The 108,987-nt window shown below is 38.1% G+C and overlaps 8 protein-coding genes and 1 non-coding gene across 14 annotated transcripts; 3 read left to right on the plus strand and 6 right to left on the minus strand.

Annotated features, from left to right (window-relative positions):
- The first annotated feature begins 20,110 nt into the window (after window positions 1–20,110).
- LOC149943518 (uncharacterized) lies at window positions 20,111–23,958 on the plus strand. 2 transcript variants are annotated; one of them, XM_090174560.1, is made up of 13 exons: window positions 20,111–20,288; window positions 20,325–20,549; window positions 20,641–20,936; window positions 21,007–21,129; window positions 21,271–21,480; window positions 21,541–21,947; window positions 22,076–22,151; window positions 22,229–22,275; window positions 22,352–22,403; window positions 22,465–22,499; window positions 23,459–23,507; window positions 23,615–23,725; window positions 23,787–23,958. In XM_090174560.1, the coding sequence occupies exons 2-13, from the start codon at window positions 20,399–20,401 to the stop codon at window positions 23,829–23,831; spliced, it is 1,602 nt and encodes a 533-aa protein (XP_090030686.1). In that variant the 5' UTR covers window positions 20,111–20,288; window positions 20,325–20,398; the 3' UTR covers window positions 23,832–23,958. The 2 variants fall into 2 exon arrangements, with proteins under 2 accessions (XP_090030686.1, XP_090030687.1); XM_090174561.1 differs by having other exon boundaries at window positions 20,113–20,288; window positions 22,355–22,403; window positions 23,787–23,956.
- A 142-nt stretch (window positions 23,959–24,100) lies between these two features.
- Window positions 24,101–24,182, minus strand: TRNAS-GCU (transfer RNA serine (anticodon GCU)). The gene has a single exon. It is a non-coding gene; the product is annotated as a tRNA-Ser (tRNA).
- A 141-nt stretch (window positions 24,183–24,323) lies between these two features.
- Prx6a (Peroxiredoxin 6a) lies at window positions 24,324–27,397 on the plus strand. Its single transcript, XM_090174364.1, has 6 exons — window positions 24,324–24,493; window positions 25,357–25,513; window positions 25,736–25,876; window positions 25,965–26,038; window positions 26,510–26,582; window positions 27,174–27,397. Exons 1-6 carry the CDS (start codon window positions 24,408–24,410, stop codon window positions 27,300–27,302), a joined length of 660 nt encoding a protein of 219 aa, XP_090030490.1. The 5' UTR covers window positions 24,324–24,407; the 3' UTR covers window positions 27,303–27,397.
- Window positions 27,112–28,322, minus strand: LOC149943521 (polyisoprenoid diphosphate/phosphate phosphohydrolase PLPP6). 2 transcript variants are annotated; one of them, XM_090174366.1, is made up of 3 exons: window positions 28,232–28,322; window positions 27,890–28,139; window positions 27,112–27,832 (listed from the first exon to the last, which is right to left on the minus strand). In XM_090174366.1, exons 2-3 carry the CDS (start codon window positions 28,134–28,136, stop codon window positions 27,447–27,449), a joined length of 633 nt encoding a protein of 210 aa, XP_090030492.1. In that variant the 5' UTR covers window positions 28,137–28,139; window positions 28,232–28,322; the 3' UTR covers window positions 27,112–27,446. The 2 variants fall into 2 exon arrangements, with proteins under 2 accessions (XP_090030492.1, XP_090030491.1); XM_090174365.1 differs by lacking the exon at window positions 28,232–28,322 and having other exon boundaries at window positions 27,890–28,204.
- A 3,391-nt stretch (window positions 28,323–31,713) lies between these two features.
- On the plus strand, window positions 31,714–42,316 carry eEFSec (eukaryotic translation elongation factor, selenocysteine-specific). Its single transcript, XM_090174363.1, has 6 exons — window positions 31,714–32,106; window positions 32,188–32,444; window positions 33,062–33,244; window positions 33,313–33,400; window positions 38,977–39,651; window positions 42,045–42,316. Exons 1-6 carry the CDS (start codon window positions 31,824–31,826, stop codon window positions 42,200–42,202), a joined length of 1,644 nt encoding a protein of 547 aa, XP_090030489.1. The 5' UTR covers window positions 31,714–31,823; the 3' UTR covers window positions 42,203–42,316.
- A 43-nt stretch (window positions 42,317–42,359) lies between these two features.
- LOC149943523 (lewis-type alpha-(1,3)-fucosyltransferase-like) lies at window positions 42,360–50,499 on the minus strand. The gene is made up of 6 exons (XM_090174959.1): window positions 49,915–50,499; window positions 48,951–49,265; window positions 48,110–48,358; window positions 46,450–46,626; window positions 43,854–44,295; window positions 42,360–42,748 (listed from the first exon to the last, which is right to left on the minus strand). The coding sequence occupies exons 2-6, from the start codon at window positions 49,120–49,122 to the stop codon at window positions 42,466–42,468; spliced, it is 1,323 nt and encodes a 440-aa protein (XP_090031085.1). The 5' UTR covers window positions 49,123–49,265; window positions 49,915–50,499; the 3' UTR covers window positions 42,360–42,465.
- Window positions 50,500–50,924: 425 nt separating this feature from the next.
- Window positions 50,925–55,635, minus strand: LOC149943524 (4-galactosyl-N-acetylglucosaminide 3-alpha-L-fucosyltransferase 9-like). Of its 2 annotated transcripts, XM_090175144.1 has the most exons (7): window positions 55,355–55,635; window positions 54,426–54,581; window positions 53,639–53,681; window positions 53,338–53,543; window positions 53,100–53,270; window positions 51,337–51,769; window positions 50,925–51,273 (listed from the first exon to the last, which is right to left on the minus strand). In XM_090175144.1, exons 2-7 carry the CDS (start codon window positions 54,568–54,570, stop codon window positions 51,051–51,053), a joined length of 1,221 nt encoding a protein of 406 aa, XP_090031270.1. In that variant the 5' UTR covers window positions 54,571–54,581; window positions 55,355–55,635; the 3' UTR covers window positions 50,925–51,050. The 2 variants fall into 2 exon arrangements, with proteins under 2 accessions (XP_090031270.1, XP_090031269.1); XM_090175143.1 differs by lacking the exon at window positions 55,355–55,635 and having other exon boundaries at window positions 54,426–55,085.
- A 10,420-nt stretch (window positions 55,636–66,055) lies between these two features.
- LOC149943525 (uncharacterized) lies at window positions 66,056–91,681 on the minus strand. Of its 2 annotated transcripts, XM_090175147.1 has the most exons (5): window positions 91,583–91,681; window positions 91,250–91,291; window positions 91,015–91,174; window positions 66,326–66,583; window positions 66,056–66,241 (listed from the first exon to the last, which is right to left on the minus strand). In XM_090175147.1, exons 2-4 carry the CDS (start codon window positions 91,271–91,273, stop codon window positions 66,333–66,335), a joined length of 435 nt encoding a protein of 144 aa, XP_090031273.1. In that variant the 5' UTR covers window positions 91,274–91,291; window positions 91,583–91,681; the 3' UTR covers window positions 66,056–66,241; window positions 66,326–66,332. The 2 variants fall into 2 exon arrangements, with proteins under 2 accessions (XP_090031273.1, XP_090031272.1); XM_090175146.1 differs by having other exon boundaries at window positions 66,056–66,583.
- A 4,494-nt stretch (window positions 91,682–96,175) lies between these two features.
- LOC149943526 (lewis-type alpha-(1,3)-fucosyltransferase-like) lies at window positions 96,176–108,062 on the minus strand. 2 transcript variants are annotated; one of them, XM_090175142.1, is made up of 7 exons: window positions 107,967–108,062; window positions 107,597–107,809; window positions 101,282–101,530; window positions 101,035–101,217; window positions 99,699–100,143; window positions 97,960–98,103; window positions 96,176–96,338 (listed from the first exon to the last, which is right to left on the minus strand). In XM_090175142.1, the coding sequence occupies exons 2-7, from the start codon at window positions 107,781–107,783 to the stop codon at window positions 96,293–96,295; spliced, it is 1,254 nt and encodes a 417-aa protein (XP_090031268.1). In that variant the 5' UTR covers window positions 107,784–107,809; window positions 107,967–108,062; the 3' UTR covers window positions 96,176–96,292. The 2 variants fall into 2 exon arrangements, with proteins under 2 accessions (XP_090031268.1, XP_090031267.1); XM_090175141.1 differs by having other exon boundaries at window positions 107,944–108,062.
- Window positions 108,063–108,987: the final 925 nt, after the last annotated feature.

Raw genomic sequence — 108,987 nt, forward strand, 5'->3', positions numbered from 1 at the left:
TTCAGGAATAACATTCCCCTTTGAACTTGATACATATAAACTAAAAAAATTTGAAGAGGTGAATAATCTATCCATAAATATGAACAAAGTGTTTTCTCGCGTTATGTGAGTGAAAGGAAAGTACAGGAATCAAGAGAAATTGATTTTCTTTGGTTATCAAAGGGACAAAATAAACATTATGTATTAGTCGTCTCTTAAGTGAATTCACTAAACACGATCACAAAACATTTTACTGTTGTCGTTGTCTCAGAAAAAGTCATACAGAGGAAGTTCACGTTAACCACACGCGTGTGACAATGCCGCATAACGAGTCTGTATTGAAGTTCAAAAATTTCGGAATGAAGCAAATAGTAATTTATTACAAATTATGTGAAAATAAATGTTACAAAATTTAATTTAATTTATTTCAGGTTCCATATATCATAGTAGCAGATTTTGAATCCATACAATCAAAGATATCAACTTGTCTCCCTGATACTACACTAATCTGTCTAGCTAAATGAAATATCGCCGATTTGTCACGTGATGTCTTGAAAATTATTAGATAGTACGCGTTTAAATTTAACGTTATAATTTCCTTCCCAGCATAATACAAATTTTGCATAAGTACAAAACCGACGTGTTTTTATGATGAGAACCTCTTATAAACAAATTCGTGACATCCTTGTTATTTGATATTTCACAAAGTAAATCATCAAGAATAACAAAATTCTTGACATTTGGGTCTAAAATTTTAACGTCCAATAACACTTCGTGTAATTCAACTGTGGGTGTATCATCTAATACCGAATTAAACAGTTTGGGTTGATATGCCGTATAGCACCATATAATTATCTCTGGTGGGGGCGAAATACACGTATCTTTATATTTGATAAGACTAGCCACGAAAAAGGATTTTCCTGACTGAGTTGCACCCGCGATCAGACCGTTAAAAGGATGTTGCAACCTGAAATCCATTTTAAAGAATGACACATTTTTCCTAAATCAACTGGTTATTATTCACAAATGTTGTTTAGCGTTACAGACTATTCTAGCGACCGTACATTTACAAAATTCATTATTTAAAAAGGTTTTTAAAGTAAAAGTTTTATAAATCTCAATGTAGTCAAGATTTGTTATCGCAATGTCATAGTTCAAAGCAACACGCATATCCCAGTCTTCTGTTTAATACACACTGGCGGATATTAACACGCAACTGTTCCAAAATACTGTCTTTTAAAATAACATGTATCCTATTTGCTCCGTTAAGTTACGTTACAACGTCATTATACATATCCATTAGAGCCTTGGTGAGAGTGTAACCAATGGCAAACCCCTTCTTGGTTGGGAAAACCTTCCCGTACAATTCACCGTACCCTGGAATCATCTCCCGGATATCTAAAATTTTTCGATTCTGATACGTTCTTAGTTCAATAAGTTTCTTTTCAGAACCGCTGAAAAAGCATGATGAATCCGAGGCGTCATCCTTCTCGAAGCAAGCTACTATTTCATTCTTCTTTCGGTATAATTCATGAAAATCGACTTCGTCTAAGTTGATTCCCGTAGTACTTTCTCTGAACCCCAAACGTACGTCGAGCATCGGGGTAATCTCGACGAATTTATCCGATGATAGGGCAAACAGAAGTTCAACGGACATTCTGTAAATGAAAATTTATTATTGAAAAAAATATATTTTCTTAAAGAAAGAGAAAGAGACTCAAAGGAATTATACTTACATTGTTCTTGTTGGTTTATTCTTCGTGACTTAAAACTAGCTCGAGATTCAATGGTCATCCACTCTAACGACTCGACTTTATATATTATTATATTGCGTCAATGTATATTCCATCACCTAAGCGGGAAAACGCATGATTTTTTGCAGCACTGTTTAATACACAGAAAGGCGGCTACCTTCTACAATTCACCACCAGTGGTGTCCTAGCGTTTCTAGATCACCACCCAGAACTACCCTGCCTTTGTAAGTTCACTACTCGGTGGAGCGGCCTCCACGCAGCGGCCTCCACCGGGTGGAGCGGCCTCCACGCAGTGGCCTCCACCGGGTGGAGCAGCCTCCATTCAGTGGAGGCCTTTCACTTAACTGTTTTGGGACCGGCATGTTGACCTTACTCATGAGCGTTGGATTTTGCGAGTGCTAATTGTTGGGTATTGGTATTTAATAGAGAAACAGTGATATTTCCTTATCGTTGTAGGAAAATGTTGGCTCGCGTGGCTTGCAGGGCTTGCCACCACCCTCCTACGCATTTTAACCCGGCCACCTGAATTAATGCCTTCAAAGGTTGCTTGATAACTTAGGCCTAAGGTTGTGCCTTGCAGTAGCGTACCGACGGGGGGGGGGGCAGAGGGGGCATGTTGAACCGGGCGCCAGTCTAACGGTCCTATAAAGGGGCGCCAAAAAGACCCAAAATGATTAAAAGAATCCTAGTAAACGTTGTTTAATCAAACCTTAATCAAAAATTGTTCTATAAAAAATATTATTTTTATTGTAAATTTGTAAAATACATTTAAATTTCATGAAATTAATGAAATATTAGTAATTAGGATTTTTCGCGTCATATATAAGGGGCGCCTTTTAAGAGTTTTGAACCGGGTGCCACAAACCATCGGTACGCCACTGGTGCCTTGGGTATTAGCCTAGCTGATTAGCCTAGTTATCGTTAACCAGGGCAGTTAAAATTTTTAACTTTTCTTCTATTAAAGCAGTTCTAAAATTCTAAAGTTATGTGAACTGTAAAAAACGATGCCCATTGTTGTATACTTATTCGATAACTGTAATAACGCCCAAGAGATGGCAAGAGGGAGTAAGAAGGACACAAAACGATATAAAAAATATACTACCCGCTAGTGGCTGCATGTAGAAAATGTTAATAAAGAAACAGTTACTCCTAAAGAAATAGTAATTTAATCTGAGTAATAACTAATAATAATAATAATTACAACATGGTGACAACGGTGGGATTCGAACCCAAGCCCTGAATTGGGACTGGAATATACGTCCCTATCCTTCAACCCAACACAGTGCCGCTATGCACATAAGGAAAACGAACTTCTAGCCATAGTATATGCCTTTGAGCATTTTAATTACTACGTAGTAGCCACCAAAGTGACTGTTGAAACGGATCACAAGCCACTATTGGCCATAGTTCAAAAACTGCTACATCTACTTTCTCCACGTTTTCAAAGACTTGTACTGCGCCTACTACGATATGACTACCGTGTCATATACGTCCCTGGAAAAAACCTTTATATCGCGGACACATTATCTCGTGCTCCTATTCCTACAACCTCATTTGACTCTTCTGCCTAGAAGGTCCTTGCACCACTGTGCACACATTGACTACCCTATCTGATGCAAAATACCTTGAATTTACAAAAGCATTTTCAGAAGATCCAACTATGGTTTATTTAAAGCGATGCATTCTTGAAGGTTGGCCAAGATCTAAAAAGTATCTCCCTAGAGACTTGAATCCATACTGGCAATATCAAAACGACTTACACACCTCAGAAGCTCTAATACATCGCGATTCAACCTTGTTAGTACCTGATACCCTACGAAAGGCAGTGTTACTACAACTACACTCCACGCACCAGGGAATCACCGCTTGCCTAGCAAAAGCCAAACTACATGTATTCTGCCCCAAAATGACCTCAGACATTAATTATTTCATACGCACATGTGCTATTTGTCAGGCTTGGGCACCCTTGAACCCTTAACAACCCCTTCAACCACATCCAATACCTACCCTGCCATGGGAAGTAGTGGGCACTGACTTATTTCATGTTGAATCTAAAAATTGAATATTACTTGTCGACTACTATTCTTAATTCGTTGGGGCTCAAGAGTTACGCAATACTTCGACCGATGATGTCATAGCTTTTACGCATCCTCATTTTGCTCGCCATGGTGACCCTGCAATACTCATCTCGGATAACGGACTGCCTTTTAACTCACGCACATTTCAATTATTTCTATAAGAATGGGGCATACGAAATGTCACTTCCTGTCTCTATTATCCCCAGTTCAACGGTTTTTGACGGAACGCACCATTCAGACTATAAAAAACACGGTCATTAAAGCAAAAGCGTCCGGAAAAGGACTAAGCTATGTTCCTATGGAATACCGGAGCACTACACTGACTGATATTCCAACACCTGCAGACAAACTCATGGGGCGTAAACTGCGTACCCCCTTTACAACCACTAAAGAGACTCTACACCCACATTTTCCTATCAATGCCATACGCGAAACACTGCGCACAAACAAACTCTAATGAAGTGACACTATGACACTTTCTCACATGTTAAACCACTACCTCCTCTGACTTTGGGCCAGCGGATATATTATCAAGTATCTAACCGCTCCTGGCTTCCCGTTGTTGCGAAAGAGGCGCCACACGGCGTGATGAGATTGCGTGGATAATTGGGAACAGGGCTATTATAGCTTTGTGGATACTACAGTTGATGACCACAAGGCGTTTTACACGACGACGTGATACGAGGGTGGGCCAGTGGACGTTTTTGAGAACCTGTGTTGCAAGCTTAAAACGAGTGCTCCAATACTTAATATGATCCTAATCAGTCAGAAGAGTGACATAATCACTCGAAGAACTTTTTTGACCGAGATAGACCAATGTCGTCGGCATTAAAAGGGAATCCGCGAAAAAACTGCAGTACCCATGTAATTGGCGTACAGTGTGAAGATAAAAGACCAAAGGACATACCACTGGGGAACCCCAGAGTTGACGGAGTACCCTTTAGATTAATTAATATTCCCAACTCAATGATAAATACTCTATGACATTTGCAGACGATGCAATCGACAGTCAAGCTCCGGAAATTCCGATAGTATTTCGCTGAGTTTTTTCGATTTTGAGATCTTAACAGTTGGCGGATAATAACTATAATCGTAAAAGTAATAAATTTAAAATTGGTTTTCTTAAATATATTTGTAATAAGGAATCTGTGAACTTATTTCGAAGAAGATAGCTCCGTTTCATTTGCACGTGCGCTTCATAACCGTTAAGCCTAGATCTAAGAGCGCTATGTTTAGGGGCTCGTCATCAGCTCTCTACTTTCGTCATATCAAGAAAGATTTTTTGCGTCTTCGACTCTACTCCATTTTATCAGTAGGCGATACTTTTTATAAATTTTACGAATCTTAGTGCTTTCTATAGATACTTAGCAACGGGAGAATCTTTCAGATCACTGCATTTTTCGTATAGACTTGGTCATACTACAGTAAGAAGTATAATTTCTGAAACTTGCCAAAGTATTTGGGCTATGCTGAAAAATTCCGCTTGGATATGTATGTATGAACGATTTATAGATCTTTTTTTTTAATATTCTTAGGTACCAAAATCAAATAGATGGCGCAATATTGCCAGGGTTTGTGGAGAGATGGTTGATAGACTCCGATTTTTCCCCATAGTATAGCTTTGATAACGCCATTGGAAAATATAGATGGCGCTGTCATCGCTATGTAGCCCCTTTGAAATGTCGACCACTTCTCTGCAGCACATAGAAGTATAGCGGTGAAGCTCATTCACTATCTTATTTCCAAAACCACGTATCTTTGTACAAATGTTTTTAAAAGATACGTGGTTTTGGAAATAAAGTAGCGCACTGATGTTTTGTAGCTATAATTGCGAGTTTACAGATTAGATTTTTAAAGTTAAATTAGAATATTGATTTGAATTTATGGAAAAATGTTATGTAAGAAAACTTTAAAAAAAACTTATTTGAAATTTCCGATGTCATTTTACCACTATTTAAAGACAACTAAATTAAAAAACGAAAGCACAGCACCGATAAAAATCATTGTTCATAAAACTATATTTACCGCCCGCAAATTCGTAAAATTTATAAAAAGTATCGCCTACTGATAAAATGGAGTAGAGTCGAAGACGCAAAAAATCTTTCTTGATATGACGAAAGCAGATAGTCAGGAGGCTAAACGCATTTTGGGTTAAAAGCATGAAAATTTCTGGAGTTGTAGTTCAACGTAATTAGAAACAGATAGGATGCGGAGGCATTCGATATCTGACCTGTAGAGCAAGTAATTAGACGAATAATTTGCTTAAAAAGTGAAAAGTCAATTTTACGGACGTCCCCCGTGGAAATGACGGCGCGCGCATGCGACCCACCGTGGAGAAAAGCCTCGGTTGTTTTGGGGGTCGTACATTGTGAAGCGTTTCGTCTCGCTATCTTGACCGCGCTCTTCGGAATAGGAAAACGTAGGCTTTATATGCTTTCTACGGGGATATTTAACATTAGGCGAAAACTATTCGCTAGTTTTGGAGTAATGTTTTAGGAAATAGCGAGCAACTTCAAATTACAGTTTGGCTGTTATAGTATGGAAGAAGTTGGTAGTATGGGATAAAAGGTGTACTCTTTTCGTCCCAAAGCGAGCGAATAGTTTTGGCCTATTATTTCTATTCAAAATCTTTCATTTAAACAGTGATCTTTAAAATAATATTATTTGTATCAGTAAGAGAAAGCGATTTAGCCTTTTATAAGTTTTAATTAAAAGTCTAAAATAGTTGAAAAGAAAAACAGATTTTGCTTTTTTAGAAGTTTTAATTAAATTTCTAAAAAGTTGAAAAGAAAAACAGATTTTGCCATTTTACAATTTAATAAAAATTCTGAAACTAAAAGCAAATATTACGAATTACGATACGGTATAACATTAATCTTTTAAACACATTTTGTTCATTTCTATTAGTAAATTTCGAATTTCTAAATACATCATTATAAAAACAAGATTGTGCGCCCTGAATCTTGAAGACCAAAACTTAATCGCAAAACTTAGTGAAGGCGATATGATGGCCACAGACGTCAAATATCACGCTTCTTGTTTAGCTGCTCCGTACAAAAGAGAGACATTAAGAGAGAAATCTAAAAATCTAGGAGAATCTGACAAAGTTCATCAAATGGTATTTGCAGAGTTGTTGGCATATGTTGAAATCAGTTTAGACGAAGAGATCACGCCAGTATTTAAATTACGCGATTTAAAAAAACTGTATTGTGATCGACTTTCTCAACTAGCAGTTGTTGGAAAAGAAATTCACTCAACTCGTTTTAAAAATAAAATTTTAAGTTACTTCCCTCAACTTGAAGCACACAAAGATGGAAGAGAAATTCTTCTAGTGGAAAACAAGAATATAGGAAAATCAATTAAATCATCCTGTTCTTTAAACGAAGAAGCCGACACTGTAGCTCTTTCAAGAATAGCAAAAATTTTGCGTAAAGATATTTTAAACTTTCATCGACCTTCTTTTGAGGGAAAATTTACTGAAGATTGTCAGGAAAAATCAGTACCTCAATCTTTAATAACACTATTTTCTATGATAATGTTCGGATCAAGTATTACAAGTCAAGCGGACTACGAGTCCCAAGAATGCCTCAGTCTTTGTCAGTTGCTAGTTTTCAATACGTATTCTCGACGTAATACAACATAGACCATAATCCAACAGCGACTAGCGCGCAAACCTCTTTTCATGGAACAGGAATCTCTTTGTTTCAACATCCAGAAATAAATCATATGGGCTTGAAGCAAAATCGCGTCGAATTTCAGAAGACCGGAAAAAAGATGTCTACCCTACCATCAAGCTATGCAGACGTTCCACCGGTGGCTACTTCGAAGAAATCGATTGTTGTTCCAATAATCGAAGAGCTAGATACACTAAATTGTAATAAATTATTAATTCAACGTGAATTCCAAGAAGAACTAAATTGGTGTGATCATGTTGGAAAAACAATTGACAAAGCTGAAACCAGCGACATTCACTTATCTTGGGCACAAATTATAAAATTGAATCTCAGATCCCTAACACGCCAGTGGCACTGACGGCCATTTTACCTTTGTTCCCGGATGACTCAAAGTCAGTTGCTATGATTCGGCATACTATGGATATAGTACGAAATGCCACTAACATTCTCAATCCTGGTCAAACACCGGTTTTAACATGTGATCAACCACTGTTCAAAATCGCTAAAGAAATCCAATGGACTTATTCCGATAAGTATGGAGAAAATTCTATGGTAGTCATGTTAAGTGGATTACATATTAAAATGACATTGTTGAAAACTCTTTTGGAAGGAAGCGGGTGGACATCTGCTCTCGAACAAGCGCGTGTAGCTTCATCTGGCACAGCCAATTCCTTCCTAAACGCTTCTCACGTAAAAAGAACAGCACGAGCCCACCAACTGACTGCTTGCTCCTTGCACAAATTGCGACCACAAGCCTACTTGGAATACCAGGAGTCAGAAACTATTACGCCACAATTTCAATTTTGGCAATTAATTCTTCAAATAGAACTTAAAATTCTATTATGGGATAGAGCAATTCACGAAGGAAAATTCGAGCTTTACGTTGAATCCTTGAATAATATAGAGTGGCTATTCCATGCTCTCGATCACCAGAACTACGCTCGTGCAATTGCCATTCATTTACGCGATATGATATCACTTCCGGATAAACACCCTGGTGTTTACAATGAATTCATTAAAGGAAAATTTACGGTAAATAAATCAGGGAGGCCGTTTTCGAACAGGGTGTGATACGACTTCTAGTTTCGGCGGAAAAGGAAAAAAGACTGCTTGGTCGACCTGGAAAATGTACGACGGCGTAACACCAGCATTAATATCTTTATCAAAAGGCATTTTGAACGTGGACTCAATACTTCCGTTAATTGAGAGATTTATTATCCTTATGTATGATAGATGCAGTTCTATTGAAAATATAAACACCGCCAGACAAACATTATTCACCCAAAAAAATAGAGAAATTGAAAACATTCCCCCAACAAGAAACGCCCTAATTCAGCACGTTCTTAGAGTTGCCTACCAGGCCGGATGCGTTTGGGGTCAGTCACTCGGTAAAAGCCCAGAATTAGCCGATCCGTCAAATTATGGATGGATTAAAAAAGAGAAGTCAAAAGAATGGCAAGTAGTTTGGATGACTCAAGGGTGCAAAAGTCAGTGCAGTTGCAAACAAGCCAAATTACCATGTACAGCACTTTGCAAATGTGGCGGGTGTGATAGTGAAAATAGGAAATCAAAATAATTTAGGGTTTGTTTTTATAATGATGTATTTAGAAATTCGAAATTTACTAATAGAAATGAACAAAATGTGTTTAAAAGATTAATGTTATACCGTATCGTAATTCGTAATATTTGCTCTTAGTTTCAGAATTTTTATTAAATTGTAAAATGGCAAAATCTGTTTTTCTTTTCAACTTTTTAGAAATTTAATTAAAACTTCTAAAAAAGCAAAATCTGTTTTTCTTTTCAACTATTTTAGACTTTTAATTAAAACTTATAAAAGGCTAAATCGCTTTCTCTTACTGATACAAATAATATTATTTTAAAGATCACTGTTTAAATGAAAGATTTTGAATAGAAATAATAGGCCAAAACTATTCGCTCGCTTTGGGACGAAAAGAGTACACCTTTTATCCCATACTACCAACTTCTTCCATACTATAACAGCCAAACTGTAATTTGAAGTTGCTCGCTTTTTCCTAAAACATTACTCCAAAACTAGCGAATAGTTTTCGCCTAATGTTAAATATCCCCGTAGAAAGCATATAAAGCCTACGTTTTCCTATTCCGAAGAGCGCGGTCAAGATAGCGAGACGAAACGCTTCACAATGTACGACCCCCGAAACAACCGAGGCTTTTCTCCACGGGGGGTCGCATGCGCGCGCCGTCATTTCCACGGGGGACGTCCGTAAAATTGATTTTTCACTTTTTAAGCAAATTATTCGTCTAATTACTTGCTCTACAGGTCAGATATCGAATGCCTCCGCATCCTATCTGTTTCTAATTACGTTGAACTACAACTCCAGAAATTTTCATGCTTTTAACCCAAAATGCGTTTAGCCTCCTGACTATCTGCTTTCGTCATATCAAGAAAGATTTTTGCGTCTTCGACTCTACTCCATTTTATCAGTAGGCGATACTTTTTATAAATTTTACGAATTTGCGGGCGGTAAATATAGTTTTATGAACAATGATTTTTATCGGTGCTGTGCTTTCGTTTTTTAATTTAGTTGTCTTTAAATAGTGGTAAAATGACATCGGAAATTTCAAATAAGTTTTTTTTTAAGTTTTCTTACATAACATTTTTCAATAAATTCAAATCAATATTCTAATTTAACTTTAAAAATCTAATCTGTAAACTCGCAATTATAGCTACAAAACATCAGTGCGCTACTTTATTTCCAAAACCACGTATCTTTTAAAAACATTTGTGCAAAGATACGTGGTTTTGGAAATAAGATAGTGAATGAGCTTCACCGCTATACTTCTATGTGCTGCAGAGAAGTGGTCGACATTTCAAAGGGGCTACATAGCGATGACAGCGCCATCTATATTTTCCAATGGCGTTATCAAAGCTATACTATGGGAAAAAATCGGAGTCTATCAACCATCTCTCCACAAACCCTGGCAATATTGCGCCATCTATTTGATTTTGGTACCTAATAATATTAAAAAAAATGATCTATAAATCGTTCATACATACATATCCAAGCGGAATTTTTCAGCATAGCCCAAATACTTTGGCAAGTTTCAGAAATTATACTTCTTACTGTAGTATGACCAAGTCTATACGAAAAATGCAGTGATCTGAAAGATTCTCCCGTTGTTTCTATAGAAAGCACTAAGATTCGTAAAATTTATAAAAAGTATCGCCTACTGATAAAATGGAGTGGAGTCGAAGACGCAAAAAATCTTTCTTGATATGACGAAAGCAGAGAGCTGATGACGAGCCTCTAAACATAGCGCTCGCTGCGCCTTCTGGCGCAGACTAAGAATATTAAAGAGTACAAAAATCGGAGTCTATCAACCATCTCTCCACAAACCCTGATATTGCCAACGATTTTAATGAAAGATGGCAATTTCCACTATGTTTGGGCGCAATAGATGGAAAACACGTAGCCATCCAATGCCCCGATAACGCTGGGTCAGATTTTTATAACTATAAAGGCTTCCACAGTATCGTAATGTTGGCAGTCGTGGATGCGCAATACCGATTTAGGGTTATTGATGTCGGAGGGTTTGGCAGAGAAAGTGACGTGGGGTTGTTCGCAGATTGTTCATTTGGACAAATGTTAAACGGGCTCCAAAGTTCGGTGGCAAAAAAAAACGAAAATTGAGCATGCTTTTCATCATTCGCATTTGTAGAGGCAGGTCATGAAGTTTTTCAATAGCTTTTTAACGCGTCATCAACTGGATTTGTTTTTCTTTTCTTGCCTTTTGTCTCAGTTATTGCTTTTGATTGCAGTTGCTCTGTAGACTTCAATATTGCCAGGTTGTAGAAACGTACGCGAAATACGTTGTCTCATGCGATTCCCTAGTGGGAGAGGCGGGCTAGACGTTTAGTCTGAAAAGTACGTAGTCTAAATAATCTTTGCTGCCCGCTGCAGCCAGCACCTACCGAGAATACGAGGTTTAAAACTGAACCGAACTGAATTTATATTATCTAATGCCATAAATAAGATTATTAAAATTAATTTATTTATAAATAAATAATCAATAAATAAATAATACATATTTATAATTAGCTAGGCTAATATCCAAGGCACCAACCACAGGCCTAAGTTATAATGCGACTTTTAAAACCTTATAGCGGGTGGCCGGGTTTAATTGCATAGGAGGGTGGTGGCAAGCCCGTCATGCAACGAGAGCCAACAGCAAGTTTTTATGGAAAAGGGAATAGTAATGAATGAAAAATTTTCTATCCGAACGTCGAGTTCTATGCAGAAGGAGTTGTTCTGAGCAAAGATAATTTAAACTCGTACCCTAGATTCGAATACTGAGAGCTTTCCCATTGACGGTTTTGTTACGAAGCGTTTACCCTTTTCCGGCACGTGACCTCAGAAAAATCGGGCTCCATCGGTTGTGGCACGGCCAACTTCGATCACGCGCTGCCGAGCTATATAACGCGGCAGTGCGTGATCGAAGTTGGCTGTGGTTGCGGTAAGGCGCAAACCATGGAGCGAATTTTTTCTGAGTTCCGGCGGGAAGTGGGTAAACGCTATCGGCAACGCGCGAGAGAGTGATTTCGAATCTAGGGTACGAGTTTAAATTATCTTTGTTCTGAGTTTTCACCCAGTGCCACAAGCTGTGATCGAACTCAGCTTGCTTTGCGAGGCGATAGGGCCTATTTAAAAAGTTATTAAAAAACTTGGCATTCGCCGAGAGCGCCGTATTTGTAGATAGTATATAAAGAATGATCAAATGCTATTTCTATGGTAACGTAATGAAAAAGTAATAGTAGGTGGTTTTGTTTCGCCTGTTCTGGGTTTTTTGATCAGGTTAAAAAGTGTAGCCATATAAAATTTGGGACAGGGTAAATCTTACCCCGAGAACAGGCGAATAAAACGTCTTAGCATATGCAACATAATTACTCATAAGTATGCCACTAGCTCTATTTCTTCACTAACGGTTAGTTTCACAGATATTGCGTCATCCATACCCTACGTAATATTTGACGTCATATTTGATGTAATATTTGACGTCATCAAATCTCAAATGCCGATAATGCCGTCGCCCAATTAGCTCTGGGTCTGATAAACCGACGGCCATTATTTTAGTAAAAAACCGGTTTGAACAACCAAGGCTTAGGAGCTAAAATGAACTACAATATAGTGTCAAGTTCTGTTAATGTAATTAATTTGAAAATTAATGAAATTCTCGGAGACTGTCGTTCTAAAATAAATTTGCATTGTCAAATAAAAGAAGCAAGTTTATTGGAAAAAATAGTTGAAATTCAGGTTGAGCTTTTCTGGCGCATCTACAAGGTTGGAGTCTTTGCAGATTCTTTTGAGCCTAGGCCTAACTCTTCTAGGCTTGATATGGGTTTTAATAACGCTGGTGGAATATTCCACTTCGACGACTTGTTCCATTTTCGGTAAGCGATCACTTATTGGTTATTTTCCCCAACCTTTTATTTTTCTAAATTACTCATAATTTAACTTCATACGCACAAACCGAGCGAGTTTATAAATTTCAATAAAGCTACATTGGGCTGACTAAAATTCCGACGCAAAAAATTCCTTCTCAATTTCGAGGTTTTCCATTGGCTTAAATAAATATGTTACTAGCCAATAGTGTGACTCCCAAAATTACTAGGATGAATAAAAAGGTTAAAATCTAACGTAATCCACCTTTTTGCTGGTTCGTGGTGAAACAATTCGTTAGTGAAGATTTTTGAATGGAATAAAGATACAGTGGCATACTTATGAGTAATTATGTTACATATGGTCTTAGGGTAAAAAGTTTACACTTTTTGTCCCCGGACAAGCGAAAAAAAACCACCTAATGAGTTAGGTGACGGTGACGCTAAACTCTTGGCAGAACCACTCTTTGAGCTCTGATTGGCTGATATCTGGCTATCGTCTGCAACGGCGTTTTGTCCATTTGCCAGTTACACGGCACCATTCTAGTTACCTATGAGATTTCTATGGATAAATCTGTCAAAAATACGATATGATTTGGTTGTTGGTACGATAAATCTACTTAATATGGCTGGCAACATTTCCAGGGTTTCACCATAGCCCCCTGTATTAGAGAAGGCCAGGAAATCTAAAATCTCAAGGGGGCGGCAAAAGCTAATAAAGGATGAAAAATTGTCCACTAGGTGACGCTGTTTGGAGGCTTAAAATAAGGCGCGAAATTTAAACGCGTAAAATTAAAAACTGATTTTAACGAGTTTGAAAGCAAATTTTTTATACCATTGTTTTTTATTTAAAACCTTTTTTTATTTTGCACCTATAATATAACATTTTTATATTTTTTTTACTCAAATTACACTTTTGAGCTTTTACAATTATCAAAAATTGCTTTTAACTTCCTTAGAGCTTAAGATATTTGCTATCTAATGGTTTTTCATTGAAATTTTCTACTTTTTCCTTAACATCAGTGATGTCATGTGCAAAGTTAACAAGAAGTGGCCTAGTAAATTTTTCTAGCATTAATTTGGCCATATTTCATAAGCATCACAAGAGCACTTTAGAGCTTTGGAAAATGAAGGAAATATTAAGTTATTAATGACTAGTAGTGTCTTTTGCCGTGGGAGATAGGGAATCACTTTTTTAACAAAATCTGCCACTATGCATAGAAGGTTTACTAAATAGTTACTTGGATATTTTAATCCCCCATTGTCTTGAAGTAAAATAAGCCGCAACAATGGAGAGTTTGATTTAGGTTGGAACAGGTTTTCGAGACAATTTTCACACGATGTGTTTTCCTCTGCTACTCGATAGATATATCCAGCAACCATGGCAACAGATCTTAAAGAAACTCTACATGCTTCATTACGATGCAAGGAATTCAATTGACATATAATTTGCATCACATAAACTTGCGTAGAAATACATAGCTGGTCTTGCTTACGAACTTTAGCATAATATAAAGTTGGCTATGATTAGGAACTTTTGTAGAAATATGAAGCTGGTCATGCTAAGGAACGGGTGTAATTTGTTTAGAAATATGAAGCTGGCTATGCTTAAAATCTTGCAGCTGCAACACATCCGTGGGCAACATGAGTAGCTTTGCTTTACTTGGATATTTGCAGAAACAAAATTAGTTTATAATAGGAACTTTAATTTAGCAGTGTGACCATTGTGCCGTTTATTAGAGATGGCTTGGTAATCCATCTTTTATCTTGTAAATTTATTCATAACATGTCCTATTAAAACAAGGCCAAACAACCAAAAACAACAAAGGCTTAATAAATTTAAAATCATTGCATTCATACAAGTAAATTGAATATAAAAAAATATATATATAACAAATTAGAAATGGTTTACCTTATTTTTTACGTTCCCTTTAATAGTACTTAATCATTCGAATTTAAATAAGATTTTAAAGTTAATAGTTCCAAAGATTTAGTTATTTAGAAGGCAATAAGGCATACATTGGAAAATACGAAAAAACCGTCCCACGGCGCACGACCTTAAGAAGTTAAGATAAGACAAGGCCAAATAAAGCCATCTAGCGGATGACGCCGTCAGAGAATATTCAAGTGGCCCGGGAGGTTCTGAAAAAATATATATTTTAGGGGTGTGAAAAATATTTGGTCAGATCAAATAATTCGATCGAATACCAAATCGAATATTCGATTCGTCGAATCGAATAGCGCTTGGAAGAGTTCGCGAATAATCGAATTTTTGGATCAAATAGTCGAATATTCGAAAAGATAGGGAAAAAGTATTTGGTATTTTCAAATAGTTTGGAAACTGGTCGAATAACCGCGGGTTTTTTCTAATTTGTTGAAGTTCAAGGCCTTCCCAGGAGAGCGTAGTGAAATTTCCGAACTAGTCCTTATTTCTGGCACCTCTCTTTAGGCCGCAGCGACAAGGACCATATAAAGAGTAACTTGCACGTCCGTTATCCATACCGTTTGTATTAAAATTTCTTAGCGAAACTCAAGGCAGAAGCTGTGTATTCTAGCGCCTATTGGCTAGATAACTTGCGTCTTCTCTTTTGTTATGGAATTTTCTAGAATAGCAAAGTAAAACTAAAATTGAGCCTAAAACGTAAACCAAGTCCAAAACAAAACTAAAAACCGGGAGGAAAGTTGAAGTAAGTAACTTTATGGGTGATTTTTCTGTTTAGAATTTTTGAGTTAACTAAATTAATAATAATTGATTTAAAATTAATATAAATGCAATTTTTTAATTTGTAACAAAAGATCTGCTCCCTCGCGTTTTAAATATATTTAAAAACTTGAAATTTTAATTAAGTGTTTACAAACTATGAAGTATGTAGCCTGTCAGGTTCGTATTAACCATATGGCAAAGTAGGCACGTGCCTAGGGCGCCATTTTCTAGGGGGGCCAAAACTCTGATAAAGCCCCACGGTTCATGTACTTGGCTTGCCCCTACTTAAAATAACGCCGAAAAGGTTTGGGGAAACTAATATATATTTATTTATTTATTAAAAACCGATATGCCCCTCCTTAGCTGACCAATGCCAAGGGGCGCCCAAATTTTGCTGTGCCTCAAGGCGCCGAAAGGGTTAATCCGCCCCTGTAGACTGTCCTTTGATTTTAATTGTAGTTAGTAGTTACTAAAGGTTAAAAGTCGCTAGAAGACTTGGTCCTGGAGTGGTACCTAGGGTATTAGCCTATTTAATTATTATTATTATTATTTTGCCATGGTACCCAATTAAAATATGTATGATAATTGATAAATTGATATGCACTATATTTTTGTAGGTTACGATTAACTCCTGTTGATCAAATCGAAAAAATTGTTCGAAGGAAGGTTGAAAATAAAGACATTTTGTACAACAATTAGAATTAATTTTAAAGGTAAGTTAGAGTTTACCACAGTGGCGTAATATAAAATTCTGGGCCCGCCTGCAGCCGGAGACAATGGACCCTTCAGTGTTTTTTATTAAGAGCCATAGAGAAGGCTAAGTAAAATTAAAAATTTAAAAGACCATCTTTTAGGACGGGTCCGTCTTTAGACCACTGATTTACCAAGTTCGCCCAGGGAACTTTGTTTTAGGCTATACTGTATTTGTTTTAATATTTTACTATTTTCAAGTAAAACGAAGTGATTTCAATTACTTTTTTTGACAAATATGCAAACTATTTGGCTATTTGAAAACCAAATACGTCGAGTAATTTGATATTCGAAATACTATTTGGTATTTGATCAGTTAACTGGTCTAAATTTTTGCCCTAAAAATATTCGACCAAATTATTTGACGTTATAAATATTCGATTTGGTATTTGCCGTGCTTTGGAAAAAATATTTGATATTCGATTCGATCCCCAAATAATGGTATTTGCACACCTCTAATATATTAAGATTTCCTGGCCTTTCCTAATACAGGGGGCTTTGGTTTCACCTTACAAAATGTATTTAGATTTTAAAACTTAAAGGGAAACGTAAGTGAGCTGGCAAACTGTGTGTAAAGTCAGTAAAGTGCGAAATTTACGGTTGACTCTGCCCGCCTCTGCCAAGGCCGAGTGAGGGGTTGGGGGGGGATGAAAAGCAAGCTGCTTTTTCTTTTTTTGCCAGCTCACTTGCCTTGCCCTTTAAAATTTTTATTTCGTGGGTCTCATAACCCCCTTGGGCGACCGTGCTTCCACATGCGGGTAATTTTTCGGGATTTTCCAACTTTCCAAAATGCTAAAGGGGAATAATGCAATTTAGGAGGGAAAACCGTAAAAGTTAAGAGAAAAGGCCTTTGGCGGGGGGGGGGGGGGGGACTAGGGAAAAGCGTTCTTTAAACGGGAAGAAAGGTAATTTTTAAGCTTTTTGATAACATTTCCTATTCTAGTCTACTCTAATTGTATATTTAGTCCATGAATATGTTATGAGTCACAGAAGTTGTTGGCCTCTACTGAAGTCTACTCTGTTGTATGACTTCCAGTCGTCTGCTAAGCTTACACTAGTGCACAGTGGCGCCGATCGCTTTTGGGGGCTGAAGCTCACTAATAAACTTGGAATGAGGCTGCTGGCAACACTTTCTTGCAACGGATGCTTAAAAGTAAACGGCCTTTAACATCGGTGGTTTTACCCCATTGATTTTTCCCAATGGGGGCTTCGACCCCGCCGCCCCCATGGGATCGGCGTCACTGACAAGTAGACGACCCGAGGTGTTACACACCGATTTTGTTCAAACTCGGGGGATTGGTAGACCTTCATGTAACTTGAAAAATCCTAAAGGGAATTTATTCAATGGGCAACGGTTTTACCATGGCAACGAAAAATGTTTTTGACAACATAAAATAGAAATTTTCCCATTCGAAATAACATGGGATCAAAGATAATATAACTACGTACCCTAGATTCGAAATCTCGGCGTTTTCTCGTGAGGCTTTTACTGAGTTCCCGGCGGAAGTCGGATAAATCGGGCTCCATAGCAGGGTGAGAAATAAGGAATTTCAAGAGATAACCCAAGATTATATTACTCGCCTTTAGTTTTCTTTCGTTTAAAAACATTTTTAGAGCTACAGGCATGATCCATTATTGTTTTAAAACAATATAACGCAAAAATATCTGGTATCTTGAAAATCGCGAGTCAAAAACCACGGCGCAATTTTCACTAAAACTTTACGTTTTAACTATATGTCGGTAGCCCTGCCAGCTCCATGGAGGCCATTTTTTCCGACTTCCACCGGGAACTCAGTAAGAGCATGGAGGAAGAGAGAGGAGGCTTTATGAATAACCTTTTCACCCCGGGAGCTTGATGCCAACTCCGACAGGGTAGGAGAGTGGGGGCGGACAAAAAAGGGGATCAGCATCCGTCGGTTTTCGTTTCGTCTCACGCGTTCCCTATTTGGCGCCCTCTTTTAGTGTTTAGGCGTACTCGGTGTAATTTCACAACGGGCAACAATTTCAACAAAAATAGAGGGAGCCAACTAGAGAACGCGCAGCCAGGCCGTGAGAGTTGACGGATGCTGATCCCCTTTTTTGTCAGCCCCCACTCTCCTACCCTGTTTCAGGGTTTGTGGAGAGATGGTTGATAGACTCCGATTTTTTCCCATAGTATAGCTTTGATAACGCCATTGGAAAATATAGATGGCGCTGTCATCGCTATGTAGCCCCTTTGAAATGTCGACCACTTCTCTGCAGCACATAGAAGTATAGCGGTGAAGCTCATTCACTATCTTATTTCCAAAACCACGTATCTTTGCACAAATGTTTTTAAAAGATACGTGGTTTTGGAAATAAAGTAGCGCACTGATGTTTTGTAGCTATAATTGCGAGTTTACAGATTAGATTTTTAAATTTAAATTAGAATATTGATTCGAATTTATGGAAAAATGTTATGTAAGAAAACTTTAAAAAAAACTTATTTGAAATTTCCGATGTCATTTTACCACTATTTAAAGACAGCGCGTGATCGAAGTTGGCCGTGGTTGCGGTAAGGCGCAAACCATGGAGCGAATTTTTTCTGAGTTCCGGCGGGAAGTGGGTAAACGCTATCGGCAACGAGCGAGAGAGTGATTTCGAATCTAGGGTACGAGTTTAAATTATCTTTGGTGCAAGGCGCTTGATTTCCAATCTAGGGTACGTAGTTATATTATCTTTGATGGGATTTGGACCGATTTAAAATACCACAATTATTTATTTTTTTAAATTGACGAAAAAAATCAAAATTGATCACATTTTGATCAATTTGAACCAAATGGGTGAAAAGGAACAGATATGGCTTAAATAGGAAAAATTTCAATTTTATGTTGTCAAAAACATTTTTCGTTGCCATGGCAAAACCGTTACCCATTGAATAAATTCCCTTTAGGATTTTTCAAGTTACATGAAGGTCTACCAATCCCTCGAGTTTCAACGAAATCGGTGTGTAACACCTCGGGTCGTCTCCTTGTGAGTGCACCATAGATATAAGAAATGTATATAAAGGTCTAGATAAATTTCGGGGCATCTAAGCCTAACATAAAATACGGAATTGACACCTAGCAGACACCGAGGAAGGCACGTGACCAAGACTCCCAAGAGCGCGAGCTCTCTTAACATTTTAGTACTAAGTGCTTGACCTTTCCGCAGGCTGTAGTCTTTAAACACCATCTGTTGGTGACTTTTAGTATAATTTTTAAGCAGGAGACAATGGCTCTCGCGACGATAGCACGAGCTTTCTTACCGATAGATAGCGCCTTATAAGGATAGCCGGCAGAAATTACGCGTTTCTGCTAGCTGTCACCTCCGTATTCACTCCCTTTGAAATATTTTATCTAGACCTTTATATACGTTTCCTATATCTATGGAGTGCACCGCGCTTAAAACCCGTCGTTGGTCTGTGCACGGCCCCCTGCGCATGGTCTGTGGCATTTGGAGAAATCAGGTTAGGCTTAATTGTTTTAAAAAAAAAACAAAAACCATTATCTCTCCAAGAAATTAAATTGAATATTTTATAAATTAGAAATAAAAGCTCCAAAATATAACAAGGCATAAAAGATGAGAATTTCCAAGTCAAAAAAGGGAAAAATGAGATTTTTCGTTTTAAAACATTTTGGGAATAAAATGTGGAACCCCTGAATTTAAATTTTGTACGAACACTCCTTTGAAATTTGTGATTGGCCCAACGCCTGCCGGGCCCTTCGGGGGACGGGCGCTATTGCAAACTCGGGGGCAAATAAATAAACTTCACAAGTTCACCAGCTTTCGATCTTATTCAGACTGGAGACTATACCATTTTTAACCAAATACTCTTTTGAGGATATTAAGTTTCAAGACTAGTCATTTTCGGGCTTAGTCAATCTGTTCGATGCCATTCTGCAATCGGCATTACCTCCCAAATACACCGAAATTCTACCAATAGTATACGGTATAGTGAAGTAAAACCACGGACAGTAAATGCTGCCTTGTAGGAATTTCTACTTCTAGTCACTTGTTGTTTTTGGTGAAGCTGGAACTTCAAAATGAGTTCCGACAACCCAAATTCCTTGAAAAGTGTCAAACTTTTAAAATTAGACTGTAAAGAAACTTCAGATACTGAAGATATTATTGCCCAAATTCACCTTTGGATATTTGAGCACAGTTGGAAACATGGGATGAAAAATGTGACTAAACGTAAGTAAGATTTACATAATGTTAAGCCTTAGTCATAATAACCAAAACAACTACAACAAAAATATATATTTTTATCTTTATTCTTTTAAAGGGGTGTTGTCAGAGCTACATATTGTAGACAGTTTTAAAAAATCGATCAGAAATTGGAGGGTTGATAGGCTAGATGAGCCTCCTCCGGTTGATGATGACATTCTTTTCTTGTTTCTCACTGATAAGCTGAAGACTGTAATTAATGAAATTAAATTTGATGCAAATGGCAATCCAAAAATTGACCTCGACTTTGATCTGCTTAACTTGGTCATTGACATGATTGAAACTATTTATCGAAGAACAGAACTGATGGCATTTAACACGTTTGCTAGGTTTATTGCCAGATTGAAACTTTTGGTAGGTCAAATTTAAAATTTTGTGCGAATGATTTTTGATAACTCATACCTTCCCTTTACTAAAATTTTAGGAGTTGATTTGCCGTATTGCGTTAAAAGAATCTACTTCAATAGTAATGGATCGACTGAAACATTTGTTCCCTCCTTGGGATGGAAACTATGAAAAAGAATTAAGCAAAAATATTAGAATTCCAGTGAGTAATTAAAAATCAATTACTTTACTTAAAAAGTCACTTTGACTTAGGCCTAAGGTGGTGCCTTGGGTATTAGCCTAGCTGATTATTATTATTTTATTATTATAACCAAACTAAAGAATGCAATTTTATTCTTCGCAGGATAAGGAAGCTTTAAAAAAAATAGGTGATGCTCACAGAAAAGTACGCAACAACATATTACAGCTTCTCATTTCTGAGGACAAAAGAAATGAATACCTGTGTACAAGCTTTCAAACAGATATCAATGATATTGTACAAAATGTCTCTAAACATCTCAGTTCATTCCCCAAGTACGCGGAAGGGAAACTCTCGCCTACAGCCATCGAACAAGTATTTGTAAAATATTGCTTTTTAATTACTCAATTATTAAGCTACTTTTTTGTTTAATAGATTATAGATGGTATTTACGAGGATACAAATCTTGACAAAGAACCCGCTGTTAGAATTTTATTAGACCATCTTAGTCCTCAAATGACAGCTAAAGATTTATTAACGATTCTAGACAAGCTATCTCCAGAAACAAAAGTAATTAGAATGAATAGTTGTTTCGCTGAGTTTTCTGATTCCGAGAATGAGGAAGTTAAATCTAAAGAGATAGCTAATCCCGAAGAAGCCGAAACAATTCAACTAAATAACAGTCAGCCTCTATTTAATTTTGAGGACCATGACGAAGAACTTTTTCTTTCACGCTCCAATAGCCCGAGACGTCGGAAAACAACGCCAAAAAAGTCTACGGAAAATTCTATATTAACCAAAAACACAAACAGAAGCAATAAAGCTAATGTTTCTATATCCGGGTAAATATATAATTGTTGATGGGATTTTTGTAGTATCAAGAAATCTAAATTTTTTTTTATTCAATTTTTTTTAATTTTTATTGAAATTTTTTATTTATTTTATTTTTTGTTGAAATTTTTTTTATCAGTGGTGAATCTGATAGTGTTTTACTGCCTGTGAAAAGACGACTTTATGATGAATCTTTTAATGGAGAAACTTCAACTGTAATGATTCTTTTACTTCAACATTATTTATTTAATTATAAGTATATTTAATTATTTATTATATTTTTCATTTAAAGAGTACCTCTAATAGTATTAAGAAAGTTAAGCGAAGATCGAGCGATAGGTATTGGGTTTTTTCTTTTAAATATCTTGAATTAATTTTTTACAATATTGGTTATGATAATGAATTTTTGTTTAAGCAGAACTAAACAGAAGCATGTAGATGAAACTAGAATTACTCGATCCAAAAAGGTATATTTAATAGGATTTTACAATGCTGTATTATGATTGTTATTTTTCAATTTTGCTTTAGGCAGGTCCAGCTCCAAGAAGTGTAAAAATAAAAAGGTAATTTTATTGTCCTTCAGTGTAGTTCACAAAATGTATATAATAACATTTTAAGAGACTGTTAAAGTAATTTTCTAGAAATTTGGACTGTTAAAGGCTCCTTTTTCTATGCACTTTGAGGAAAACCTTGTTGGGGTGAAATACATCATATACTGATTTTCTAAAATTATTATAACAGGGTTGCTACGAGTCAGGGAATTTTATAATGGGCCTAAAAAGTCGGTGAATTTTAAGAATTTGGAAAAATTAGTCCATTTAAATTTATTAACTTCTGATAAAAGTTAAATATAAAATTAAAACTGTGGCTTTAAAAGTTGGGGAAAATCTCTTAAAATGGCCAGGGAATTTGAAACTTGAAATTTTGTAGCAACCCTGTATAAAAATTAAATATCAAAATAACCCTAGTCCAGGGTTGCCACAAATCAGGGAAAAGTTGGGTAATTTTTAGAATTAGTAAAAGGTAATGGAATTTAATTTTACGAAGGTAATATTTTACTATAGTACTGTTATTGTTTTAGTTCCTTAAGTAATTTTTTAAACGTTGCAAGAAAAATATTTTTAATAATAATAATTATAATAATAATGCTTTAATATTAATAAAGTATATTATTCTTTCAATGCATGTTTAGTAACTAAGCCATTATATTAACTCAAACTATGAAAATTAAGTTCACAAAAAAGTTTGTTAAAACATAAATTTACTTCAACTTATTTTAGTAAAAAGATTGTTAACTTTTGATAAAAGTAAAATATGAAGTTAAAAAATGTGTAATTTTGGTTTAATAAGGTCAGTTAATTTGAATGTGAAATTATTGTGGCAACCATGTCCTTAGTCAGTTAAAATTATCCATTTTACATAAGACCGACCTGGCAGAGTAATAAATTTTGAGCCCATATGCTTCTGCAATTTGGTATTATACATCTGATTTAACTCATTATTAAACTAATTAAAATTCCAGAAAGAAGTCTCGTATCAGTCAAAAGGAAAAATCCTGTTCATCTTCTAAAGTACATATTTTTTGAAACTACCTTCTGTGTTTTAATAATTTATTTTTATTGTACCTCAAATTTTTTAAATAAAAATATTCAGACAATTCATTTATTTTATTTGATAGGACCAAGGTGTTAAAGTTACAGAAGCTGACTTAGAATTATGTGCCAAAAGGTTTGCTCCTGGATCACCTTACAAAAGGAAAAAATTAGTCGTTTCCTTACATTTGGAGGGGGTTAGTAATGTTATTTTTTTTCTCTTTGTCCAGCTTTTAATTCATTTATTTTTTCATTTAGCGTTTGTTAAATCCTGATGGTAGTACGGCCAACTTCTTCGCGTGAAATGTTTAATTTTTTCTTGATAATTGACGTGTAATTTTTCTCAAGTTAATGTTTTTACTTGATGGAAAGGTTTTGAAATAATACATACTGTAATATTTCAATGATTTTAATATCATTAACGCATTTTTGTAATAAACATTAGAAAAGCAAATATGGCGAATTTTTAATTTAACGTAATAGTTTCCTTGGTTTTTCCTTTTATACTTCCGTATTCAGTAATAACACATCATAATAACATAATAAATGACATTTCCCTCCAAAAAAGATTTCGACGGAGATGGGATTCGAACCCACGCGGGCAATGCCCAATGGATTAGCAGTCCATCGCCTTAACCACTCGGCCACCCCGTCTTGTTTTCGTGCTGTATAAGTTCCACTGAAGTAGATAAAATGACGTGTTATCGCTATCCAATATATTTTGGTTAAAATGACGTCAAACTCTACGTTTTCGAATGACGTACGACAACACTCGAGCAGACGAAACCCGGCGTCGGATTCATAAAAGCGATTATCAGCAATCGGCGAGCATTGCCTTTTTCAGAGCGTGCTTTATTTTTTATTATAGTGAAATTTGATATGGTTAATTTAGGGGAAGAGTTTCCCAATTTTCCTTTGGAAACTACTCATGGAAATTTCGACCTTCACACTTGGTTGGATAATTCGTAAGTTTTATTTATAATTTTTTAATCTTAAGACTTGGCTTTTTTTAATTATAACGAATATAAAATATAATTAATGAATTAATATAAAATACATAATTAATGATCGAATATAAAATATATAACTAATGATCATTACCGTAAGTGTATAATATTGTAACAATTGAACAATATTATAGACTTACGTCATTACGTAACGAATATTAATGCCGATTGCCCACTAACTACCCTCACTAGAATCATTAGTTAATCCATGCTAGAATTAATAGGACCAATTAGGCTAAATTTGACTTTATGGGAATGAGTGTTGTGGAACACGCGACGAACGCCAAGGTAGAAGCTTGGAAGTTGGATTGTGTTTATTTAATCCAAAGGAGAAGGTACATATTACTTATTCCTCGGACAGTGGCGGATAAGAAGGCTGGGTTCCCAGGCAATGTTTTGTGACACCCCCCTCTCGATCCCAAAAACATTCTTCAAGTTTAATTTGCACCCCCCCCCCCCCTCGATCTTCTCCGGTGGCTACCCTGGTACCCGGGACGGACCGCCCCCCCTGCCCCCCCCCCTTACGCCGCCACTGTCCCCGGAAATAAAAATCAAGCCAAAAATTATTTTGATTTGTATTTCCTAGTCTTATGAAATACTTCCTCTTTCATACCCTTCTTTAATATCTTGTTCGAAAAGTCTAGAAAACCTATTATACCGAAATCAAAATCCTACCATATATTATCTTATCTCGGCAAATCTGTCATGTCTTAAGTAGCTTAATATGTAACAACGATAAGATCCATTGAGAAAAGTGCACCAGATGGCCACTTTTTAAGTGTTTCAGGCATAGCTTTCATTATATCTTAATGTAATTCCAGATGGGCTATTTTATTTTCCCACCCTGCTGACTATACCCCAGTATGCACAACCGAATTAGGAAGAGTAGCCCAACTTGTACCAGAGTTTCAAAAGAGAGCAGTTAAATTGATTGCATTGTCATGCGACAGTGTTGAGTCACACAAAGGATGGATTGGTGTATGCTTATTACTTTTAATTGATCCGCACAATGGCTATAGTATAAGATAAATGTTTGCCTGAAATTTCCAAGTATATATGATCTATGAAATGAGTAAATTGTGGAGAAAAGTGGTCTATTTGATCCTTGGAAATGAAGCTGTACCTTTATTTACCTTTTGACCATAGGATCATATTGAAACTTAATTCCCTCTACATATGTGTTTTCAATTTTTTTTACAGGACATTCAGGCTTACTCCAAAGTTCATGGTGAATTCCCTTATCCTATTATATCAGATGCAAAAAGAGATTTAGCTGTACAGCTAGGAATGGTCGATTCTGAAGAGAAGGATAAATATGGAATGCCTCTTACTTGTAGAGCTGTAAAAAATTAATTTTTATTACTTGCATATGGTTTAGTGTAAAATTAGTAATTACCTATATTTTAATTGATTTCATTTTCGATATTAGGTTTTTGTCATTGGCCCTGATAGGACCTTGAAGCTGTCTATATTGTACCCTGCAACAACTGGTCGCAATTTTGAGTAATTACTATTTCATACGTATACATGGGCCCAGCAAGTTGATTGCCTGAAATAAGTTAAATTAACACCGAACATTCGGAGGGGTCAGACATTCACCAAAAATGTGTATGGGATTCACACTGGAGTTCAAGATTTCTTGTTGGATTTTTGATTGCTTAACGTTTCTCGTCAGATTGCGAGGTTTTTGTCGGATTTCTGGGTAAATTTAGAGATTTTGAAAAAAACATCGGATATGGAAGAAAACTAGGTTGGATTTTGGATTTCTTGAAAAGACTACAGGATTATTTAAATGTCAGACCCCTCAGAACATTCAACTGGCAATAAATTATTGATGCTATGAATAAGTCAAGTAGCTTTTAATCATTGGTGGAAATGAAATTGTCGAATCTATCTGCGATATGTCACATCAGCGCTGGGCTCTATAAAACAAAGCTAATTTTATCTTGAGATTGATTTTAATTTTATTTTCAGTGAAATTTTAAGGGTTGTCGACGCTTTACAATTGACTGCTGCCCGCAAAGTGGCCACACCAGTGGATTGGAAAGTATGATATTTACATTCCATTGATCATTTATGGCAATTGTAGGGTGCGTTTAAACTCCCAATACATGTTCCATAAGTATGGCTATTTAAGAATTATTTGATTGAAAGCCAGTCTTAGAGTGATGTAAGAAATAGGCCTAATGATGTAAGGCACTAGAGTAATCTTACCCAAAACTGTGACTTAGCTTGCTGTCAAAACTATGTCGTGATAGGTTAGGGATGCACCAATATATCGGTGGTTGTCTATCATAACAGTAGTGTATGGTCGCGCGTCCAATCAAATTAAATATTACCATTAGTTAGTTAATCAAAAATTTTCTTATTTTAAAATGTTTTTCGCTTTTCAAGCCGAAATTGACAGATATTAGGCAAAATAGCCTATAGGCTGATAAATCAGTGCATCCCTAGTGACAGTCTAAACATAAAATGTCAAATAGTATGAAGCAAGTGTCTAATTTACGGAAAACATATAAACATGTAGATTATGGTGATGTCAAACTTAGTTTGTAATTTTTAGAAATATGAACTAATTTAAATGGTTTGCAAATCGAGCTTTATTTTGATACAAATTTCTTTTATTTTCAAAATGAAGCCGGGTGAAGCATGTATGGTCATTCCTTCGATAAAAGAAGACGAATTACCCACGTTATTCCCAAAAGGTGTCACAGTAACACCTTTACCATCTGGAAAAGGCTACCTGCGAATGACCCCTCAGCCTTAAGTTTAATTATTACTTAAGTTATGAAGAGAAAATGTTAGTAGTTAAAAGTACTTAATTTGTTAAATTACAATATATTTTAATAATTTAATCAAAAACCATTTGTGACTTATTCAATCTAACAACATTGAAAAATAATAAGAATTTTTATAGGTCATCATTGTGACTAGAAAATAAATTTAAGACACCCATAGCTACTGGCGTGTCTAGCCAAATTAAATTAACAAAATAGTAAGTGACAATGCCTTGAAAGACACCCCCTACAACGTCTCCAACATGATGTCTGGCTAGCAATACTCGAGAGATGCAAACACATATGCACCATAGTTTAAATACCCATAGAAGCAACATTGGCATTGGTGTGTAGGAACCAAATATGTACCACAAAAGAACGGCTCTTGTTACGTGACCCGAGGGAAATGATAATTTATCTACTGCTAAGGTAGCAAACATATCCTTGCGATTTAAGGCAGGTCTCCGCCTTCTTGCAGATGCTTTGACTAGCGCTACAGCTATTATGTCTACTAGTAGAGCTGTACAAAAAAGGTAATTGTCTTTTATTATTTCCTGGTCTATTAAGTAGAACTTACCTATAAGTAAATTCAAGAAGAAAGCTTGGGCTTCATCTGAAGATGCTAGCCATATTAGTACAACACATCCACCAAGCCATGGTATTCCATGACATGACAGTTCGAGTAGTTTAAGGTAAGGTCGGAGAAATCCACAAGGCGATGTAGATGATGCGGATAAGTACAAAGTGCTTGATAAACCTTCATCAAATTCTTTAATTTTTTGAAGTACTGGATGTAACTGTTTCACAGTAACTTTTTGATCCATTTTCTATTTAAAAACCAGTGTCGATTAAATTTTTATTGGTAATGGTCTGATACCTTTTTCCTTTCGTCAACAAAATTTAACATAAGTTGGGTTACCTTTTGATCACGAGGAGGCCTATGTTATTCACTGAAGGCCTTGCGCACCACTGATATTTTTAGACGCTTAGCGGCGCCTTTTGTTGAGAACTTGGGAGATCTTAAAATAGCGCTTGCTGCGACTTGGGCTGCGTTCAGTAATGCTCAACTAAATATCTGAAAAATTATTTTCGTTGAGACCGTTGCTTAACGTGAAGTAGTATCTTGTTGAATGTTTTTTAGGCGGTGATTTTAATTATCAAAAATATCGTCTGTCACGGCGTCTACAGCTAGGCTTCCTCCGTGCGGCATCGTCACGTGACCGTTGAGCAACTAAAAAACCTGGGGTACGTTCAGTACCCCTAGAATGACATAGGCGCGTTCGGGAGTTGTGGTTTCGCCTAGGAGAATGGAACGCAGTAGGTTTCTGAAATCTCGAGTCCATAGAAATCTGATAGGTAACTAAAATTAATGCTGCCGTCTTTGACCGGGGCTGTCGCCAGTTCGCCTGGGATCTTTCAGCCAATGAGAGGCCGTAGAGCGGTTCCGCTACTCTCGACGCGTCATCCCGCGGGGGGATAAATATGCTAATTGCAGACGATGCAATCGTTAGTCAAGCTCGGGAAATTCGCTTAGGATTTCGCTGGGGGTTTTCCATTTTTAGATTCTAAACGTTTTGGGGATAATCACTAAAGTATAATAGTAAAAATATTAAATTTAATATGTTTTCTTAAAGCTAGTGTCGGCTGTATCGTTGCCCTCTGTATTTTTGATTGGGTCTATGTAACGAAGATGGCTATGATTGCTTAGATCGCCGGGAAGGTGCTTCCATCTATTATCGACTTTCAAAGTTGACGATTACGTGATTGTAACACGTGGTAGCAGAAGAGCCAATCCAAGCTAAGTTGACTGCGCACGTGTTTACGCAAAGCCAATTAAATTAAGGGGTACGTCGAGGCACCTACTTTTGAGGGAATAATTTGCTTGCTCAACTTGTTTCAATTTGTACTAAACTCTACGTTAGTGACATCTTTCGCTCGCCAATGATACTAACCTTAAAAAGGAGCCGACACTTGCTATAAATATGTGTAATAAGGAACCTTTGAAACTATTTGGAAGAAGATAGCTCCGTTTCAATTGCAGGTGCGCTTGATAAGCATTAAGCCTAGGTCTAAGGGAAATGGGCAGAGTTGCTTATTTATTTATCTATTACAAAAGAGTTGCTTAGGTTTGAGCATCGGTACTGAATGATATGAACAAGTATAAAGTACGAAATAAAATAATGAGAGAACAAATGCGGAACTTGAATACTAAAGAAAACAAGAGCAAAAATTATAAAGTGTGAAATAAAAATTAAAACTGAATTGAAATTAGAGATTAGAGGGCCCCAAGTGTTATCCTAGCTGATAATTATTATTATTAAATAACCGGAAGCTTTGTTTCAAAAGGCATTTATGTTTGATACTGTGACTAGATCCGGTGGTAAAGAATTCCAGTCAGTGATAAAGTCAGAGGCAAAATAGTTGAGACGGTGGAAGGTGAGAACCCTAGGTTTATTTCATTTAAGGGATTAGCCATGGGTTTGGGAAGAGTTAACAAAAGAAATCAGCAAAATTGAGTGGTAAATTATTCTAAAATAATTCCTGAAGTAGACGAATGTGAACCGGATCCGTATGAAGTTTTTTCAGACAAGTAGAGGCTAGGAGTTTTGATAGTTGATATGGAAGTTTCGAAAAGATGAGGGTTCCAAACCGGTAACAGAAATCAATGTGCGGGAGAAGAACAGAAATATATAGGGTTTGAAACTTCTAATTAATTTAGGACAACGAAAGAGGAGATTACAACAGATAATACCAGTAGTGGAGCGAATTTTCTTAGTGACTTTATGAATATGACTGGAAAACTTTAACTCCAGATCAAACATGACTCCCAAATCCCGCTCAGAGAGAAAATTCAAATTTTATTGATATTATGTGTATTTCTAATTGGGGAAACAAAGCCAAAATTAGCACATATAAATTTTTAACGCTTTACTTATATTGCTCAGATGCAATTTCACATTAAGATCATATTTTAAAACATTAAAATTAAGTTTACAAAAATATATGAATATATAACTATATATATTAATTCACTTTTTAGGCTGTCTTTCCAGTATTGTTAATAAAATTAAATGTAACTTTTGTTTTTCCATTATCGTAAAAAAGTAGAACTTTTAAATTAGAATTAGAAGCAAGGTATAATATCCTTAATTTAGCTATTTTTCATAATGATTTTTCAAATAAAGTGAGAACCATATTGCAAAGTTTAAGAATTTTATAGTAGTTTTCTCGTGCTTTTATGTTTTCTTTGTTTTCTATTGACCCTTAAATAGCATTAACTTAGTTACTTTTTTGCGTATGGCAGCTCCCTTTAGTTTTTCCCCACTAACGGTATTTAAAAATAAAATAGGTGAAGTATTAATTTTGCTTTTAATTGCTATAAATACAATTTTACTTTTAATACCAAACAAATTTGCCCAAAATGAATGAACACAAAACAAAAAAACAGTGAGAAGAGATGTTGTAAGAGAGCTGAATTAAAAGTTCCAAAATGATGTCTAGGTATAATAAACACAAAACAAACCAATGGCTTACACAGTATACCTAGACACAAATTTTCGATAGTCCTCCTCTTCATTCAATTTCGCCATAATTCCACTAAAAAAGGCCAGTGATGTTGCGATGTTGTGGCTATTATTTTTCTAACACAACATATCAGAATTAAACAGGTAAGTTACTTTGGTTTTTAATAATGGCTATAAAATGATAGAATAAAAGCGAAACAAAAACCAATTGCTTGTACAGTTTATCTAGATACAATTTTTATACCCTTTTGGTATAGTCACAATAATTAGTATAATAAGGGATAGTGTTACTAATAGACCAATAAAAAAACCCAGAGGATTTTGATGTCGTCATTTTATGATCTCATAATGTATTCATTGTTTAACAATTGCCATCTGCTTGCCGGAGACACAGTTAACGCTTAAATACAAATGCTCTCACATATTTAGCTTAAAACTCGCAGAGATGTATTGACTAGTAAGAAAGTTAAAATAACGATAGTGCGCGAGATAGATGTTACATATTAAAAACCAAACTAGTTTCGGAAACGTTTTCGTTCAGTCATCTAAAACTAGTTGCTCTTATTAAAAAACCATATTTTTATTTTATCTCAAATCGTTGTTTTTAGATTCTCGAAACATTTTGGATTGTTTTTTTTACTATCATCAACAATCTTTAAAATAAACGATTATTTCCTTTTACTCAAGTGGAAGAAAATTTATTAAATAGTCATTTGACGTTCAAAATTTAATTTGAATTCTATTTAAATAACCCGCCGTTTTGTTGAAACTCACAAGTCATAAGCAAACATTTGAATGAAATTGCCCGCCGTTTATAATTCAAGGCAATATCGTCACTACTGCCATCTATGAATTTCTCTTAAGACCACGTAAATTCGTCTGCTAGAGAGTCTGCTTAAATTTAAAACGTAAGTCGTTGAATTTGGTCTCAGCAAATGTTTTAAAAGTTGGTATACGCTTGTTAATTATCGAATAAATTCTTGTATAATGTCAAACAAAACTTTGAATTTTAATGTTGGTGTCTTAGGCCATGTTGATAGTGGTAAAACGTCTTTAGCCAAAGCATTAAGTACGACGGCTAGTACGGCCTGTTTCGACAAAAATCCACAAAGCAAAGAACGGGGAATCACAATTGATTTAGGTTTTTCATCCTTTTGTTTGGACTTTCCTAAAGAACTTAATGAGAAGACTGATCTAAAATTTGAAACGCTACAATTCACTCTAGTTGATTGTCCTGGACACGCTTCACTAATTAGAACAATTATTGGAGGTTTGTGTATTATTTACTTTTGTGTTTAGTTAGAATATTACTCTAGTACTGTAGTAGTATAGAATTTTTTTTCTTTTACAGGAGCTCAAATTATTGATCTCATGATGCTAGTTGTGGACATAACAAAAGGGATGCAAACGCAAACCGCAGAGTGCCTTGTAGTTGGAGAAATCACTTGTGATAGGATGGTTGTTGTTCTAAATAAAACTGACTTGATTCCAGAAAACAAACGCCAGATTACCATAGAGAAAATGAGCAAGAAAATCCTCAAAACATTGGAAAAAACTAAATTTGTAAATTCACCAGTAATTTCTGTTGCAGCTAAACCTGGAGGAATGGTGAGGATGCACTAATTTTAGGTTTTAACAATTCAAGAAAAAAGTTATAAAGTTACAACAACTTCGCAACGATAGCAGTTTTGTCTCTTAGACTTTTTGACTTAATAAAATAATAGTAAACCTTTTTTGCTCAAAATACTTGAGCTATATAACATAAGCCATTCAGCATTCATCTTTCAGTTTACGTACAGCAACGTAGCGATCAAAGCCAAAAGCTCATAAACGGAGTTATTTTGGTCTGCTAAGCAGGAGTTTTGTATTTTATAATCTTTTCAATTTGGTGTTATCCACTACATTTCTTTATGTAATCTGGAAAGGCTGATTCCAAAGCTTTATTTTAGAATCACTAGTTTATATTCTACGGTTTCTACCTCATTCACGTAGAGACACAAAAACTAGGTAAGGGGCAATTAGCCTTTTCAGTTAGAAAATCGCCCACTAAGCAGACTAAAATCCAGTAATTTATGAACTATTGCGTTGATCGCAACGTGGGACTGTGTAAACTGTAAAGGCCAATTCCGTCAATTCTTTTCCAAGCAAAATTCGTACTTTGGAGCTGGTGATGGGCTTGCACGCCAATTACATCAGATTTATGGTATTTTTATTATTTTTATCAGGAAGGTGCCTCAGAACCAGAGGGAGTACTGAATTTAATTAATGAACTTTGCAAAAATGCCTATATACCATTGAGAAGCACTGAAGGTCCATTTGTGTTTTCGGTCGACCATTGTTTTTCCATTAAAGGTCAAGGCACTGTTATGACAGGGACAGTTATACAAGGAAGTGTGACTGTTAATACTGTATGTACCTTTATTTTTCCTGTTACATTTTTCCTCATGCAAAATAATATTTTTTTTTTCATTTATAGACAATAGAAATTCCTTCATTGAAGGTTTCAAAGAAAATAAAAAGTATGCAAATGTTCCGGAAACCCGTTGACAGTGCTAAACAAGCAAGTGCTTCTTAATTTCTACCTTATTAGTAGCACCACATTTAGCTATTCACAATAAAACCTTGGAGTAGAGAAGTTGACTGGAGAGGAAATGACTATATCTGTAGCATTGAGTCTCTTCCCCATCAATTCTGCCTAAGCCCTCCCGGCATGCACTGCGTTTTTGGTAGGGGCCAACGTTTTACCTGAGCTCTAGCAATGAAAAAGATAGTTTTTTCCAAGGCTTCCTTTAAATATTCTTAGCAATGGGAACCATTGTGTTGGATGATTTCCTTTTTGTTACAGATTTTATCTCAACATTGTCACCTTCTATTAATAATTTTAATTTATTAAAGAGAAAAATAACTTGTTGGGCCTTGGTTTTTAGATACAACATTATATAATATAACAAGATTTACCTTAATTTTGAAAATTTACTAAAAACTAAGGCTGGGCGAATAACCGAATTAACCGAATAATTCGATCGAATATCGAGACGAATAACCGTCTCGATATTCGCTGCACGCCTTTTTTGGTATTTGATCGAATATCGAATAGCATTTGTATTATTCGGTAATTATTATTCGTTAAATATTCGGAAAGATATTCGGAAGATATTCGGCGAATATTCGGGAAGATATTCGGAAAATATTCGGCGAATATTCGGGAAGATATTCGGCGAAAACAAATTACCCTAAAAAGTTAAAATCTGATTTTCTTATTTAATACCGATATATACTTCAATATTGTAGTACCAAAGATTTGTACTCTAGTGATATTTTAAAATATAATAATAATATATATTTTTATTTTGGGATGCTCAATGGTACTTTAAACTGATACAATTCTACCATTTAGATATATATATATATATTTTTTAATATTTAGACTATTAGATCTGTTATTCGATAAATATTTGGGTCAATATTCGGTATAGTATTCGGCGAATATTCGGTATAGTATTCGTCGAATATTCTGTATAGTATTCGACGAATATTCGGGCCTATTATTCGATAAGGTAATATTTGTACTAAGCCTAACTATTCGGTATTTGTATCAAAAACTACTATTCGTCTCGGTATTCGATTAGAAATTTATTTGGTATTCGATATTCGTCTCGATAGGCTAAAAATGCTATTCGCCCAACCTTACTAAAAACAATCCATTTTATAAAATAAAACAAATGGTAATCAAATAAAAATTTCGTTCATTCTAAACTACTCCAACTTAGACCAAAGAACTTTTAAAATTTTGTTTCAATAAAAACTCGATTGAGGGTGATGCTTAAGGCACCCCCACCGCGGAGCAAAGGATTCTGGGTAACGTTGAGCCTGACAGACTTCCCACCCTCTTTTCCCCTCCATTCAACTTCTCCACTCCAAGCTGAAAGGGGCTTGGAAATTTTTTGGTCCTATTTAATCGAGGGGTCCTGGGTCGGTCACTTCCAGAATACTTCGAGGAATCTCGTACGAGCCTTGATTCCGAATCTTAAGAATCTAATCTGGAATCTTGAGAATCTAACAATCAGTGCCGTAACAAGGCAGGTGCGACAGGTGCGGCCGCACAGGGCCCACGACCCATATGGGGGCCCATAAATTGACTTCCTGTGATTTCTATATAATGGGGCCCAAAATAAAGTCCTTGCACAGGGCCCATGAAAGGCTAGTTACGGCACTGCTAACAATATATACGAATCTTCGTATATATTGAGCTCAACAGTCAGCGGTTTTTTACTGAAAGTTTTTTTTTTACTTCCGGTCTTGACGTCACGTTGCCCGTCCGTTGAGCAACGAAGTCCTCGGCTGTAAGAGCTGGTTCCGTTGCTCAACGGTCACATGACGTCGCAGCCAGGCTTGGAAATAAGCTGTGGTCACTGGGTAAAAGACCAGTTTATTAATTGCTCGGACCAGTTTTTTTATTCAAAAGCTAGGGTTTCACTGGTCCAGTGTCCAGTTTATTAATTCAAAATTATCTATCGTATTATTAACCAACTGGTCTACGTGACCACTTAAATAATTCAAGAGTTGGGATTCACTGGCCAAATAGACCAGTTTAGAAATAAACCTTGGTCGCAGCAAAGATAATATAACTACGTACCCTAGATTGGAAATCAAGCTCCTTGAACGTAACGCAGGCTCTTACTGAGTTCCCGGCGGAAGTCGGAAAAAATGGCCTCCATGGAGCTGGCAGGGCTACCGACATATAGTTAAAACGTAAAGTTTTAGTGAAAATTACGCCGTTGTTTTTGACTCGCGGTTTTCAAGATACCAGATATTTTTGCGTTATATGGTTTTAAAACCATAATGGATCATGCCTGTAGCTCTAAAAATGTTTCTAAACGAAAGAAAACTAAAGGTGAGTAATATAATCTTGGGTTATCTCTTGAAATTCCTTATTTCCCACCCTGCTATGGAGCCCGATTTTTCCGACTTCCGCCGGGAACTCAGTAAAAGCCTCAACAGAAAACGCGCTATCGAGAAACGCCGTGATTTCCAATCTAGGGTACGTAGTTATTAGGGTGGTTCAAAAAATGCAAATATCGAAATGTTTTGGTGCACATGGATTTTCCTGTTCATTTTGATGAGAACATGACCCACGAAAAATTTTAAGTAAATTCATTAATATTTAGGACTGCCTCAGCGAGGTAAAGTTTTACCACTATGAACTAACCCATTTATAAGCAAAAATCAGTTTTGTCACTCATTTACTTTACTTGAACGAAAAATTTAATATTTATTACTTATTTAAGTTTTTACAAGGTTTATAAACCATGTCATAACTGCTGAAAATCACAAGTTAGGACCTGGTTTTGAGGGGATTTCTGCCAATTATTTTATTGTGTACCGGTACTTATTACTATAATAAACCCTGTGTAAACTTAAGTAAGTAATAAATAGTAAATATTTCGTTCAGTTAAAGTATTTGAGTGACATAATTATTTTTTGCTTATAAATGGGTTTGTTTATAATGGTAAAACTTTAGCTCGTTGAGGCAGTCCTAAATATTAATGAATTTACGTAAAATTTTTCCTGGGTCATTTTCCGACCAAAATGAACAAGAAAATCAATGTGCACCAAAACATTTCGATATTTGCATTTTTTTTGAAACACCCTAGTAGTTATATATTATCTTTGGTCGCAGCATGGAGTAAGACTAGCTGCAGACGCCGCAACAGACGATATTATAAAATTAACAACAAGCATAAAACGCGTTCATCAAGATCCTACGTCACGTTTAGCAACGGTCTTTACGAAAATAACTTCAGACATTTCGTTGAGGGTTACTGAACGCAGCGAAAAGGAACGTTCATTTGCTGTAAAAAAAAGCCGTCGATGCGCATCGGAAAATAAAAAAAGGTACTGTACGCCTTTTTGTATTTCCGGTTTGGTCGTCACGATGTTGTTGTTGTTTTTCCAAAGCACGTGGAGAATATGTCTTCCACAATGGAAATTAATCATGTTAATTTTGTTTCCGTGACTTTAACTCGCGAAAATTGATGCTAAATTTTGGAAGATAACCAGAAATTGATTAATTTAAAATTTTTATAAAATTGAATTTACTGACAGCCGCGTATAGATGTCACTACTATTCGAAATGCCCATCGATGAGTGGTTTTCTTTTCGCCTGTTCACGAACTAAAAGTGTACTCTTTTTACCCTAAAACGTTTTATTCGTCTGTTCCGGAGGATGAGAATTACTCCGCCACATAAACTATTTGCTTGTTCCGAAGTAATAGGGCTACTCTTTTTACTCCTTCCGAAATCCGGGAACAAGCGAAAAGAAACCATCTATTAATGTAAAAGTTTTAGTACCGTCTGTCGCCTTTAGATGACGCTACCTTTCGTAAAATCCATCGATGGCATCATTTAAAAAATAGCGTACAGTAACATCGGTTTGTAACATTTTACAGCAACTGAACGTACCCAAAGTTAGGCGTGGTCTTATCTTTAATTGGTTACCAGGGTAACTACGCATCTAATGTTTTCGGAGTTCCGGCCGGAAGGGGGTAAACGCTGTTTACTTCGCCCGAGGCAGTTATTTCGAATCTAGGGTACGAGGTTTATGTTATCTTTGGCCGTAATGAGAAATGGGATAAAGTACGAGAAACTACGGAAATAAAATGGAATACTTAGATCAAAAGTCACTTCTCATAGGATAATTTACAATGACTAATAAAATGGATTACAAATCTTGAAGTCTTATTTTATTTGCAATATTGATTCAAACATAAAAATAAATAATCTAATAAAACAATTGGTGTTAAATGAAAAAGTGCAATTTGTACAGCCAAGTCTTAACGTTTCAAAGCCATTACCGATACGAGGCAGACAAAATGGTAGGCTTAGACCAGGCTTGGAAATAAGGTTTATTTCTAAACTGGTCTATTTGGCCAGTGACTCCGAACTCTTGAATTATGTAAGTGGTCACGTAGACCAGTTGGTTAATAATACGGTAGATAATTTTGAATTAATAAACTGGACACTGGACCAGTTAACCCCTAGCTTTTGAATAAAAAAACTGGTCTGCGCAATTAATAAACTGGTCTTTGACCCAGTGACCACCGCTTATTTCCAAGCCTGGGCTTAGACAGCCCGTATGGCTTCATTTAAACCGAAAAGTTAAGCTCTGTAGTTATCATGGTAACCAAAATAGTGCCCTACAGCTACAATACTGATGGGTATTCGGGTCGTTACGAAAGCTCTGAATTTGAATCTAGGGTACGAGGTCTATATTATCTTTCATTTAAATTGATTTGTAGTTGCAATCGAGTTAGATATTATTATTTACATCGATTTATAAATATTTATCATAAGTTACAAACCGACAGGGTTCACGCGACGTAAAATTTCTTTTGGTTTTTAAACTTTATGAATTCCTGCTGCTAGTTGATGCGTGGGCCAATAAAAGATATTCATTGGCTTTTTTGGCCCATGGTTGATGAAGCCGGGTTCGTACACGACCTGGAAAAGTCAGGGAATTTGAAAATGTTTCCAAAAGGCCTGGGAAAGGTCAGGGAATTTTAAAAGGTTTCCAAAAGGTCAGGTAATTTGAAAATGTTTCCAAAAGGTCAGTGAAAAGTCAAGGAATTGGAAAATGATTCCAAAATGTCAGGGAAAAGTCAAGAAATTTGAAAATGGTCGCAAAAAGTAAGGGAATTTTAAAATGACCCCAAAAAAGTCAGGCAAATACATTTTTGAAAGAAAATATTTTTCAAGATTTTTACCTAAAACCATTCAAATATTGTGGAACTGTCCTGTACATTTAAAACGTTAAAGAAATAAATAAAAACCACTATTGCACAGTAAAAACTTAGTTTATTAAAAACGCTACGGCCGTTTCGGCGCACTTTGTATTCGCGCGCCGAAAGTTTTTACTGTGCAATAGTGGTTTTTATTTATTTCTTAAAAGTCAAACCATTCATTTATTCTACAAAAATGGTCAGGGAAAATTTGTCAATTTGGTCAGGAAAATCTGGAAACGTCAGGGATTTAATCCTGGAAATTTTGTAGGAACCCTGTAAAGAATAGCGTTCATAATGAGGAGAAATGTACACGAACGTATAACACCATGGATTTTTGTAAACATTTTGTTTTCAGGGAGATCGACTGGGCATTTGCGTGACGCAATTTGACCCGAAGCTTTTGGAAAGGGGTATAGTCTGCACTCCTGGCTATATTGTACCGGCCTTCGCCGTTATAACAACGATAGAAAAAATTAATTATTACAAAGGTAGTTACGCAACCAAGTCGAAATTCCACATTAGTATGTTTCACGACACGACGCTGGCCAGATGTTCGTTCTTCTGCTCCGAGAATTCCTCCAACCAGTCAACGACTACTAGCTTCGATTTTGATCGAGAATACAAATACAAAGACGAATTCGACGCTAGTACGAACGAGACCTTCTTCGCTCTTCTCGAATTTGAGCATCCGGTGTCTACGAACGAAAACTGCATCGTGATCGGGTCCCGTTTGGATACGGACATTCACTCCAACGTGTGCCGACTGGCCTTCCACGGACGGGTGCTGCGAGTCTTGACCGAGAAGGACTACGCCGAAACTGATCTACCTAAACTTAAAGTGTTCAAAGTTAAAAGCCGCGAAGGCCTGGTCGAAAGGATGGTCAACGAGCGAGAAGTTATTGCCAAAAATTTCTTTAAAAAAGAAACGAACATTCAGTATTTTGTTGGACTTAAAGTTCTTCTGTCAACTGGTGAACCTGGTGTTATTGATGGAGGATTTGGACAGAGTGGAAAAGTCAAAATTAGGATTCCAGGTAGATGGCTTATCAATAGCTCTTTATATAAAATACCAGAGGTCACGTGATTACGTTAGATTCATCTTGCAGTTAAAGTTAGAAAAGCGCGAGCATATTTTTGTTTTTGTTGAGCTCGCGCGAAAACGCACGAGATGACACCCTCTACACGGAAATATTAGGAAGCGCGCGCGCTAATTATTAACACTTTTTATACATGTATGCGTATATATTATTTTATATGCAATACTCGTCGATTATCGAGTATCGAAAATTTACATGTTCGGGCACTCGGATACTCAAATACTCGAATAAGCCGCCTTGCTGAATTCATCGGGTACTCGACTATTCGACGATTATTTTACTGTTTTGTGTTTCCTCCGCAATTATTTCAACGCAAGGCTCTGATATTACTATATTAGAAGAGGTTTGTAACTGAAAGAGAGGGAAGGGAGTGAAACAATGATTGAACGGTTTATCATATATCAAGTTTAATACAGTTATGAATTATCAAAGATAATTACCCGTACCCGAAAAAAAATCGATTGAGTACCCGAACGTTTTTGTTAACTACTCGACTACTCCAATAAATAATTTTTTGGCTTAATCGACTAATTGATTACCCGACTCAATACTCGACGAAAAATTTTTCAGATACTCGGTACCCGACTCCATCGCCTAAAACCACTACTCGCATAGCCCTAGTATCAATTCAAAGCAATTTTTTGTTGAAATGTTGTCGAGTTTGTACCTTGTACCTTGCAGCGTGCTATGAGTAGCTACTAGGATATTGGAACTTAGCCCTCAAAGTGGGGATCATTTTTACCTGGCGCGACCAGTATTTACGAGACAGAAGTACTCCCCTATTGGTTTTTAGTTATTTTTTCCGAATACAGATGTCGCCAGGCGAAATTGAACCCCATTTCGAAGCAACCACTCGTAAAACTAAACATCCTTTTTCTACTGACAGACTTGAAAATAGGGACAGTCCGGGAGTCATTGACTCTCAAATGAAATGCTGAGGCCCTCAAAATAAATCATTCATTCATAGAAAATTTTAAATTTTATGTTCTGTAATTCTTAAAATAAATGTTTCTCCCACACCAAATGACCCTCTCTTAAGTATGACTATTTGAAAGTCTGGCTCCTGCTGTATGCCTACAGTTTATCGCAACCGTTCTATTTTATAAGCATTATATTTTTCTTTGTTTTTTTGCAACCTCCTCTATGTTTTTCACATGGCAAAATAAACATTAAAATCACGTACGGTGTAACCGCCGTCGCCGCTTATCGAACATAACTTTTCAATCATTAGGGTAAAATGTTCAATCGATAGAAATTAAATGTCCTCTATAATATTAATTTCGGCAATCAGGTGCTCCAAAGTTGGTCAAATGCCCATTTAAATTATTTTTGCCTTGAAATCTACATACATTTCTGGATTTTATGGAAAATTATATTTTTGATAAGGCCTTGGAGCCTTTTAACTACGTTTATAGTTACATCATAATTTATTTAAAAAAAGGTTATTAGCCAAATCGTAGAACACCACAGACTTCGTAAGCGCTATTGTGATATTTTAATGCCTAGAATTTGGGAAAGGAAAATGATACATCAATCGATAGGAACTATTAGGCCTTATAAAGTAGCTAAGCTCTTTGGAACTGCAAGGTAACGATGCCGGGGCAATATCCAGCCAAGGCTCATTAAAATATTTGAAACTTTTCTAAAGTAAAAATAACGCTTACTTAAGCAAATATTGATGAATTATGGAATCATATCATATAGCTAACTATTATAATTCGTTTCTGATAGTGGATATTTTAAAATTTAAGACTTAAAAGTTTTTTGTCTCGGATTTATCGGCATCAAACTATTTTCGAGTCTCCTGTTACAACCAAAAGTTATTAACCGATATGAGTTTAGTGTTTTTTTGCTTATGTTACATAGTATTTTTGCTGGCTTCAGTCGTTGGTTAATTACTGTTCATTGTTTATGCTGTTTGACCAATTACATCTAACTTTCTAACAGGGTTGGCTGATTTAAATCAAGTGATTTGTTTTTAAAAAAACGTTGATTTAAATAACACAATGTATTTCAATGTCCGAATTAGGTTCTTAAAAAATTTAAATTGAGTAAACTAAAATATTAAATAGTAATTAAATTTAATTACGATTTTATTTCATTCAAGATTAGCTAACTGATAAAAGTAAAATATCCGTTAATTATACAATGAAAAAGCCATAAATTGTATAAAAATAAAAAAAATCAGATTTAAATTTAAAAAAATTATTGATTTGATTTTTATTAAAAAGTCAAAAGAAAGGTGCAAACCCTGCTTTCTATATGCCAGATTGTTCGACTTTTAAACTAATTTAGTGTTGTTCAACCAAAGAAATCTTTGTCTTTTCCAGAAGGTTTATCGGCCACGACCTTATCGGTTTTGTCCAGTCGTAAGAAAGGCAAGGGCAAAGACGAAATACTCACCTCTAACGAAAACGACGCCATTCGCGTTACACTCGATTTTAAGAGATACGTCTACGATCCCAAGAAAAATATGGTTCAAAACTAGTCATTTTCGAAGGTTGTAATGCCTTCTTATCCACAATCTTTGATAAAACCTCATTTACACGCAGCTACGAGTTAAGTTTGTTTCAGAATTTTATAAATAAAGTTTATAACACTTCAAGGTAATAAAATATTTATTATTTTTTTCGGTAAAAGCGGTAGACAAAATGGAAGTAAATATATATATATATATATATAGAGATTTATAATAGATATAGGGTTTATCACGGTTTTACAATTTGGGTATAAAAGGCAAAAAACATTCATTTAACCCTGCATGAATTTATAAAGAGGTCCACCCAAGGTGTTGGTCAACTTTTTGCGGGCTTTTTTGAGAAAAATATTCCATCCTGATGGCCACGTCCAGCAGTCGCCCTCGTTGAACCACCAACTGGTGACGTCCTTGTGTTTCTTGCTCTTCCAAAGGGGATCTTCCGGTTTACTATCCATTAAGTGTAGGGTCGAGCATATTTCGCAGATCCAGGATCTGGATCTAGGGTTCGCTAAGTCCGCAAAGTCCACTACGTAGTCTTTTCTCCACTTAAAGAAGCTGAAATATTTAGACGGTGTTACTACATCTCTATAGGATAATTTTTTAATTTAATGAAAGGGAAAATAATTTGGAACGACTCCTTTAGTGGTTCGATTTTATTGCTTTTATTGATACCAGAGGGCGATAATTTAAGCTTGGCGGGAAGTTAAATTACAATTTACTACAAAAAACTACTTTTAACAATATTTTTATGATTTTATTTAAAACATTTAGTCATAAAACAAATCATCAATATTGATAATTTAAAATTTCTACGTTTCGAACGGCTGGCGCCATCTCGTTGATAAAAAAACATATCGGTCTATTACAAGGAGGGTGCTTTATGTTACTATGTCTACAAATGAATCTTGGACAGATACTACGGAATGAACGTTTTTTACGCATGTGCTTGGTATTTGGCTGGAAAGGTTTGGTGATTTCCTCGGTAGGAGTAATGCGGTTTTTGCTTAGGATTCGGGCCCATTCGTTTATTTGTCCAAGATTCAATCATTTTGTCGTTTAATTAGAAACCGCTTTGTCATAAGGTAGGAAAATGTTTTTTTTTAAGTAGCAATTTCTGATCAAAATTGGAAAGTTTTATAGAAAATCATGAAAAATGTTTCAATATACTTGGAATGCTTATCGCGGCAGATTTTCGTCTCGATGTGGCTGACGGTTTTTTGACGTCACTTTGTTAACTTAACAAACAACAAAGTGAGAGCTAGGAGCAACAAATACAGCACCCCACACAAGGAGAACGCAACCCGTCAAAAGTCGTGGATTTTCTTGTGTACAATTATCATTGGCTAGACGCTTTAGCGCCTGCTGCCGTCAGAAGGGGAAAATATGGAAACTGTCTCCCCCCGCCAGTAAAACGTTCAGCGTAAAGGCTCGTCCAATGAAATTTGTACACAACACTGCGTTAGCGTGATTAAAGGCTAGCTGCGTTCTCCTTACGTTTGCTACTACTAGGTGTGAGGGGAGCGCGCGCAAAGGGGATTTTTTTATCTCGTAGGCGGGGCCAAAGCCGTCAGAGTGATCTTACCATACGCGATACGCCAGGATAAGCATTCCAAGTAGAGGTATGGATTCCCGCGATATCTTATTATTTCCGGCAACTCGCCTTTCATACTGAGTGAAGTTATCGCCGACTTCTTTGAGGTACTCGGCCAGATCTTCGGGGGTTTCGAAGTCAAGGGCGTTGATATAGGAGCCTTCGGGCGCAATTTTCGAGTAATCAGCTCCTCCCATAACGACTGGGACCATCCCCAGTTTCAATGGTAGAAAGAACTTCTCCGTGACGTAGTCTTGGCACAATGAGTTCTCGAAAGATAAATAGAATTTGTATCGTTTGGCCAGTTTCTCGTAACAATCGAATCTTTGCGCTCTTCCTCTGGGACAAAGAAAGTTCATCGACGACTTGCTACAAGTGCCGATCAGGTCCACCGTCACGTTCTTGCGCATTCTACGGACAAACTTCTCCCTTTGACTCGACGTGTGACAATGACTGACAGCCCAAACCAGTAGTTCCTTATAGCTGAATTCCTCTTCGCTAATTTCTTTCCCTGTATGAAATGTAAATTATTCGAAAAAGTCACAGATCTGTTAGGTGTTGGTCCATTTGATCGAAAAATATGTGATCGAATTCAAAAGTATTTATAGTACCAGTTGGTATGTTTTTATTTTACCGAATGTCAATATGAAGTGCAGAAGGAATAATGATGGAATAATTCATTGCTTAAGTGCAGAAGGAATAATGATGGAATAATTCATTGCTTTAACTGTATTAAGCCACAAAGATGAAGAGATTTTTACTTTATACACTATATGATGGAATTTTTTATGACATCGACGATAACGGCCCGTTGTTTTTGATATATATAAATAGGGTCAGGTTAGGTTAGGTTAGGTTAGGTTAGGTTAGGTTGATGTAGGCGCGTATGCACCGTTGTATACGAGGGGTCTGACCACGTTCACGGCCCTTCTATTGCTAAAAATTAGGTACTCCCAAAAACTAGTAGTTTTACCCTACAGTAGCTTTCGATCAAATTTCGTTCGATCAAATGCAATTCGATCAAATGGGACCCGTTCGATCATTTGGGAATCGATCAAATAGACTCAAACCATCTGTTACACTGCCGTGCAAAGCGCAAAAGCATTAACGACCAAATTTTCGATTTACAGATTTTGGTTTTATTTCACCTTATTTTATACTTTAAATAATAATAAATAATAATAATAATCAGCTAAGCTAATACCCAAGGCACCACCTTAGGCCTAAGTCATCATGTGACTTTTGAAGCCCTTAATTCAATTTTGAACTAATTTTCGAATTTCAAATTTTTGTTCATAGAGAAATGACTTGTTGCAAAACGCATTATTTTAGGTTTTTGCATTATTCTCAAACCAAAAACGCATTAATGTGTTTATTTTCTTTAAAAGTCAAATCAAGGTCTACGCATTTTTTTCGCGTTTTAAGACATAAATAGTACAACATATACGTGGAAAAAAGCATTTTTTTAATGATATTTCAGAAATATCTTTTGGCCTGTAAATTGTTTAGTACCAGAATATAATTTGAGTTGAAAAATCCAAGTCTACTATATAATCTTGAAAGAAAGTTTGAATTTTGCGGGTTTTCTCCATATTTTGGTTTTGCCCGTTAATGCTTTTGTGCCTTGCACGGCAGTGTAGTACCGAGATGGTTTTTAAAGAGATATATCTCTCAAGTAAAATGTTTATTCTGGTTACCAAATTGCTAGTTTTACGGTACTAAGGGGGCTGTTACGACTGGTTGATGTGTCATCCGCCTTGTCATTTCCAGATTGGTATCGGTAAGTTAATAGTGGGAAGAAAATATCGCACTTGGTTTGAAACTAACGGTAACTTCTTCTAGGGTCAGTATTTATTTATTTATTTATTAATCAAGAAATCGGTCACTACGCTAGAATGAGCTTATGTGTGGCCGTACAGTGTATTATAATGAACTGAAATAGAACTAAATAAAAAGTTAGATAAATGCGGTATGGCGAGTTAAAGAAAGGTCGTAGAAGAATACAAAACATAGACTTGGCAAGTGGTAAAAGAGAGAACATCAACTGGTAGGGAATTCCATACGAGATAATTATCCCTGTAAGATATATGTTTTTACTAGTTTATGGAGAGGTCAGCGCACTTGCCTGCTGCTGAAACCCGTTCGTCAAAAGAGTACTCTGCTTCTTTTGGGGTGGGGGGGGGACAGAAAGTAAATCAATTGAAATATCACTGTTTCGTTGCTAGTGGTAATAGCACGTAAATTATGATAGACTGCATAAATATTAATGCTTTAATAAGTTACACAACTTTTGTTTAAATATTATGTAGAGTAATCAGCTAGGCTAATACCCTTGGCACCACCTTAGACCCAAGTCATCTAGCAACATTGCCTTAAAACAGGTGTCCGGGTTACAATGCGTAGGAGGGTGGTGGCAACCCTTCTACCCACGCGATCCAACAGCTCCCTACACTAATTATTGCCGTTTACCTATAGTTAACTTGTACATAGTTTTGGTATAGATGGTGCAAAACAGCACAGTCAGTTTTTCCCGACTTGAAACTAACGAACGAGTTGCGCATAATAGCAAGGGTGCGCTGACCTTTCCATAAAAATTATCTTAGTTACAAATGAAATTGCATCTGAAGCGGTTAATATTTAAAAGCATCTACATTTAATTACTTACATATTTGACTTTGTTCGTTTGGCTTTCTCGGTCTGATCCTGCCGTACGGTGCGTGAAAATCCGAGTCCAGTCTGTAGGACACTGTCCAGTCTATCGAAGGACCCAGAATGCTAGCGACGCTTTTACCAACCTGACGCGGGGATTCGTAGTTGATCAAGATCCATTTCTGTTGCGGTTCTGATTAAATAGTTTTATTATACATAAACATGTATATACAAATTTATATAATTTCCAGTTAGTTCATACTTCCGCGATACTCGCAATACGTTAAACACGAAAGCGAACGCGGGAGGGATTCATGGTTAAGGTAGCATGAACTTCCATATTGATGAGTTTACGTTATCTTACTTATTTTGCGTTGTCTGTGTAAGTCATGAATCAATGGCTAGGCTTAGGTTTTGGTTGTTAGGTTAGATCAGGGGTGCCAAAATGGGCGATCTTTAGTAAATTCAAAAGTAGATAGGCATAAACAGAAAGTCTCTAATTTGAAACTGATCCAGAGCCGTGTAATCCGAGTAACTATTTTATCCCCTTTCCGCGATGCCTACCCCCTTCGCGGCGTGATACTAGTTGGCGCATTGAACAATACGTGCGTAAACTGGTCCCAAAAACACGAACCAGAGAGCTTAAGCAAAATCCCGCCAGAGTAGCTAGTATAGTCTGATACTCCTTTCCCAAATTCCAACCCAAATATCCAACTTTGAGGAGTCTTCTGATTACATGGGAACCATTGACAACGGGGGGACAAGGTTCAAATTAGAGACTTTCTGTTTACGTCTATTTACTTTTGGTAAATGTTTATCTCGAAAATATACTAATCTTACGATAAAAATTATTAAAAAGAGGGCGATCTTCACCTTGAGAATGGTGAACTCGAAGATCAAAATGCCAATATTTAGAATTGGAAACTTTGGCACCTTTGGGTTAGGTTACGGTTAAAGTTTAGCTTGGGTTAACGTTAGGTTAGGTTAAGGTTGTGGTTAGCGTAGGGGTTGGTTAAATTAGGTTAATATACGCATATTAAGGTTGTTTGCTTGGAAAATGACTTTATAGGTTGCGATATTATTGGTGGCCAACGAAATTTGGGAACCGTTACTACGTTTAGTCACACGTGTTGCTCTAGCTTCAAGAGATACTTTGAAATCCGCGATCAACGGCTTTGTCTTCGATCGTTGGACGACGTGCTAGAGACGGTGCACGACAACGGAAGGATTATGGAAAGTAAAATCGATTCAGTTCATAACCCTTGGAAAAGGTGAAATGGACATCGCTGGTTACGACGCTTCATGTATGGTTGGAGTCTAACTTACACGGAGCTTTAATAATATATAATATTGGTTACGCTTACGCGGTGCACTCCTACTCGGAAAAGCAATTATTACAAATTTTAATTTAATCATAATAATAATAATAATAATATAATAATAATAATCACCTAAGCTAATACCCAAGGCACCACCATAGGCCTAATTCAACTATCGACTTGTAAGGCGAATTACCAGTGGCCGGGTTCAAAAGACCTTCAAGCCACGCGAGCCAACTGCTCCCTACGATTATTATTTCCTTTAAGCTCAGCAAGTTTATGGGGCCACAGTATATTTGTATATAGTGGTCGAATCTTAGAAGTATGAACCGTAATCGAGTCTAGGGTAAATGTTACCTTTCTTGGGGGGAAGACTGTTAATTTTGACGTCGCTCCAGTGGAAGAGGACCGCGTGAGCGTCGACGAAGTCGTTGGGGTCGGTGGTGACCTGGCAAACTTGTTCTTCTAGTAGCGGGCAGATACGCGTCGTTTCGTTTGACGTCAGCCAGCGCCAATCGTTAAAGAAAGGCGTCCACATCAGTATCACTTTCTGGGTCACCTGGTCAGAGATGTGGCTGTAGTCTGAGCTCGGATTTTCCATGTACACTGCGCGCCAAAAGAGGATCAATCTTTTTTATTCCAATCAATAACAATCCACCAGCACGCGCTTTCAACGATAATCTTCAACACGCATTCCTGAGGTATTTTCGATCGATCGTCGCGGTTTCGCCCCTCCCCCCTCTTTTCGTACCTTCTTCCGTGTTGCACCTACGTTGATCAATACGTTATATCAAATGTTTCGTATTCGATCGATATTTTGTTTTGGTCATTAACCAAAAATACCTTCTTGTACTCCTTCTTAACATTCGTAAGCGACAGCGAAAGAGTTGCTAATTTCCAAAGCACTATTACGTGTAATTTATTATCGTCTGTAGCCTCTCGAATATTTGAATTAAAGACTCGATCGATAAGGGTTTACAGTGCCTTTGACAGTTAGAAACGCAATGTTTTAGCTGTGGCGCCTTTTCTCCTAGTAGTGACTAAACCCGTTGCCTACTGTAGTTCCAACGCGCGTACGCCTGCCCTCTTTGATATCGGCTTATTTACCTGACTCCAGGCGCCAGTTTAAAGCGCGCGTGCCTGACTTACGCTGAATTTTACGCTCAATAAAGAGTAAATAAAAAAGAACCACTCTTACCTTTTCTGTGAATTGATCGATACGTTTGGAACTTGAGAATGTGTATGACGAAAAGTACTCCCACGGCTGTAGTGATGACCACGAAAAGATATCTTAGTCGGAGCACCGTCTGACCATTCTCCAGTCCTTGCTTTAAGTTTTTCACGGCAACGTTTTTAGCTCCGTTGACCATGTGATTTCTTTTGGGTTTGCTATTTTTGTATTAGAAGGCTTTATTTTCTTTAAATCTAACCGGTGTTCGGTCTCCTCGACCGGGACGCCGTCCTATTAACCCTTTCCGGATGCACCTTTGTTTTTCCGCTACGACTCTTCATTCTGTAATAATTTATATATTTTTTTGGTTTCCGTTGCACAGCCGCTCATAGTTTATTGTCCTTATATAGACAATCGAAAACTACGCTATGTAAAAGTGTTATTGTGCCCGGAACCATGGTTCGATTAACTTTAAACGAATAATATATGCAGGGGCCATATAGTGATTTGACTGAGCTACCAAACTGAGGACGCGGAAGTAAAAATCAGCGTTTAATAACACCGATATTTTGAGTGGAAATTAATCTAGTTAATTCGGACGTCATAAAAATTTTATATAAATTCGCGTTTTAACATCCGTTTTCGAATTCTAGTTGACAGTCTACTCTATTATTTCGTTTAAAAATTGCGAAAGTCGCGCCGAAAAATATTCTTTTTTGTCTGAAATAGTTCCGGTCACGCTGGATCGAAAATTGTTCCGAATTAAATCACGAAAATCACACCCATTTCCTCTTCCCAATGGATCGCGTGCGAGCCGAAATATTTTAATGGTGACAACCTTTGAACTTTAAAAGCGATGTACGGTTTGTCCGACGCGCTAGCTTTATACACTCGCTCTTGTTCGAAACGAAGCTAGAATACGAAGACTAAACCTTGACGAACGAAAAAAATGGTAACACGGAGACGAAGGAAAAGTAAAGAAAAATCTCACTATGATCGGGCCGAGAAAAAAGAGCGCTTCCTGACCAACGCCGAAATTTGGGAGCTCTACAGGTGCCCCTCTGTTTTTCTTCTCGGACGCGTCGATTTGGTTTGTGGGCTGTCTCCTCTTATCCTTTCTTTGTACGCGCGCGCTCTGGTCGGTGGCGTTTTCTAAGCTAACCTGGAGGCTGCTGCTTGAAGGAAAGTTCACTAGTTGAGCGCGGAGGGGATTGTGTTGTCATAGTAACTGGCCGGGAAACATAAAAGAGAGAGGGAGAGGCCGCCATTGAACGGGCTTTCGTCGCCGCTACCGCTCTGCTGGCCGTGTTAAAGTCTTTCGTGTTTTGTATTTGGCCCCTATGCGCCCACGAAAAGCGAAAGGATAAAAAGAAGACGAAAAATGGCCACAAACACGTACGGGTTTAGAGGCGTGGAAGGCCTTGGCTGTTCCTAGGAAACCGCGTCGAAATATCAAATCGCTATTATCCATTTGGAAAGAGGTACGGGTCTCTGTAAGAAGGGCAGTTGTCAAATACCAACTATAGTGGGCTGGTCGCTTTCCTAATTAATACTGAACTTATTTCGTTGGGATTGTTTTAGAATTCTAATCTTGGTTATTAGATTTATCCATGCTTTTTCCTACAGATAAAAAATTATATACATGACAACCGTGGCTTCAATTACTAAGCTATGGACTGCATTGCAAAGAGTGATAAAAAACGCGAATAAGTAGAATAGTCCATCATGAAAAAGGATTAAAAAGCTAAACCCTTAAATAGGACGAAACCGGTCTACCGTTGGAATTTCTGGCTATTTTATTTAATTTCATTTAGTTTTTCACTCGAAGATCTATTTGGTCCGAGATTCGTGTCTTTTTGTTTGCTCGAAGACCTATTGGTACGAGCTACAATTACTACCCTATTTAGCGAAAAAAATTGTTCTCCGTTTAAACAAACGTAATGACTGCTAATTATAACGCTCTTTACTAAAAGTTAATAAATTATGGTAAGTTATGAGACTATTTATTTAATTCTTAGAAAAATAAATTAGGTATGTTACATATCTTAGTTTTAATTTTTAACTTTCCATCTTGTTAATAGGAAAGATAATACTGAGACAAGTAAGCTTGTCCTTAAACGTTCGCGATTAAGTTTTAGGATTGTATCGCTGTATTTTATTCCATTGGGGATAACTCGCGCACTGTCCGCCATCGAACCACCACTTATTTATGTCTCTAGCGACGGTTTTATCCTTCGTCCTCGCGCTCTGGTCGTAAAACATTTTACACACTTCACAAATCCAAAATCTCGATTTTCGATCTTCGAGGTCCGCGAATTCCACAACCAAATCCTTGTTCCATTCTAAGTAGCTTTAAGGAAAACATTTCTTTTTAATATACAGACCTCTGACGATTAGTTACGTTAAAAATTACCTTTTATAAAGAGTGTAGTTGTTTCCAACCTCAACCAGATACTTGGCCAGGTGCTCGGGTGTCTCGAAATCCATAATGTTTATGTACGACTCTTTGGGGGCTATTTTGGAATAGTTAGCCCCACCAAGTACCACGGGTACCATTCCCGCGGTCAACGGTAGGAAGAACTTTTCAGTGGCGTAATCGACGCAAATGTTGTTTTCGAAAGATAAGTAGAACTTATAATTTTGGGCCATGTTTTTGTAACATTGAATCCTTGACATTCTATTGGAACATAACGGCGTTCTTTGTCCGCATGCACCGAAAATATCTACACTCACGTGCTTTTGCAAAAGATCGACAAATTTGTGCCTATTGGATGGCGTTTTACAGTTGCTGACCATCCATACCAGTAACTTCTTTGACTGGAACTCTTCGAATTTCGGCTCGCTCCCTTTGCGGATTAGAAGAATTTTAAAATAAAGATAAGTACCGATCTACAGACCATTATTTGAAACATGCACTTTCGTACACAGATAAAACAACGTTTAGAATCTAAACATTATCCTAAACGCCAGCTGGTAACGTGTAAAATCTAAACGCGTTTACTGGTCAAGGGTTTAAGCGACTAACGCGTTTAGCCGCCAAGCGTTTATGCGAGTTTAATTGGTTTATTTACCTAGGGTAAAAAGGTAATTTTACTTAAAAAACCTTGGTGCGCATTTTTCTAATTAGAACCATTCTTCTAATCCTAAAAGTTCTCGAGATAAATTTTGAATGACCTTGAACTAATGTTTCAAGGTCATCCTAATTTACAAATTTCAAACACCCCCACTCTGGTTGTTTTCGATTTATAATCCCTTAAATGTCGCATCTTGATTAGAATACCACACACGACCTTATGCTTTTTGGTCTAAAAATTCTCGGCTTCTCATTGGTCAAATCAGATCGGGTAAAGACTGTTTAGACTTAAAATAAGACGTGGAACACATTTGTAGTTGGAACCATTCTTATAATCCTAACGGTTATCGAAATAAATTTTGAATGACCTTGAAGACCTGGTTCAAGGTTATTGAAATTTTCATTGACATTTGTCCCCGTGCACGCTCTATCTACCTGAAAATTTCAAATTCTTGCCTAAAACACATTCTTAGTAATTGGCTCTGTATCATTTTGAGTTAACATCCTGTATATAGTATATACGTATTCTCTAAAGTAACAACTAGCGTGAATGATTGGTAATAATCCATTTTGAATCTGGTAAATAATCTGCGAGTAACGCTAAGCAGTTAAAATTTTACACTATATTTTACACGTGCAACAGTCACTGCAACTTTTACACGTGTGTTATTTCGCATATTTTACAGGGAGTATAAAGTACCATATCTATGGTGGATCTCAGAATTTAACATATCTGCAAACAGGTTTAATAGAAGATATATCTGGCGCTAGTTACGTTAAAAATAAGTCTTAGCTCGTTTTATTTAGAATATACTTAATTTAAGCACGTGGTAATATTGATTTTTCGGCCATATTAAGATTATAGTTATTGAAACTGCCTTACTAGTGAATAACTTACACAAGGAAACTAAATATATACACTTGAAATGTCTAAGCAAGACTATGGTGGCCCTGATGATCTCGAAGAAACGGGCTTGTGACGGCAGCCAGCCAATTATTTTGAGAATACGCGCAACGTATTTCAAGCCCCAGCCATTTCTTCAAACGCATTCGTAGCATGGTGCTAACGGATTCCTAGACATTCCGAGTGTATTAGTACTTACACTTTTCACTTTCGTTTCTGGGTTTCATTAAACCGTAAGGGGCGTAAAAGTCGGAGTCCGAGCGATACGACGCGGTCAAATCTATCTTGGGGCCCAGTTTTGTACCGATATCTTTACTGAGAGAACTAGGTGGTGCCTCAAAATTTATTAGAAGCCATTTTTGTTTGGGATCTGCGCAACAAAGAAACGTAAATTTTAGTTTTATCGAAATAAAGATGTAGTTACCAGGGTCATGTACCTTTAGTTGCCGGAAGCTGGTTCAAATCGACATCCCGCCAGTGGAAGAAGACAACGTCCGCATCGTTCAGTTGATTCTTGTTAGAAATTATTTCACACGAGTTGTTTTTGAGAAGAGAACAAGAACCGCGAACTTCGTTGTTGTAAAGCCAATCCGTGTGACCAAAAACGGGTGTCCACAACAAAATAACGTTTTTATTTGCTGGACTAGAAAGGAATGTTGACCGATTGGAAAGGTCAGGGCGTTTAATATTTCACATTTTGATAAAAAGGTAAAGCTGTTTTAGAATTTCAAAAAGTACCTGTTGTGACCTGACTGGATTACATTCTTGATGTCACATGGAGCTACAATTAAAAAGGAGAATTTCGTAACGCAATAGATTTTCCGACATTTTATTAGATAATATACTCTTCAATAAAACTTATTCTACAACTCGCTAGGATGTATTAATGCAGAGATTGTGCAATCGAGGCCTCGGACACTTGCAAATTTTTCATACCGTATTTATTACCCCAGGTTTTTTGCGCAGATTTTTAAACCATTTATCTAATTCCTCATAGATTTCGGGATTTCCAGATTTCTAAAATCATTTTTCTTTAGAGTGTATCCGGCCCCTCGTTTGATATGGTCACTGTCTCTTGGGCTTAAAGCGATGTCAAATATAAGTGCTAGTTTCCATAAGGATAAAACTGCATAGACGCAAAAAATTGTGCTGTGTCTTAAGGAGAGTCTTAATCAGTCTTAATAAAAACCATGTGTCTATAAGATTAATTTCGAACCTAGTGGACCTGATTTGATTCGAGGGGAATTGAAAGAGAGTTGGTTTTACCATAAGTAATATAATAATAATGAGTGCAATAAGTATGACGCTTCCAATTGTTTTAAGGACCAAACATTTTTTCGGCGTTGGCATTCTCGCCCAGTTCCGAACTGAGTAGTATATTATCGACCTTGGGAGTAGTTGATTTGCCTTGAGCATATTAAGACACTTGGAGCTTTGTGCTAAGAAGCTTCATTGCTTTCGAGCACTAAAAAATTTGGGTCATAGGGGCGTTTTTTTTATTTTACGAGTAACAAGAATATCTTACCAGGTAAGGGCTTCCGAAATGATTTAGTCCTTAAATTTGTAAAGTTGATTTCGTTTATAAAGAAAAGCGCAGCAATGAGACCTATCACAAGTATCACCAAGAAATAACGCCGATAGTTGAACAAATCATTTTGAGTCGGTTCCATTACAATTTTTCCTGTAAAAGGTGTTTTTCGGGATAATGTTTTATAGTTTCCTTACGTCATTGAGGCTGTTCAAACACAAGAGCTCTACGTTTACACATTAGTAACAGCGTTTACATAAATAATCGAAGGAAATAAAATCAACAAATATTTATCCCAACATGACGAGAGGGAGGTTATTAGGAATATTGTTGTCCTGGTTTTTGTCTTTCATTCATAATTTCATCCCGCTACTAAAATTCTGACGTGTTTCTCGTTCGCGCTCGTAAACTAAAGACTATAATAAAACAGAATACTCTATTACTCTTCTCTACGTCTACGTTAACTTGACGTTAACTGCACCTGCACCCTTGCCAAATTAATCTGGCGTTATCTTATCTAATCGCTATTTGTAATACGATTTCGTATCTCTTCTGTTATAGCTACATAAATAACCTTTTAAACATACATTGATAAATTTTATAATGTATTAGCTTCAAAAATTTACTCTACGCGTTTGATTTTCTGTAGGTTCAGAGCTCAGTAAAGTGGTATTTAAAAGTTCGTAGTCATTTAGTTCCTTCTGGAAACAGATGGTTGTACGAAACGAAAAATTAATAAAATGTAGAAGTATTAAACATTTATATTACGACACGCTAATAAGTTTTATTACTATGGTCTTTGGAAGCGCGATTTTTCCTCGTGCGTGTTTTAAAACCCAAAGTCCCTAGATTTGTAGAAGTTAAACACAGTGACGAAAGAGCGAACGAATGCCCGCTTTACTTTAAAACATCCTTATTTTACTTACAAATTTCTTCCGCACTTCATCATGTCGATCGTATATCTTATAAAGGTCGAGTGCTGTTCGAAGTCTCTATAGATAAACAACGTGATTGTTTGAAACTTCAAATAACGATACTCTAAATAACGCATTCACCGATAAATATCGCCTGTTTTGCAGAAGCTGTTAAAAATCCTATCGGAGATATTTTTATTCAATGGTATTTCATCGCGATATTTTCGGACAATTTACAATTTTCGAACGAAATCGCTGTTATCTACAACGGAGCCTTAAATAAGTCGCTCTAGCGTATAATTACGTAACGTTTCCGTCCGGGAAATTTCAAGCCTTCGCTTCCTCGCAATTTACATGTAGCAATATTATATCTGTAGAGGCGTTCTGCCACGATACGAATAGTCGATAAAATACAACGACGCTCCCGACGCCGATCCAATGAAATCGGTTTATATTTGAAACGCGTCAACCGTCGCCCGTTTTTCGAAGAATAATGTTTTTGTCGGTAGAATTCATTAAGTGACATTATTATTTCTAGTGTTGTACTCAAATGTTTGGTTTTTCACGCGTCGATTTTTACCGAACAAATCGCAAATACTAACAGGAGACGACCCGAGGTGTTACACACCGATTTTGTTCAAACTCGGTGGATTGGTAGGCCTTCATGTAACTTGAAAAATCCTAAAGGGAACTTATTCAATGGGTAACGGTTTTGTCATGGCAACGAAAAATGTTTTTGACAACATAAAATGGAAATTTTCCCATTAAAAATAACATGGGATTTAGACCGATTCCTAGGACCCCCCTGTGAAAAATTTGAACAAATTTCAAAATTTCGAAAATGCCAAAAATAGAAAAAATAGATAAAAATTAACAAAAAAAACATCAAAATTGATCAACTTTTGATCAATTTGAGGTCAAAATCCCATGTTATTTTCAATGGGAAAATTTAATATTTAATATTTTTACCAATCCCCCGAGTTTGAACAAAATCGGTGGGTTACACTTCGGGATGTCTCCTTGTAAGAACTATGAAAATATTAAATGTTGGCCTCATGAAGTTCTACTTTTGAAACTAAAGGTATCGACTGGCGCCGTCTAGTGCCTACATTTCCATATAGTCGCGGACAATGGAACCTTTGTGTTATAATTTACTAGCTGGGGTACCCGGTATTTATAAATAAATATTTGAATTACAAGGTGTATTCTCTCTTCTTATGAAAATTTTAACACATTTTACGATGATTATTTAACTATTTGAATTTGTTTACATACTTAAATTACAATTTAACATTTCTTGTACTGAAGCACCAAGGCATAGCAACGTAAGCATACTGGTGATGAAACTCCGACACATTCAACTCGTAAATAGAACGCTGCCATAACTGTCTCCACGCATGGAACCGTACCTAATATAACTAACTGGTTAATGACAATTTTAACCAATTATACGTTGATTTCATAATAATTTGCCTTTTATTATACGGCCTAGTGTCTATAGGAGAAGGCTTTTAAACAAAATGCAATAATAAAAGTTTTTTCGTGTGTATGCCTAAATAATTAAGAAACTCAGTCTTTTGGCTAAGATCAAAGTGTAGTATCTTGTATATAGCGTATACCTAATTATTAAATTAATTCAAGTAATTAAAGTTGTTTTGCCGACCGCGACTGTCGAAAACCACAGTCAGGGTACCGTGAGATAGTATACCAAATGTGGTCGACCTAGGTTAACAACTGTAGATTCCTATATATATATATATATATATATAAATAATAACAATAACAATAACAAAATAATAATCTAATATATATATATATATATATAAACACTCATCTTTATATATTAGATTATTATTTTGTTATTGTTATTGTTATTATATATATAAACACTCATCTTTATATATTAGGTTATTATTTTGTTATTGCTATTGTTATTATTTATTATTATAATTTATAATTATACTTCAGTCAGCGAATACAAATTTAAAAATGATCTTCCCATTTTTGAATCTTCAATTTTAGCGGGGATAATATATTTCACTTTTGCACTTACAATGTAAGCAAAAAAGATAGATTCTCAGGGCGTTTTTATTCTGAAAAGTATAACACCATGGTAACAGGAGATAATGTTATCGTACATAGATTTAGCTAGCAACAAAGGTGCAAAATAAAAATGGCTTTATAAGCCTCCTCTGAAGAGTGTATTTAGGGTCACACCGACGTTTGATTTTTTTTAGTTTTCGTCGCGAAATAAAGCAGGAAAGATAATACAAGAGACTAAATGTAACCACGGTTTTCAGTTTCCATGGCTGCGGATTACGTCATCTTGCTATGAAAATAGCAAATTTATGACTAGGCCTAGTTTTTCGTGCTGTTCTGATTACTTTAGGTAAGGTTAGGTTAAGGTTAAGGCTAGGTTAAATTATTTTATAATATGGTTGGAAAAAAATTGTAGTTGCTACTTTCCTCCATAAGCGCGCTCTTTTGTGTCAAACGTGTTTTCATCATTCAATTGACGAGCGCTAAATTGACCAATCTCAAAATGACGTTTTTGAGTATGACACTTGCTTGGGACTAGCCAGCTTATTTGCCTGCTTTTTAAACCGAGACGAATAGTTGATTTTATAAAATAACAATAGTAGCCTCTTCCTCCTCTTGATTTTACCCCTTTGATTAAAAACCGCGGCTCAGCACTGGCATAGGTAGATAAAGGGAACTAATACCAATCGAATGACGCCTGAATTAAAGCAAGTGTCGGCTCTATCGTTGCCCTCTGTATTTTTGATTGGGTCTATGTAACGAAGATGGCTATGATTGCTTAGATCGCCGGGAAGGTGCTTCCATCTATTATCGACTTTCAAAAACTTATTGTCATTTATTTGAAAGTCGAAGATTACGTGATTGAAACACGTGGTTGTGGAAAAGCCAATCCAAGTTAAGTTAACTGCGCACGTGATTACGCAAAGCCAATTAAAGGAAGAGGTACGTCGAGGCACCTACTTTTGAGGGAATAATTTGCTTGCTCAACTTGTTTCAATTTCCACTAAACTCTACGTTAGTGACATCTTTCGCTCGCCAATGATACTAACCTTAAAATAGGAGCCGACACTTGCTTTAAATTGATATCGAGTGCCGTTGAAGAGAATTCGTCGATTCCCGGGGACCTATACGCCGTAATTTCCAATCGGGTGGCGAAATATCCCCCTTTGATTAAAAACCACGTTTCAAAACTGGCATAGGTATTAGGTAGATAGAGAGAACGAATACCAATCCAATGACGCCTGAATTAAATTGAAGATAATTCGTTGATTCCCGAACTGGTTAAAATGTTGCTGTTACGTCACAAGACGCAGCTTTATTAGTATATTATTCGCACGAGCTATTTGCACGCACGCTAGATAAAAGCTATATTTATCTGGCGACTGCAGTGCGCGCTCGTAGACTTTTAAAAGTAAGAGACTGTAACGAAAGAGCCACATTTAACCAAGAAGGCCACGTTCTTTCATAAAAAGAAGTATTATACCATAGACATCAGTGGCGTAGATAAGGGGGGGTTGTTTCCGGGTCCAGACCCCTCCCCTTGGGCCTGCCTTTGACTGTACTAAATTTCCACCCCCTTCTCGACCCCCTCTTAACATTAACATTATTCGACCCCCCCTTGACGAATTTCTTGCTACGCCACAGATAGACATATGAAATAAAATAGACCCCCAGCGAATAGGCTAAGCCTAACAATAAACATGCAAACAAGAACTAGCAGTTGTGAGGTAAATTCAGTAAAAAGCGCCATCTGAAATAACAATTCGAAAGTATCAAAACTTATTTCGCGACATCTACTGATGGCTAAAAACAACATATAAAAAAGAACAAGCGCGGAATTCGACGTAGGCTTAAAAGAGACGCAAAAAGGTTTGGTATTTACAAGTGCTAAAATGGTCAAAAGTTGCACGTTTTCGCATATCCGAAATGAAAAATTAGGCACAAACGTATCTTTTCATAGTAATTTTACATATTTTATAATATTACTTTTAGGCCTATAATTGTTTTAAACTATAGGTTTCCCTTCTCTAAACCCGAAACACACTCAAAATGGATTAATGCCGTCAACTGTGATAACTGGCATCCATCAGAGAACTATTCTGTTTGTAATGACCATTTTTTAGACGGGAATATATAAATATTCAGTGGAAAACGGAAACTTGTACCCAACGCAATTCCAACTGAGAATTTATTTCATGTTGAAGTAGAATCAATTATCCAAATTTATTTTATTTCAAGGGCAATAACTGCTCAGTTACCTTTGTTATTATTGTTCTTTTTCCGAATTCAATTCATAACAAACTTTTTTTTATTTATATTTTAATATTTATTTTAATTTAATTTTTCTTATTTATTTTAATATAATATAATTTCCGATTTGTCTACCTTTCATTTTCTACGAATTAATATATGTATTTGCATAATTAAAATTAAATTGCACCTTCATCAGATTACCGAATCATTTTCTCGACACCCGTGACCTTCATGAAATCATTTGTGATTATATAATTTCGAATTTAATCTGGCCACCGATAGAAGGCGCTTTCCGCAGTTTTTACCTCACGACTGCTAGGTCTTGCTGGCACACGCACTCCGTGTAAAATCGTGGCCCTATTTTATTTCATATGTCTATGCATTACACCCCCCCCCCCCTTTAAACGCGGTTTCCCACGTAGGTCTATCTCTTACCCGGTATGTATATAATTGACGGTACGGGGGTATAACAATAAAGATAACGAATGTCTATGTATTATACGTAGCTTCTCACGTTCTATCACGTGACTTAAAGGCCTAGGTTTGCTTCTGCCTGTCCCCCTTTAAAATAACTTGCCTGAAAAGCAAATACCCTGGTGGTGGGTCAACATATTCAGCGGCTGTTCTACCACCAGGGTATTTGCTTTTATATAAAAGCATTTTCTTTAAAGGGAATATAACCTGCAAAGCAATCTTTATGGAAAACCCCTTCAATTTTTCAAATTTCCCTGTACAGTGGCGCCAAACCTTTTTAAAGCCAAAGGCAAGAGCGGCCAAAGCTGCAAACGTTGGTGTTCCACACCAAATACCTGAGGTTATATTCCCTTTAATGAAACCTTGTTTACGGGATATGATGCAAATCACGTCATTTCCGACTTCGTGACGAAAACGCGTCATCAGCTTTAGTGCTGGGAAATGAAAATTAGTGAAGTATTTCTTGCGCGTTTCTAACTTAAACAATCCATAATTTAGCTCGTGCCACGCGATCACATGATTTTGTTGCCATGGTAACCTTTTCAATAGCGCAATGATTATAAGAATTTTTGCATTTGTGGGTCCACTTATTGTATGTTCCGTGTGAAACAAAGTCTCATTGAAATTTTTCATACGGAAATGTTATACAGAGGCATACTTATGAGTAATTATGTTACATATGCTTCGGCTTATTGGCCTTCTGGGCGAATACAAAACTTAAGACTAACGATAAAAACAATTTCAAAAGTTAAAATGTTTAAATAAAAGAGCGAGACACAAGACTTAAAAACGCGACGATAAAGAGGCTTTGAAATACTAGAACAGGACAAAAACGCGACGACAAAGAGGCTTTGAAATACTAGAACAGAACAAAAACGCGACGACAAAGAGGATTTGAAATACTAGAACAGGACAAAAATGCGACGACAAACAGGCTTTGAAATACTAGAACAGGACAAAAACGCGACGACAAACAGGCTTTGAAATACTACAACAGGACAAAAACGCGACGACAAAGAGGCTTTGAAATACTAGAACAGGACAAAAACGCGACGACAAAGAGGCTTTGAAATACTAGAACAGGACAAAAACGCGACGACAAACAGGCTTTGAAATACTACAACAGGACAAAAACGCGACGACAAACAGGCTTTGAAATACTAGAACAGGACAAAAACGCGACGACAAAGAGGCTTTGAAATACTAGAACAGGACAAAAACGCGACGACAAAGAGGCTTTGAAATACTAGAACAGGACAAAAACGTGACGACAAAGAGGCTTTGAAATACTAGAACAGGACAAAAACGCGACAACAAACAGGCTTTGAAATACTACAACAGGACAAAAACGCGACGACAAACAGGCTTTGAAATACTAGAACAGGACAAAGAGGCTTTGAAATACTAGAACAGGACAAAAACGCGACGACAAAGAGGCTTTGAAATACTAGAACAGGACAAAAACGCGACGACAAAGAGGCTTTGAAATACTAGAACAGGACAAAAACGCGACGACAAACAGGCTTTGAAATACTACAACAGGACAAAAACGCGACGACAAACAGGCTTTGAAATACTAGAACAGGACAAAAACGCGACGACAAAGAGGCTTTGAAATACTACAACAGGACAAAAACGCGACGACAAACAGGCTTTGAAATACTAGAACAGGACAAAAACGCGACGACAAAGAGGCTTTGAAATACTAGAACAGGACAAAAACGCGACGACAAAGAGGCTTTGGAATACTAGAACAGGACCAAACGCGACGACAAATTGGCTTTGAAATACTACAACAGGACAAAAACGCGACGACAAAGAGGCTTTGAAATACTAGAACAGGACAAAAACGCGACGACAAACAGGCTTTGAAATACTACAACAAGACAAAAACGCGACGACAAACAGGCTTTGAAATACTAGAACAGGACAAAAACGCGACGACAAAGAGGCTTTGAAATACTACAACAGGACAAAAACGCGACGACAAACAGGCTTTGAAATACTAGAACAGGACAAAAACGCGACGACAAAGAGGCTTTGAAATACTAGAACAGGACAAAAACGCGACGACAAAGAGGCTTTGAAATACTAGAACAGGACAAAACGCGACGACAAAGAGGCTTTGAAATACTTGAACAGGACAAAAACGCGACGACAAACAGGCTTTGAAATACTAGAACAGGACAAAAACGCGACGACAAAGAGGCTTTGAAATACTACAACAGGACAAAAACGCGACGACAAACAGGCTTTGAAATACTAGAACAGGACAAAAACGCGACGACAAACAGGCTTTGAAATACTAGAACAGGACAAAAATGCGACGACAAACAGGCTTTGAAATACTAGAACAGGACAAAAACGCGACGATAGAGAGGCTTTGAAATACTAGAACAGGACAAAAACGCGATGATAAAGAGGCTTTGAAATACTAGAACAGGACAAAAACGCGACGATAAAGAGGCTTTGAAATACTAGAACAGGACAAAAACGCGACGACAAAGAGGCTTTGAAATACTAGAACAGGACAAAAACGCGACGACAAAGAGGCTTTGAAATACTAGAACAGGACAAAAACGCGACGACAAAGAGGCTTTGAAATACTAGAACAGGACAAAAACGCGACGACAAACAGGCTTTGAAATACTACAACAAGACAAAAACGCGACGACAAACAGGCTTTGAAATACTAGAACAGGACAAAAACGCGACGACAAAGAGGCTTTGGAATACTAGAACAGGACAAAACGCGACGACAAATTGGCTTTGAAATACTACAACAGGACAAAAACGCGACGACAAAGAGGCTTTGAAATACTAGAACAGGACAAAACGCGACGACAAATTGGCTTTGAAATACTACAACAGGACAAAAACGCGACGACAAACAGGCTTTGAAATACTAGAACAGGACAAAAACGCGACGACAAACAGGCTTTGAAATACTAGAACAGGACAAAAACGCGACGACAAACAGGCTTTGAAATACTAGAACAGGACAAAAACGCGACGATAGAGAGGCTTTGAAATACTAGAACAGGACAAAAACGCGACGACAAACAGGCTTTGAAATACTAGAACAGGACAAAAACGCGACGACAAAGAGGCTTTGAAATACTAGAACAGGACAAAAACGCGACGACAAACAGGCTTTGAAATACTAGAACAGGACAAAAACGCGACGACAAAGAGGCTTTGAAATACTAGAACAGGACAAAAACGCGACGACAAAGAGGCTTTGAAATACTAGAACAGGACAAAAACGCGACGACAAAGAGGCTTTGAAATACTAGAACAGGACAAAAACGCGACGACAAACAGGCTTTGAAATACTAGAACAGGACAAAAACGCGACGACAAAGAGGCTTTGAAATACTAGAACAGGACAAAAACGCGACGACAAACAGGCTTTGAAATACTAGAACAGGACAAAGAGGCTTTGAAATACTAGAACAGGACAAAAACGCGACGACAAAGAGGCTTTGAAATACTAGAACAGGACAAAAACGCGACGACAAAGAGGCTTTGAAATACTAGAACAGGACAAAAACGCGACGACAAACAGGCTTTGAAATACTACAACAGGACAAAAACGCGACGACAAACAGGCTTTGAAATACTAGAACAGGACAAAAACGCGACGACAAAGAGGCTTTGAAATACTACAACAGGACAAAAACGCGACGACAAACAGGCTTTGAAATACTAGAACAGGACAAAAACGCGACGACAAAGAGGCTTTGAAATACTAGAACAGGACAAAAACGCGACGACAAAGAGGCTTTGGAATACTAGAACAGGACCAAACGCGACGACAAATTGGCTTTGAAATACTACAACAGGACAAAAACGCGACGACAAAGAGGCTTTGAAATACTAGAACAGGACAAAAACGCGACGACAAACAGGCTTTGAAATACTACAACAAGACAAAAACGCGACGACAAACAGGCTTTGAAATACTAGAACAGGACAAAAACGCGACGACAAAGAGGCTTTGAAATACTACAACAGGACAAAAACGCGACGACAAACAGGCTTTGAAATACTAGAACAGGACAAAAACGCGACGACAAAGAGGCTTTGAAATACTAGAACAGGACAAAAACGCGACGACAAAGAGGCTTTGAAATACTAGAACAGGACAAAACGCGACGACAAAGAGGCTTTGAAATACTACAACAGGACAAAAACGCGACGACAAACAGGCTTTGAAATACTAGAACAGGACAAAAACGCGACGACAAAGAGGCTTTGAAATACTACAACAGGACAAAAACGCGACGACAAACAGGCTTTGAAATACTAGAACAGGACAAAAACGCGACGACAAACAGGCTTTGAAATACTAGAACAGGACAAAAATGCGACGACAAACAGGCTTTGAAATACTAGAACAGGACAAAAACGCGATGATAAAGAGGCTTTGAAATACTAGAACAGGACAAAAACGCGACGATAAAGAGGCTTTGAAATACTAGAACAGGACAAAAACGCGACGACAAAGAGGCTTTGAAATACTAGAACAGGACAAAAACGCGACGACAAAGAGGCTTTGAAATACTAGAACAGGACAAAAACGCGACGACAAAGAGGCTTTGAAATACTAGAACAGGACAAAAACGCGACGACAAACAGGCTTTGAAATACTACAACAAGACAAAAACGCGACGACAAACAGGCTTTGAAATACTAGAACAGGACAAAAACGCGACGACAAAGAGGCTTTGGAATACTAGAACAGGACAAAACGCGACGACAAATTGGCTTTGAAATACTACAACAGGACAAAAACGCGACGACAAAGAGGCTTTGAAATACTAGAACAGGACAAAACGCGACGACAAATTGGCTTTGAAATACTACAACAGGACAAAAACGCGACGACAAACAGGCTTTGAAATACTAGAACAGGACAAAAACGCGACGACAAACAGGCTTTGAAATACTAGAACAGGACAAAAACGCGACGACAAACAGGCTTTGAAATACTAGAACAGGACAAAAACGCGACGATAGAGAGGCTTTGAAATACTAGAACAGGACAAAAACGCGATGATAAAGAGGCTTTGAAATACTAGAACAGGACAAAAACGCGACGATAAAGAGGCTTTGAAATACTAGAACAGGACAAAAACGCGACGACAAAGAGGCTTTGAAATACCAGAACAGGACAAAAACGCGACGACAAAGAGGCTTTGAAATACTAGAACAGGACAAAAACGCGACGACAAAGAGGCTTTGAAATACTAGAACAGGACAAAAACGCGACGACAAACAGGCTTTGAAATACTACAACAAGACAAAAACGCGACGACAAACAGGCTTTGAAATACTAGAACAGGACAAAAACGCGACGACAAAGAGGCTTTGAAATACTAGAACAGGACAAAAACGCGACGACAAAGAGGCTTTGAAATACTACAACAGGACAAAAACGCGACGACAAACAGGCTTTGAAATACTAGAACAGGACAAAAACGCGACGACAAAGAGGCTTTGAAATACTAGAACAGGACAAAAACGCGACGACAAAGAGGCTTTGAAATACTAGAACAGGACAAAAACGCGACGACAAAGAGGCTTTGAAATACTAGAACAGAACAAAAACGCGACGACAAAGAGGCTTTGAAATACTAGAACAGGACAAAAACGCGATGACAAAGAGGCTTTGTAATACTAGAACAGGATAAAAACGCGACGACAAACAGGCTTTGAAATACTAGAACAGGACAAAAACGCGACGACAAACAGGCTTTGAAATACTAGAACAGGACAAAAACGCGACGATAGAGAGGCTTTGAAATACTAGAACAGGACAAAAACGCGATGATAAAGATGCTTTGAAATACTAGAACAGGACAAAAACGCGACGATAAAGAGGCTTTGAAATACTAGAACAGGACTGTCGTAAACGAGGTAAGTTTGCAATAAGTTTGAAAAATCCCTATCCGACGACCAAAAAACCACCTACGCTTGAAAGAGACGGAATTCGACCAACGTCGAACGTGGTCGGGGAAAACACGAAGTAAGGAAGACTGCACTAGCTAAAAACTCATTTTTCCTTTAAACCCGCCGGAAACTCAGAGCCGAGATTGTAGATCAGTCTGTTTTCTTCAGTTCGACGGCCTTTCATAGGAAAAAGTTAGTGGCTTTCATGACCCGGATGAAGACGTCATTGATGCGGTGAATGTGAGTAAAATGATGGCTTACGTGGTTTTTAGTTTGAATGTTTCTCATATGGCATTGAGATGCTCCCTGAATTTCTCTCCGAGTCTCGCCAATGTAGAGCATAGAGTAGACGAGATTGGACGGCGTACATCTGAACGACCCCTCCGTGTGAAAATCCCGCTTCGTTGAGTACCACGCACCAGAAGGTCCCTAGACACAAATGCGCGAGTGTTGCACCGTGAGCGATCAAAATTCCTGGTACCCTCGTAGGTGGCATGAGCGTCTGGGTCCGACAAGGAGCTAGAAACGAGAATAGAGCGTATGTTACTATCGCGACGATAGAAAAATCTCGGAGGCTCTTTAAAAATGTTGCTAGTGTCTGAAGAATTCTATCGTTTTTTCGAATAACAGCTTCGATGCGACGAATTTGCGGATGATACGTCAAGACAACAGAATGCGTCTCAGTGGCGGACTGTTTCGGATGGATTGCAAGGGCTTCGTCACGGGTCATAGCAGAAACTCTGTTAAGAGCCGACTGCAGGACCTTCGTAGAGTAACATCTCGCGGATAAACAATCGCGCATCTCGGTAGCCTTAAGCCCCATTTTCATGCTCGCTGGTAGCGGGTAAAAATCGCCAAAATCCGCTTCCGCTACACACTTTTTCACTTTCCGCGTCGATCTGTTTCAAACAGATATTTTAGATTAATTTTCACGCTTGCGAGTGGCGGATGTGAATTTTGACGATTTTTATCCGCTACCAGCGAGCATGAAAATGGGCCTTTATTCTTGAAGTCTTCGTCTGACTAGCGTAGACGTAGCTTTATTGCGCACAGACTGTTTACCGTACATTTCTGACCAAAAGCCGACCCAAAAGGTTTTTTTACACTTTTCTTAGTCAGGGTGGCGACCGCTGTAACACACGGGAGTCGGTTAGGGTTAGTCTTGGGTCGAAAAGTCGCTTTAGGTTCATGACCAAAAGCCGACCCAAAAAGTCTTAATCTTAAAAAAATATATGTACGTTTTTTAGACTTTTCTTAGTCAGGGTGGCGATCACTGTAACACACGGGAGTCGGTTACGGGTCGGTCTTGGGTCGAAAAGTCGTTTTAGGTCTATGACCAAAAGCCGACCCAAAAAGTCTTAATCTTAAAAAATATATGTACGTTTTTTAGACTTCTTAGTCAGGGTGGCGATCACTGTAACACACGGGAGTCGGTTACGGGTCGGTCTTGGGTCGAAAAGTCGTTTTAGGTCTATGACCAAAAGCCGACCCAAAAAGTCTTAATCTTAAAAAATATATGTACGTTTTTTAGACTTTTCTTAGTCAGGGTGGCGATCACTGTAACACACGGGAGTCGGTTACGGGTCGGTCTTGGGTCGAAAAGTCGTTTTAGGTCTATGACCAAAAGCCGACCCAAAAAGTCTTAATCTTAAAAAATATATGTACGTTTTTTAGACTTTTCTTAGTCAGGGTGGCGATCACTGTAACACACAGGAGTCGGTTACGGGTCGGTCTTGGGTCGAAAAGTCGTTTTAGGTCTATGGCCAAAAGCCGACCCAAAAAGTCTTAATCTTAAAAAATATATGTACGTTTTTTAGACTTTTCTTAGTCAGGGTGGCGATCACTGTAACACACGGGAGTCGGTTACGGGTCGGTCTTGGGTCGAAAAGTCGTTTTAGGTCTATGACCAAAAGCCGACCCAAAAAGTCTTAATCTTAAAAAATATATGTACGTTTTTTAGACTTCTTAGTCAGGGTGGCGATCACTGTAACACACGGGAGTCGGTTACGGGTCGGTCTTGGGTCGAAAAGTCGTTTTAGGTCTATGACCAAAAGCCGACCCAAAAAGTCTTAATCTTAAAAAATATATGTACGTTTTTTAGACTTTTCTTAGTCAGGGTGGCGATCACTGTAACACACGGGAGTCGGTTACGGGTCGGTCTTGGGTCGAAAAGTCGTTTTAGGTCTATGACCAAAAGCCGACCCAAAAAGTCTTAATCTTAAAAAATATATGTACGTTTTTTAGACTTTTCTTAGTCAGGGTGGCGATCACTGTAACACACGGGAGTCGGTTACGGGTCGGTCTTGGGTCGAAAAGTCGTTTTAGGTCTATGACCAAAAGCCGACCCAAAATGTCTTAATCTTAAAAAATATATGTACGTTTTTTAGACTTTTCTTAGTCAGGGTGGCGATCACTGTAACACACGGGAGTCGGTTACGGGTCGGTCTTGGGTCGAAAAGTCGTTTTAGGTCTATGACCAAAAGCCGACCCAAAAAGTCTTAATCTTAAAAAATATATGTACGTTTTTTAGACTTTTCTTAGTCAGGGTGGCGATCACTGTAACACACGGGAGTCGGTTACGGGTCGGTCTTGGGTCGAAAAGTCGTTTTAGGTCTATGACCAAAAGCCGACCCAAAAAGTCTTAATCTTAAAAAATATATGTACGTTTTTTAGACTTCTTAGTCAGGGTGGCGATCACTGTAACACACGGGAGTCGGTTACGGGTCGGTCTTGGGTCGAAAAGTCGTTTTAGGTCTATGACCAAAAGCCGACCCAAAAAGTCTTAATCTTAAAAAATATATGTACGTTTTTTAGACTTCTTAGTCAGGGTGGCGATCACTGTAACACACGGGAGTCGGTTACGGGTCGGTCTTGGGTCGAAAAGTCGTTTTAGGTCTATGACCAAAAGCCGACCCAAAAAGTCTTAATCTTAAAAATATATGTACGTTTTTTAGACTTTTCTTAGTCAGGGTGGCGATCACTGTAACACACGGGAGTCGGTTACGGGTCGGTCTTGGGTCGAAAAGTCGTTTTAGGTCTATGACCAAAAGCCGACCCAAAATGTCTTAATCTTAAAAAATATATGTACGTTTTTTAGACTTTTCTTAGTCAGGGTGGCGATCACTGTAACACACGGGAGTCGGTTACGGGTCGGTCTTGGGTCGAAAAGTCGTTTTAGGTCTATGACCAAAAGCCGACCCAAAAAGTCTTAATCTTAAAAAATATATGTACGTTTTTTAGACTTTTCTTAGTCAGGGTGGCGATCACTGTAACACACGGGAGTCGGTTACGGGTCGGTCTTGGGTCGAAAAGTCGTTTTAGGTCTATGACCAAAAGCCGACCCAAAAAGTCTTAATCTTAAAAAATATATGTACGTTTTTTAGACTTCTTAGTCAGGGTGGCGATCACTGTAACACACGGGAGTCGGTTACGGGTCGGTCTTGGGTCGAAAAGTCGTTTTAGGTCTATGACCAAAAGCCGACCCAAAAAGTCTTAATCTTAAAAAATATATGTACGTTTTTTAGACTTCTTAGTCAGGGTGGCGATCACTGTAACACACGGGAGTCGGTTACGGGTCGGTCTTGGGTCGAAAAGTCGTTTTAGGTCTATGACCAAAAGCCGACCCAAAAAGTCTTAATCTTAAAAATATATGTACGTTTTTTAGACTTTTCTTAGTCAGGGTGGCGATCACTGTAACACACGGGAGTCGGTTACGGGTCGGTCTTGGGTCGAAAAGTCGTTTTAGGTCTATGACCAAAAGCCGACCCAAAAAGTCTTAATCTTAAAAAATATATGTACGTTTTTTAGACTTTTCTTAGTCAGGGTGGCGATCACTGTAACACACGGGAGTCGGTTACGGGTCGGTCTTGGGTCGAAAAGTCGTTTTAGGTCTATGGCCAAAAGCCGACCCAAAAAGTCTTAATCTTAAAAAATATATGTACGTTTTTTAGACTTTTCTTAGTCAGGGTGGCGATCACTGTAACACACGGGAGTCGGTTACGGGTCGGTCTTGGGTCGAAAAGTCGTTTTAGGTCTATGACCAAAAGCCGACCCAAAAAGTCTTAATCTTAAAAAATATATGTACGTTTTTTAGACTTCTTAGTCAGGGTGGCGATCACTGTAACACACGGGAGTCGGTTACGGGTCGGTCTTGGGTCGAAAAGTCGTTTTAGGTCTATGACCAAAAGCCGACCCAAAAAGTCTTAATCTTAAAAAATATATGTACGTTTTTTAGACTTTTCTTAGTCAGGGTGGCGATCACTGTAACACACGGGAGTCGGTTACGGGTCGGTCTTGGGTCGAAAAGTCGTTTTAGGTCTATGACCAAAAGCCGACCCAAAAAGTCTTAATCTTAAAAAATATATGTACGTTTTTTAGACTTTTCTTAGTCAGGGTGGCGATCACTGTAACACACGGGAGTCGGTTACGGGTCGGTCTTGGGTCGAAAAGTCGTTTTAGGTCTATGACCAAAAGCCGACCCAAAAAGTCTTAATCTTAAAAAATATATGTACGTTTTTTAGACTTTTCTTAGTCAGGGTGGCGATCACTGTAACACACGGGAGTCGGTTACGGGTCGGTCTTGGGTCGAAAAGTCGTTTTAGGTCTATGACCAAAAGCCGACCCAAAAAGTCTTAATCTTAAAAAATATATGTACGTTTTTTAGACTTTTCTTAGTCAGGGTGGCGATCACTGTAACACACGGGAGTCGGTTACGGGTCGGTCTTGGGTCGAAAAGTCGTTTTAGGTCTATGACCAAAAGCCGACCCAAAAAGTCTTAATCTTAAAAAATATATGTACGTTTTTTAGACTTTTCTTAGTCAGGGTGGCGACCACTGTAACACACGGGAGTCGGTTACGGGTCGGTCTTGGGTCGAAAAGTCGTTTTAGGTCTATGGCCAAAAGCCGACCCAAAAAGTCTTAATCTTAAAAAATATATGTACGTTTTTTAGACTTTTCTTAGTCAGGGTGGCGATCACTGTAACACACGGGAGTCGGTTACGGGTCGGTCTTGGGTCGAAAAGTCGTTTTAGGTCTATGACCAAAAGCCGACCCAAAAAGTCTTAATCTTAAAAAATATATGTACGTTTTTTAGACTTTTCTTAGTCAGGGTGGCGATCACTGTAACACACGGGAGTCGGTTATGGGTCGGTCTTGGGTCGAAAAGTCGTTTTAGGTCTATGGCCAAAAGCCGACCCAAAAAGTCTTAATCTTAAAAAATATATGTACGTTTTTTAGACTTTTCTTAGTCTGGGTGGCGATCACTGTAACACACGGGAGTCGGTTACGGGTCGGTCTTGGGTCGAAAAGTCGTTTTAGGTCTATGACCAAAAGCCGACCCAAAAGGTCTTAATCTTAAAAAATATATGTACGTTTTTTAGACTTTTCTTAGTCAGGGTGGCGATCACTGTAACACACGGGAGTCGGTTACGGGTCGGTCTTGGGTCGAAAAGTCGTTTTAGGTCTATGACCAAAAGCCGACCCAAAAAGTCTTAATCTTAAAAAATATATGTACGTTTTTTAGACTTTTCTTAGTCAGGGTGGCGATCACTGTAACACACGGGAGTCGGTTACGGGTCGGTCTTGGGTCGAAAAGTCGTTTTAGGTCTATGGCCAAAAGCCGACCCAAAAAGTCTTAATCTTAAAAAATATATGTACGTTTTTTAGACTTCTTAGTCAGGGTGGCGATCACTGTAACACACGGGAGTCGGTTACGGGTCGGTCTTGGGTCGAAAAGTCGTTTTAGGTCTATGGCCAAAAGCCGACCCAAAAAGTCTTAATCTTAAAAAATATATGTACGTTTTATAGACTTTTCTTAGTCAGGGTGGCGATCACTGTAACACACGGGAGTCGGTTACGGGTCGGTCTTGGGTCGAAAAGTCGTTTTATTTCTATGATCAAAAGCCGACCCAAAAAGTCTTAATCTTAAAAAATATATGTACGTTTTTTAGACTTTTCTTAGTCAGGGTGGCGATCACTGTAACACACGGGAGTCGGTTACGGGTCGGTCTTGGGTCGAAAAGTCGTTTTAGGTCTATGACCAAAAGCCGACCCAAAAAGTCTTAATCTTAAAAAATATATGTACGTTTTTTAGACTTTTCTTAGTCAGGGTGGCGATCACTGTAACACACGGGAGTCGGTTACGGGTCGGTCTTGGGTCGAAAAATCGTTTTAGGTCTATGACCAAAAGCCGACCCAAAAAGTCTTAATCTTAAAAAATATATGTACGTTTTTTAGACTTTTCTTAGTCAGGGTGGCGATCACTGTAACACACGGGAGTCGGTTACGGGTCGGTCTTGGGTCTAAAAGTCGTTTTAGGTCTATGACCAAAAGCCGACCCAAAAAGTCTTAATCTTAAAAAATATATGTACGTTTTTTAGACTTTTCTTAGTCAGGGTGGCGATCACTGTAACACACGGGAGTCGGTTACGGGTCGGTCTTGGGTCGAAAAGTCGTTTTAGGTCTATGACCAAAAGCCGACCCAAAAAGTCTTAATCTTAAAAAATATATGTACGTTTTTTAGACTTTTCTTAGTCAGGGTGGCGATCACTGTAACACACGGGAGTCGGTTACGGGTCGGTCTTGGGTCGAAAAGTCGTTTTAGGTCTATGGCCAAAAGCCGACCCAAAAAGTCTTAATCTTAAAAAATATATGTACGTTTTTTAGACTTCTTAGTCAGGGTGGCGATCACTGTAACACACGGGAGTCGGTTACGGGTCGGTCTTGGGTCGAAAAGTCGTTTTAGGTCTATGGCCAAAAGCCGACCCAAAAAGTCTTAATCTTAAAAAATATATGTACGTTTTTTAGACTTTTCTTAGTCAGGGTGGCGATCACTGTAACACACGGGAGTCGGTTACGGGTCGGTCTTGGGTCGAAAAGTCGTTTTAGGTCTATGGCCAAAAGCCGACCCAAAAAGTCTTAATCTTAAAAAATATATGTACGTTTTTTAGACTTTTCTTAGTCAGGGTGGCGATCACTGTAACACACGGGAGTCGGTTACGGGTCGGTCTTGGGTCGAAAAGTCGTTTTAGGTCTATGATCAAAAGCCGACCCAAAAAGTCTTAATCTTAAAAAATATATGTACGTTTTTTAGACTTTTCTTAGTCAGGGTGGCGATCACTGTAACACACGGGAGTCGGTTACGGGTCGGTCTTGGGTCGAAAAGTCGTTTTAGGTCTATGACCAAAAGCCGACCCAAAAAGTCTTAATCTTAAAAAATATATGTACGTTTTTTAGACTTTTCTTAGTCAGGGTGGCGATCACTGTAACACACGGGAGTCGGTTACGGGTCGGTCTTGGGTCGAAAAGTCGTTTTAGGTCTATGACCAAAAGCCGACCCAAAAAGTCTTAATCTTAAAAAATATATGTACGTTTTTTAGACTTTTCTTAGTCAGGGTGGCGATCACTGTAACACACGGGAGTCGGTTACGGGTCGGTCTTGGGTCGAAAAGTCGTTTTAGGTCTATGACCAAAAGCCGACCCAAAAAGTCTTAATCTTAAAAAATATATGTACGTTTTTTAGACTTTTCTTAGTAAGGGTGGCGATCACTGTAACACACGGGAGTCGGTTACGGGTCGGTCTTGGGTCGAAAAGTCGTTTTAGGTCTATGGCCAAAAGCCGACCCAAAAAGTCATAATCTTAAAAAATATATGTACGTTTTTTAGACTTTTCTTAGTCAGGGTGGCGATCACTGTAACACACGGGAGTCGGTTACGGGTCGGTCTTGGGTCGAAAAGTCGTTTTAGGTCTATGATCAAAAGCCGACCCAAAAAGTCTTAATCTTAAAAAATATATGTACGTTTTTTAGACTTTTCTTAGTCAGGGTGGCGATCACTGTAACACACGGGAGTCGGTTACGGGTCGGTCTTGGGTCGAAAAGTCGTTTTAGGTCTATGACCAAAAGCCGACCCAAAAAGTCTTAATCTTAAAAAATATATGTACGTTTTTTAGACTTTTCTTAGTCAGGGTGGCGATCACTGTAACACACGGGAGTCGGTTACGGGTCGGTCTTGGGTCGAAAAGTCGTTTTAGGTCTATGACCAAAAGCCGACCCAAAAAGTCTTAATCTTAAAAAATATATGTACGTTTTTTAGACTTTTCTTAGTCAGGGTGGCGATCACTGTAACACACGGGAGTCGGTTACGGGTCGGTCTTGGGTCGAAAAGTCGTTTTAGGTCTATGACCAAAAGCCGACCCAAAAAGTCTTAATCTTAAAAAATATATGTACGTTTTTTAGACTTTTCTTAGTCAGGGTGGCGATCACTGTAACACACGGGAGTCGGTTACGGGTCGGTCTTGGGTCGAAAAGTCGTTTTAGGTCTATGACCAAAAGCCGACCCAAAAAGTCTTAATCTTAAAAAATATATGTACGTTTTTTAGACTTTTCTTAGTCAGGGTGGCGATCACTGTAACACACGGGAGTCGGTTACGGGTCGGTCTTGGGTCGAAAAGTCGTTTTAGGTCTATGACCAAAAGCCGACCCAAAAAGTCTTAATCTTAAAAAATATATGTACGTTTTTTAGACTTTTCTTAGTCAGGGTGGCGATCACTGTAACACACGGGAGTCGGTTACGGGTCGGTCTTGGGTCGAAAAGTCGTTTTAGGTCTATGGCCAAAAGCCGACCCAAAAAGTCTTAATCTTAAAAAATATATGTACGTTTTTTAGACTTCTTAGTCAGGGTGGCGATCACTGTAACACACGGGAGTCGGTTACGGGTCGGTCTTGGGTCGAAAAGTCGTTTTAGGTCTATGGCCAAAAGCCGACCCAAAAAGTCTTAATCTTAAAAAATATATGTACGTTTTTTAGACTTTTCTTAGTCAGGGTGGCGATCACTGTAACACACGGGAGTCGGTTACGGGTCGGTCTTGGGTCGAAAAGTCGTTTTAGGTCTATGATCAAAAGCCGACCCAAAAAGTCTTAATCTTAAAAAATATATGTACGTTTTTTAGACTTTTCTTAGTCAGGGTGGCGATCACTGTAACACACGGGAGTCGGTTACGGGTCGGTCTTGGGTCGAAAAGTCGTTTTAGGTCTATGACCAAAAGCCGACCCAAAAAGTCTTAATCTTAAAAAATATATGTACGTTTTTTAGACTTTTCTTAGTCAGGGTGGCGATCACTGTAACACACGGGAGTCGGTTACGGGTCGGTCTTGGGTCGAAAAATCGTTTTAGGTCTATGACCAAAAGCCGACCCAAAAAGTCTTAATCTTAAAAAATATATGTACGTTTTTTAGACTTTTCTTAGTCAGGGTGGCGATCACTGTAACACACGGGAGTCGGTTACGGGTCGGTCTTGGGTCGAAAAGTCGTTTTAGGTCTATGACCAAAAGCCGACCCAAAAAGTCTTAATCTTAAAAAATATATGTACGTTTTTTAGACTTTTCTTAGTCAGGGTGGCGATCACTGTAACACACGGGAGTCGGTTACGGGTCGGTCTTGGGTCGAAAAGTCGTTTTAGGTCTATGACCAAAAGCCGACCCAAAAAGTCTTAATCTTAAAAAATATATGTACGTTTTTTAGACTTTTCTTAGTCAGGGTGGCGATCACTGTAACACACGGGAGTCGGTTACGGGTCGGTCTTGGGTCGAAAAGTCGTTTTAGGTCTATGGCCAAAAGCCGATCCAAAAAGTCTTAATCTTAAAAAATATATGTACGTTTTTTAGACTTCTTAGTCAGGGTGGCGATCACTGTAACACACGGGAGTCGGTTACGGGTCGGTCTTGGGTCGAAAAGTCGTTTTAGGTCTATGGCCAAAAGCCGACCCAAAAAGTCTTAATCTTAAAAAATATATGTACGTTTTTTAGACTTTTCTTAGTCAGGGTGGCGATCACTGTAACACACGGGAGTCGGTTACGGGTCGGTCTTGGGTCGAAAAGTCGTTTTAGGTCTATGACCAAAAGCCGACCCAAAAAGTCTTAATCTTAAAAAATATATGTACGTTTTTTAGACTTTTCTTAGTCAGGGTGGCGATCACTGTAACACACGGGAGTCGGTTACGGGTCGGTCTTGGGTCGAAAAGTCGTTTTAGGTCTATGAACAAAAGCCGACCCAAAAAGTCTTAATCTTAAAAAATATATGTACGTTTTTTAGACTTTTCTTAGTCAGGGTGGCGATCACTGTAACACACGGGAGTCGGTTACGGGTCGGTCTTGGGTCGAAAAGTCGTTTTAGGTCTATGACCAAAAGCCGACCCAAAAAGTCTTAATCTTAAAAAATATATGTACGTTTTTTAGACTTTTCTTAGTCAGGGTGGCGATCACTGTAACACACGGGAGTCGGTTACGGGTCGGTCTTGGGTCGAAAAGTCGTTTTAGGTCTATGGCCAAAAGCCGACCCAAAAAGTCTTAATCTTAAAAAATATATGTTCGTTTTTTAGACTTCTTAGTCAGGGTGGCGATCACTGTAACACACGGGAGTCGGTTACGGGTCGGTCTTGGGTCGAAAAGTCGTTTTAGGTCTATGGCCAAAAGCCGACCCAAAACGTCTTAATCTTAAAAAATATATGTACGTTTTTTAGACTTTTCTTAGTCAGGGTGGCGATCACTGTAACACACGGGAGTCGGTTACGGGTCGGTCTTGGGTCGAAAAGTCGTTTTAGGTCTATGATCAAAAGCCGACCCAAAAAGTCTTAATCTTAAAAAATATATGTACGTTTTTTAGACTTTTCTTAGTCAGGGTGGCGATCACTGTAACACACGGGAGTCGGTTACGGGTCGGTCTTGGGTCGAAAAGTCGTTTTAGGTCTATGACCAAAAGCCGACCCAAAAAGTCTTAATCTTAAAAAATATATGTACGTTTTTTAGACTTTTCTTAGTCAGGGTGGCGATCACTGTAACACACGGGAGTCGGTTACGGGTCGGTCTTGGGTCGAAAAATCGTTTTAGGTCTATGACCAAAAGCCGACCCAAAAAGTCTTAATCTTAAAAAATATATGTACGTTTTTTAGACTTTTCTTAGTCAGGGTGGCGATCACTGTAACACACGGGAGTCGGTTACGGGTCGGTCTTGGGTCGAAAAGTCGTTTTAGGTCTATGACCAAAAGCCGACCCAAAAAGTCTTAATCTTAAAAAATATATGTACGTTTTTTAGACTTTTCTTAGTCAGGGTGGCGATCACTGTAACACACGGGAGTCGGTTACGGGTCGGTCTTGGGTCGAAAAGTCGTTTTAGGTCTATGACCAAAAGCCGACCCAAAAAGTCTTAATCTTAAAAAATATATGTACGTTTTTTAGACTTTTCTTAGTCAGGGTGGCGATCACTGTTACACACGGGAGTCGGTTACGGGTCGGTCTTGGGTCGAAAAGTCGTTTTAGGTCTATGACCAAAAGCCGACCCAAAAAGTCTTAATCTTAAAAAATATATGTACGTTTTTTAGACTTTTCTTAGTCAGGGTGGCGATCACTGTAACACACGGGAGTCGGTTACGGGTCGGTCTTGGGTCGAAAAGTCGTTTTAGGTCTATGGCCAAAAGCCGACCCAAAAAGTCTTAATCTTAAAAAATATATGTACGTTTTTTAGACTTTTCTTAGTCAGGGTGGCGATCACTGTAACACACGGGAGTCGGTTACGGGTCGGTCTTGGGTCGAAAAGTCGTTTTAGGTCTATGACCAAAAGCCGACCCAAAAAGTCTTAATCTTAAAAAATATATGTACGTTTTTTAGACTTTTCTTAGTCAGGGTGGCGATCACTGTAACACACGGGAGTCGGTTACGGGTCGGTCTTGGGTCGAAAAGTCGTTTTAGGTCTATGGCCAAAAGCCGACCCAAAAAGTCTTAATCTTAAAAAATATATGTACGTTTTTTAGACTTCTTAGTCAGGGTGGCGATCACTGTAACACACGGGAGTCGGTTACGGGTCGGTCTTGGGTCGAAAAGTCGTTTTAGGTCTATGGCCAAAAGCCGACCCAAAAAGTCTTAATCTTAAAAAATATATGTACGTTTTTTAGACTTCTTAGTCAGGGTGGCGATCACTGTAACACACGGGAGTCGGTTACGGGTCGGTCTTGGGTCGAAAAGTCGTTTTAGGTCTATGGCCAAAAGCCGACCCAAAAAGTCTTAATCTTAAAAAATATATGTACGTTTTTTAGACTTCTTAGTCAGGGTGGCGATCACTGTAACACACGGGAGTCGGTTACGGGTCGGTCTTGGGTCGAAAAGTCGTTTTAGGTCTATGACCAAAAGCCGACCCAAAAAGTCTTAATCTTAAAAAATATATGTACGTTTTTTAGACTTTTCTTAGTCAGGGTGGCGATCACTGTAACACACGGGAGTCGGTTACGGGTCGGTCTTGGGTCGAAAAGTCGTTTTAGGTCTATGGCCAAAAGCCGACCCAAAAAGTCTTAATCTTAAAAAATATATGTACGTTTTTTAGACTTCTTAGTCAGGGTGGCGATCACTGTAACACACGGGAGTCGGTTACGGGTCGGTCTTGGGTCGAAAAGTCGTTTTAGGTCTATGGCCAAAAGCCGACCCAAAAAGTCTTAATCTTAAAAAATATATGTACGTTTTTTAGACTTCTTAGTCAGGGTGGCGATCACTGTTACACACGGGAGTCGGTTACGGGTCGGTCTTGGGTCGAAAAGTCGTTTTAGGTCTATGGCCAAAAGCCGACCCAAAAAGTCTTAATCTTAAAAAATATATGTACGTTTTTTAGACTTTTCTTAGTCAGGGTGGCGATCACTGTAACACACGGGAGTCGGTTACGGGTCGGTCTTGGGTCGAAAAGTCGTTTTAGGTCTATGACCAAAAGCCGACCCAAAAAGTCTTAATCTTAAAAAATATATGTACGTTTTTTAGACTTTTCTTAGTCAGGGTGGCGATCACTGTAACACATGGGAGTCGGTTACGGGTCGGTCTTGGGTCGAAAAGTCGTTTTAGGTCTATGACCAAAAGCCGACCCAAAAAGTCTTAATCTTAAAACATATATGTACGTTTTTTAGACTTTTCTTAGTCAGGGTGGCGATCACTGTAACACACGGGAGTCGGTTACGGGTCGGTCTTGGGTCGAAAAGTCGTTTTAGGTCTATGACCAAAAGCCGACCCAAAAAGTCTTAATCTTAAAAAATATATGTACGTTTTTTAGACTTTTCTTAGTCAGGGTGGCGATCACTGTAACACACGGGAGTCGGTTACGGGTCGGTCTTGGGTCGAAAAGTCGTTTTAGGTCTATGACCAAAAGCCGACCCAAAAAGTCTTAATCTTAAAAAATATATGTACGTTTTTTAGACTTCTTAGTCAGGGTGGCGATCACTGTAACACACGGGAGTCGGTTACGGGTCGGTCTTGGGTCGAAAAGTCGTTTTAGGTCTATGACCAAAAGCCGACCCAAAAAGTCTTAATCTTAAAAAATATATGTACGTTTTTTAGACTTTTCTTAGTCAGGGTGGCGATCACTGTAACACACGGGAGTCGGTTACGGGTCGGTCTTGGGTCGAAAAGTCGTTTTAGGTCTATGACCAAAAGCCGACCCAAAAAGTCTTAATCCTAAAAAATATATGTACGTTTTTTAGACTTTTCTTAGTCAGGGTGGCGACCACTGTAACACACGGGAGTCGGTTACGGGTCGGTCTTGGGTCGAAAAGTCGTTTTAGGTCTATGGCCAAAAGCCGACCCAAAAAGTCTTAATCTTAAAAAATATATGTACGTTTTTTAGACTTTTCTTAGTCAGGGTGGCGATCACTGTAACACACGGGAGTCGGTTACGGGTCGGTCTTGGGTCGAAAAGTCGTTTTAGGTCTATGACCAAAAGCCGACCCAAAAAGTCTTAATCTTAAAAAATATATGTACGTTTTTTAGACTTCTTAGTCAGGGTGGCGATCACTGTAACACACGGGAGTCGGTTACGGGTCGGTCTTGGGTCGAAAAGTCGTTTTAGGTCTATGACCAAAAGCCGACCCAAAAAGTCTTAATCTTAAAAAATATATGTACGTTTTTTAGACTTTTCTTAGTCAGGGTGGCGATCACTGTAACACACGGGAGTCGGTTACGGGTCGGTCTTGGGTCGAAAAGTCGTTTTAGGTCTATGGCCAAAAGCCGACCCAAAAAGTCTTAATCTTAAAAAATATATGTACGTTTTTTAGACTTCTTAGTCAGGGTGGCGATCACTGTAACACACGGGAGTCGGTTACGGGTCGGTCTTGGGTCGAAAAGTCGTTTTAGGTCTATGGCCAAAAGCCGACCCAAAAAGTCTTAATCTTAAAAAATATATGTACGTTTTTTAGACTTCTTAGTCAGGGTGGCGATCACTGTTACACACGGGAGTCGGTTACGGGTCGGTCTTGGGTCGAAAAGTCGTTTTAGGTCTATGGCCAAAAGCCGACCCAAAAAGTCTTAATCTTAAAAAATATATGTACGTTTTTTAGACTTTTCTTAGTCAGGGTGGCGATCACTGTAACACACGGGAGTCGGTTACGGGTCGGTCTTGGGTCGAAAAGTCGTTTTAGGTCTATGACCAAAAGCCGACCCAAAAAGTCTTAATCTTAAAAAATATATGTACGTTTTTTAGACTTTTCTTAGTCAGGGTGGCGATCACTGTAACACATGGGAGTCGGTTACGGGTCGGTCTTGGGTCGAAAAGTCGTTTTAGGTCTATGACCAAAAGCCGACCCAAAAAGTCTTAATCTTAAAACATATATGTACGTTTTTTAGACTTTTCTTAGTCAGGGTGGCGATCACTGTAACACACGGGAGTCGGTTACGGGTCGGTCTTGGGTCGAAAAGTCGTTTTAGGTCTATGACCAAAAGCCGACCCAAAAAGTCTTAATCTTAAAAAATATATGTACGTTTTTTAGACTTTTCTTAGTCAGGGTGGCGATAACTGTAACACACGGGAGTCGGTTACGGGTCGGTCTTGGGTCGAAAAGTCGTTTTAGGTCTATGACCAAAAGCCGACCCAAAAAGTCTTAATCTTAAAAAATATATGTACGTTTTTTAGACTTCTTAGTCAGGGTGGCGATCACTGTAACACACGGGAGTCGGTTACGGGTCGGTCTTGGGTCGAAAAGTCGTTTTAGGTCTATGACCAAAAGCCGACCCAAAAAGTCTTAATCTTAAAAAATATATGTACGTTTTTTAGACTTTTCTTAGTCAGGGTGGCGATCACTGTAACACACGGGAGTCGGTTACGGGTCGGTCTTGGGTCGAAAAGTCGTTTTAGGTCTATGACCAAAAGCCGACCCAAAAAGTCTTAATCCTAAAAAATATATGTACGTTTTTTAGACTTTTCTTAGTCAGGGTGGCGACCACTGTAACACACGGGAGTCGGTTACGGGTCGGTCTTGGGTCGAAAAGTCGTTTTAGGTCTATGGCCAAAAGCCGACCCAAAAAGTCTTAATCTTAAAAAATATATGTATGTTTTTTAGACTTTTCTTAGTCAGGGTGGCGATCACTGTAACACACGGGAGTCGGTTACGGGTCGGTCTTGGGTCGAAAAGTCGTTTTAGGTCTATGACCAAAAGCCGACCCAAAAAGTCTTAATCTTAAAAAATATATGTACGTTTTTTAGACTTCTTAGTCAGGGTGGCGATCACTGTAACACACGGGAGTCGGTTACGGGTCGGTCTTGGGTCGAAAAGTCGTTTTAGGTCTATGGCCAAAAGCCGACCCAAAAAGTCTTAATCTTAAAAAATATATGTACGTTTTTTAGACTTTTCTTAGTCAGGGTGGCGATCACTGTAACACACGGGAGTCGGTTACGGGTCGGTCTTGGGTTGAAAAGTCGTTTTAGGTCTATGACCAAAAGCCGACCCAAAAAGTCTTAATCTTAAAAAATATATGTACGTTTTTTAGACTTTTCTTAGTCAGGGTGGCGATCACTGTAACACACGGGAGTCGGTTACGGGTCGGTCTTGGGTCGAAAAGTCGTTTTAGGTCTATGACCAAAAGCCGACCCAAAAAGTCTTAATCTTAAAAAATATATGTACGTTTTTTAGACTTTTCTTAGTCAGGGTGGCGATCACTGTAACACACGGGAGTCGGTTACGGGTCGGTCTTGGGTCGAAAAGTCGTTTTAGGTCTATGGCCAAAAGCCGACCCAAAAAGTCTTAATCTTAAAAAATATATGTACGTTTTTTAGACTTTTCTTAGTCAGGGTGGCGATCACTGTAACACACGGGAGTCGGTTACGGGTCGGTCTTGGGTCGAAAAGTCGTTTTAGGTCTATGATCAAAAGCCGACCCAAAAAGTCTTAATCTTAAAAAATATATGTACGTTTTTTAGACTTTTCTTAGTCAGGGTGGCGATCACTGTAACACACGGGAGTCGGTTACGGGTCGGTCTTGGGTCGAAAAGTCGTTTTAGGTCTATGACCAAAAGCCGACCCAAAAAGTCTTAATCTTAAAAAATATATGTACGTTTTTTAGACTTTTCTTAGTCAGGGTGGCGATCACTGTAACACACGGGAGTCGGTTACGGGTCGGTCTTGGGTCGAAAAGTCGTTTTAGGTCTATGACCAAAAGCCGACCCAAAAAGTCTTAATCTTAAAAAATATATGTACGTTTTTTAGACTTTTCTTAGTCAGGGTGGCGATCACTGTAACACACGGGAGTCGGTTACGGGTCGGTCTTGGGTCGAAAAGTCGTTTTAGGTCTATGACCAAAAGCCGACCCAAAAAGTCTTAATCTTAAAAAATATATGTACGTTTTTTAGACTTTTCTTAGTCAGGGTGGCGATCACTGTAACACACGGGAGTCGGTTACGGGTCGGTCTTGGGTCGAAAAGTCGTTTTAGGTCTATGACCAAAAGCCGACCCAAAAAGTCTTAATCTTAAAAAATATATGTACGTTTTTTAGACTTTTCTTAGTCAGGGTGGCGATCACTGTAACACACGGGAGTCGGTTACGGGTCGGTCTTGGGTCGAAAAGTCGTTTTAGGTCTATGGCCAAAAGCCGACCCAAAAAGTCTTAATCTTAAAAAATATATGTACGTTTTTTAGACTTTTCTTAGTCAGGGTGGCGATCACTGTAACACACGGGAGTCGGTTACGGGTCGGTCTTGGGTCGAAAAGTCGTTTTAGGTCTATGATCAAAAGCCGACCCAAAAAGTCTTAATCTTAAAAAATATATGTACGTTTTTTAGACTTTTCTTAGTCAGGGTGGCGATCACTGTAACACACGGGAGTCGGTTACGGGTCGGTCTTGGGTCGAAAAGTCGTTTTAGGTCTATGACCAAAAGCCGACCCAAAAAGTCTTAATCTTAAAAAATATATGTACGTTTTTTAGACTTTTCTTAGTCAGGGTGGCGATCACTGTAACACACGGGAGTCGGTTACGGGTCGGTCTTGGGTCGAAAAGTCGTTTTAGGTCTATGACCAAAAGCCGACCCAAAAAGTCTTAATCTTAAAAAATATATGTACGTTTTTTAGACTTTTCTTAGTCAGGGTGGCGATCACTGTAACACACGGGAGTCGGTTACGGGTCGGTCTTGGGTCGAAAAGTCGTTTTAGGTCTATGACCAAAAGCCGACCCAAAAAGTCTTAATCTTAAAAAATATATGTACGTTTTTTAGACTTTTCTTAGTCAGGGTGGCGATCACTGTAACACACGGGAGTCGGTTACGGGTCGGTCTTGGGTCGAAAAGTCGTTTTAGGTCTATGACCAAAAGCCGACCCAAAAAGTCTTAATCTTAAAAAATATATGTACGTTTTTTAGACTTTTCTTAGTCAGGGTGGCGATCACTGTAACACACGGGAGTCGGTTACGGGTCGGTCTTGGGTCGAAAAGTCGTTTTAGGTCTATGACCAAAAGCCGACCCAAAAAGTCTTAATCTTAAAAAATATATGTACGTTTTTTAGACTTTTCTTAGTCAGGGTGGCGATCACTGTAACACACGGGAGTCGGTTACGGGTCGGTCTTGGGTCGAAAAGTCGATTTAGGTCTATGACCAAAAGCCGACCCAAAAAGTCTTAATCTTAAAAAATATATGTACGTTTTTTAGACTTTTCTTAGTCAGGGTGGCGATCACTGTAACACACGGGAGTCGGTTACGGGTCGGTCTTGGGTCGAAAAGTCGTTTTAGGTCTATGACCAAAAGCCGACCCAAAAAGTCTTAATCTTAAAAAATATATGTACGTTTTTTAGACTTTTCTTAGTCAGGGTGGCGATCACTGTAACACACGGGAGTCGGTTACGGGTCGGTCTTGGGTCGAAAAGTCGTTTTAGGTCTATGGCCAAAAGCCGACCCAAAAAGTCTTAATCTTAAAAAATATATGTACGTTTTTTAGACTTCTTAGTCAGGGTGGCGATCACTGTAACACACGGGAGTCGGTTACGGGTCGGTCTTGGGTCGAAAAGTCGTTTTAGGTCTATGGCCAAAAGCCGACCCAAAAAGTCTTAATCTTAAAAAATATATGTACGTTTTTTAGACTTCTTAGTCAGGGTGGCGATCACTGTTACACACGGGAGTCGGTTACGGGTCGGTCTTGGGTCGAAAAGTCGTTTTAGGTCTATGGCCAAAAGCCGACCCAAAAAGTCTTAATCTTAAAAAATATATGTACGTTTTTTAGACTTTTCTTAGTCAGGGTGGCGATCACTGTAACACACGGGAGTCGGTTACGGGTCGGTCTTGGGTCGAAAAGTCGTTTTAGGTCTATGACCAAAAGCCGACCCAAAAAGTCTTAATCTTAAAAAATATATGTACGTTTTTTAGACTTTTCTTAGTCAGGGTGGCGATCACTGTAACACATGGGAGTCGGTTACGGGTCGGTCTTGGGTCGAAAAGTCGTTTTAGGTCTATGACCAAAAGCCGACCCAAAAAGTCTTAATCTTAAAACATATATGTACGTTTTTTAGACTTTTCTTAGTCAGGGTGGCGATCACTGTAACACACGGGAGTCGGTTACGGGTCGGTCTTGGGTCGAAAAGTCGTTTTAGGTCTATGACCAAAAGCCGACCCAAAAAGTCTTAATCTTAAAAAATATATGTACGTTTTTTAGACTTTTCTTAGTCAGGGTGGCGATAACTGTAACACACGGGAGTCGGTTACGGGTCGGTCTTGGGTCGAAAAGTCGTTTTAGGTCTATGACCAAAAGCCGACCCAAAAAGTCTTAATCTTAAAAAATATATGTACGTTTTTTAGACTTCTTAGTCAGGGTGGCGATCACTGTAACACACGGGAGTCGGTTACGGGTCGGTCTTGGGTCGAAAAGTCGTTTTAGGTCTATGACCAAAAGCCGACCCAAAAAGTCTTAATCTTAAAAAATATATGTACGTTTTTTAGACTTTTCTTAGTCAGGGTGGCGATCACTGTAACACACGGGAGTCGGTTACGGGTCGGTCTTGGGTCGAAAAGTCGTTTTAGGTCTATGACCAAAAGCCGACCCAAAAAGTCTTAATCCTAAAAAATATATGTACGTTTTTTAGACTTTTCTTAGTCAGGGTGGCGACCACTGTAACACACGGGAGTCGGTTACGGGTCGGTCTTGGGTCGAAAAGTCGTTTTAGGTCTATGGCCAAAAGCCGACCCAAAAAGTCTTAATCTTAAAAAATATATGTATGTTTTTTAGACTTTTCTTAGTCAGGGTGGCGATCACTGTAACACACGGGAGTCGGTTACGGGTCGGTCTTGGGTCGAAAAGTCGTTTTAGGTCTATGACCAAAAGCCGACCCAAAAAGTCTTAATCTTAAAAAATATATGTACGTTTTTTAGACTTCTTAGTCAGGGTGGCGATCACTGTAACACACGGGAGTCGGTTACGGGTCGGTCTTGGGTCGAAAAGTCGTTTTAGGTCTATGGCCAAAAGCCGACCCAAAAAGTCTTAATCTTAAAAAATATATGTACGTTTTTTAGACTTTTCTTAGTCAGGGTGGCGATCACTGTAACACACGGGAGTCGGTTACGGGTCGGTCTTGGGTTGAAAAGTCGTTTTAGGTCTATGACCAAAAGCCGACCCAAAAAGTCTTAATCTTAAAAAATATATGTACGTTTTTTAGACTTTTCTTAGTCAGGGTGGCGATCACTGTAACACACGGGAGTCGGTTACGGGTCGGTCTTGGGTCGAAAAGTCGTTTTAGGTCTATGACCAAAAGCCGACCCAAAAAGTCTTAATCTTAAAAAATATATGTACGTTTTTTAGACTTTTCTTAGTCAGGGTGGCGATCACTGTAACACACGGGAGTCGGTTACGGGTCGGTCTTGGGTCGAAAAGTCGTTTTAGGTCTATGGCCAAAAGCCGACCCAAAAAGTCTTAATCTTAAAAAATATATGTACGTTTTTTAGACTTTTCTTAGTCAGGGTGGCGATCACTGTAACACACGGGAGTCGGTTACGGGTCGGTCTTGGGTCGAAAAGTCGTTTTAGGTCTATGATCAAAAGCCGACCCAAAAAGTCTTAATCTTAAAAAATATATGTACGTTTTTTAGACTTTTCTTAGTCAGGGTGGCGATCACTGTAACACACGGGAGTCGGTTACGGGTCGGTCTTGGGTCGAAAAGTCGTTTTAGGTCTATGACCAAAAGCCGACCCAAAAAGTCTTAATCTTAAAAAATATATGTACGTTTTTTAGACTTTTCTTAGTCAGGGTGGCGATCACTGTAACACACGGGAGTCGGTTACGGGTCGGTCTTGGGTCGAAAAGTCGTTTTAGGTCTATGACCAAAAGCCGACCCAAAAAGTCTTAATCTTAAAAAATATATGTACGTTTTTTAGACTTTTCTTAGTCAGGGTGGCGATCACTGTAACACACGGGAGTCGGTTACGGGTCGGTCTTGGGTCGAAAAGTCGTTTTAGGTCTATGACCAAAAGCCGACCCAAAAAGTCTTAATCTTAAAAAATATATGTACGTTTTTTAGACTTTTCTTAGTCAGGGTGGCGATCACTGTAACACACGGGAGTCGGTTACGGGTCGGTCTTGGGTCGAAAAGTCGTTTTAGGTCTATGACCAAAAGCCGACCCAAAAAGTCTTAATCTTAAAAAATATATGTACGTTTTTTAGACTTTTCTTAGTCAGGGTGGCGATCACTGTAACACACGGGAGTCGGTTACGGGTCGGTCTTGGGTCGAAAAGTCGTTTTAGGTCTATGGCCAAAAGCCGACCCAAAAAGTCTTAATCTTAAAAAATATATGTACGTTTTTTAGACTTTTCTTAGTCAGGGTGGCGATCACTGTAACACACGGGAGTCGGTTACGGGTCGGTCTTGGGTCGAAAAGTCGTTTTAGGTCTATGATCAAAAGCCGACCCAAAAAGTCTTAATCTTAAAAAATATATGTACGTTTTTTAGACTTTTCTTAGTCAGGGTGGCGATCACTGTAACACACGGGAGTCGGTTACGGGTCGGTCTTGGGTCGAAAAGTCGTTTTAGGTCTATGACCAAAAGCCGACCCAAAAAGTCTTAATCTTAAAAAATATATGTACGTTTTTTAGACTTTTCTTAGTCAGGGTGGCGATCACTGTAACACACGGGAGTCGGTTACGGGTCGGTCTTGGGTCGAAAAGTCGTTTTAGGTCTATGACCAAAAGCCGACCCAAAAAGTCTTAATCTTAAAAAATATATGTACGTTTTTTAGACTTTTCTTAGTCAGGGTGGCGATCACTGTAACACACGGGAGTCGGTTACGGGTCGGTCTTGGGTCGAAAAGTCGTTTTAGGTCTATGACCAAAAGCCGACCCAAAAAGTCTTAATCTTAAAAAATATATGTACGTTTTTTAGACTTTTCTTAGTCAGGGTGGCGATCACTGTAACACACGGGAGTCGGTTACGGGTCGGTCTTGGGTCGAAAAGTCGTTTTAGGTCTATGACCAAAAGCCGACCCAAAAAGTCTTAATCTTAAAAAATATATGTACGTTTTTTAGACTTTTCTTAGTCAGGGTGGCGATCACTGTAACACACGGGAGTCGGTTACGGGTCGGTCTTGGGTCGAAAAGTCGTTTTAGGTCTATGACCAAAAGCCGACCCAAAAAGTCTTAATCTTAAAAAATATATGTACGTTTTTTAGACTTTTCTTAGTCAGGGTGGCGATCACTGTAACACACGGGAGTCGGTTACGGGTCGGTCTTGGGTCGAAAAGTCGATTTAGGTCTATGACCAAAAGCCGACCCAAAAAGTCTTAATCTTAAAAAATATATGTACGTTTTTTAGACTTTTCTTAGTGAGGGTGGCGATCACTGTAACACACGGGAGTCGGTTACGGGTCGGTCTTGGGTCGAAAAGTCGTTTTAGGTCTATGACCAAAAGCCGACCCAAAAAGTCTTAATCTTAAAAAATATATGTACGTTTTTTAGACTTTTCTTAGTCAGGGTGGCGATCACTGTAACACACGGGAGTCGGTTACGGGTCGGTCTTGGGTCGAAAAGTCGTTTTAGGTCTATGGCCAAAAGCCGACCCAAAAAGTCTTAATCTTAAAAAATATATGTACGTTTTTTAGACTTCTTAGTCAGGGTGGCGATCACTGTAACACACGGGAGTCGGTTACGGGTCGGTCTTGGGTCGAAAAGTCGTTTTAGGTCTATGGCCAAAAGCCGACCCAAAAAGTCTTAATCTTAAAAAATATATGTACGTTTTTTAGACTTCTTAGTCAGGGTGGCGATCACTGTTACACACGGGAGTCGGTTACGGGTCGGTCTTGGGTCGAAAAGTCGTTTTAGGTCTATGGCCAAAAGCCGACCCAAAAAGTCTTAATCTTAAAAAATATATGTACGTTTTTTAGACTTTTCTTAGTCAGGGTGGCGATCACTGTAACACACGGGAGTCGGTTACGGGTCGGTCTTGGGTCGAAAAGTCGTTTTAGGTCTATGACCAAAAGCCGACCCAAAAAGTCTTAATCTTAAAAAATATATGTACGTTTTTTAGACTTTTCTTAGTCAGGGTGGCGATCACTGTAACACAAGGGAGTCGGTTACGGGTCGGTCTTGGGTCGAAAAGTCGTTTTAGGTCTATGACCAAAAGCCGACCCAAAAAGTCTTAATCTTAAAACATATATGTACGTTTTTTAGACTTTTCTTAGTCAGGGTGGCGATCACTGTAACACACGGGAGTCGGTTACGGGTCGGTCTTGGGTCGAAAAGTCGTTTTAGGTCTATGACCAAAAGCCGACCCAAAAAGTCTTAATCTTAAAAAATATATGTACGTTTTTTAGACTTTTCTTAGTCAGGGTGGCGATCACTGTAACACACGGGAGTCGGTTACGGGTCGGTCTTGGGTCGAAAAGTCGTTTTAGGTCTATGACCAAAAGCCGACCCAAAAAGTCTTAATCTTAAAAAATATATGTACGTTTTTTAGACTTCTTAGTCAGGGTGGCGATCACTGTAACACACGGGAGTCGGTTACGGGTCGGTCTTGGGTCGAAAAGTCGTTTTAGGTCCATGACCAAAAGCCGACCCAAAAAGTCTTAATCTTAAAAAATATATGTACGTTTTTTAGACTTTTCTTAGTCAGGGTGGCGACCACTGTAACACACGGGAGTCGGTTACGGGTCGGTCTTGGGTCGAAAAGTCGTTTTAGGTCTATGGCCAAAAGCCGACCCAAAAAGTCTTAATCTTAAAAAATATATGTACATTTTTTAGACTTTTCTTAGTCAGGGTGGCGATCACTGTAACACACGGGAGTCGGTTACGGGTCGGTCTTGGGTCGAAAAGTCGTTTTAGGTCTATGACCAAAAGCCGACCCAAAAAGTCTTAATCTTAAAAAATATATGTACGTTTTTTAGACTTTTCTTAGTCAGGGTGGCGATCACTGTAACACACGGGAGTCGGTTACGGGTCGGTCTTGGGTCGAAAAGTCGTTTTAGGTCTATGACCAAAAGCCGACCCAAAAAGTCTTAATCTTAAAAAATATATGTACGTTTTTTAGACTTTTCTTAGTCAGGGTGGCGATCACTGTAACACACGGGAGTCGGTTACGGGTCGGTCTTGGGTCGAAAAGTCGTTTTAGGTCTATGACCAAAAGCCGACCCAAAAAGTCTTAATCTTAAAAAATATATGTACGTTTTTTAGACTTTTCTTAGTCAGGGTGGCGATCACTGTAACACACGGGAGTCGGTTACGGGTCGGTCTTGGGTCGAAAAGTCGTTTTAGGTCTATGACCAAAAGCCGACCCAAAAAGTCTTAATCTTAAAAAATATATGTACGTTTTTTAGACTTCTTAGTCAGGGTGGCGATCACTGTAACACACGGGAGTCGGTTACGGGTCGGTCTTGGGTCGAAAAGTCGTTTTAGGTCTATGACCAAAAGCCGACCCAAAAAGTCTTAATCTTAAAAAATATATGTACGTTTTTTAGACTTTTCTTAGTCAGGGTGGCGATCACTGTAACACACGGGAGTCGGTTACGGGTCGGTCTTGGGTCGAAAAGTCGTTTTAGGTCTATGACCAAAAGCCGACCCAAAAAGTCTTAATCTTAAAAAATATATGTACGTTTTTTAGACTTTTCTTAGTCAGGGTGGCGATCACTGTAACACACGGGAGTCGGTTACGGGTCGGTCTTGGGTCGAAAAGTCGTTTTAGGTCTATGGCCAAAAGCCGACCCAAAAAGTCTTAATCTTAAAAAAATATATGTACGTTTTTCAAACTTTTCTTTGTCAGGGTGCCCACCGAAATTTATAGTGCAATTTCCGACTTAAAAAAGACCTTACACTGTTTTCTGATAATTGAGATTTTGGGCATCTTATGGGTTTCATGAACCCAAAATATTACAAATAATACTGTGCTAACATTTTGAATACGTATATAGATAAACGATTAAATCAATAAAATTTACTGTGTCCTATTTTGTTTACTTTTAAATACAATTTATTGAAAAAGTTCTATGCATTGTTAAATTGCTTTACTTTAATCGTGTACAAGATTAAAGATAAAACATTATGTTACTTTCATCTGGAACCAAAAGACTGATGTTACTAACATAAGCTTTTTTGTTCCGGAAGACGGTTCCTTAATTCTCTAAGGCTAAGAAAATCAAAACCCATGCTAAGCTCTAATCGTTAAGTGCCACAAAAAAAACCAACGGAAAATTGATGTTACGTACCTCTGTCGATTTCTTTGGGCTTAATCTTGCGTAGATTGAAATTGAAATTTATTTTTGTCACAAAGAGTAACATTGCAAACCCAATTACAGTACCCAATAGCAGAAATGCCACCTTGTTTCTAGGCGCTTTTAATATTATCATTTCAGTCACATCGGCGATCTTTAGTAAATGGTGATCTTGATCTTTAAATTATTTATATCGGAAATGTACTAAAATATAATAAAATAGTTTTACCATAAACAGAGCAATCTCGATCATCAAAACGGTGAGCTCGACCTTTAAAATGACAATCTTTTAAATTAACAATGTCGAAACCCCTGCTGTGAACCTACAAGTCAACATTGGTGCCCATAGGCATTTTTTAAGGGGGGGAATTTTCCCCGTTTACCATCCTGCCTCCCGGTGGGTATCCATGCAGTACTGGCTTTGCTATATTTATCGTTTTTGAGGACCATTAGAATAATTCAATTTCATCAAGAAGTGGAAAATATGATTTGTCTGCCTTCTGTTTGAATAATATATACGTCTATCCTTTCCTTAACTCTGAAGCACCAAAATGTATATTACCCAAAATCCTCGATGAAATCACGAAATCAGTATACTTTTCTATTATAGTCCGCGCCTCGGTCAGCCTATAGCAACGTTTTATGAGTACGTATCGAGGGTTTTTTAGTATTCCGTTGAATTTACAGCGAAATGATCCTGTACTAGTATAGTGATCAACCGTTATACTTTTTAACACCTGTATTCGCCCACCAATCATTTTATCTATTAGATAGCTGCCATTGCCGTGTTACACGTACCCAATGTATACAGAAAATCACCAAGGTTGTTCAAAATGCATTTTGAGTTAGATAAAGTATTTTGCATTTTACATTTGAAATTTTGTGTTTCTAGGAAACTATTTTGCATTTTACATTTTATGGGTTTGACATATGGAAAAACATTTTCAAAATGGTTTTACTCTGGTACCATTATCGCGGCTCTTGTAGATAAAGTTCGTCTGCTATTTTCTCCGAAGTAATCATAGATGGCGATACTCAGCTACTCACTTACCCAGAACCAGACGAACATTCGTACAGTGCCACCGCTTTATTTTCCCCGCTTGTTGCGAGGGTGGTTTGAAATCTCTACGTAATTATTATTCATAATTACTAATTAATAATAATAATTAATTAGTTATTAATCAATGTTCTCCGCGTGTACAATAAATTCATTTGTAAATTTATGCCACTAATAAAAAGTAAACAGAGTGCATTTGTAAAAACATTTTGCATCATTTTCTATTTTTAATTTGAGCTGCAAAAACCTTTTTAAATATAGAAAAACCAATTTTCAAAATGCATTTTGTATTTTGCATTTTTAGTTATGGAGAAAGTATTTTGAATTTTACATTTTGAAAAAAAAAGTTTCAAACAACCCTGCAAATCACAGAAAGTTCCATGGATATAAAATTTCTAATACAATTGATAAACTATTTATTAAGGCACAGGAAATATTTAGTTATAATGAATACCTATTAATTTTCATCAAATCTTTCCTGTTTCTTAATAAATAATTTATCAGTAATATCATCTCTATAGGTAATCAAGCACCTGATTTTAATGGTTGTCTTTGAAATGCTGGTTAGTGGCTCTACTTCACATCTAGCCAGTGGTTGTTTTTCACGCTCGAGCTCGATCAAAAGAAGCGGTTCATATTTCGAAAGTTGAATGGAGCTATTTCGAGCGCTCAAGAGCAGTCAAATGAAAAATATTATTTCAAAGTGTCTCAGAAAGCAACATTTGTATCTCTCTTGCTAATTTTCTTTCGGACTTTTACAAGCTGTAGGCCTTAAACGTGGTCTCAAAACACGTAGCGATTGCCAGATAGCTGGGCACCTTTGCAAGGGCTTCTGGGTAACGTTTTGCTTCACCCTTTCCCCTCATTCCAACTTTGTAGTACGATTTGTTCCAAGTTTTCACCCAGTGTTACGAGCCGGGACCGAACCCAGCTCCTCTCTGCTGCGAGGGGAGAGTGCTAACCACTTCGCCAATCCAACACTTCACTAGTTTGAAAAAGCAATATCGTGCACGTTCGAATCTTTGGCTGTGCGGTGTTACTATTCTTCGATTGAGCAACTGTGATATCTAAGCACTGAAAAATCTAAAGGTACCAACTAAACAGTTCGTAATTGATTCGTAGATGAAGAAATTACGACAATCGTAATAAAGACGCTCGAACACTTGATAAAATTACAACAGGCTTTATTACAACATATTAATTGTTAACAAGTTGGCAAGCCAAAATATACCTCTCCTCGGAACAGGCTCGGACTGGCACCTAAAATCGGCTTGGGCATTGTAGAGACGCCGGCCCCTACTAGACGCTGGCTAGACGGCCCAGATCGGCCAACCAAGAATTTGCCCAGACCGGCCCATCGGGAATTTGCCCGATCTGCCCTATGGCCAGTCCGGGCCTGCCTCGGAAGAATTTCCCTAGCGGTATTAATTTCTCGAGATGACTCTTAAAGATATATCTCCGCAATTCAAAGTTATTTACTAAAAACGTAATCCCGGTTCAATCCCGCCCGGTATAACATTTTAATTATAATTAAAATAATTGAGACGAAACAACCGAGTTTAATTTATTCAGAATAATATAAATTAAGTAGTTACAACAATGAGTTAGACGTACTAAAACCATGCACAATTGAATTTAACGCTATTTACAGTACAAGTTTATCAGTTAAATATAATACGAAGCCAATTTTAATGAAATAAATATCTACAGAGGGTATTTGTATTTTTCTCGCTTACGAAATACTTTCCGCATCTTTAACGCTCATTTTATTTCAACACTCGCCCTTGATGAAGATACCGTAGAATAGCTATATTCAACATCTGATAGTGAACGACACGTAGACTTCCTGTTGACGTTGTGACACATACCGCATGAAAAAGACCAATACCGTCTAATTTCCAATATCATATAATGACTCGCACACCCAGGAAATCAATGACTGCATTAGGAATCGTAGATATCCAAATATCCACACCAATAGAAAATGTATTAACAAGTAGCGAAAACCTTACCATTAACAAAGCACAGAAAGCCACTTGACTAGATGACAGCTCGTATATCAATAAACGACTATATCTAAGTCGATAAGAAAACCCGTAAATAAATTACAAAAAACTAACTAAGTGGACCACCCACGGGTTCTACCCTTTAACCATCTTATCTCTGCTGACTGCGCTAAAACAAGATTTGACCTTTAAAATTTCATACGTAAAAAACAACTATTAATATACTCTTCCGCTAAGCTGAGTTTGTAATTTTCAATGAAGCGTAACATATATCGGCGGTTCTGTGGTAGAACACTCGCCTGTCATGCACGTGAACATTTGGTGGAAACCCTGCCATTTGGACGTTGAGACGTTTACCGTAACCCTCAGCACTCGGTCCGTCCGAAAAGTCAATAAGAAGAAGTTGGAGCGAAAACACCCATACATACAAAACGTAAACACTATAAACTCATCACCCACAACCGCCATAACACAAACTAAACATTCCCACACTTCACATAAACATTACAATAACAAACTTTCCAATAAAACTGAGTTGAAACCGTCACGACGGTGAGCGTTAACGAAAAAAACAACCAAACCAAACCACAGCGTTAGTCAGCGTTTTTTGGTTAAGCGTTTCTCAGTACACAGCTTTTTCCATAAACAGCGTTTCTGAATATAGCGTTTCTCAAATTAGCGATTTTGAAACAGCGGTTTTGGTCAAGATAGCGGTTTCTTAAAATTTATATGAATTGACGATGTAAAATGTATAACATACATATGAACTTCAGGGGTTAGGTTAGGTAAGTTTGCAATACTAACTATCGGCAGAAACCATTAGGTAATGAAATTTGCCGAAATTCCAGAAAAATATGTATTACAATAGGCCTATATTATTAGTGCTATAGAAAGCAACGCCGTTTTGGGAAACGCAGTTTCGACAAAATACGGTCTTGAGAACCGCCGCTATGACAAAGCGCCGTTTGAACAATTTGTTGTTTTGGGAAACGCTGTATAAAGAAACGCTGTTATGACAAAGCGCTGTTTGAAAAACGCTGTTTTGGAAAATGCTGATTAAACAAATGCTGTTTAGGAAAGCGCTGTAGTCCCTACAAATCGTGGAGACCATCTCTACTTGGTGACCAAACTGACTCGCGGAATAGAACACTTATCACCCGATGACCGCGACACCACACTCCAGCTCGACTCCCCCAAACTCAGACATGTAGTGAATGATATCTTACAACTCTGGAGTACGTGGAAAGGCGCCTCATCAGTCGACCCCAACTCCTTTCGATTTGACTCCCTACATCTAACGCGAGGACACGACGCCAAAATCTTTAAACCTTGGACCAAGACATCCCCTCGCAAAAGGCATTTTCCTCACCGAACAATCGATCTATGGAATTCCCTACCAGTTGATGTTCTATCATCGAGTTCTCGGCCTTTTTGAGGTCGAGTACTCGAACTCGACCTCGAATAAGTAATTGGAGAATACTCGTCGATAACCGAGTACCAAGAAATTGCATATTCGGGTACCCGATTACTCGAATAAGCTGCTCTCTAAACTCGTAGATTATTATTTTTTCTGTTCTCGTTGCTTCAAAGTTCAAAGAGGGGTTTTTACCACTTTAAGGGGGGCAATAAACGTTACCTACAAAGTTGTGGAAACTGGTTCATTTAAATTAAAGGAATATTTTTCAGCATTGAAAGTTAATTCATACTACTTTTAAATTTAATTTCATAATTTCTTGAATAAAACCAGCTCCTAATCAAATACTCGATAACCCGAGTCGACTTCAATATTACTTGACTAGAATACTCTATTTAAAAAAATTTATATAAACGACTCGATTGCGTAAATGCCCTACTCGCACAGCTCTACGCTGTTCTAGACCAACTTGCCTAACTTATTATCTTTACTCCCCCCCTTTTTGCATTCTTATAATAATTACTGTGATAGGTTTTTCGCTTTATTCTTTCTTTTTTATTTAGATTTCTTTTTTATTTTTTTCCCCTATTAATACCCTGTACGGCCGCACATAAGCTTATGCTAGCTTAGCTTCTTGATTAGTAAATAAATAAAAAAAAACTGGAAATTTTTTAAGAAAAATATGTTTAAGAAAATTCAAAGTTTGATACAGTTAACAAAAATGCTGAATTTACAAACTGAATGTTTCGCGATGAATTTGATAAGGCACCGATGTAGAATAGTTGCTGCTTATTATCATACCCATCGATTCCGCCAGGTCCAACAGCCACCACCGTCAAACCTATCAAATATTAAAAAAATCATTAAGACTATTTAATCTACGGGAAAGAACTCCAAAACGTTTTGAACTTTACAAATTTAAAGCACGCGCGGTAAAAAACCTCGACCCTCATAATAGCCTATCTTACCGTACATTAAAAGCTGGTCATATTATTGACTTTAATAATAATAAAAACCTCCATACAGAAAAACCTCATTTTAAACGTAACTTCGCTGAAAAAATTCTTATTCAAAAATTCGGTAACCTAAATTTAGACAAAGATGGCAAAATTTCCCCGATTTGGGACATTACTGTAGAAATATGACGTCATTATACCTAATGTTAAGAGTTGATAAATAGGAATGTTTGTCCTGTAACCTTTACACTTGACAAAGGATCTTGTAAGACCCGAAACGTAGTGTCGGACGTTGATGCTTTATTGAACATTACGATTCTAATGTTTGTATTTTATTTAGATTTTTAAATAAATTTTAATTAAATCCAATCGCCTCATGAGTACTCCGTAATAAACTTATACTTTTTAATTATTACTACACCATTACAAAAATTAGTGATTCTATTCACATTAAAAACTGGTTAAGGTGAGCCCGAGACCGAGCCTAGGTAGGCAGCAATCTTCATTGGCTCCCAGAAACGGACATTTTCCCACGCAATTCTGGTGACCTTTTCCCTTTCCCTTTCTCGGGTATATATGGGCTTAAAAATAGAGGATAGCGCCGCCGATCGAACGCCGCCGCCGATTATTTAGATAACGCCGAAACGCCGCCGCCGATCAATTTAATTTCCATTATTAAAGTATAATAATTGCGTTTTGAGACCTAAATTCGAACTACATAGATTTTTCTATTGGTAGTGCTACGATTTCTAGGCTGTTGGGTGCACCGTGCTCGCGTTATAAAATTGGAAATAGTTAATAATTTCCAAAATATCTGCCAAGATTTTCTGCAGCAGACAGCTGATATCGAAGAGAGGGAAACGAAAACGGCTTTGGAGTTGCCTCGCCTCGCCTCGTATTTTGTAATAAGTACAGAAACGTATCAGCTGCATTCAGCAATAACTAGTCTATTATATTTTAAAAATTCCTTTGATACAAAGATAAAATATTTTGTGATAATAGATAATAATACTAGTGAAATGGTAGTAGCTAAGTACAATATTTTTATTACTAGCGTAAAGGTTTTAGTTTAATAGTATGTAACCAAAGTTACCTCTTTCTCGTTTCGGAAACAAGTGGTTCCTATTTTAATAAAATATTCTATTAAACATGTATTTTTTTAAATGTGTTTATGTTCTAGCGGTCTTTTAAAAAGCTGGCGCTATTTCTGAGAGGGGGGACAGTTTTTCCCCTTAGGTGCCGCCGCCGCCGCTTATTTTCTGCAAATCGGCGCGCCACGCCGCCGCCGAACTAATTATCGTTCCCGCCGCCGCCGTTGAAAATTGATTCGGCGCAATGCTCTAAATGTATTTTGGGTTTGGTGGTTTTTTTTCTAGGATAAATATACCAAAATGAATTGATATTTTAATTCCAATATTTACTGAGAGTGATGAGCCCACGCTTAGTGAAATTTAAGCAAGGCCAGATCGGCAAAAGTTAATCTACCGACCAACATACTTAACGTACCACCAGTTCGATAAATTCGAGTGCTTCCTTTTGGGGTGACTTTCAATGCTCTCTGGAGAATGCAGCTTGTAACACACATCGCAAATACTGTCACTAAGATGATAATCCTCATCTAGGTAGTAATCTCTAGTCCATCGCAGATATCTAAGTAAAATAAAGGAGTCCATAAATATTGCTACTATAACAACCACTATGCCGCTCTCTTTTTATCCCAAAAATGACCTTACTGAAGAGCGTGGGGCCATCTATTAATGGTGAAGGAAGCTAAAATTCGAAATAGCGAATCAATAACGTCGTCAGAGAACCATGGTAGAGTATTATAATTAGACAACTTATACTCTACTTAGTGGACTTTCACCTAAATTATATATCCCAAATAAAATATATTGTTGAAAATTACATCAATTTAAGTTATTGACTAAAATTTGCAAACGAGCCAATCAACGCAAGTAAGACGCAAGGGGTACTTTTATGTCCCGCCTTTTGGGTCAAAATTCCGCTTAAGCGTCTTGTTTTGATTTCGACACTAGCGACATCTGTTGAAAAAAGAGCTACTTTACGTTGAGCCGACACTTGCTTTGAGCAGCGCGTGCTTTAAAATATAACGCTTTTACAAGTATGCCCTGGCTCTCTGTATTACTACTTTCAGGCAAATCTCTGAACAAGTTTTATTTTTTCAGGTGTCTATTCTACTCGCAGTAAAAACTAAGAAGTGTTTTATTTATAAATAGTATGTTAAAAATCACTGTCGATTTAAATATTATCACACCGCCCTCTAATGGAAGATATTGCTAAATAAATACGATTTAAATATTGTAAACGCCAACAAATCGTGAAATACTTTAAAATTATGTATTACAAACATATATTGACTGTAAAAAAGACTGCTGATTTAAATATTATCACAGCGCTCCTAATAGTAGATTTTGCCAATTAAATACCAGTTGAGTATAGGGACTTGGCAGCATGACGTATATAATACGTCACCCATGCTTTTTCCAATTGAAAAGAAACAATATTACCAGCATGGCGGCCATAGCCAAAGGGTCGTCATGCTGCCAAATCCCTATATATTATATCATAAGCCTATCAACCCTAAGTTTGAATCGAAAGGCAGTGTTGGTTCAAGCAAACGACTTGCGAAAGTTCAGCGCTAAATCCACCCGGTGGCGGAAAAGAGAAACATAACGCGTCCCGCAATGCATGATGCCAGCTGCTTTGGTAAGAGAGAGGGGCGTAGAGAGAGAAAGGGGGAAGGAAGAAGCTTCAATTTATCTCTACCAGGTGCCGATACTATCGTCTGATTTCTTCTTTTTCGCCCGTCCAGTGGTGGTACAAAGGGCGCAATGCGCGTTTCAAACTTAAGAGGTGATAGGCTTATGATTATCTAGGAGCAACAAACACAACACCCCACACAAGGAGAACGCAAAAGTCGTGGATTTTCTTGTGTACGTTTTTCATTGGCTAGACGCTTTAGCGCCTGATGCCGTCGGAAGGGGAAAATTCGGAAATTGTCTTCCCCCCCCGCCCTAAAACGTTCAGCCTAAAGGCTCGTGACGCTCGTCCAATTAAATTCGTACACAACCCTTCGTTAGCGTGCTTAAAGGCTAGCTGCGTTATCCTTGTGTTTGTTGCTCCTAGATGATTATATATGCCAACAGATCTTGAAATGCATAAAAATGAGGTATTACAAGCCTATGTTATTAATAATAATGAACTTATATTTAGCAAGTAATAACCTCTGATATAATGTGAAGTTTTGTCCAAGCATTAAGAGGTAATCCGCTAATTTACTCGGTGACTCGTATTCCAAAGCGTTTATGTACGAGCCCTTGGGCACTATCCTGGAGTAATCGGCGCCTCCGAATACGACGGGCACCATTCCGACGATTAAAGGCAGAAAGAACTTCTCGGTCACGTAATCTTGGCACAGCGAGTTTTCGAATGACAAATAGAATTTGTACTTTTTGGCCAACTTCTGGTAGCACAAGAGTCTTTTGACCGTTTTGGGACACATGTAGCTGTTCCCGCAAGCACCGAATATGTCGACGTCCACAAATTTCTGAAGCTCCTCGACGTAAGATTGCCTGTTCGATATGGCGTCGCAATTACTGACCATCCATCCGATTAGTTTCTTCCTCTTGAAGGTTTCGACAGTAAGTTTATCTATCGTAGGAACTGATTCTGAAAGTCGAGAGGAAATGAGGGTTATAGCTACGTTTTGTCGGCGTGTGCTGGCACCACGCGGCACTGGGGGGTAATTCTATCTTCAACTTAGTAAATCCGGGCGGAGCATGCGCAGCGACACGCTTTAAGTAAAACCGCGAGTCTATTCGTGACCGAAAACTATCGCTACGCCCTCTTTGGTTCGCATTGAAACCTAGTTAGGTAGCGGCTTAAGCAGACGCTGTTAGTTTTTCCTCATTGTTATTCTTAAATTTGACTTTATAAATATAAAATGACATCGTTTGTTTATATTAGATAAGTTTATTTAAGAAAAAACGTTCTAGCAATGACTTTTTAATTTGTCTGTAGCAGACTCTAGATCATAGGCGTTACCTCCGAGAAGCTAGCACTGTTACGCCACCTATACTCGAATAAGTATATTCCATAGCAGGAATCCATACCTCTTCTTGGAATGCTTATCGCGGCAGATTTTCGTCTCGATGTGGCTGACGTTTTTTTTGACGTCACTATGTTAACTTAACAAACAACAAAGCGAGAGGCGAGTTACAAACACAGCACCCCCACACAAGGATAACGCAACCCGTAAAAAGTCGTGCATTTTCTTGCGTACAGTTTTCATTGGTTAGACGCTTTAGCACCTGCTGCCGTCGGAAGGGGAAAATACTGAAATTGTCTTCTTCTTTTCCGTTAAACGTTCAGTGTAAAGGCTCGTCCAATGAAATTTGTACACAACACTGTTTTAGCGTGTTTAAAGGCTAGCTGCGTTCTCCTTGTGTTTGTTGCTCCTTGATGCCACGAAACTAAAAATCAGCTATTTTCGCCTTAGAAGCTTGCAAAATTGTTTGCCAAGAAACCTCAAAATAGCTAAAACCTTCATTATTACCGTACTTGGTAAAGTAGAATTGGCACACTCTCCAATTCTGGGTTTTAACCTTCCGTAGGGTGCGTAAATATCGGAATCCAATCTGTACGTCATACTCCAGTCTATTAACGGACCAAGAACATCGGATTTTTGTTTCGAAACGTGATTCGGAGACTCAAAATTTAACAATATCCATTTTTGATTGTGCACTATACAAGTAGAGAAGAAACATTCAATGAATTTCACTTTTGCGGGTCGGATTGCGTGTGGAACCTTTCTTTGGCAAGTCCAAGAGATTAACATCCCTCCAATGAAATAATACGGCGGCTGCTTGCTGGAGCATACTCCTATTGGTAGTGACTTCGCAGAAGCCTTCCTTCAAAATGGGACATTTGTTTATGACTGTGTCAGACGTCAACCAATTCCAGTCATGGAAGAAAGTCGTCCACACGAGAATCAACTTTTTCTCTGTCCGAGCCTCTCGCAACTGCTTAGTGTCGTACGACAACTGCTGCATGTACACTGGAAGTAGATTAAAATAATTTTTCGTTCGATATCAAAATGAAACTGAGTACAGCCTTGGTACATCTGTAATATGTTAATATCTTAAGTACGGTAAAAGCTACAGGATTGTAGATCGAATAACAGATTACGAGGAGTGATCAGCCACTTGGGTCACACAATTGGATAATTGTTAAACAAGCTATTATGTAATTGAGGCTCTGTCTATTATGTTTGATACAAGATGGCACAGCCACAATAGTAACCTCTTCCTCCTAGCGCTTTTGATTTTACCACTAGAGTAATTAAAAATTACGTGTAATCGAAATAGCAATGATATACCTTAATAATTTTATTTGGGTCCCATAAAAATTTACAAGTGGGGTCAAGTTTTTATCGGAAAGGAGTATGTTATTTAAAGTTTTGTACATATGTAAATGGATTGGTGAACTTAATACGTAGATTCTCTATAGGCAGATGCAAGTTGATCACGAAAGATACAGTTTCCGAAGCTAAATCAATTTGGGTGTTGTCTTGAAAATTCGTGGACGTTTGATTTTTATGCCTTGCATTAAATCAATATTCCAAATGCAAAAGAAATTGGTCATAAGCTTATTGCCTTGTAAAAAGTTAACATTGAAATCTCAAATTCTTACAGTAGGTCAATATTGAGAATGCAGAGCGTAGTTCACTTAAAATGAAACTGTATGCTAGAGGCTGGGTTTTGTAAATGAAAACAATGGTCATTAAGCAGCCAAAGTCTTTCAATGCGAGCTCAAGAGTGAAGAATTCTGGTCGATAACGCAAGACGTCTAATAGTCAGACATGGGCAAAATCACGAGTGATTGCTAAGGATTCACTCTCACTCTTGAGCGAGAGTGGTGGAAAAAAATTATAGACCACTGTCGCTGAAGAGTGAGAGTGGCGAAAACAATTCTAGTTCACTCTCGCTCAAGAGTGAGAGTGGCGAAAACAATTCTAGTTCACTCTCGCTCAAGAGTGAGAGTGGCGAAAACAATTCTAGTTCACTCTCGCTCAAGAGTGAGAGTGGCGAAAACAATTCTAGTTCACTCTCGCTCAAGAGTGACAGTGGCGAAAACAATTCTAGCTCACTCTCGCTCAAGAGTGACAGTGGCGAAAACAATTCTAGCTCACTCTCGCTCAAGAGTGACAGTGGCGAAAACAATTCTAGTTCACTCTCGCTCAAGAGTGAGAGTGGCGAAAACAATTCTAGTTCACTCCCGCTCAAGAGCGGGAGTGGAGAAAATATTCTAGTCCCTGAATAACTCCCGCAATAGAGCGAGAGTGAGAAAAACATTTTCTGCTACTACCACTCTTTCCCCACCCTTAAGGCTAATTCCCACTTGGCGAATTTTCGAGACGAATAAAATTTTCACGCAACGAAAAAAGACGCGTTTTTTCGGTCGCTGGGGAAGCGGTTCTCACTATAGCGCGAAAATTTAAAAACGCTGAAAACAACTCGTGCGGGTTTTTAGTAATGTTTTAGGCCTAACATAAAACATCAGTTCAAAATGAACCAAATGGATGTTCCTGTTGATAATTTCAATAAATAAACGATTCTATTCGTGAGATAATTACCTTTACTTCAGTATCTTGGTCAAGTTGGCTGAGCCGCTTTTCTAAAGACCTAGGCTTAATTAGTGACGGACGGGAGCGGAATAGATCGAGGGAACGCGTTTTCTGATTGGCTGAAGCTTTTTATCGCCAAGGTGTGGACCTCAAAAAATAGAACATTCGCTAGATACCGCGGAGACGCGACTTTAGCGGCGAATTGGAAAAAAAATCGCAAATTTTATTCGCGAGCGTTAATTTTCAGCGCGAAAATTGTTTTTTTTTTCGCTAAGTGGGAACTAGGCTTTAAATAGTTCACTCGGTGAAAGAGCGAAATAAATCAAGGCCATCACTTCCACTCTTTTTCTGGGCGGGAAATTTTAAATTTCCGGCGCTTAATTCGAATTTTGTATAAAACTTATACTTTAAAGGAAAGGCACTATGGTCTAGTTTAAGATTTAGTTATCTTTTTAGCCATGGTGATACGATTCAGTAGACCAATTGTTTTAAGTCATGGCTTAAATGGGTATTTTAAGGTTTGTTGGCCGATTTTCTCATTAATTAAGAAATTACTACTCGTAATTGAGTTTTTAAAGTGGGTTTTTTGGGGTGGGTGCGTCCAAAAAAACCCACTGGGTTTTTTGGGTCGGGTTTTTTGTTTTCGAACCATGGTTTTAACATTTAGCGGGCGCCGCACGCGGGTTTTTGGGCGGAGTTATTCTGTAACCGATTAAATCATGGCACCAGGCGCCAATTTGATCGTTCTACGTTCTTATTCATATATACGTTCTTGGTATATGTGTACACAGGATGTTAACTAAAAAACGATACAAGGACAATAACTCCAAATGTATTTTAGCTAGGAATAGAACGTGCAGAGGGTCACTTGACAATGGAAATTACCATGACCGTGAACCATGTCTTCAAGGTCATTTAAAATTTATCTCGAGAACCATTAGAAATACAAAATTGGTTTTGAACAGAAAACTGTTCCCCGCCGCATTTTAGGTGTAAATAACTTTGAAACCACCTAATTTGACCAATAACAAGTCTAGGGTATTTAGACAAAAACTTTAAGGACGTGATGAAAATAATGTTACTATAGACCAGGTTAAAGAGCTATTAACTCGAATAATACTCATGCTATAGTATCAAAATTTGCTAGAAATACTCATCGGATAAGGCGCCTTTAGAAATTGCCAACTTAGATGACCTTTAACTCATGGTTCAAGTACATTCAAAGTTTATCTCGAAAGCCAATGGATTTAGAAAAATGGTCCCAATTTGAAAGGTTTTCCTCATAGTGTTTTGCATCGGATTAAAGACACTTAAGACTTAAAATTTAAATTTACACTTTTAAATTGGAACCATCGGTTCTCGAGATAATTAATTAAACTTTGAATGACCTTGAACCATGAGTTGAATGTCATCAGAGATTGCTAATTCTCAAAACTTCCTACAAGAAGAGTATGTCTAGCAAATTTTTATGCTCTAACATGAGTACTTTTCGAGTTAATAGCCCTTAAACCTAGTCTCTCGTGCATTTTTTTCATCGCGACCAAATTCCCTAGAATTTTTATTGGTCCAATTAGCTAGTTATTTACACCTAAAATATGACGGGAAACACTTTTCTAATTGAAACCAACTTTGTATCTCTAATGGTTCTCGAGATAAATTTTAAATGACCTTGAAGATATGTTCCAAGGTCATGCACATTTTCTATGTGTCAAGAAAGTTTTAAATTCCTAGCTAAAACACATTGAGTTATGGGCCCTGTAGGCTGTATATATAATTTTTTAATATTTAAATAAATAAAGATAATGATATACCTTAAAGCTTATTCAATTGATATAGGTTCAAATACATACACATTGGCACATTTACACAAAATATAATGGACTGTTGCTACAAGTCCACGCTGGTTTTCTCATGCACCCAATACCGCGAGGGGCTGATCACTCCGCGTAATCGGTGTACAGAGCCGTACCTTTGACTGTACTGATGGGACTACGCGTTATCTTTGAAGTCCCTGCCTTTGGCAGTGGTAATCTAAGCGTAGTCCGGTGTACAGACTTTCTAAGAGTGGTTAGCCCCTCGCAATACCGTTACCACATTTTTATTTCGCGAATGTTGACACAGTTTCTTAATGCGAAAATAATGATCGATAAAACGAGAGGATGATGTTTAACACGGTAAACGGTAACATAAACGCAGGGGCGTCGGAACATTTTTGAAGCTAGCAAGGACGTGGAAATATGTATCTAAACTTCTAAAGGCCTATAGGATAAACCACTGACCACTTTTTCAAAAGAAAAGCATCCCATTTTTCATAACGGTCTCCCGAAGGATATTGTCGCAATTTTAATCCGCTACCATTTCTACATTCGATTTGGTTTTCTATCCCCAACAGTTTCCTGGACACAGCCTAATTGTCTACTATATGCACAATGAAATGTTACGCGTTGTCGACGTCAAACAGCCTTGAAGAGTTTTCGACGGGTTATTCAACGGAAAATGCATGTTATTGCTATTGAAAATTTCTTAACTCTACGCGACTGTTTTTGGAACATGTTTTCTATAAACAGGACTTACCCGTTTTTTTTGGGCAAAAACAATTTACCTAATAGTAACTCGAAATGGAAATTTGAGGGGACACGGCCCCTCGGATTTCATAATCACCCCCCCCCCCCTGTCCAACCCCGGCTCTGACGCCACCACCTTAACGTGTTTCGGCTCAACCCTTGATCGTCGGAAACTTCGCGCCCAATGAGGAAAGCCTAGAATCTGCGAAGGTACTGGTGTAAATACATAAATTGAACATATCAACCAAATAATTTGAAATTATCAACCAAATAAATTGAATTTATCAACCAAATAAATTGTATTTATCAACCAAATACATTGAATTTATCAACCAAATAAATTGAATTTATCAACCAAATAAATTGAATTTATCAACCAAATAAATTGAATTTATCAACCAAATAAATTGAATTTATCAACCAAATAAATTGAATTTATCAACCAAATAAATTGAATTTATCAACCAAATAAATTGAATTTATCAACCAAATAAATTGAATTTATCAACCAAATAAATTGAATTTATCAACCAAATAAATTGAATTTATCAACCAAATAAATTGAATTTATCAACCAAATAAATTGATTTTATCAACCAAATAAATTGGTTTTATCAACCAAATAAATTGAATTTATCAACCAAATAAATTGAAATTATTACTTTTTAATGTTGATGGGGGGTTTTGAAATATTTGTTAATATACACGCAAAATATGAATTATAAAAAAAATTATGGCTTTATAAATAAATAATGAAATGAAAAGAATCCCATTTTAAATATTTCATTCAAATTTCCCTCGAAAAATTTAAAATTTCCCGCCTTCTTTTATGAGTCCCGAAAATCGAAAAAGAGTGAAAATGTTGACCTTGACTATTTCCACTCTTTCGCTCCTGATGAATGCGGTGGTGAAGGTGAATAATACAGTGGTCCCCAGTGGAAACTGTAGGTCCGTTTAGTCTATAGCTCCGTATAGGTCCCCGGGAATCGATGAATTCTCTTCAACGGCACTCGATATAAATTTATTTCAGGCGTCATTCGATTGGTATTAGTTCCCTTTATCTACCTATGCCAGTGCTGAGCCGCGGTTTTTAATCTAAGGAGAAAAATCAAGAGTGCTAGGAGAAAGGGGCTACTATCGTGGCTGTGCTATCTAGTTGTTTTATAAAATCAACTAGGCCTATTCTTATACCTTTTTTTTTATAAATTAAGTAAACTGTTTTAACTCAAAGAACTACTTAGAGGTCGGCTTTTGGATAAGAATTAATCACTTTATCTTTTTTTTATCCACAACCGACGATTATCCGAAAAACAAAATTATTTTTTGCAAGTTAAATCCCTTTATATCCGTGAATAATATCTATAACTAAACAGTTAACCGCAATTTTTATGGTTAATCGATATTTTGGCAGGTAATTTATCTGTTTTGCCCACCTCTATAACTACTTACCTACGTTTTTAACAATAAGGCTTTATTGATATCTCAATTCTTATTCTTATTTTTAAATTAAGCCAACTGTTTTAGCTCAGTCACATCTTCGACCTATTCGCGTATTTTATCACTCTTTAAAAATCGTCTAAAGACAGTCATTTTTCAAAAGTTTAAATAAATACATTTTTGGTAAAACTACTTTTGTCCGTTGTGTTAAGAAATAACAAACGGATTGTAAAATTCAAATTTATTTAAGAAACCCGGATGGAAAATTACCGGGTTGATCAGAGCTTTCGGCTTTTATCGACAACCGGGTTTTTTTCACCCGGATTTCTTGAAATTAATTTTACTATACAAGTGCTTCTTCTTTTTAAGTACTTAATTAATTGTACACAAAACTTAATTTTTAAGTACATATTATATCTAAAACTTGTTAATCAAGTCTAAATCTTTGATAATTTTGCAATACGAATAACGGAATAATTTGAAACTTAGACCTTACCTTTTTCATGGACGTAGGTTCCGTAGTAATTTGGGAATCTTGTACTGAACATGTGCAAAAAAATGAACAGACAGGTCGTTGCTGTGCACACCAATATTAGGCATCGATAACGAGCCCATCCGTTCGTGGTTGCCATAAAAATTGAGCTTCGCGGTGAGCTTGAAAATGGATCAGCGGAGTTCGTCATTGAACCCTCAAATTTCGCACTTCATTCTGCAAAACGCCAGGCGGTATTATCGCGGCTAAAAATCATCTAAATTGTTAGACCATATGCCTTAATAAAGTGGAATGTTTCTCCTCCCTACCCCTAGGGGGCGTATTCCGAACTCATTTAGGAAACGAATTACGTATAGTACGTGTAAATTCGTACAAGGGAATTGTATTGTATTTTGTTTCACCGGCCATGACGGAGCTCTAAGAAAAGTCTCAACGAAGACGACGTTGAAATTATTTGAACGTACGCCGCCAAAATAGTGGTTTTAGGTATAGACTCATATCGCCTTGTCACTTTAGTTCGATTGACATGATCACGGAAGCGTTAAAAAATCTATGTCATCTACTAGGCAATAAGATCGATTCATTAAATATAATACAACCATATTAAATAATTTTTCATTTTGTGTGGTTTTTATCGCAAGTTTCGATACAGACCGTGACGCGTTACGAGACGTCGGCGGTTGCCTGGCCATTTTAGTCAGCCTTATTAATAGACGCTTCAATAAAACATTAAGGAAATTGCCAAGAAGTAATATTTCCGAGTGGCAGGACCTGCATGTTACTGTTTAGATAGTGCTTGTTGAAATACTGGAAACCATTGTTTAATTTTAACCAGGTAACTTTTTTTTACATATTAAGGCTTAGCAAAAACACTACGTTCTATTTACAGGTGAAAACTTTCCATTATTTCAACAAGCACTATACAAAGAGTATAACAGGGTTGCCAGATTATTCTCAGATTCAAATACCCTGACTATTCCCTGTTTTCCCTGACCATTTTAGTTATTTTCCTTGACTTTTTAAGGCCAAAAGTTTATAAATAATAAAATTTAAACAACTTATATTTCAGTACAAAAGTTATTTCAGCGTTATAAAACCTTTCAAGGATCTTAATAATAATCGCAGAATTTGCCATAGATCTACAGTAAATTACCTTACAAAAGTGTTAGGGTAAAACTGAATTCCCTGACTTTTTTGGCCCATTTTTAAATTCCCTGACTTTCCCTGATGTGTGGCAACCCTGAGTAAGTTACAGCTCCTGGCTCTCGGAAATATTACTTCTTGGCGATTTCCTTGAAGATGTTTTATTTAAGCTCTTTTTTTATTTTTACGGTTTGATATGGTAAACAATGTATGTAAACTTACGGTTAGAGCTGTAAAACGAAATACTCATT

Source organism: Leiobunum rupestre, chromosome 5 (assembly GCF_980474605.1).
Source record: "Leiobunum rupestre chromosome 5, qqLeiRupe1.1.hap1, whole genome shotgun sequence".
Taxonomy (NCBI): domain Eukaryota; kingdom Metazoa; phylum Arthropoda; class Arachnida; order Opiliones; family Sclerosomatidae; genus Leiobunum; species Leiobunum rupestre.

Bases quoted from the DNA above. Each gene is read 5' to 3' on its own strand.
- LOC149943525 (XM_090175147.1), bottom strand. From the start codon at position 91,273: ATGATCGAGATTGCTCTGTTTATG. The intron at 91,175-91,249 runs GTAAAACTATTT...CATTTACTAAAG, and splicing joins TCGAGATTGCTCTGTTTATG to ATCGCCGATGTGACTGAAAT. The intron at 66,584-91,014 runs GTACGTAACATC...TCTCGTTTCTAG, and splicing joins GCCCAAAGAAATCGACAGAG to CTCCTTGTCGGACCCAGACG.
- LOC149943523 (XM_090174959.1), bottom strand. From the start codon at position 49,122: ATGGTCAACGGAGCTAAAAACGTTGCCGTGAAAAACTTAAAGCAAGGA. The intron at 46,627-48,109 runs GTAACATTTACC...CTATTTAATCAG, and splicing joins CAGTCTTCCCCCCAAGAAAG to AACCGCAACAGAAATGGATC. The intron at 44,296-46,449 runs GTAAGTAATTAA...CATTTCATACAG, and splicing joins AAACGAACAAAGTCAAATAT to GGAAAGAAATTAGCGAAGAG.
- LOC149943524 (XM_090175144.1), bottom strand. From the start codon at position 54,570: ATGGAACCGACTCAAAATGATTTGTTCAACTATCGGCGTTATTTCTTG. The intron at 53,682-54,425 runs GTAAGATATTCT...TTTTAATTGTAG, and splicing joins ATTTCGGAAGCCCTTACCTG to CTCCATGTGACATCAAGAAT. The intron at 51,770-53,099 runs GTAAGTACTAAT...TAATCCGCAAAG, and splicing joins CAGAAACGAAAGTGAAAAGT to GGAGCGAGCCGAAATTCGAA.
- LOC149943521 (XM_090174366.1), bottom strand. From the start codon at position 28,136: ATGGATCAAAAAGTTACTGTGAAACAGTTACATCCAGTACTTCAAAAA. The intron at 27,833-27,889 runs GTAAGTTCTACT...TTTTTTGTACAG, and splicing joins CTTCTTGAATTTACTTATAG to CTCTACTAGTAGACATAATA.
- LOC149943518 (XM_090174560.1), top strand. From the start codon at position 20,399: ATGAGTTCCGACAACCCAAATTCCTTGAAAAGTGTCAAACTTTTAAAA. The intron at 21,130-21,270 runs GTGAGTAATTAA...TATTCTTCGCAG, and splicing joins GCAAAAATATTAGAATTCCA to GATAAGGAAGCTTTAAAAAA. The intron at 21,948-22,075 runs GTAAATATATAA...TTTTTTTATCAG, and splicing joins GCTAATGTTTCTATATCCGG to TGGTGAATCTGATAGTGTTT.
- Prx6a (XM_090174364.1), top strand. From the start codon at position 24,408: ATGGTTAATTTAGGGGAAGAGTTTCCCAATTTTCCTTTGGAAACTACT. The intron at 26,039-26,509 runs GTAATTACTATT...TTTTATTTTCAG, and splicing joins ACAACTGGTCGCAATTTTGA to TGAAATTTTAAGGGTTGTCG. The intron at 26,583-27,173 runs GTATGATATTTA...TTCAAAATGAAG, and splicing joins CCACACCAGTGGATTGGAAA to CCGGGTGAAGCATGTATGGT.
- eEFSec (XM_090174363.1), top strand. From the start codon at position 31,824: ATGTCAAACAAAACTTTGAATTTTAATGTTGGTGTCTTAGGCCATGTT. The intron at 32,107-32,187 runs GTTTGTGTATTA...TTTCTTTTACAG, and splicing joins AATTAGAACAATTATTGGAG to GAGCTCAAATTATTGATCTC. The intron at 39,652-42,044 runs GTAGATGGCTTA...TGTCTTTTCCAG, and splicing joins AGTCAAAATTAGGATTCCAG to AAGGTTTATCGGCCACGACC.
- LOC149943526 (XM_090175142.1), bottom strand. From the start codon at position 107,783: ATGACGAACTCCGCTGATCCATTTTCAAGCTCACCGCGAAGCTCAATT. The intron at 101,218-101,281 runs GTTCCACACGCA...CTACTTGTATAG, and splicing joins CTTGGACTTGCCAAAGAAAG to TGCACAATCAAAAATGGATA. The intron at 96,339-97,959 runs GTACGTTAAGTA...AATATTTGATAG, and splicing joins TCGAATTTATCGAACTGGTG to GTTTGACGGTGGTGGCTGTT.